Here is a 117,851-nt window from a genome sequence, read left to right on the forward strand (position 1 = left end):
TCAGGGTTGATCTCCTCTAGGACTGACCGGTTTGATCGCCTTGCAGTCCAAGGGACTCGCAGGAGTCTTCTCTAGCACCATAGTTCAAAGGCCTCAATTCTTTGGCACTCAGTCTTTTTTATGTTCCAATTTTCACAGCCATACATTGCAACTGGGAAGACCATAGCCTTGACTATACACACTTTTGTTGGCAGGGTGATGTCTCTGCTTTTTAGTGTACTGTCTAGATTTGCCATGGCTTTTCTCCCGAGGAGCAAGTGTCTTTTAATTTCTTGGCTACAGTCCCCATCTGCAGTGATCTTGGAGCCCAGGAAAATAAAATTTGTCACTAACTCCATTTCTTCCCCATCTATTTGCCAGGAATTGAGAGGGCCAGATGCCATGATCTTGGTTTTCTTAATGTTAAGTTTCAACCCAAGTTTTGCACTCTCCTTCTTCACCCGCAAAAAGAGGCTCTTTAGTTCTTCTTCACTTTCTGCCATTAGAGTGGTATCATCTGCATATCTTGATGTTACTGTTACCTGAAGCAATAAAGCCCAATGATATTTATCCCTGGTAGAATCTACCTATTCGCCTTCATGACTAGGACAGCTGTTTAAAAAAAAGTAGACTGAGGGCTCCCCCTAGTGCTTGCCAGACAATGGCACACAAAACTTTAAATTACTCAAAACAGGGGTTCTGTTTCTACTTTTTTTAGCTGTAGCATATTTTATATTCCACAATCCAGAAGCACAAAAAGAGAACAAGCTGAAATGGGAGGATCGTTAGAAAAAGACAAAAATACTGCAGGTGCAGAAAATTGATTATATGAAAGAAAATGTAGATGCCATGATCTTGGTTTTCTTAATGTTAAGTTTCAACCCAACTTTTGCACTCTCCTTCTTCAGCCGCAACAAGAGGCTCTTTAGTTCTTCTTCACTTTCTTTTTTTTTTTTTGGAAAAGTTTTAACATACAGTTTATCTTTAACAGTCCCCCCTCCCCCTCCCCCCTCCCTCCCTCCCTACCCCTCCCCCCTCCCCCCCCCCCGACTTCCCAGAGCTAAATACAAGGTATAGAAAAAAAACAATCATAAACAACCATATGCTAACAACCATAAACTCTAAAATCCATCACTCTCTAGCTTATACAGGATAATACAAACCTTAATAATATTAAATATATATAGAAAAGAAAAAAGAAAAAAAAAGGAAATAAAGAAAGAAAAAGCAAAGGAAGACTTATTCAAATGCTACATGAAACTTCTTAACCCTATATTTGTTCTGGATGTACTCAACCCATTTTCTCCATTCCATAATATAACGTTCTTGCGAGTGATCTTTCAAGTAAGCCGAAATCTTTGCCATCTCACTTTCTGTCATTAGAGTGATGGGGGTCTCCCGATACTCCCATGTAACGCCTGTTCTCCGCGAGCTGCATTGGCTTCCAGTTGCCCTCCAGGTGAGATTCAAGGTGCTGGTGATGACCTATAAAGCCCTAAATGGCATGGGTCCGGATTATCTTAGGGAGCACCTGCTGCCAGCATCAACTTCCCATTGTCCTGTGCGCTCCCACAGGGAGGGCCTCCTTAGGGTCCCGCCGGTCAGGCAGTGCCGGCGGGCGATCCCCAGGGGGAGAGCGTTCTCGGTGGGCGCACCTGCCCTATGGAATCAACTGCCTGTGGAACTCCGGATCGCCCCCAACCTTCGCTCATTTCACCGGGACCTAAAAACCTGGCTATTTGAGTTAGCCGGCCTGGACTGAGGGGTTTTAAGGTTTTAAAATTTAAATTTAAAACTCTTTTGGGGCTATTAATTTAATTTTATTTTAATTTGTACATTGCACTGTTTTAATTTGCCCTGTAAACCGCCCTGAGTCCTATCCTCAAATTCATCCACTTTCTGAGTTCTCATGTTGACTTATTTACTGCATGATTTGTAAAAGTAATTGGGCATTTTCTTGAATGGAAAAATATGTCATACGAACTATTTGTACAGACCTCACGTCTCCAAATTGCTGAAGAGAACTGTAACTTGCAACATATCAATCATTTTTACTGCAATTCTAATTAATATGAGAAGGTAAATGGTGATAGCAAACTGTCATTCAAGATTTTTTTTTAACTCAAACGGATAATCTATAATCACCCAATAAATTCTTAGAACCACTGTTCCTTCCTACAATATTTAGAAAACTGTTATTTTAAAACATTTTCCTCTGTAAATATGAATTGTGTTCATATGAATTGTGTTCATAGCTCTTATCGATCACATATAAAACCTGATTTCACCATTCACTGATCATAGAAAGCAAAGGGGTGCTTTAATGGCGCCAAAGCATAATTCATTTTCTACATATGAAGCTATAAACAACAAACTGAATTGAGACTCATAGCCCACCAACATATTGGACTCCTTCTGAAAGAACTATGTAAAGTAGGAACGCAAGGAATAGAAAAGCACTTAAATAGCACTTAGCAATAGCACTTAAACTTATATATTGCTTCATGATGCTTTACAGTCCTCTCTAAGGGGTTTACCAAGTCTTTTTACTTTTTACATTTTACCAACTTCAGAAGGATGGAAGGCTGAGTCAAACCTTGAGCCGGTGACAACTGAACTCACCAGCAGAATTAGCCTGCAATACTGCATTCTAACCATTGTGCCACCATGGCTCTTTCAAATGAAAGTTAAAGAATGGTTAAAATGTTATCTCTGTTAAAAAAGCTAAGGCTGAAAATATTGAAAACATGGGATAAATATGAATATAATTTTGTCAACTAAAAAGTTTCTGATTTGTGAAGTTGTAAAACTGAATTTATGTTACATTTGCTGTTTTTATTTTGTCTTTAGGATGGGATTCTTCATCAAAACCTTGCATTTTTATCTCATCATTCTCTTTTGTAGTGGAGATGAGCAATTTCAGCATTCAGACAATAAGAGTCTTCTGTCCAAATCCTCGTCAAGTCCTTCTTCATTCCCTGAATCTCATATTCCAAGGAGAGGCCTCAGCTTTTTACATAATGTAAGGACAAAGACTACAAAAAAGAGAGCAGGCTTCAATATACTTAACATTTTAAATATGCGACACAATTATAGTTTCCAAGTTGATCCAACAATTGTTTTATCTAATAGCCAACCACAGTATAGGTCATCTCATAAATTCTCGCAAACTGATGGAATAATAAATGATTCATTGACTGACTCATCTCTAAGGAGCATGACACTGTCTCCTAAGCCAGCAGAGAAGCAACAAGAAGCTGAAAGCCTTTTAAATCTCAATTCAGTATCAAAGTGGAATCTTCTTGGTGATGAACAATACAACAAAAAGGGAACAAGATTTTCATCCTCAACATTACAAATTAGTGCAAGCTGTGGAATCCCAGCAAATGGCACATTTGATCTATCAAACAGAAAACTAACTGAGAATGAATTGAGGGGAAAAATGGATCCCATTTTCTGCAAAACTACACTAGACCAAATTAAAAAGTTTAATGCAAGTCTCAACAACCTTGAGACAGATATTGCAACCCTAATTCCATTATTCCTTGAAATGAAGAGTGTGTATTTAATTGATGTGAGTTATAACAAAATATTTATAAATACCAAATCTGCAAAAGAGAGCTATCATGTGGAGCACAACAATCTTCTGTTTTTAAATCTCAGTCACAATCCCCTTAAAACTGTGAAAAACCTCATTCTACCAAGAGGTCTCAAGAGCATTGATTTATCTTTCACACAAATTAACCAAATACCAAAAGAATTCATTGAAATACTTTCTCAAATAGAAGAGGTATTTCTTCAGGGGAATCAATTTATATACAACGCTAAAGCACTTATATCTAATTTTAATCCTGTACTTAAAATGAGAAATCAAAAGCATTTCTTTAATGGAAGCATTTCATATACAAATCTTCCACAATCCACAATTCATCAAATAATGTTACGCTGTTTCACTGAAGAACTTTTGGCAGGGTTTCAAAACACAAAAAACCCATATATTTTTCTTGACCTTAGCAATAAACCCGTACACAATTTCCACTACTTACCAAAATCTTTGCGTCATTTTGATTTAAGTAACTGTAACTTACAAGGAATAGCTAGCCCTAATCTTTTCCCAAATTTAACTGTGTATAAAATTCAAAATAATAAAATAAAAAAAATGTCACCATATCTCCCAGACTCATTAGAGGAATGTGATGTTAGTAAAAATAAGATACGTAATTTCCCTTTCCATGGGGCAGAGCAAAGTTTAAAATTACTCAATCTTTCTAGAAATCTTTTAAAACAACTGAATGTGAACACTTCGTACCTTACCCTAAATAATCTAGATGTAAGCCATAATTTAATTACAAATCTGCTGGGTCACATGGGGACATTTCTGCCTGAACTGAAATATCTGAATTTGTCAGAAAATAAAATATTTTTTCTGCAACCTGGGTCTTTCCCTAAATCCTTGGTTGAGTTGGATATTAGCAATAATGCCATTGCCATTCTTATGAAAGACATGTTCCTCCACTTGACCAACTTGAAAATTTTAACCATTCAAGGGGAACATTTTTTCTGTAACTGTGAATTATACTGGTTTGCAAACACATACCTTGCTAATCCACAAATGCAAATAAATGGCCAAGAAAGACTTTTCTGTGGTTTTCCACAGAAAAAGCGAGGTCTTTTGTTGCAAAACAGTCATCTAACAATGTTGTATTGTTCTCTTGGTCTTCAAATTGGAATTACAGTTGTTATGGTCATTTTGATTATGTCCGTCATTTCTGTATTATGCTGGCATTTTGATGTTCCATGGTATTTAAAGATGGGTTGGTATTGGTGCAAGGCTAAAAGGAAACAATATGAGAAGAGACCAGAACACAAAATATATGATGCTTTCATTTCATACAGTGAAAATGATGCTTCTTGGACTAAAGAAATTCTATTAAAAAAAGTGGAAGCAAGTGGATTTAAAGTATGTTATCATGAAAGGGATTTCATGCCAGGGCATCCAGTTCTTGGAAACATTTTTTACTGTATCGAGAATAGCCATAAAGTTCTTTTTGTGCTATCACCCAGCTTTGTCCACAGCTGTTGGTGCCAGTATGAGCTGTATTTTGCTGAACACCGGGTTCTCGCTGAAAACCAAGATTCCCTCATTATGGTTGTATTGGAAGATCTGCCAGCCAACAGCATTCCAAAGAAATTCAGCAAGCTTAGAAAACTATTAAAAAGAAAAACCTATTTGAAATGGAGTCCTGAGGAACATAAACAAAAGCTTTTCTGGCACCAGTTGACTACTGTGTTGAAAACTATGAATGAGCCAGTACTAAGAACACAGAGGAAAAGCTGCATTAGGAAGCAGACAGATTCAACTGAATGAGAAGCAATGCTGATGAAGTATTGGAATATTTGGAGTATTAAAAAAATCAAATACTTCTTGAATTGCCATCAGCTGAAAGACACAATTATTAGAATAAGGAACCAAAGTCATGTTTTAAGTTACTATTCTAGAAAAGTGACCTCTTAAAACCAGGGTATTTCCTAGGAAACTGTTCATTATATAAGTACAAACATACTGCAGCAACCCAGAACTTCATAAAAAGAAAACAAACCACTTATAAATATCTTCCAACATAATCGATATCCACAAAACTTTGTGGAAAACTACAAGAACACTCAACCTACCACAGCACAATCTCCTTTAAGAATAACACTTCCATACATCAAAAACATCTCAAAAAAATCAACAGGCTGTTACAGTTACACAGTATCAGCGCAGCACATGAACCAACTAAAAAGCCCTCCAAATCTTTTTCAGTAAACCAAAAGACCCAATAGCTCAAGAAATAAAAACAGGAGCAAACTACAACACACAGTGAAAGCCACTATATAGGACAGACAGGCAAAAAGCTAGCAGAATGGAACCATAAACATTAATCAGCAGTCAGAGGACATTTAAAAAAATGACTATCTTAAAGAATATTATCTAGTCAGATAATGAAATGACAACAAGCAAACATCTAAACACAGAGTACCAAGGATTCCACTGATTCAACTTCAGCTAAATATATTCTTTTCTATTACATTCTTTGATAACCAACTTTTCAATATATTTATTCATAAGAGCTTTATCAATTTAGTTTTTGAATAGAAGTATTTATAGAAACCTTTCTATTCTATTCTGTTCTATTCTACTATATTCTAATTCTATCTTGAATATAGTAATTCGGACCCTTTATTGCTGATATTGTGTTCCTTTTTTTACAAGTTGATAAGCTAATACTTTTCACGGTTTGTTTACTCAGTTTTTGTTTGGTAAATTTTATTTTCTTCTTACTAATAGACTTAATTGCGGTTTAGTGTCTTGCAATTCTTTAATCAATTGTATCTTGAGTTAGTTTCATGCTTCAAATTTTCTTATTTTGGCTTTTAACTGTATTTTTCATTTGTTGTGTTTTTTTCATTTTGCAGCTAATTTAATTAGAAAGTGCTTTGTATATGCTTTACTTGTATCCCACACAGTAATGTGGGAGATCCCTGGTGTCCTATTTGTATTAAAAGAATTTCAGTTCTTGTTTACATTTTTGTATAACTGTGCCATGGAGACTTTTCATTCATTTTTCTATCTAAAATGAAGAAATGACTGAAACTCGTGTCATTAAAATTGAGTTGTGATCTCCATATATTGGGAGAATTTCTATTTCTTTGACTGACAGTGTTGAGGCCCAGAAGATTGTTTTTTGGAGTATGATTAATGTCATGAAAAAAAAAAATAGTGTAGCCTCTCGTTGTTAAATTTATAATCCCCAAATGAGTACCAATTCCTCCTATATTGAAATACCTCTTATAGAAGCTTCCCACATTTTGTGTGATTTATTCAAATTCAAATCCATTCATATTATTCAAATCAAATATTCTTCAGATTCCATTAATTTTTGAAAAAGAACTATTTTTCTTGAGCCTATTCCTAGAAGACAAATTCAATGGGGAAAAAATGATCAATTCAGGGGCAGACACAGGATTTTGGGATAACAGCTCAGACTATTATTCCTGTTTCTCAGTGTAGTCGTATTGTTGGAAATAGGATTAACTGATATATTTTTTCCCTATAAAAATTCTATATAAAAATGTAAGATGTCAGACATGAAGCTAAGGTAAAAACTTCCCTATACAGTATACTTGTTCTTAACTGGAATATCCAAAATCATCTAATACTATCTCTTTGTAACTCTGGAACAATTTGGATATTTAATTATTTTAGATGCATTGTAAATGCAGATTGTGAAAAATTTGCACATAATCCTAAGGGTGAGTTTGAAATTCAAAATTCTAGCATATGGAACATGGTCCCAGTATATGTGCAACTAAATATTAGTGGAATGGCTCAAGGCTATCATCTTTCTTGCCCTGTAAATCAAACATGCACACATGCACATTTTAAATGCATAGGGCATACATTATGGGAAAGAACATGCTTCCAACCTACAATTTTGATTTAGCAAAATGGGGCAAAAAAGGTTGCAAAAATTACTAAAACTATTTTGTGTGATAGATCTCAAACTTCCAAGAAAAAAAGAGCTCTAGCTCAGTGAATATACTTTATACAGGAAAGGTTCTAGATACAATCTGCATCTCAATCACAGAATTGGCCAAGATAACTGCTACCGCCTAAGTGCTCTTCCTCATGGCTGAGTCCTTGCTTCCCATCAGTCTTTGGGATGCTAGAAAACTATAGTGCCATAAAATTTACTGCTCTTATTAGTTATCTTTATCCTGACATAGGCATGACACTGACAAATCATCTTTATTTATATTGTAAAAGGCACACTCCGGACAGATTTGATGACATAATATCACCAGCCAAAACATCGATCACACACTTCTAACATGGGATGGGGAGAAGACAAGTTTTAACAGATGAAACCCACTGGTTTAGGCATCTCTAAAGCCTTGCTTAGGGACGCGGTGGCTCAGTGGGTTAGGACGCTGAGCTTGTCGAGCAGAAGGTCGGCAGTTTGGCGGGTTGAATCCCGAGTGCCGCGTAACAGAGTGAGCGCCTGTTACTCGTCCCAGCTTCTGCCAACCTAGCAGTTCAAAAGCACGTAAAAATGCAAGTAGAAAAATAGGGACCGCTACGGTGGGAAGGTAACAGCGCTCCGTGCGCCTTTGGCGTCCAGTCATGCCGGCCACATGACCACGGAGACGTCCTCGGACAAGCGCTGGCTCTTTGGCTTTGAAACGGAGATGAGCACCGGCCCCTAGAGTCGGAAACGACTAGCACACATGTGTGGGGGAACCTTTACCTTTACCTAAAGCCTTGCTTTGTTTTTGCACAAATGTTTTGGACTAGTGTGATCTTCTGGAATAATATTTAACTCATGACCAATACCAACCTGGCTACTAGGTGAAGTTTTCTTTGGGCACGGGTTTAATGCTGTTACAAAAGGGCTAAATCCATACTGAAAAGCTGAAAGTCACAGGAAGTTTGATTGAAATGAAACTGTAGACATTTTTCTTGCTCACTTGCCAGTTCAGCCCATTACAACTCCCTTCAGTCTAGTTGCTTTGTAGCTACTCGAGATTTTAAGCTGATAACTAAAGCAGATTGTCTCTGTAAGTGAATGCCCAAGAACTGAAAGAGTGCCAGCATTAGCCTAAACTGGCCACTCAGTCTGGGGTTGATCCCAACCCATTAGCATTCACCTGACTTTGACACCAATCAAATGAAGCACATCAGATTGCACTCATAGCAAAACTGCCATGGTTTTGCCTGCTTAAAGGAAAAATAGTAAACTAATACTGGAACAACTGCTAAGAAGGTAGTTGGAGATGAGATGAGATGAAGGCAACATCATAAGGACAGAACAGGAAAAAAAGTTATTGCAAGAAGTGTCTTAGTTACCTTAGTCTTAAATGTCTTATTGTAGTAGGAAAAGACCTAAGACTGAAGGGCTGCAGATTCAGTTTGTGCTTTTGAGTCAAAAGTGATCAGCTGAGCAAATGTCAATAGAATGAGAGGGAACCACAAAAGAAATCCCACACTTCTGAACTGGACACTAGATTTTATAACTTATTTTTATCTTTGTACATAACTGTCATCTGCAAAAAATGTTCCATGGTAAATCAATAATAGACATAACTCTGATAGAAATGTTTTAAAAAGCAACTTTGTAAAACACATTTTCAAGCACTCACCATATAAACAAGAAAGCAATTCAGTTATAAAACACAAAACAGTGGTGATTTGTGGTAGCAGACATTTTTTAAAAAGATTGATCTTTGCTGGAGTCCAGAAGAAATCTTCTGGGGTTATAATACTGTACACACAGAGAACTCTTTAAAAAGGAGAAACACCACTAATGAAATGGTGGAATATAGAATAGCAATTTGCAAGACGCATACAGGAGAACATAGAAGCCTGGCTAAGGCATGAAGCTTGCAGTCCTATCTTTCCTAGCCCAGCTGCTGCCTGACTAAAGTAAAATCAACTTAATGTGTGGAGGGACTGAACATTCATGCACATGCAATAATGGTACATCATATGGATGACTCATGGCACAACTTGCCAAGATATGATTGCCACCATTGTGGTAGAACATTGGACACTGCCGGCTCCCACCAGCTACGCCGAGGGCACTGGTATCTGCTTAGCAGAAGTACTGTCATAATCCCGCACTAAGTCATTTGTTGGGTGATAATGCATAGCAATGTAGGAGTTGGCATATCTGAATGGAGAATTTGTTGGTTGCAAACTGTTGGGAGTGCTCACTTCCTGAGAAGGGCAGCTGTTATAAATACTATAATAAGGTTCAATGCGGGTATTCATGGGGGTGGAACTACTCTGCCCTCCTCCATAATGATGATGGCCAACAGAAGCCTTAGGACTCAGCACACTTTCTTTAGAGCGACTAGGGCCACACGCTTGGTCCACAAACTTTTTCGGAGGCTTTGGAGATAGCATATAAGCTGAGTTGGTCTCATGATGAGATGATTTATTTCTGTTGGCCTCCAGACCTCCTTTGCCCACAGCTTGAAGCCGTGTTTTCTGTTTACAACAGAAAAAAACAAAGGCCAAGTATTGTATAAACCAAAGGACCCTCCTTCTTAAGCCAGCACTGTTACGGGAATATATAAAAGGATTCAATCCAGACTTTAAAAAAAAGAGCGTAAATCCACATAGTTCAAATTGATAAAGCACAATGCCATTGTTCCTGGACAAAACATCCTGTATCAAAGATATGCCCAACGGAAGGCAGCAAATTAAAACAGAAAGAACAATAATAATGCAAGTCACCACAGCTTTAGAGTCCTTGGCCGTGGACAAGTTAATCATGGACACCAACTGAAATCTGCTGGCTGCAGATGCAGACAGCTGGCCAAAGTTCTTCATGTATGCATGTGTTTGGATATGTTGCAGCTTGTTATAGTTTTGGTTTCTATACAGAGCTGGCACAGTGCACCGTACCCCTTCAGCACAACCAGTAGCAAGTGTTCCAGCAAAAGGTTGAGGCCTGGAGGCATCAACTGTGATGATGGGGGGACATTTTCTCACTTGGGCATTCTTCCTCAATGCTTGGGCTATCATGATATAAGAGACTGAAACTAAGGTCACACAGCAGATGAAATCAATAACATACAAATAAGGGATGATCTTTCCCTCACCACTAATCAAGCTGGAAATAGGAAGGCAAAGATGAGATTTATGGGTCCTCATGGTGGCTAGAGTGGCCAGGGTAAAGCTTGTGGCCCAGAGGAGCAGGGTAAGCAATAGAGTGCAAGGGAAGGAGGCAGTTCGATTGGGTTGCTTCCCTAAAACCATGCTTAATCGGTGAAGGGCAATAACAGCCACTGTCTTGAGGGACATGATGATAAACCCAGAGCTGGTAAGGTGGAAGGTAAAGCAAAAAGCATCAGGGATACCAGCTGCAGAATCCAAAAAGAGAGCAAAGGTGAACATGGGGGCAGTCACTCCACAGATGAAAAGGTCACAGAAGGATAGATTGAGGATCATAAAATCAAAGTTGGTCCTGAACTTCCGGAAAGCTGGGTCAAAGAAGGACAAAAAAACAATAAGGTTGCCATAAGAACCTAAGCAGAAAATGACAGCCAGCAAGAAGGTACATGTAACTAAAGTGGCTGTGTGGATTATCTCCTGGAGATCCCCTTGGAAAGAAAAGGAGTCATTGCTTCCCCAAGATGGTGAAGGCAGTTGTGTTGAGGAATTTGAGCAATCTGTCCACTTTGTTTCGGCCCACTCCGTCTGGTTCATCATCACAGAAAGTAACCTGCTGCTGTTCTGGCACTTCAAAATTGTGAACCTGGCATTGGTCGTTTGAGGTGCATACTTGGTGAGACCTATGGGTACAAATACAAGCCCCCAATACCAAAAATTAGTTAATAAACATTAAAAGAATTCTTAGTTTGTCTTAAAGAGTGTACCTTCCGACGCGACTTAAAAACTTTCCTGTTCCAGCAGTCCGGCCTGGCATGATAGCGTTAATTGGGGTCCCAGTTTGTTTTCACTATTGTTTTTATTATTTTTATTGTTCATCTGTATACCTTCCTTCCTCTGTACACCGCCCCGAGTCCCTCGGGAGAAGGGCGGTTTATAAAAACTAATAAATAAATAAATAATAATAAATAAATATCAATAGCTGGGCTGAAATAAGTCTGACAATTCCACTATTTCAAGTTAGCCCTTAAATATATAGAAGAGTTTGACATTTGGTAACTTTACAGAAAATGGATTAGGTCTCATATCCTACTGCAAGCACACCTATGCACACATTAATGACACTGGATTTAGTATATGCTGTTTTCCCACTCAAATAATATTACTTGAAGCTAGAGTCATGTGGTAAAAAGAATCCCTCACTGCCCATTTATACTATCACAGAAACGGTGCCTCCCAATTCTTTTTTCAGGGGCAAAGAATTATTTGTATTATTGCATTAAAGGATATAGAAGATCTGGGTTCAATTTCTGACAACTTTAGATAATTTATGGTTAGAAGAGTGTTGCCTCCCTCAAACCACATGGAGATTTTGTGACAACTCATTTAAATTTAAGAATACAGTATCAGAAAAGATGAAAAAGTCCAACATATCTCTCATGCATTAGTTTGGAAATGATAAGGGGTTTTTAATATGGTTTTAAGGTTTTATGGGTTGTAGTTGGGGCTATATAGTTTAATTTTTAATATTTGTATTTTTACTTGTATTTTACTGTTGTTAGCCGCCCTGAGTCCTTCGGGAGATAGGGTGGCATATAAAAATAAATAAATAAATAAATAAATAAATAAATAAATAAATAAATAATGAATGAATGAATGAATGAACTGTGGCCATACTGGAAGACCAATGACCTGGATACAAAGAGAGGCAGGGAACAAACAGCACTCAAAATCCATGTGCATGGCATTTTGGCACTTGAGGCAGAAATCCCATGTGAGCTTCTCCTATCAGCAAAAAATTCAGAAATAATGAATTCAACAAGAAATAATTTACTGTCGTTTATTTACAACCAGCATTCACTCTAATAATATAATAATAGCAATAATAATGACTCTCACTGACTCTATGGTTCATAATAGTTAAAGCAATTGCAATAAAATCAATAAAAGATAAAGATGGCAAGTGAGAGGTTTCACACTCTGCCAAATTGAAGGAACCCTGAATGCGCCAACCCTGCAGTATACAATTGGCAACGAAGATATTATAGGAGACAGAAGTTAAAGTAACAGGCCGTATGTCATGTAGGGCTATATAGGTAACAACCAGCACCCTGAATTGCATCCAGAAGCAAACCAACAACCAGTGAAGCCTGTGGAATAAAGGTGTTACATGGGCATATACCGGGGCATGCCCATTACTGTTCATGTGCAACATTCTGGACCAGTTGAAGCTTCTGGGTGGTCTTCAAGGGCAGTCCCATGTAGAACCTGTTGCACAAGGTGACTAGGTCATGAGTAATTCTCTGAAGGACCCTCCCAAACTTGTAAAAGGTATAACTGGCACACCAAATAAGAGTGGTGCTAAGATCTTCCTAGACTTTATATATAAATATACATTGTTCTAAAATGAAGTACAAGAACGTTCCATTTTAGACTTGCAATGAAATGAGATTGGTGAGGGTGCTTCTTTCTCCATAATACTCTAAAGACAGACCATTGGATACAAGCCCAGACCAAGACTGTAATTGAAATCGCAGACCAAGGACTGGAACAGCAGCTTCCAAACTGATAACTGACATGTTGGTGGTAGGAACAGAAGGAAGGTGTGAGACTGGAATGACAGGGCTGGGACTGAAAGGGCTAAAGCATACATATGGGGCCAGGATGTTTCCTGGACTAGGATGTAAGGAACCAAGCATGATCGTGGGAACTGGAAAAATTGTCTCTGGGCAGAGAAATGAATGTATTTGACCGAAAATCATGGCCATCATCTTGGCTTGTTTGAAGGCCATCATTTCAGTCCCAGACCTGGCATTTTATCTCAGTCATTCCCATCCTCAGCCTGACCGAAAGGAGTGATCATTTAATTTTTAAAAATAACATGGCAAAAAAGACCACATAAAGCAGCTCAGCTCATTCGTTTATTTATCCCCTACTAGTCTTGTTTTCTTTTTCTGAGGAGTCCTTGGTCCTTCCTGAGCTTGTTTGTTTGCCAACATTTAATTCTCTGACTAGATAACATCATAATTCTCCTCTATTGCTTTTTTTTTTAAAAAAAAATATCTATGCTTTATAAGTACACTATACAGCTGCCCTGATTTAAATGGGATTCAGTCGGGTCAAAATTCTCAGAAGTACCTTTCCGGCCTTTTGAGAGTTTTGAGAAAGAAGGCAATAACCTTCTTTCTTGTCCTTCTTCCTTATGTCCTTCCTTTTCCTCTTCCCTAGGGCTCATAAGAAAAGCGCGGGGCCTAACCAGAAGGGCGGGCGATTTTCGAATACGGCTGGACCTGTCGAGCTCGAGCTTAGCCGAGCGGGCTCAGGTGCGCGACGCGGCCTTCTTCACCGTCCAGGCTAGGGCAGGGGTAGGCAACCTCGGCTCTTTTATGACTCATGGACTTCAACTCCCAGAATTCCTGAGCCAGCCAAGCTGGCTCAGGAATTCTGGGAGTTGAAGTCCATGAGTCATAAAAGAGCCGAGGTTGCCTACCCCTGGGCTAGGGCGACCCAGGCGCTCCGCTTTCCGTCCACCCACCGACCGACCCTCCGTCCATCGGCTGACCGGCCTGTCCTTACCAAGCGCGGGCTCCGTGGAGGCAGCCGGGGCCCCGCGCCTCGCGCGTCCGTCCGCACCAGGGGCAGAAGGCAGTTGCAGTCGGGGCTGCGGCCGGCGGAGGGTGAAGTCATCGTCGGCGGGAGGGAGCGGTTCGACCTCCTCCGCCGTCTCCCTCCTGCATTTGGGCCTGAGGAAAAGGAGGGAGCGGGGGGCCGGCGCTGCAAGCCCGGCAAGCCTCGCCTCGCCGCGCGCGCCTGCTGAAATGACGTCGCGCTTCTTTTTGCAAGGCGCCGTTCAGGGACGACGGCTGGCTCAGAGGAGTCTCCCCTCCGAGAGGTTTCCTCGCGTTGCTCCGGGGGCCTTTTCCGCGTCCTCAGCGACACCGAAACCCCTCTGGCGTCTCGCCCCTGAGCGAGCGGGTGAGCGGTTTGCAAGAGCGGGACGCACGCCAACGGCACACTCCCGCAAGCGCCTGGCCTGGAAGAGCGCGTTAGAGCCCTGCGCTGCACAGAAACAACGCCGCAATCGGTGTGCGGTACCCTTCTCTCTCCGATAAAAGCAGCTGGCTCAGTCCCTTCCCCCTTTCTTTCCTTTCGGGGAACCTGCTTTGAAATTGTAGCAGGTGTAAAGAGGTAGTAGCAGATGCTGCTGAAAAGTACCATTTGCTGGCGAACGTGCCTATAAAATATCCAGAACAACGCAAGACGAGCGTGCCTTTTTTCCCCCCATTCTATCTCAAAGAGTGCGAATTGTCGAGCATTTTGAATGGCACACGCCAGGTCCAGCCGATACTCACCCAAAACTAGCACGATTTCAATTCACAAAAACGAGTGCACGATAAACGCGTTATTCTTGGAAGTTTCCCCTAAAACATTTTTTTAAAAAAAAGCGGTAGTGATGACGATAAGAAACATGTCTGTGTAGAAGTAATGCCCTTATTAAATCAGCTGCAACTTTACAAAGTGGTCATAATCGCCTAAATATTCTTCATTAAGGAAGGTTAGGGAGAAAAAAAACAAGTGGGGGAGAGATGTGCCGTTCCAGCTGTGTCTATTGCAGGTTACTTTCTCAGCTGGCGTACTGGGAGGGAGGGCTTCTAGATACTTATTAGATACATGGTGACATCAGCCATGACAGCTCTTCCAAAGCTTTCTGGGGAGACCAGGCTTTTTTCTTTATTTTTATGATATATAAGATATACCTGTTCAAGTCAAAACTGTCCATCCTGTGGGAGATTCTAGCTGAAGGAAAAGAGACACAAGTCAAATCTAGGTATCTTTTTCTTAGTAAAGCTAGGTACCATGTACTAGGAAACCAGCATCAGACATAAATTGGGTAGGGTGTTCTAGTAGTGGAAGTGGCAGCCATAGAAGCCATTTATATTTTCTTATGTACAACAAGGTAATGTGTTGCATGAGCAGGTATGGGTGTTCTTCTTTCATGTGCATCTCTGATTATTGAAAGTAGCATATGGAAGAATGTAGTGTGTCATTCCACCTCTGGTCATGTGACCAGGCAGGACTTAAGAGCAGGTGCCAACATATGAGCTGCTCCCCACTTCCCTCTCCCATGACTTAGGTGAAATTTGGGCTTTCCTTGCAACTTTGACCAGATCCATCTTCTTTTCAAAGTTGACCTGTTTTTGCCAAGTTCTCCCTTGCACCAAATCTGGTTCTGTTCTTGTTCAACTGCTAGACAGTTATCCTGATAACAGATAGAGCCTTTTTTCCTTTCTTTCCAACATTCCTTTGGATGGGAAATAATGCATAGTTTGAAATTTCCTAAACATTATTCAGATCACAAGCAGGTGTTCAACACAAAAGGTGTCCTCTAGGTATCACTATCCATAAACTTGCAATTTAGAAGAGGCAGCTCTAAACAGAAAAGGAGGTATATTATATATTAGAATTAATGACACATCATCTAGTAAAATGTTTTTCAGTGGGATCTTGCTACGTGTTGTAGAGAAGCATGAGGGAGAAGTTAGCATCATATACACATACACATTCATCTGAGACTAGTAGCAAATTAACCTTCCCTTTTGTTCCCAGTCAGAAATACACAGGAGCCAAAATAATGTTGTACTCTTACTACCATATAGTGTTAATCCAGTTCTACTGCCATTTATATGGGAATGGGGAGAACAGAAAAAAATATGAAATATTTCTGAAGTCCCTCATTTTCTCCCTTTTTTGCTTACAAATTGAACTGCAGCTACCATTTCAGATAACTGAAAATGTTTTGGTCAGAGGTAAAATCTCTGGAATGATAGACAAAGCTGATTTTTTTTAAAAGCAGGAGGGAGATGTTAAATCTTGATTTATATCCTTTTGTGCATAGATAGATTGCAATTAACTCAGTTATTATGGCGGTTTTGCATAGCCTTTTTAAAAAAGTTTGAGTCACATAATTTGTTTTTGTATCTTTGCAAAAGCTATATTGTTTCTCAATCAGACATGTACGGTGTCACTGAAAATCACATAAACATACAATGATGCCACTCTAGAATTAATATTTTCTCTCACTAAGACAAATCTTAAAGTGGTATCAGTGAAATGCTGCCTGGAGGAGGCTGCAAGCAGCTAGTGATGTTCAACCCCTCCCCCCCAAGTATGGATTTTTCTTCATAATGACAGCAGAGCTACCCCTTTGCTTTCTTACTTTATTATAATACCATGACTTTGGAAAATAAGCTTTCAACATTTTGAATTGTTTTCCCAGAACAAAGTGACAACCAGCAAAGCTTCTTTAAATTTGTAAGACATTCAAGTAAGCAGTGTTAATTCTTGCTATCTTACCAACCAAAATTTCCACATTATTTTTATAGATGAGGGATTGTAATAATTCCAACAGGAGTTTACCAGACTACGGATGAATATAACATTCACAAAAATAAGATCAGAAATAACAAGATTTGTGTACACACTTCCTTACCAACTCTTTTGATTATTTTTGCACAGGGCATAAATTAGAACTAATTTGCTTTCCACAAGGAAAGGGAAGAGGATGAACTAGAACTAGGATGAATTAGCTAGAAAGATCTCCTTGGCAACAATAATTGGCACAATTCAATCACCTTTTTGTGATTGGAAGCTATCCTGCTCTTCTTCTTCCTAGGAGAGCCAAGTTACCAAAATCAAATTTGTGTGCTAAGATTAGGGAGAAAACAGCAGCAAATATTTTTACAGATTTTTCCTCTAAAAATATCTCATTTTAAAAGAATATAATTTATATGTGTGCATTTTAATTCTAAACCTAAAGCTGACAAGATTTGTAAAATGTGAATAATTCAAATAACCATTTTTATATCTTAAGACACGTGATAGCTTCTCTTAACTTCTCTTAATTGAATTACTTTTATGAAGAGTACCAATACAACTTTTAAAGTACTGGATCTACTTCTCTAATACCAAGACTTAATGTAATTTCAGAACTAAAAGCAAACAACCCATCATTTATATTCAAGAGACTGATTAAATCCCAAATATCCTTGTTAGACATTGTTAGCTCCTATCCTAAATGAAAACACTTACTTGAGAGAATACACTGAAGGATAAACATGGTATGCATACCCAAATTTTTACAAATAATTTATTCAGCTTTAAACTAAGTACACAACTGAAAGTAAGAAGATGCATTTGGCACTACCCTATACATGTTATTTCTTCACTTACTCTTAGGACACGCTGTCCAGGTTACACTGCCGTATTTGCTTTCCCAACAGGCAGATGATTTAAAAGCATATTATATTCCTGTTTTCACAAAGAAAAAAATACAGTGTGTGTTTTTCAAGTTTGTGTTGTTTTTGTTTTCTTAAATGGGAGAGAGATTTCAATTCTCTTATTTACCATACATTAAAATATACTATTACTTAGGATAGTAGCAAGAGAAAAATATTGGTAAAAAAATCAATTCATTCACTAATGATAAATGAATATTAAACCCAAAACAAAATAACTTCATTAATGAGAATCAGCTGTATTATAAACCAGAAGAAAGTGGCATTTGAATTGGATACAAAAGCTAAAACAGTATTTTAACACTGAAAAGTGTGATTCTTTACAAGATAATCTCACAAATGGATTATGTAAAACTTTTGCAAACTATACAGTACTTTGTCGATGCAATGCCCCTACAATTTATACAATCTTTTACATTTATGTAACATGTATTGGACATGTTTTTGAAGTAGTGAGTCAATAGCCACCAGAGTTACAGATCAAAAAGGAATTTGGTGGGGACAGATACAGTACTTCTGTATTTTAATGCAACTTAAGTAACTGTTCCAGCATGGAGACGTAGAGTGAATGAGGAAAGGTGGGAGTATCAGTACAGAACATTTTATTTTAAAAGACTTTAACCACTCAGTATTAACATATATACATAAAATAAAACAATAGCAAATACCTGTTATTGTTCATGGGCTCTACTAAATTGGAAAAATGTAAGTTGCCACTTACAAAACCAGGGAAAGTTAAAGTTCAGTACCTGGATGAAGGATCTTATTGAAAATCTGGCCATGAAACAAAGATTAACAGTATACATTTAGAAGCTAAGATTTTAAAGAGAACTGAGCACAAAGCACTGCATAGCTTGGTTTTGCATGTGAGCTAAAAAGAAAATAAATCTCTTTTTTAAAAATTGGGATGGTATTACTACCTACACTTATACCCAAAGGTACAATGAAGTGTTGGGCATGCATATTCTTATAGGTTGGGTACCCAGTTATTCATCTCATATCAACAAACAATCCATATGTATAAGAAATGATCCAACTCTGAAAATTATAAGAAAAGGAAAAAGAGAAATTGAGATATTAGCCATTCTATAAGGTAGAATTTATCTTAAATACAAGACACTTGCATGGATGTATGAAAAATAAAATTACAATTCTCTTATTCATGCAGAGACTAGTTACTATGCCAGAGCTTTTTTCTTCAGTTAAACAGAAATCTAATCTTCTTCAAGGAACATACTATATGCGCTTTTAAAAAGGATTCCAACTATAAGCCTCTGAATTACCCAATCTGAAAGGGTTCTATATTCAATAAATTAAAATTAAAAATTTCCTTTATCTTTACAGAAATGAAGCAGTCTCTTATTTTCTGAGACCCTGAAAGAGACAGATAACTTGACAGTCACAAAACCCAATCTATCTTTAGCAAGAACAAGGGCAAAATTTGCCTCTCTTAAGCAGTCTGGAATGAAAATCTGTCATCAAAATAATCTATATACTGTACTATATACTGTTTCACTTCCCAATTGCCAAGGAAGATTATCGATCTTTCCTGTTCTTCAGAAAGTTGGTGAAGTTTTGGGTATTTTACAAGACAGAGTTAACTATCTTTGAATGAGCAATTATTTTAAATAGTCTTCTTAAGCAGTTTGATTCCTTGGGCACATATTTCTACTCTATATTTCAGATTTTAATTTTTGTCTATTATATATTTATTATACCCAAGTTATGTTTTATGCTAGTGGCTCGTTGACTGGAACAACCTATAAACCTTGAAAATAAATAATAAACAATAACATATGAGTGTATGTATTTACAAACCAACTTAATTGTGATTTATTTACTAAAATAATAAATTTTATCATGATTATAAACCAGTTCAATTCAAAGATCATGAAAGCAAGCATGCTCCAGTTTCTGACCTCATATGAGGCTCTTGTTCCTCTTCTGAACAGTGAAAATATTTTACTCGCACTTGGCAATACCATAATCCCTTGAATGATAATCAAATTTGTTCAACCTCATTCATGAATTAAAATAATGAGTTAAATAAAACTCTTCTGATTGATGCATCCCTTTTCCAGATTACTAGATTCTCAGGTTTTGCCATCTTCCTAATGCTACCTGGGCCTTTTCTCCTGACTTTACCTATGCAAATCTTTTTTAAAAACTGACCCCTTTCCATGTTGCTTGAGACCCCTGTGGGACTGTATTTGAGTTGAGAACCTCTGCATTAAGAGAATAACAAGTGAACCAGACTGCCAGTAAAATCCTGTGCAGTTGTTCTTCATTATGTCAGGGTCACATCCTGTTTACTACCACATGCAAACACCACCCAGTGCTGTCAAAATATTGTCCATACTAGTCTGACATAAAGTGTAAATGTGGTGTGAACCCCATTTTATCATCACATAAGATAAATATAATGCAATATGAATGTAAACTGATTTCAAGATAATATACTGGAAAACTAGCAAAAATTGTTTATGGAGATTCTCAATCATCCAGATCATGGCTACCCAGAGGTGCTTTTCAAAAGACAACTGGACTTTCTTGGGTTTTTCTTTCAGCAGTCCCAGGAAGGTTCCACATCCATTTGCACGCTGATTCAGGTGACCCTGAGGGTACAGATAAATCTCCAAGTGGCCTCAGCAACTCTTGGAGGGCTAAGGACCAGATGACAGCAAAGAATATAAATCCTTCTATTCCCCACCATTGTTGGAACTAAAGAAGCTTCTAGGACAAGAAGTGAAATGTTTTCAAGGGGAAAAAACACAAGAAACTCCACTTGCTTTTTGAAAAGCACCTTTGGGATAGCAAAAATTATATTTCAATGTCTTTGACACCATATTCAATACATGCCCCATCTGTATTTGATTATTTTCTTTCAATTTAAAAAGGGTAATAAATTCTAATTTTATATTTTTAAATGAGAATTCTAAAGACATTCTTACATGAAGGAAGGAAAAGGCCAGACAGTATTGGTTTCATTTAATGAGTCTAAAAATTACAAGGCACTGTTTGAAAGGTGACATTTTGCTATGTCAAGCTGGATATCAAGAGGAACATTCCCAAATAGCCCAAGGGTACAGATTTTACAACACAGTCTCACTCTTTTATGCATAATAGCATGGTGATACCAAAAGATCTGTAAGGACAAGCAGCTGGTCATCAGTGAATTGTTGCTTATGCTGCTTCCAGTTATCATGGTGAGTTCTCCGGAAATTGGACAATGTTTTTTTTACTGTCATCTGTGTGGAGAAAAACAGAAAGGGATCTAGGCAATGTATTTAAAACAACCATCAACGGTCTTGATCTTAAGGCTGTGGCCCAGCTTTCTAAGTGTAAATATATTATTCAGGATTTTGTTCAAATGTTTTAGGTTATAGAGGGACTACCAATCAATAATTTCAAAATATAATTTGAAACACTTGCTACTATTACCCTAAATTTGAAAAGAAGCATTATTTATATATAATGATTTAAGAATTGTGTATATTACCTTACACATTTCTTTTTTATCCTATTCAATGGATTGTTAAATTACAGTTTAATTGTACAAAAGCTTAATGGATATGTACAATTAATTTTTTGTTTAGTGCATACGTAATGTGTTGTTTTATGTGAGAGGTTTACTCCTATTCCTCACCCCCTTTTTTTGCATAAAAGAAAACTAAGAAACTTATCAGAATCAGACCAAACTGGCTCTGTAAATGACTATCTTTGTTAACTAGCTAAAAAGCCATTTAAAAAGGTACTATTAAATAATTAGTTTTGATCTTTATTACTAACATTTGGTTAAAATAAAATAGCCCAAATAGCCAGTACATGTAACAGAAATTTTCTAAGCACTAGACTAAACAGCTTAAGGAAGTCACTTAAAAGGCCAAGCTTCAGCATAAGAATTCCAACAACTGATAACATGAATCATACCTCAATAGGCTGAGGATCATTCAGATGCGCACTAAGATCCATCAAAAGTTGAGGCATCCATGTGGGCACATCATATGGACTGGACAAAATACACGCACTAAGTCCAAGCACACCAGCATGGCGTTTAACTAAATCTGCAAGAAAGAAGTTGGTAATTCTTCCATGGGACAGCGTAGGAATCTTCAATTGGCACAAATAACAGACAAGTTCCACCTATCTATGGGGAAATGGTATGGAAGAGTGGATTTTTACCAGTTCTCTTTTCTTTCTGAAGCTCTTTAAACCACTGTCATGCACACACATTTACATGGTTTTCTCTAAATTTCATTGAGCAGATTTTGGGGACTCTAAAGGGATGAAAAGAGAAGGTCGCAAATCACAATTACATGACTGCAAGACACTGCAACCATTATAAATGCGAGCTGCTTGCAAAATACCCAATGTGATCAAGTGATCACAGGAGTGGTACAAGGATCATTACTTTGAGGACAAGCCATTAGTCACTTTTCTGAGGCTGTCGCGGCTTTTAACCATGGTTAAATTGTAGAGGACTACCTGTAATTTCTAAAACATAGGTTAAAAATTGTGCATTTAAAATTTTTGTAATCTAATCCAACGCAGATGTGCTGTATTGCCCACAATATGCTATTTCTGCCATATGACTCAGTTCCCTTGCAGAATCCACTCTTCTCTTGTGGTTTGCACTAAATTCAATGCAGCTCTTTGAACTGTCATTCTGAAATTGCATTATTTAGGGAACTTCAGATTGCTCTGCTGTTCCGAATGACAACCTCTCATGCTGGTCTCCCTTTCCTGTGAACTAGACTATACTGAATGTCAGAAATACCTGGCTGACTCACTTTTGGAGGAGCAGATATTTTTCAAATGTTCAAATGTTATGCATGGAAAGGTGGAAAATAAGTAATCAGAAAGCTGGAATAAGACCACTGACAATCCGTTCAGCATGATTTACACCTTCCTGAAGAAACCTCCTCCTTACCTGCAGGGGGAATGGTATCCACTACAGTACTGAGGTCTCGTTTTCTTTTCTTTGGAAGTCTCATTTTACAGAGCTGCTCAAAATGAGTCTGCATAGGGCTATCAATCTCCAAGAAGTGGCACTGGAGCAAACCACCCAGAGTGGTAGCAGCCATCTCTCTCACCTAGGATCAAATAATAGCATCAGTAATTACAATAAGGGCAGCTCTCTTTGCACTATACTCTGAATCAGCATTTCTCAACTTCAACAACTTTTAAGATGTGTGGACTTCAGTGCCAAGAATTCCCTAACAGCTGTGTTGCTGGAGAATTCTGGAAGCTGAAGTCCACACATCTTAAATTTGCTAAAACTGGAAAACACTGTTCTAAATGTGAGAAAGAGGGTGACAGCATTGTACCCCGGGATTATCACATGTACTTTTTATGTAAATGTCATTTGCAAAGTCAGTGTTCACTGTATTAAGCAGTAAAGAGTCTGCGGAAAGTTTCTCTTCATGAGACAATTTGTCTTCCATGAGGCAGTAGCTTCAGGATCACAAGAAGAGTTTTATTTAAATTCCAGGGAATAGATAAAAGTTATTATGTTAAACATAGAACAATAGGGTTGGAAGGGATCTTGGAGTTTTTCTAGTCCAACCCTCTACCTGTGGCAGGAGGCCCAACGCAAGAATTAGGATCTTAGCATTTAGCTGGACAGGGTCTAGATTTGAGATTCTGAGCAGTCACACAGGGCAAAGCTATCGCGTGGCCTGTTGAACCCCAAGTGCTCAAAAGAAGGAACAGACAGTGGGCTTTAGTGTAACTTACACACGAGTATTTATAGCACTGTGATGTCTTCTGAATGATCCCATAATAGCTTATAATCACAGAAATTTGGTTGCATCCTGGCATTTGTTCCCAGTGACTATGATTTATTATTATGGCATTAAAATGGCATTACAGAACACAGAGCTATTATAGAAAATAAAATAAGTCTGTGTTTATTCCATTGTCAAGTAATCTAATCCTGGAATTTATTAGCAGTTCAACTTTTAGCTGCATCAAAAATATGTTAATAAGCTGTACAATCTTCTTCATTTCAAAAGCCTTGTAACTACTTAATAGTACAATATTCGTATATTTGAATACTACAGGAAATGGATTTAAGGAGCCAGTTAATTTCTGATAATTCATTATAGGGTTTTAAATTTTAATTCTAAGGAATTCAAGTGGATTATGTTCAAGGATATAATTTTATAATTTGCTGAGTAGAACACTGAAACATATTTCAAAGAGAGGCAGTAAGACAGTTATTAATTTGGACTCCAAATTTCTGATTCTCAGTTATTAGGACATTGTGCAAATGGCTTGGTTTTATTATGTACTCAAACATTGACTAACTGCCTGTGTTTCTAAACCTGTAATATATTCTCAAGCAATGAGATAAGTTACAATATCTTGATAAACTGAAGTACACTTAAAATTCTTATCTTGTGAACTCTCCTAGAGTTCATTGACACTAGGATACAGAAATGCTGAAGAAGGCACATAAAAGTCCTTTGGGAAAACAGATAGTGTAGATTAGATTCTGTTAAGTTTTTGCAAATCTCCTTCTATCTTCTATCTCAAAGGAAGGTCAACTGCTTGAGTTCCTTCCCTGATAGTATTACATGTTCTCTATATTTTCCCCTTTTCAGGGAAGATGGCTGGCCTACTTGTAGCTCAGGAGTGAAATGAAGGTTGTTGGTGCTCTCTGAGCTTGGTTGTGTTCTTGTATACATTTTATTACCTACTTTGAGCAATAAAACGTCTATAAGAAAACAACTAAGCTCAGGATCTAAGTGCCACCTATAAAACATTTTATAAAAGTTCTCTCTTAAATTTTGAGCCTGCGTAAACTTTACATTTCTCACCCAAATCTTTTCCCAAGTATCCATTGTAATAACTTCTTGAAAATTTTAAATGTTAGGTTGTTAATCTCTGTCCACCACTCAGAGTCACTTCAGTGACATGAGTAGCCATATAAATTATATGCATAAATTATTTAATAAATAAGAATGTATTTTCCCAAACAGATATTCAACTTCTGACTATACATTCAGTGACCTTTCAAACTTACGACGGTGCTGGAAAAAAATGGACTTACAACCTATACCTGAATTTAGGACTGTTGCAGAGCCCCCATGGTTATGTGAACAAAACCTGGACACTTGGCAGCCAACTGGCACTTACAGGTGAAACTTGAAAAATTAGAATATCGTGCAAAAGTTCATTTATTTTAGTAATGCAACTTAAAAGGGGAAACTAATATATGAGATAGACTCATTACATGCAAAGCAAGATAGTTCAAGCCGTGATTTGTCATAATTGTGATGATTATGGCGTACAGCTCATGAAAACCCCAAATCCACAATCTCAGAAAATTAGAATATTACATGCAATCAATAAAACAAGGAATGTACACAGAACAGTATCGGACCTCTGAAAAGTATAAGCATGCATATGTACTCAGTACTTGGTTTGGGCCCCTTTTGCAGCAATTACTGCCTCAATGTGGCGTGGCATGGAAGATAGCCTGTGGCACTGCTGAGGTGTTATGGAAGACCAGGATGCTACAATAGCGGCCTTCAGCTCTTCTGCATTGTTTGGTCTCATGTCTCTCATCTTTCTCTTGGCAATGCCCCATAGATTCTCTATGGGGTTCAGGTCAGGCGAGTTTGCTGGCCAATCAAGCACAGTAATCCCACGGTCACTGAACCAGGTTTTGGTGCTTTTGGCAGTGTGGGCAGGTGCCAAGTCCTTCTGGAAAATAAAGTCAGCATCCCCATAAAGCTCGTCTGCGGAAGGAAGCATGAAGTGCTCCAAAATCTCCTGGTAAACGGCTGCGTTGACCTTGGACTTAATGAAGCACAGTGGACCAACACCAGCAGATGACATGGCTTCCCAAATCAACACAGACTGTGGAAACTTCACACTGGACTTCAAGCATCTTGCAGTGTGTGCCTCTCCATTCTTCCTCCAAACTCTGGGTCCTTGGTTTCCAAATGAGAAGCAAAAGTTGCTCTCATCAGAAAAGAGGATTTTGGACCACTGAGCAACAGACCAGGTCTGTTTTTCTTTAGCCCAGGTAAGACGCTTCTGACATTGTTTGTTGTTCAGGAGCAGTTTGACAAGAGGAATACGACATTTGAAGCCCATGTCCAGGATCCGTCTGTGTGTGGTGGCTCTTGATGCACTGACTCCAGCCTCAGTCCACTCCTTGTGAAAGTCCCCAACACTTTTGATTGGCCTTTTCCTGACAATCCTCTCCAGACAGCGGTCATCCCTGCTGCTTGTGCACCTTTTTCTTCCACACTTTTCCCTTCCACATAACTTTCTATTAATGTGCTTTGATACAGCACTTTGGGAACATCCAACTTCTTTTGCAATTACCTTTTGAGGCTTTCCCTCCTTATAGAGGTTGTCAATGATGGTTTTCTGCACAACTGTCAGGTCAGCAGTCTTCCCCATGATTGTGATTGTTTGTTGTTCAGGAGCAGTTTGACAAGAGGAATACGACATTTGAAGCCCATGTCCAGGATCCGTCTGTGTGTGGTGGCTCTTGATGCACTGACTCCAGCCTCAGTCCACTCCTTGTGAAAGTCCCCAACACTTTTGATTGGCCTTTTCCTGACAATCCTCTCCAGACAGCGGTCATCCCTGCTGCTTGTGCACCTTTTTCTTCCACACTTTTCCCTTCCACATAACTTTCTATTAATGTGCTTTGATACAGCACTTTGGGAACATCCAACTTCTTTTGCAATTACCTTTTGAGGCTTTCCCTCCTTATAGAGGTTGTCAATGATGGTTTTCTGCACAACTGTCAGGTCAGCAGTCTTCCCCATGATTGTGATTCCTACTGAACCAGACTGAGACACCATTTAACGGCTCAGGAACCCTCTGCAGGTGTTATGGCTTAATTAGCTGATTAGAGTGGGACACTTTGAGCCTAGAATATTGCACCTTTTCACAATATTTAATTTTCTGAGATTGTGGATTTGGGGTTTTCATGAGCTGTAAGCCATAATCATCACAATCAGTGCTTTTTTTTGTAAAAGAAAAAGGTGCCGGAACTCACACATGTCATACAACCCGCCTTGCCTACCCTACAAGGTTCCATCAAAAAAAGGTGCCGGAACTCCGTTCTGAGCGTTCTATGAGGAAAAAAGCCCTGATCACAATTATGACAAATCACGGCTTGAACTATCTTGCTTTGCATGTAATGAGTCTATCTCATATATTAGTTTCCCCTTTTAAGTTGCATTACTGAAATAAATGAACTTTTGCATGATATTCTAATTTTTCGAGTTTCACCTGCAGAATCATACATGTGCTCCAATTCCCCTAACCACCTCTCTCTCCACCCTCTCTTGCTTTCCTGCATTTGTGGGGAGGCAAGCAGCCCAGAACCACAGAACTCTGGGACTGCTTGCAATGCCCTGGGAAACCACAGCATTCCAGCTTAGTTCCAACTGCAGTTGCTCTTGCCATCCTGCATTCCTAGACCTCTACCAGCCTGCATTCTGCCACCCCAGCTCACCTGCACCATTTTTTTGCTCTCATTGCTGATAAGGCATGCTGTGGGGGGAGAAAAAGCCAAAAGTAGTCCTGAGCAGCAGCACACTGAAACATCTGTCTGCAAAAAGCTCCTAGAGTGTACTGTGCCAAAACACCCCCTTTTCCATACTCGTAAAGAGCAGCCCTCTTCCCAAAATGGGAAGAGGAGGATAGTGAAAATAAAACTGCCCCTGCAAGCAAATGGGAGACTAGGTAGATTTTGGCAGGACAAGAGTTAATCTCCAACATGTTTCTCTTCCCTGTTGTTATACTCTGTTTTCTTGACTTCTGGATGCAATCTCATAGTGGATAAAGTGCAAGCATGGGAAAGCATAAGTCCTTGGCATCAGGAGTGAGGAAAATGAATAGAAGCCAAGGTTAGCACAGGTGATTGAAGGGTAAGATGCTCTGAAGTAATCTTTTCCAGACCAATATACGTAGGATGGAAATACTAAATAAAATTTGCTTTAGTTTGAAAAATTGTTAGGGCTCTTTGTTCCTTTTCTGACAGCTGCGGATGAAGAATCAGGGCAGTGATAAGCTGGCTCAACAGAGACTGATAGAATAGTATTTTTAAAATAGTCAAGAACACCAGCAAGGACTGTGATGTGGATGCTACTGTACATCTGTGCACTAAAGATCTCTCCCAAAAAGATGTACTCTGTGTGGAGAATGATTTCCAGAGCTTGGGGCAGGAACACAGCAGGATAGGCTGTAGACTCACTTTTTCAGAGGTTTTACCAGTGTATAAGGAGCAAAAAGGGATGCGGTGGCTCAGTAGGTTAGGACGCTGAGCTTGTCGATCAGAAGGTCGGCAGTTTGGCGGGTCGAATCCCGATTGCCGCGTAACAGTCAGCGCCTGTTACTCGTCCCAGCTTCTGTCAACCTAGCAGTTCAAAAGCATGTAAAAATGCAAGTAGAAAAATAGGGACCACTACAGTGGGAAGGTAACAGCATTCCGTGCACTTTTGGTGTCTAGTCATGCTGGCCACATGACCACGGAGACGTTCTCGGACAAGCGCTGGCTCTTTGGCTTTGAAACGGAGATGAGCACCAGCACCTAGAGTTGGAAACGACTAGCACACATGTGCGGGGGAACCTTTACCTTTAACTTTAAGGAGCAAAATGGAAAAGGCCAGCATATAGCAGAATTTAATATGTGACTAAAGGAGTGGTGTAAAGGGGAAGGCTTTGGTTATATTAGTCACGATGTCTGTAGCTGGTCCAATGAAAAAATGTACAAAAGAGATGGTTTGCATCCAATCAAGAAAGGGACTGAGTTACTTGGCAATAAATTCACAGATTTTTTTGGAGGAATATTTAAACTAAACAACGAGGACAGTGAATTAAATTGATACAGAACATCCCTGTCCCCGGCAATCGAAAAATTATAGGGTTACCAGTGCATGTAACATAGATGTGTGTGTGGACAATATCAACCTTGCTGTCAAGCAAAATTGAGCTTTTAACAGTGAGTACCACACAAAGTGCACTAACCAAACAGGTGGTAAGAAAATAGGGGAACTCTGGCACCACACAGGTTATGTAGAAAGTAAACACAGGGTCAGTCATAAAGGACTCAAATGTCTATACCCCAATGCACAGAGTATGAACAGTAAGCAGGGTGAACTAGAAATTCAGGTAAATGAGGACAGATATGATATTGTTGCCATTACGGAAACATGGTGGGATGAAACCCACAAATAGAACACACAGCTACAGGGATTTAAATTATTTAAAAGAAACAGACCAGACAAAAGAGAAGGTGGAGTTGCTCTCTATATAAGAAATAACTAGATGGCTAGCTTATTTGTTAAGGAAGAAGCAAAGGGCTTCTAATATAGATAGAATAGAATATAAGGGTAAGGTAGTGTACCAGCAGAGTCTTATCAAAAAGACTTTTGTTGATTTTTATTCTAAGTTGTATGCCAGAGATAAGATTAGAGATGCAGATATAGATAATTACTTGGCAAGAGCTAGTATTCCTGTTCTTCTGCAAGAACAAAAGGAAGGGATGAATCAATTAATAACTGATGAAGAAATTTTTTTAGCAATCAAGCAACTGAAAGTGGGCAAAGCGCCGGGTACGGATGGATTGACTGCTGTGTATTATAAAAATTTACAGTTAGAGATGGTGAAGCCTTTAAGGGAATTGTTCCAGACAATTCAAATGGGAGGAGGGGTACCTCTGTCTTGGAAGACTGCTTTTATTTCCTTGATTCCGAAGGAAGATCAGGATGTCACCCAAGCAAAAAATTATAGGCCAATATCACTTTTGAATACGGACTACAAGATATTTGCCAAAGTTTTAGCTAACAGATTGATGAGGGTAATACAACATGTAATTCATGGTGATCAAACTGGGTTTATAAGTGGTAGACAAATGAAGAACAATGTGAGACACATAGTAGATTTGTTGGAATTTTTGGAAAGAAACAATCAGATCCCTACAGCGTTGATCTTGGATGCTGAAAAAGCCTTTGATCAATTGGATTGGCAATTTCTGATGAAAGTATTAGAGAAAATGGAATTTGGGGATAAATTTCTACAACCAATCAGGGCAATATATCAAAAGCAAACAGCCCGCATAATAGTCAATAATAGTCTGACTGAAGTATGTAATATTGAAAAAGGCACAAGGCAGGGGTGCCTGTTGTCACCTCTATTATTTGTCTTAACATTGGAAATATTATTGATTAAAATATGTGACTCGGATAAAATTAAGGGAATTCGAATTAGAGACCAGGATTATAGATTGAGGGCATTCACAGATGATCTGGTTGTTACAGTGACTCAGCCTGATTATTCAGTTGTAGAATTGATGGAGATAATAATGCAATATGGGAAAGTTTCTGGATTTAAGATCAATATACAAAAAACTAAAATGTTGTCTAAAAACATGACAGTGTCACAAAAGGCTGTTTTAGAAGAGCTAACGGGATTTGAAATAGTTAAAAGGGTTAAATATTTGGGGATATATTTGTCACCCTCAAATGTGAAGTTATATAAAAATAATTATGAAAAGTTATGGGGAAAAGTACAAAAAGAATTAGATAGTTGGAAAAAATTACAATTATCCTTATTGGGAAGAATTGCAGCAGTGAAAATGAATGTTTTGCCAAAATTTTTATTTTTATTTCAAATGATACCTATACTTAAAAGGGATTTAAATTTGGAGGAATGGCAAAAAGGACTTAATAAATTTGTTTGGGCAGGGAAAAAGCCACGAGTTAAATTTAAGATAATGCAAGATACGCGTGAAAGAGGTGGTCTTAAAATGCCTAATTTTAAATTATATTATGAAGCTGCTGCTTTGTCAGCGATAAGTGACTGGTTTAATTTAACACAAGAGAGATTATTAAATCTTGAGGGTCATGATTTGTTATTTGGATGGCATGCATATTTATTGTATGATAAGAAGGTGGATAATGTGTTTAAGATACATATTTTAAGGTTTGCTCTGTTGCGAGTTTGGAAAAAGTACAGACACAAGTTAAATTATAAGATACCTATTTGGCCAATACCTAAACACGCAATAGAAAATATAAATGTGGGATTCAAACATGATGTGACTACATATAAGGAAATTTTAAGTTTGGAAAGGAATGTATGGCAATTGAAATCATATAACATTTTAAAAGAAGAAAAGATAGTACAAACTTGGTTTCAGTATGGGCAATTACAGGCTAGGTGGAAAGAGGACCAGAAAACTGGTTTTTCGATGACTGATGAAAATTTGGTAAAGCAAATTAGAGATCAAGGTGAAGCCCATATAAAAAGGATATATCTTGCATTGATAGAAATTGATTCAGAGACGGAACTTGTCAAAGACTGTATGATAAAATGGGCTCAGAATTTTCAAGAAGTTATCACAATGGATACTTGGGAAAAGATTTGGGTGAGAAATGTAAAATTTACACAGGCCCAAAATTTAAGAGACAATTTTTATAAAATGTTTTATAGGTGGCATTTAGATCCTAAAAAACTAGCAAGCATGTATCCGAACTGCCAGCCCAAATGTTGGAGGTGTGGCTGTGAGGATGCAACGTATTTTCATATATGGTGGACTTGTAAAAGGGTTAAAACATTTTGGATTAAAATTTGGTGGAATATGCAAAAAATATTCAAGAAAAGGATAAAGTTTTGTCCGCAATTGTTTTTATTGGGCATTATCACAGATACTACCATTGTGAACACTAAGCTGATGTTGAATTTAATTACGGCAGCGAGACTTTTAGTAGCGCAATATTGGAAGAAGGAAGAACTGCCGACTATAGAAGAATGGACTTTAAAAGTTTCCAATTTGGCGGAAATGGCAAAGATTTCAGCGTATTTGAAAGACCAATCGCAACAGAGATATATTGTGGAGTGGAGAAGATGGATTGATTATATCCAGAATAAATATGGGACTAAAAAGTTTCACTTAGCATTTGAATAAGTAGTGGATTTATATGATGTATAACTAGGTTGTAGTTATTTTATTAAGAGTTAAAGTGCAATAGAATTTAATATTTTATTGTTTGCATATTTTAGATTATGTTTGTTTGTATTTTTATACCCTGTATTTAGCTCTGGGAAGTCGGGGAGGGGGAGAGAGGGGAGGGGAGAGTTGGGGAGGTTTGGGGAGAGGGGAGGGGGAGGGGAGGGGTTTTGTATTTAAAAATGTACCGTAAAACTTTTCAATAAAAAAAGAAAGAAAGAACTACATCTCTACAGAAATAAAGCACACAATGATGAAAACTGTCTTGAATGCATTTGGGTCAATATAAAAGGGGAGAAAAATGATATTGCCATAGGTGTATACTATAGGCCGCCCAACCAACCAAAGGAAATAGATGAACTTTTTGCTGGTCAGCTAACTAAGGTATGTAGGAAGCACATCACAATAGTAATGTGGGACTTTAATTACCCTGATATCAACTGGGAGGTGAACTCTGTACCAAGTGGAAGATCAAACAGATTCCTGACAAGCCTAGGAGACAACTTTGCCTCCCAAAAAGTAGAAAAGGGAACTAGGGGATTAGCCATATTGGACTTATTTCTCACTAACAGAGATGAAATGATAGAAGGTGTTGAAGCCACAGGAACCTTGGGAGGAAGTGATCATGCAATATTGGAATTCAACATTATAGAAGCACAAGCAATAGAACACAGTCAAACTAGAGTCTTGGAATTTAAAAGAGCTAATTTCAATAAACGTAGAGAGAGCTTGGGAAGGATTCCATGGATAAGAATCCTAAAGGGGAAAACAACTCAAGAAGCTTGGGAAATTTTGAAAAGTGAGATAATAAAAGTCCAGTCTACCACAATACCAGCAAAGAAGAAAAATAACAGCTCTCAAAAGAAACCAGTATGGCTGCATAAAGAACTCTCTGATAAATTGAAAGATAAAAAGAACAAGGGTAAAAAGTGGAAAGAGGGGCACATAACTAAGGCAGAATATCAGCAAATAGCCCATGCCTGCAAAGATGAAGTGAGGAAAGCTAAGGCTCAAAATGAACTAAGGCTTGCGACCAAAGTAAAAAATAACAAAAAAGCTTCTTTCAACTTGTAAAAAATAAGAAAAAAGTTAAGGAAATGATTGGTCCATTAGTGGGGGAAAGAATGTGACAAGGAACAGGGAGAAAACAGAACTATTTAACTCGTTTTTTGCATCTGTCTTTACATAAAGGGGAAACAAAGTCCAATCTGTCAAAAACAGTGCCATAAAAAACAGAATAGAAACACAAGTTAAGATAGGCAAGAAAATGGTAAGTGAGCCACCTGTCCAGCCTAGACGAGTTCAAATCACTAGCCTGGGGACACCTTATTAGCAGTGGAAGCAAAAAACAACAAAGGTGAACTGGGAGCATAAGGCAGCAGGGATCTCAGAGTGCAGGGTGATAAGGGTGACTGTGGCTAGGACTAGGCTAGGATGACTAGAACTTTCTGGGGCATTGTAAGGAACCCCAGAGCCACATGCTTCTGGGACTGTTTGGCAACTCGCAAGCCAGGATGCAAAGCAACTAAAGGGTAGAGATAGGCAGATGGGAGATTTGGAGGCAGTCCTTTACTTTACTGAAGCCAAGGCTGGGAGAGACTAAGTCCAGGATGTGTTAGATTTGGATAGGGTAGGTATTTGCTTACTAACTTGAGATTCTTAGTTAACAACTACAACAGGGAGTATTAGTTTGTCATCTTAAGTCTCATGGCCTTGCTTTAGAATTGCATCAAACTATGATGGCATTCTCAGTCCCAATTGTAGTTGTACATTGAGACTACCTGAATTAATGCTTACATAAAGGATAAGGATACAGAGGTAAGTTGCCATCTTGGAGCAATTCTACTAACTACATATAAATCCAGCCAGGAACTATAAAGTGCTAGCTCTTATAACACCCTATTTTTTAATAACAAAAAATTTAGAACATGTTTTATCACACCATTTACAAATATGTTATGGTTCTAAGGTCCAGATAACATAGCAAGAGAGCAGCAGCTTTAATTCAGAGTTATTTAGCTTTCCTTAAGGTAACTTGTTTTTTTAATATATCTTTACAGTGACAGTAAGGAACATTATTGAGATTAGAAGACAACATATTTAATGTTTATGAAATTTAAATATCTACACATCTCTCTGAGAGCCTTTCTTGCTCTCATATATAAGACTCTGCATTTACATCATTGCTCAGTCATCCAAAATCCAAAGATCTAAGAAGGTGATTGAGAAGATTTAACTTCAAAATATAAAAAACCCAAATAAATGGATGGGTAAGTGGCAAGATCAGCCTAGGAAAGATTTACACCCTACAATTGAGACAAAAACCTCTAATTTATATACAAAATAACAGACACACAATACGAGGGCAGTGAATCATCATTCATATTAGATCTTGTCTAAAAATAAAGAAAAACAAATTACAACTTCTGCAATACAGAGGTTCCTATGGCAATGTGATTATTAAGATGTTACACAAAAGCAAGTATTTTGACCATTTTACATTTATTTCAAGAATTTACCATGCCCCTAATGAGCAGATTAGGCTGTTAAATTTGTACTAGTGGTTATCATTGCACAGTAATGGAATGAATACAGGCAGTCCTTGCTTAATAACCCTAATTTGGATGAGAATTTTCAGCACTAAGTGAAGGTAAAACATTGTTAGGTGAAACATTATATGCCTACACTCTTAGCAATAGCGATTCCAGTAGTCCCAGTTGCAGTCATTAGGCCAGGATCATGCTATCATTAAGCAAAGATCTCACGCTTCTTGTATCTTGTCCTGCTCACCATTGCTTCAAGTCCTTCAACTTCCTTATCTCCCCTCCATCTCTGCCAATTTGGCTGTCCTATACTCTGTCACTACTGCCCACAGCTGATCTTAATAGTCTTCTTCCTCCTTCTGCTAGCCCAGGATCCATGTACTGGGTAAGGGTGCAGTCTTGGGAGGCACATGACAACACAGCAGCATGGTAAAGCCTTGTCTGAAGAAAAGGGGCTTGCTGGGCCTAACCAGGGAGGAGGCAGCAGAAGGGAGTCAGAGGAGAAGCCTTGTTTCCCATCACTAGGGCAAGAAGAACAGCCCACAGGCTATTTTAAGGATAGTTTTGCATCTCACATTGGACACACTTCTAGAGAACCAGCCTGCAGGCTTCAATAATGGGTGGATACAAACCTAGTGCCAACAGCAGGTTCTCTGCTTACTTGGCCTAACTTTGCTCTACAAAGCCTCAAGAAGGAGCAGTTCTCCAGAAGCAGTTCCAACACAAGTTGCAGAGAGTGTGCTGCTCTGTTAGGAAGTCCTCATCCCTCTGTTTCCTCCAGTTCTACCATGACCCCACACAGTGTTTCCTACAAGTCCCAAACTTCACTCAGGGAGCCATTGTTGCATCTCACTGGTCTGGTAAGCCCTCCATGGTCTGCAGGCTATCACTCCTCATGCTGAGTGGCAGAAGACCAGGCACTTCCCCCTGAAATGCCAGCCTGCCACCACCACCACCTGTTCCATCCTGCTGCCTCGCCAGCTGAGCCCAGCAAGTTTCCTTCATTAGATGAGCTTCATTCTGCTGAGCTTGCCAAGCATAGCCTGGGGCTGTACCCTCAACCAGAACATGAATCCTAGACCAGCAGGAGGAAGGAGAAAATAGTGAAGGTCAGATGGGGGTCAGTGGCAGGGGCAGCAGGGTTGGCAGAAGACTGCATGGCACTCAAAAGGGGAATGATATGGGTGAGTGATTGATGGGGACATTGAAGTGCTCCTGTGGTTGTAAGCACAGGTGGGCTGCCAAGCAGTTGAATTTTGAACACAACTGGGGCAACAAAAGGAATCTTCTACACATCTGGGTACAAAGAAGTAGCATCCTTCGGAATTTTGACTGAGCCCCTTCTAAAGGGACTGCATTGAGAAAACTGTTATATCTCTAATACCTATTTCATACAACATTTTATTATCTGGTATCAGCAGGTGGAATGTGGTCAGCAAGGGATTTCATCTAACTATATAATAATTAAGAAATATATTTGATACTAGTGCAAAGCATACCAGAACAAGAGTATTATATACTCAGTGTTAAGCATCTTCAGCCAACTGTTTCCAATTCCCACTAAGTTAGAGTTAAACATATATTTCATCTAAGTCTTAGTACTAGCAAAAAAAATTTTTTTTAAAATCTGAAATCGAATGGATCATTAAGGTATAGTCAGTACTGAAAAACTTTTACTGAGCAATGGAGAGATTCCTAGTTAAAATTGTGATGAACTATCATTTAGGAAGAGTAATAATAAAAAAATATTGGAATGCTATAGCCATAGAGTGTTTAATTTGCTCACCAAGCGCACATATCATGTCCAAGCCTATGGTTCCACATTTATTCCACAAATAGATTTTTCACAAACTGTCAAAAAAAAAGTAGGAGCACAAGAATGTGTTTACCTCAAGCTGTTCATCTTCTAATAGTTTTATAACCAGCCATCTGATGTTGTTCACAGCTTCTTCATTGTTTAAGAAGATAAAAAGATTATAAAATACCATAGTCTGGAGGTAGATTAGCACAGTATATCTAGCATGCCAGGAATTACTCTTTGCAATCTATAAAAAGAAAAAAGAAGAGGCTAAAATAATAAAACCACAGAAATTAGAAAAATAAAATACAATAAAGCCTAAATCAAACTGTTGACCATGTATGCAGAAAACTTTCCAAAATCATATTTCAGAATTCATCTGTAATAGTTGATGATTTTAAAATATGTTGTAATTAATATGCTTGAAATTCCAACTAATTTTTCATTTCAGATTGCTTTTAATATCTTTCTTCTCTACTTGTTTTCCCTCCCCACTCAAAGGCTAAGTGTAACTTCAACACAAAAAAAGTTGCACACCTCTGTTCTACATCAGTCCTTAACCTGCTACCGTGTAAAAAGTACATCCCTCAAGACATATAAATTACAGTTTACTTTCATGTCTTTGAACACATTTCACCCCTCCTTTGGCTAATCTATTAAGAAATATTTCTTATACAAGTAGTCCACACCAACAAGCTGCAATTGGATCTGGCAACGCAGTTTCAACTGCGATGCAGTCATAAAGTGATATGTCACATTACCACAATGTCTTATAATGTCAATTCTGGCTGCAGTCTTTAAGTGAATCACCCATGGTCATTAAGTATAACATCATGTGACTGTGACCTATGACTTTCTGTCAGCTTTCCCATTTCAGAAACTTGCTGTGAAGGTTGCAAATGGCGATCATGTGACCGTGGAACACCATGACCGTCATAAATCCATGACAGTTGCAATGCACCAGAATTGTGATCACATGACTGTGGGGTCTTAAATCTCCTTTTCCAGCACTGTCACAACTTCAGATGATTGCTGAAGGAGCAGTTAGTAAGCAAGGACTATCTGTATCGCTTAAAAATAGACTTATTAGATTGTTCTGTTCCAAAAAACTAGAACTCTGAGGTCCCTGGGGATTTTCTTGAGGATCTGATTGGATGGGGTCAAAATGATGCTTTAGCCATGTTCTAGAATGGGCAAGTAATAGAATGGATAAGTTAGACTGGATTGCTCCTACATGGCTTCTCACTGTATGTTGATTCTGGATCCTTGGTCTTCTGAGGAAGTCCAGGGAGATGAAATGCAAGAAAGACATGCCTAAAGGGTTGTTGGAGTATATCAAAGAGCAAATCCAATTGAACACAAGAACCCATTTTGGGGACTACATCATGGCGATCTGAATGTCAAAGCATGGTTATTTTTCCATTCTTATCACACCTGTGATAAATAGTTGTCTATGGGTTTGTTTAAAGTGACCTATTTCCTGCTGTGGAAGGATGTCTCAGGATCATCTACAGGGCTGCTGTAAGGAATATCCTAGGCATTTAACAGGGTTTAACAGGCCTCATACTTTTCTAAAATAAATAATTAAATAATTTGTTAAAAACAGCTGAGGACAACCCTTTTCCCAAAACAGTTTTGACACTTCAATAGGGATATGTTTGTCCTTTGTTATAATTCAACTAAGTGAACGGTTTCATTCCTGTCAGAAAACGTTAATAATTTTACATTGGGTTACTCATGTGAATATGACATAATTCTTTATTGGCCAAGTGTGATTGGACACACAAGGAATAATATTATAATTATAATGTCCCAAACTATTCACTAAGTGACAATCTCATTATCACAGGGATCCTATGAAATCAGACAAGATGAATTGGACTATAGATCTCTATTTTTGTATATCTAGCTGAAATGCAATAAAACCCAGAGAATATATGCCATAGTTACGTTTTCTCTGTACAATATTCTATTATAATTCAGGTATTATGATAATCAATATAAACTTAAATTTTTGCAGTCTCTTGTGTATTCAGATCAAATATATTTGCTATCAGTTTTTCAGCATTGATATCAAAAAAGTACTAACACAAGATTAAATACATGTAATTATGCTGTTTAAAAGTATCAGTTTAAAAAGCATCACATACTTGTTTTAGCACCTGAAGTACCAAAGGCACTTGTTGAGGATACAGTAATCCCTGAGACATTAATAATAAGCACATTTTAGCATCTCTCTTCAATTCATCATAGCTATGATCATTTTCTACAGGCGCAATCTGTGGAAACAAGTAGATGAAAAGTTAGTAGCAACTAGTGAAGTCTTGATCCTTAAAACTGAATAAATGCAAGGCACATCGAGAAACTGCAATTCAACCCCTCTTAGAAAACTAATATAATTAATACAGAAGCTGAAACTCCTAAAAGCTATACAGGAAGTCCTCAACTTACAACCACAATTCAGCACAAAATTTCTGTTGCTAAGATAATTGAGTTTTGCCCCATTTTATGACCTTTCTTGACACAGTTGTTAATTGACTCATTGCAATTGTTAGGTTAATAACATGGTTGTTAATTGAATCTGGCTTTTCCATTGACTTTGCTTGTGAGAAGGTTGCAAAAGGTGATCGCATGACCCCAGAACACTGCAACTGTCAATAAATATGAGTCAGTTGCCAAGCATCTGAATTTTAATCACATGACCATGGGGATGCTGCAATGGTTGTAAGTGTTAAAAACAATCATAAGTCACTTTTTCAGTGCCGTTGTAATTTCAGACGGTCACTAAATGAACTATTGTCCAGGTCTACCTGTACTAGGATGGATTAAAATATAAAGTGCATGCAATATGCAGAAAGCAATTCAAACTCTTATGTCATTAAAATATAGCTAAAAAGTTTTTAACTGTAGTGACTCTAAATCAGGGATAGGCAACCTTGGCTCTTTTATGACTCGTGGACTTCAACTCCCAGAATTCCTGAGTCAGCACAGCTGACTCAAGAATTCTAGGAGTTGAAGTCCACGAGTCATAAAAGAGCCAAGGTTGCCTACCCCTGTTCAAAATAGATAATTAACATAGGTGTCTGTCAAAATGAAAATATCCAATCAAAAGAAGAGAAGCATAATTACATGAGAAGAGATTTAAAAAGCAAGGATGACAATAATAATAATAATAATAATAATAATAATAATAATAATAATAATAATAATAATAATAATTAATAATAATAATAATAATAATAATAATAATAATAATAATAATAATAATAATAATAATAATAATAATAATAATAATAATAATAAATAATGAGGAAAACATCTTATTTCAGACATGCATTCTCAAATAGCATGTTTTTTAAGTCTGGGATGTTTTGAAATCTCCATAGCAAGCAACCTTTTTGCATAGCCCTGAAAGTAAAACAAGATGTGAACAGGACTAAGAGCTGAAAGTCTGCATCCTAAAGTGGCAATCTTTAAAAAGATTTCCCTGCAGTGTTTTCAAAGGTTATGCATCAGTTGAATAAGGAAATGTTTAGAAGAAATAGCAACCAATTCAAACATTGAATGTAATCTGTATAAATGGGCTGTCTATGTGGCCTGACTTTCCGTACATCCTATTTATTTAAATGAAGCCTCATTCATACATTGTTAAAATGTTAAGTGTTACTGTCATCTAAACAGATCAAGCTGTACATACCTTGAAAAACAATGGCAAAAGCTGAAGCTGTTCTGTAACAGCTGTAGAAAAAGCTCTCCCTGCACTTGCCATCAACCACTTTAGAACTGTCAAGTAAAAGAAAGACAAGCATACTTCTCAATTCAAAGACAAAGAACAAAACACAACTTCAGCTCTTCTACACATTATTCCCTTTAAATGGCATTTCACTACAAGTGAATATTTAATTAGATTCTCACACATTTAACACAAGCACCTACTAGTTTTCAGTAGTTTAATGCCCTGAGTTCGTTCATCTTCATCTCCAACTCCATTTTCTTCCATAACGTGATTCTGAATTTCTTCATCCACTTCCATAAGGGGTTTGAGTTTTTCAAGTATTCGAGAAGTGAAGTCATGGACACGGGGAGACTTTGTTAGTGCAGTATTTGGTAAAGAAATATCTATCATGAAGATGTATGTCAAAACACTGCATAAAACACAAGAACACATTTTTAATTTAGTTTCATGCCTTAAAGACTGAATTCAAACTAACCAAATAACTTTTCCTTATTTCTGGAGTATCTATAAACAAAATGACAATTTTCTGGAATATCTAAAGGTTGAAAAACATATGTCACAGTATAGCCTTAATACTAACCTTCCTATCCTCTCTCTGACATTTTTATAAACTTGGGTGAGCTTAGGCTCTAGGTATTTCAGCAATCTGTGCAGCAGTTCTGGCACTCGCCACTCTTGTTGTGCAAGGCCCCCTTGCAAAACATACAGGCGACTAAAAGGTAAAAAGAAGAAAAAGTTAGTGAAGTGCTGACTTACAAAAGTGTACTTCCATCTTCTGCTCTTGTTCATAAAAGACAGTTAATTCTATGTTTAGCTAGTGGAGAGAGGGCTAATTAGCCACTACGCCATGAGTTTTTAAAAAGTTGTTCATATCAGAACTTATATCAAGCAAATGAACTATTCAATTTTGGGTTCTAATCTATATTAGTATTTGTTATGTACGTAGCATTATAATTTTTGCATGCACATAAAATGTAAATACATAGAACTCTGTCACTGTATTGTACATTTAAGAGAAGAAATCTCTACCTCCTGATATAACAGTAACTGTAAATGCTTAACTATTTATCCTGGTTTTCTGAGAGATCTCGCTGATTTTTAGCATCTATATTCAGACGGTGACCAAGAGATAGAAATATAAAAATTTCAGGACAATGAAATGTTGCTAAGCAAATTAGTAAGATTTAAGCATATTTTCCATAGCCAGCTAAATAGCATGCTATAAGCACTTACAACAGAATAACAAGAGTTGGAAAGGACCTTGCAGGTTTTCTAGTCCAACTCCCTGCTCAGGCAGAAAATCTTATACTATATCAGACAAATGCTTCTCCAGTCTCTTCTTAGAAACTTCCACTGTTGGGAGTATTCACAATTTCTGGAAGCAAATTGTTCCACTGAGTAACTGTTCTACCTGTCAGGAAATTTCTTCTTAGTTCTAGGTTACTTCTCTCTTTGATTAGTTTCCATGTACTGCTTCTTGTCCTGCCTTCAAGTACTTTGCAAAATAGGTTGACTCCCTCTTCTTTGTAACAGCTCCTTAGATATTGGAATATGGCTACCATGTCACCCCTAGTTCTTCTTTTCATTAAACTAGACATACCCAATTCCAGCAATTGTTCCTTATATGTTTTAGACTCAAGTTCCCTCATCATCTTTGTTGCTTTTCTTTGTTGCTCTCTTTCTAGAGTCTCAACATCTTTTTTACATTGTGGCGACAAAAGCTGGATGCAGTGGTCTTACCAAGGCATTATCAAGTGATATTAATACTTCACATGACATTGATTCTATCCCTCTGTTAATGCAGCCTAGGACTGCATTAGCTTTTTTGGCAGCAAACTGCTGGCTCATATTTAAATTATTGTTCTCTAGGACTCCAAGACATGATAGCAGTGTTCCAATATCTCAGGGGCTGCCACAATGAAGAGGGAGTCAAGCTATTCTCCAAAGCACCTGAAGGCAGGACAAGAAGCAATGGATGGAAACTAACCAAAGAAAGAAGCAACCTAGAACTAAGGAGAAATTTTCTGACAGAACAATTAATCAGTGGAACCACCTGCCTCCAGAAGCTGTGAATGCTCCAACACTGGAAGTTTTTAAGAAGAGACTGGACAGCCATTTGTCTGAAATGGTATAGGGTTTCGTGCTTGAGCTGGGGGTTGGACTAGATGACCTCCAAGGTCCTTTCCAACATTATTGTTGTTGTTGTTGTTGTTATCCCTCTCACAGATATTATTATTGACCCAGGTACCACCTTTACTATACCTGTGCATTTGTTTTTTCTTGCCTAAATGTGGAAGCTTACTTTTTGCACCATTAAATTTTATTTTGATACATAGTGTCCAATGTTGGAAACCCTGTATTATTTCAGACAAATAATAGAACAAAACAGAACAGAATAGAATAATAACTTTTTGTCACTTTGAATGTACACTAATTGTCATATATTAAAATGAAATGTGGCTATCCAGTCTCTCTAAAAAAGCTATATATTTATATATTTGTTTACTTTTTAAAAAACTGTATGCAAGGCCACTCAACTGCTATTCTGATGATTATCATATGGTTAAAAGCAAAGCAAGCACAAATAAATGTTCTATTTTCATCTATGCTTTGGCTAATGAGAATTTTTTTCCCCTTACCATGCATCAACAAATGATCCTCCTTCACCATTCAGTGGAGACTCCAGTAACAATTCAAACAGCCAGTACAATTTCCTGGGATCTCTGCTCTCCTGTTTATATATATATATATATATATTAAAGGAAAAGGGAGCAAAACCATTTCCTGACAACATAAATCTTAATGTAACTTGCTGAGAGACAATTCAACATCAAACATTGATTCTGTATTATACAGTGCGTTTTATAACATAACTATGCTTTCTGAATAAATTCCACCAAAAAATCCAAGAAAAAACTCTTCAGAATTGTATAGAAATTATAAAGCCTCTACAGCAGGGTGTCAAACTGCCAGCCCGCAGGCTGGACACATCATGTGGAAGCCGTGCCCACCCCATTGCCAGTAATGGCAAAACAGTCCCAATATGTCGCATGACATCACGAGTTTGACATTTCTGCTCTACAGTATTAGAAATCTGAACATACAGGTATATAATAATGTAACAAGTCATCATAAAAGAATTTCCATTCCTCTTTCTAGATAAAAACTAAAATTAGAATAGTCAAAAGCTATAATCTCCTTTCAGTATAAGCTATTTTCCCCATATTCAGAGACGAATGTTAGAAGAATTCAGAATGCTTTCATAATATGGCAGAGTGAAAAATAATGTACAAGGCTTACACATGATGTTGCTATACATGTTCCCCAGTCATTGTAGGTTTCTACTGTAATATTGGATAAAGCTGTTCTGAGAAGTGGACAGAGAACTTTCCAGAGATTCTCCACCTGTACATAATGATGTAAAAAACAATGTATTAATACATGGCATCTGTAATTCCAAACAATTCTCTTTTTATTTGAGTGAAACACACAGGGCTTTTTTTCTCATAGAACACTCAGAACGGAGTTTCGGCACCTTTTTTGGATGGAACCTTGTAGGGTAGGCAAGGCGGGTTGTATGACATGTTTGAGTTCCGGCACCTTTTTCTTTTACAAAAAAAGCACTGGAAACACATATAGGCAAAGTCTATTTCTGTCAGAATTCATGTAGCTTAGTTTTAGAGGAAGCAAAAACACAGCACATACTGAAAGCATAGGTAGACTGTGTTAATGCTGTAGTTCAGAAAGCAAGATAGGAATATCTGTTCCATGTTTAACCATCCCTAATTTCAAACTAATTATTCATATGTGTGTGTGCCTTCAATCAATCTTCACTCCTAGAAAAGTCCCCGCAGTTTTCTTGGAAGTGCCATTGCCACTGCCTGCTTCCTGGGACTGAGAAAGAGAGTAACTTATGATTGGTTTGTTTGTCTAATTTCTATAGCTGCCCATCTCAATCAATGACTCTGGGCAGCCTACAATTCAAAAAAACTATTGCAGTTAAAATGTCAAAAATATTTTAATAAAAACAATAGAAACATCCACATTAAATATATGGTTGCTTAATGACTGCTTGAAGTTACAACAGATTTGAAAAAAAAGTTACTCATGACCCATCTTTGAAATTATGATTGAACACATGATCACTTTCTCTCAAACACACATGTCTGTTTGTGTGTGTGTGTGTGTGTGTGTGAGAGAGAGAGAGAGAGAGAGATTGAGATTACACACACACACACACACACACACACACACACACACATATATACACACACATACAGTTGCAAGAAAAAGTATGTGAACCCTTTGGGATTACGTGGAGTTTTGCATGAATTGGCCATAAAATGCGCTCTAAACGTCATGTAAGTCACAACAATAGAAAAACACAGTCTGCTTAAAATAATGCTACACAAACATTAGCTGTTGTCATGTTTTAATTGAACATAAGAAGGAAACATTCACAGTGCAGGGTGGAAAAAGTATGTGAACCTTTGGACTTAATAACTGGTTGACCCTCATTTGGCAGCAATAACCTCAACCAAACGTTTCCTGTAGTTGCAGATCAGACCTGCACAACGATCTGGAGTAATTTTGGACCACTCCTCTTCACAAAACTGTTTCAGTGTAGCAATATTCTTAGGATGTCTGGTGTGAATCACTCTCTTAAGGTCATGCCACAGCATTTCAATCGGGTTGAGGTCAGGACTCTGACTGGGCCACTCCAGAAGGTGTATTCTGTTCTGTTGAAGCCATTGTTTTGTTGAATTACTTGTATGCTTTGGGTCATTGTCCTGTTGCATCACCCATTCTCTGCGGAGCTTCAGTTGGCGGACAGATGGTCGTACATTTTCCTGCAAAATGTCCTGATAAACTCTGGAATTCATTTTCCCATCAATGACAACAATCCGTCCAGGCCCTGAGGCAGCAAAGCAGCCCCAAACCATGATGCTCCCTCCGCCATGTTTTACAGTGGGGATGAGGTTTTGATGTTGGTGTGCTGTGCCTTTTTTTCTCCACACATAGTGTTGTGTGTTTTTCCCAAACAACTCAATTTTGGTTTCATCTGTCCACAGTATATTTTGCCAGTAGTGCTGTGGAACATCCAGGTGCTCTTTTGTAAACTTCAAACGTGCTGCAATATTTTTTTTGGACAGCAATGGCTTCCTCCGTGGTGTCCTCCCATGTACTCCATTCTTGTTTAATGTTTTCCTTATTGTAGATGAGTCAACAAAAATGTTAGCATGTGCCAGAGATTTCTGTAGGTCTTTAGCTGACACTCTAGGATTCTTCTTTACCTCATTAAGCATTATGCGCTGTGCTCTTGCAGTCATTTTTACAGGACGACCACGCCTAGGGAGAGTAGCAACAGTGCTAAACTTTCTCCATTTGTAGACAGTCTGTCTTACCGTGGACACATGAACATCAAGGCTTTTGGAGATAATTTTGTAACCCTTTCCAGCTTCATGCAAGTCAACAATTCTTGATCGTAGGTCTTCTGAGAGCTCTTTTCTGTGAGGCATGGTTCACATCAGACAGTGCTTCTTGAGACCAGTAAACCCAAAACAGGGGTGTGTTTTTAAAGGGCAGGACAGCTGTCAGCAACACATCCAATATCATCACACTGATTGGAGTCAAGGTTGGCTCACTCCTGCCTCCAATTAGCTCTTGGAGAAGTCATTAGGCTAGGGGTTCACATACTTTTTCCACCCTGCACTGTGAATGTTTCCATCTTATGTTCAATTAAAACATGACAACAGCTAATGTTTGTGTAGTATTATTTTAAGCAGAGTGTGTTTTTCTATTGTTGTGACTTACATGACGTTTAGAGCGCATTTTATGGCCAATTCATGCAAAACTCCACGTAATCCTAAAGGGTTCACATACTTTTTCTTGCAACTGTATATACGTACATACACACATAAGAAAATTACACACACACATTACACATTACAAATTACACATCCTATATATATATATATATATATATCTTTGTTAGCAAGCGAAAAAATACATGTGTGTGTGTGTGTGTGTGTGTGTGAAAAATGTTTGTTAAGCATTCAGAATACACTTGCTTAGTCCCAGACACAGACAAATCTTATTTCCTGTTTCAGCCTAGCCCAAGGCCATCTACAGGCAGTAGCCACAGCAGTCTCCCTTTATTCTTTGTTAGCAAGCCAAAAAATTTACACACACACGCACACACACACACACACACACACACACACATACATATATATATAATTTTCTTCAGTGATTCCAAATAATTTTGGTGTATATAAGGAGATCTGAATCAAATATATTTGCAAAATTCATAGAAATGTGCTCTACCTTTTCAAATGTCCAGTGTTTAGACCCTCTTATCAAACCAGCTATAATTTCAGCCACACAGCGTTGAGTACTTTCATGGGAATCTTCAGCAAGGCGTTCTAAGTGTGGTTTCAATACAGGTAAGAAGGTATCATCAAAGTTTCTAAACAGACCCTAGGGAAAACACACACATTTGACTTTAAGCCTTAATACTTCTTATTGCATTCACAAAAAGGGCTAAACCTAATTTAATTGTTCTAAAATGATAAATATATTTAAAAATGTTAAATATCAGTAATATCTAGAGGGGAAGGAATTTTTCCAAGCCCCAAATGTTTAGCATATATTTAATGCCTTTTTATTGCAATTTACCATAAACAGTAATTGGGCTACCATTTTCAGAATTAAATGATATACAAGCCATTATTAAGAGGAAAGCACTGAAGAGCTTTAGAAAGTAGTAGCACATTTTGCTATTGTTCCTAAATTATAATCCTGGAAACCACATTTGCACACTTCCACATAAGTTTGAAAATTTGATTATTGTGCTGTGGGGAAAACTATAAAGCAATGAAACTATACCAGAAAACTTCACTGCCTTAACACAAGCTAAATGGAATGTAGTGTAAATGAACAAATGAGTGTGCCTGCATGTTATACAAGTAATCCCCAAGTTATAAGCGTTCGTTTACTTAACATTTGTTCTAAATTGCACGATAAGCGCCCCCTAGTGATTATGAGAAAATCCCAAGATTACGAATGTTGCATCACCACAGTTGTTCGCCGTTATGAATGACTGCAGAGGCTCTGCAACATTCACTCTATCTCCCCACCTGCTCCCCACAACTGCTTCTCCTTCCTTTCCTGCTGTGCCGGACTCACCTTGAGAAGATCTGTATCCTCTCTGCCACATTTTTGACTTTGAGGGAGAAGAGAGTCAATGGAAGCTCCTGGATGCCATAATATCACAAAGTTCAGGCACCCATCCTCTTTTGCTGAGAATGACTACCTGAACTCTCATAAGATCATGGACCCCAGAAACTTTTATTTTCGGCGCAAACTCTGTGCTTGTCTCCTGCTCCCCCCCCAACTCCTTTCCACTACCACCACAACACTGTTTATCTGAATGGAGACCTTGGGGAGATGGGGAGCTCCGTCTGTGTGTAAATGCAATGCTTGAAAATGCAGCGAATTGCTGCGTTTCCAAGGGTCCCACAGGCGCTCAAACACCTTTTATCTGAACAGAGACCTTGGGGAGATGGGGAGCTCCGTATGTGGGCAAATGCAACACTTGAAAACATAGCAAATCAATGCCGGGCTAACTCCGATTCCACACTTTGCCCCATAGGCAAGGAAATGAAGCAAATGGAAGCTTCTGGGGGCCAGGATCTCTTTTGAACTTGCTTGATATTACAGCACATAGGACCTTCCATTATCAGCATGAAAATCAATTCCAAGCTGACTCTCCTCTCCCTCAAAGGGAAAGAAAATGCAGCAGAGAGGATTTTTGCAAGGTAAGTGAGTCCGGCGTGGCAGGAAGGGAGGGTGAAGCATGAGGTATCTTAGTGGGTGGGGGAGGCCTTGGGGGCCTGTTCCATCACTAGGCCCTCCCATGGTCTTCCAACCTGAGATACTCATGTGCACTTAACAAGCCACCTGCGTCTTAACGAGCAGGGAGTTATCTCATTCGAGGTACAAGATTCACTCCCACAAATTTTCGAGTTACGAATGGAATGGGCAGGCTCCATTGCATCCGTAACTCGACGATTACCTGTATGTAAGAAGGTAGTTTTTAATGTTAGTTTTGCAGCCATTTTAAATGGCTCTCTTGTTATGAAAGTCTTACAGAAGGTGATATACTGGATATGATGGATTAGTTCCAGTAGCTTGGCAGTTCATCACACTTTATTATCTTGTCTTATCTACCATTAAACTAAATTTCTCCAGTCCTGAACGAATGGAAAACTCTGGCAGTATAGAAGCCAGAAAGAACAGTGTGTAAAGAAGGGCACTTGAGGCAGAACTTTTTAATAAATTATGATTCGATTAAATCAGAGCAATATATGTGATAGAACAATCACAAAGGTTTAACTGCATGGATTTTTTTGTTAAACAGCTTTACACATAGCTCAACATATTTCCTAGAAAAGAAGGAAAATACTACATAATCATTTACCTTAAAGAGGCAAAACCTACGAGGATTAAATTTATCTTTTCCTTTTCTGTCTTCTAAAGAAAGAAACTTGATTAACTGCTCAACAAAATTAGGATCAGAAAAGTGATCATAAATGACTTGCTCCGCCTGTAAAATAAAATAAACAATAATATAAATAGAACTAAAAACTGCTTACCATATCTATGTTGGGAAAAATATGTATGGTCCCCATAATTAGATAATTAGATCTTTAGAGCAGACGACCTGAAAAATGTTTAACTGATATATTCTTGCAAACACAAGTTATTCTCTAATGGTCAGCCTTAGAACTCTTTATGCAATCATTTTCTATGATGAGGATGTTATACATTCAGACTCCTGGGGATTCTTTGGGCCAGGTCTCTCCACATCTTCTGATCTTGGTCTAGTAATAGTAATAAAGTTGGAAGGGACCTTGGAGGTCATCTAGTCCAACCCCCTGCTCAGGCAGAAAACCCTATACCATTTCAGACAAATGGCTGTCCAGTCTCTTCTTAAAAATTTCCAGTGTTGGAGCATTCACAGCCTCCAGAGGCAGGTGGCTCCACTGATCAATTGTTCTAACTGTCAGAAAATTTCTCCTTAATTCTAGGTTGCTTCTCTCTTTGGTTAGTTTCCATCCATTACTTCTTGTCCTGCCTTCAGGTGCTTTGGAGAATAGCTTGACTCCCTCTTCCTTGTGACAACCCCTGAGATATTGGAACACTGCTATCATGTCACCCCTCGTCCTTCTCTTCACTAAACTAGACATACCCAATTCCAGCAATCGTTCTTTATATGTTTTAGCCTCCAGTCCCCTAATCATCTTTGTTGCTCTTCTCTGTACTCTTTCTAGAGTCTCAACATCTTTTTTACATCATGGTGACCAAAACTGGATGCAGTATTCCAGGTGTGGCCTTACCAAGGCATTGTAAAGTGGTATTAACAGTTCACATGATCTTCATTCTATCCCTCTGTTAATGCATCCTAGCACTATGTTGGCTTTTTTGGCAGCTGCATATTTAAGTGATTACTGCTGGCTCATATTTAAGTGACTACTTCTTTGTTTTTCTATGCTCTGGCTGGTATCAGCTTTAATGATGTCCAGTCACTGTGTTCTTTGGGGCGGGTTTCCTTTTATCACTAACTCTTCCAAATACAATTACTTTCTCCAGTGTCCCCTGCATGACATGGCCCAAATAAGTGAGACACTTTTGCAATTGTGAAATGATCTCATTTTCTATAAAAATCTAAAGTTGATTATTTTTATATCTCATCTTCCTCCTCCCAAGTCAAAGATTTTCTGACCTGAAAAGGGATTTATTAATATGCTGCAAAAATCAGTGTGACATTATGATAAATTGAATACTTCCCCCCCCCAAAGAAAACAAAACCTTCTGGAAAGAATCGAAAATCTTCCATATATAAAAGGTAGCAAGAAAAATATCTGGCTTAGAAATTTGGGTAATTGGCAATCACCTGTTTCAAAGAAATCATTGCTGTGGTAAATGGACAAATGGTTTAGTATTATACTGGTGTTTAATATATTTAACTCTCACTTAAAAAATCACAAGTAATTTCCTTTTTCCTAATGTACACTCCTGACATATGTATGCAAAACCACATGATTTCTCCAAACACGGTTACTTTTAACTGCCTGTTAAATGTGCAAACAGTTTCCAGGCAAACAGAAAATATCACTATATATTTCCTGTAGTCAGAAGTTACATCTATGATGACTCCCATAAGAATTTCTTCATACTGTATTTTGATATAAGCACTAGGGGCTGTGTGATCCAAGCACATAATTGATTCTATTAACATATTATGTGCATTTGAATTTCAATACTCTGGAACTGAGATAACTTTGAATCAATTAAGTCCCTCTCAAGTTAAAACTGTTATAAAATGAAAGGAAAAAATGTATATGCTGAAAGTGAAATATCAGACCAAGAGAAATTGTGAGCATATTTTTAAAATATAACATCACCTCTGAAAGTTCCTTTCTACTCCTCCCAAGTTTTGGTTGCTCTTCTGCAGAAGCATAGATTTCCATATTTCTAGAAATTGTAAGGGGAAAAAGTGAGACAACTTAAAACAATATTGAATGGCAAAATAGAAAGTACTTACACCACTTCCTGGTTCACTGTTTCTGAGTCACAATTTAGCAAGTACAAATTCAGATTCATGTCTTTTAATCTTTATATTATCAGATATAGAAAGCCTAAAGGATTTAATATATGGAAGAAATGAATGACTGCTCTAACAAATCAAGTATAAGCAGGACAAGGTTTGCATCAGTAAGGCAACTTGAATGGAAGCTATGTAGTGACTCTGCTGACTTTCATATTATAGAAGAGGGCAGAAGGACAAAAGCCAATACTTACTGAGGCCAAGTGTAGTATCCCCAATGTGTTTTTTCCACAAAATGGCAGGCTTCCCAAGTTTCTTTAGTCTTTGGTAAACTAGCACTCTCATAATGCAGCCATTGGTTATCAGATCTGTCACCTGCCTGGATATTAGAAGGCCGTGGGGATCCACCTGTTTGTAAAAGAGAAAAATGCTTTTCTTCTTAAATTTATCAGCAGATGCTTGATGTTTCTACTTTCATTCAGTACATATTGATCCCCACAGTTACTGCCAGCTGTCACTAAATCACACAATTCTGAATAATTATATTTTAAAAAAACAGAAACCATGAAGCATCTGTTTCAAATAGCAACATAACTAGTACAGCCACACTAGGAACTAAAATATGTTAACCAATATTCTTAAAACTAAAACAAGTACCACAATAAAATACCCATTAAAATAGTCATTTTTCTACAAATTAGTTGCTGTAAGCTAGTTTGTTCATCCCTCCTTGGTATAAGATAAACACCTAGAAAGATGGGGAACTCAGATTTGGCAGGTAATCTGTAGGAAAAATTTTAATAGCCATTTTGGTACTCAAGGATAACAATAAAAACGATTTCAATCCTATAAAAAGTTTTTAATTCTTATTTCATCAGCATTTTTTCTAAAACTAAAATTATGAAAATATGTCATCAGTTTAGAAAACAGAATGCAGGATCCTGAAAGTCAGTTAGCTGACAAGCAGTGGATTAACATCTGAATCGAAAATTCACACATAAATGCTGAGGACTTTAGTAAGACTTGAGGAACAGGACACTAAAATAACTTACAATCAAACTCACACCGTGCAAATTTAAGTAAAACAAATCATAAGACTATTTAATATCTCCAATAGAAGAAATATATGTAGCTCAGGATGGAACTGTGGAATCCTTGGTGCTCTCCGAGCTTGGCTGCTTGTTTGTAAATGTTTCATTGCCCAAGTACGGTATATAACATCATTGCAAGTAAGTGTGGAGTTTGCTTCCTGTTTGTATACAGTAGAGTACCCTGTCAATGTTAGTGAGGATGTGGTTTTCTCCTTGGTAGTTCCTTGATTAGTGTTTTGTTTTCTGCTAGTTTGTCTAGTGTTAACCCCTACTTATCTGGGTGTTGGCTGCTGGAGAGGATGTGTTCTGGTCTTTTTGTTTCCTTTTTAGCTTTTTTTAATTGTCTCCTGAATTGTATGTAGATGTAGTTTATCTTTATGTGTCTATTGATGGCAGATTTGTCTGAATGCCAAGTGTCCAGGAATTCTCTAGAGTTTTTGGAGTTCGTCTAAGATGTTCAGTTTCCTAGTTGAAATTGTGGTTGAGTCTATCTATGTGTTATAAGCAAGTAGTTTTCATCATGTCTTCTAACTGCTAGCTGATGTTCATGGACATACTGCTGTCTGCCTGTCTTACATAGTGGCTATTATAATCCTCACATTATATGCTGCAGATTATATCTGTTTTTTTCTTCTTGAAGGAGGAGTTGATTGGTTTGTGTGCTATGGTGGTGCCATGTGGATGTAAATCTGTTGGTTGTTTCTGATTTAGAATCGGATAAATTTGGAAAAGGATAACAATATTATACATCAAAAGCATCTCTGAAACAACCAACATTATTAAAACCAAATGGCATCACAGTAGCAGACAAACACCAACCCAAAAATGCTATGGAACTCCTGGAAACTTGGCATTCCGACAAATCAGCCATCAATAGGCATATAGAGATAAATCATAAAATGTCTGCAAGCAAACGATCAAGCTCAGAGAGCACCAACGATTCCACAATTTCTCTCCCCAATCAATAGAATGCTTCAAGATGCAGTACTTCAATATTTTAACGCCAATGGAAAATTTAATGTTATTACCTATGAAAATCAACTAAACTTGCAATAGATATGGTGACCAGTTAAAAAAGATATAACGTAGTTGAAACATTAGGCAGAAGAAATTGATGGCAGATACAAAGACTGCAAATTAACAGATGTAATAGCTCATATTGCCCTTAACATTCACTAACTCAAATTGTCATTACTGAAAGATAGTTGTTGTTCTTTAGCGCACTTACTGATTTGGAAAGGACAGATGACCATCTTTTTGTGGGGTCTTTTCAGCTGCTTAAGGATGCCAGCCACAGCAGAGATTGCCATCTGCACAGAAAAATGAGAATTAGCTCATTTTAATTTAAAACAAATGAAAGGAGAAACACTCTTCTCATAACTTTCCTCCTACATATAAAAACTTTATATGTAAGGTTCAGCTATGTGTTGAAGTAGTCAGCATATAAAATTAACTGGGGTAAATTATTTTTTATTTCATTTAGGGGTTTTTTAGGGTAAAACAAGGTAAAGATTTGGGTTCTCTAATCTCTACAGTGTTTATGTATAAGCATTTAGATATTTATAATCCTAAAAATATTTATAAATTTGTGGAATTCAATATGTTAAAAGTTTTTTAACAGTTGTCTTAGGTATTAATAGACAGATTAAAGGTCTTTTAAGGAAGGGTTTTTAACTTGGTGGCAAAGCCTATTCACTGCACATATAGAAAGCTTCAGGATTAAATAGCTGATAATAAACAAATCCCTTGCCTAAGATTGGAAATCTAGTGTCTATCAAAGATTGCAAGCTATGTACCATAGACAAATAGTATGATTTCTGCTTGCATAATGAGTGGCATTTCACTGAAGACTTTCTTTGTGTGAATTGGGCAACTGTGCCAGCCTGCACATCTCTGGAAAAGTCTACGCATATCAAGCAAACTCTACTTAAAAAGAAAAATAGTCCTCTGGAAGCACTGAAATTCATTCATAAGATCAAAAACAAATACTTTGATATGTGAAGAAAGCAGATATTAATCCACTCTAAGGAATGAATAATGGAATCAATATCAGCAAACCAGTTTTACTATAATTAAACCAGTTGACTTTTTACCTTGCGAACCACCAAGACATCATGATTGAGACATTCCACAAAAAAATTTATGGCTCTTACAGGTAGCACTCTGTCATCCCTTAAAAGTAGGGAGAGAAAACCAATGCCAATGTGCTCAAACTTCCAAGGGCTGGAAGGAAGAAAAAAGGATTCCAAATTATACAAAATAAAATCTAGAAGGCATAAGTTTTAAATCTAGCACTGAATTTTCACTGAACTTGGTGAGGATTGGAATATGGTATGATCCTGGGATGGGCAACTCACTGCCTGGGAGGTACCATAAACACCCAAAATTCAGCAACAAAATGGCACCGTATTTGTAGCACCATGTTTTTTGTTTTACTTTTGCTCTCAAAAGTGATCATAGGAAACAGAGAGGTTTTGGAGTCAAATCACTTTCTTGTCCATCTTTAACACTGTTCTATCTCGCCTAGCATAAAGCCATACTTCAGAAAGTCAGCCATTTTGCAACAGAATATAAGCAGTATAATATAATTTATTTTTCAGGGCATGGGTGGGGGTTTAAAAATAAACATGGTTCTTTTCCTAAATGCTTTCTGCTCTTATTTGTTATTAATAAATTCTTTCTCCATAAAGCCCTTCAAAATTGGTCCTGTCCTCTTCAATGATGTCATCTCATCTCTGGAAAGCTTCTTGCAGCTACAAAGCTGAATGGTGACTACCAATTTCTCAATGGTTGCCAACTCACAGCCCAGAAAAAAAGCACATGAACCACATTTTGAGAAAGATATTCTCATACTTACAGATTTCTTTGATTCACGCAATCTAGAAGCTTATTTACCAAATTTTCATAATTTCTGAAAATGAAAAAGAACATTTATGTATTAACATATCTCAGCAAAAGACAGGATATCATCTGTGGGTCATATATAGAATGCACTTTTTAAAGCAATCAGCAGACAGGAGAAACTTCTCTAAAAATGCTGTACATGGAGCATTTCAAATGAATATAATTTGTTTGAAGAGGTTTATAATCATGTTGTATTTTAACAATCATGTTAGACAAAAAGGTAATAATTGGATTTTCTCTCTGATTCAAAAAAAGTTTTAAAAACCTTACTGTTACAAATGACTTTGATTTCATGTATCAAAAATGAAATTGTTGGAGAGTTTGCACTTACTGAGAAGCCTCGGCATTCCTTTCTTTCTGTCGCTGAATTCCCAGCTCAATCTCTTTTGAACTAAGGCTTGTATATTCACTGTTTTGACCCAGTGATTTCTGCAGGAGGACTGCAACTTCAGTACATGTCTCTGGGACCTGGAGAAATAGGGAGACATAAAGAAAGATTCTGATACAACAAGTGATTATTCCCAGGGAAGGATACATTTACAAAATGTACAGTTACAAAAATTCAAAAGCATCACAAACTAGTATACCAAAGTAGTGTATTTACACTTTTACTTTCTGCTCTTATTGTTATTGATAAATTATTTTCCCACAAAGCCCTTCAAAATTGGTCTTGTCCTTTTCAATGATGTCATCTCATCCCTTTCAATATTCTAAAACATAGATACAGTCAAGAGTATCAGTACCCTCCTTCCATTTCCCCCATCCCAATTTGCTGAGTGATTGTTTATGGGAGCAAAGGCACCTATGATAAAAGTGAAGCAAAATGTCTGCTTGAGTTAGCAACAAAATCCAATTAACATATTTTAACTGCTAATGGTTACCAATAATTATGTCCATGCCATTTTCATTTGTTCTATTTACAAAAATAAAACCAATTATAAATAAGCAAAGCAAAATGCTTACTCTATGGAATACAAAATGGTGGATGCCATTTACTTGTGTCGGTTTCAATTTATTTAACAGAAAATTGGGATTCTTTGGGAAAAAGTATAGGCAGTCAACGACTTATGACCACAATGGAGGCTGTCAATTATATTTGTAAGTTGTGATGGTCATAATGCAGGTCACCCATGCAACCAGTCTCATTTTATGACCTTTTTTGCAGTGGTTGTTAAGCAAACCCATTCTTTGCTATGGGGTGGCTTTGCTGAAAACTAGAAATAAACGCTGAAAAAACATTGCAAATTGTGGTCATATGATGAGATGCTGCAAACAGCCAGTTGCAAAGTGCCCAAAATGCAATTACTGACTGCAGGGGGTGGGGGGTGTTCTGTCAGAACATCGGAACCAGGTTCTACGTACCTCTAGGGAAGGTCCATCGCAACTTCGAACAGTCGCTAAGTGACCAGTCATAAGTTGAGAACTACCTTTGGAGGGGTATCAATACTTTTTGTCACATCTCTATTTGGCCTTTTTCATACATTATTCTGGTGTCATAGTAATTTAGAAAAGGTACAACTGGATGAGGCCAGAACAGATAATTTATGAAAAGCAACTATTATTTTTTTCTTTTTCTTTTAACAAAAAGAAAATGTAGGGGCAACTGAATGGAGCTGACCATTTACTGGCCAGATGCCTTTCCTGATGCCTACGAGGAGCTCACAGCAGATATTTTTTCTTTGCTCCCAGAGAGTGAAATATCTGCCACTACCTAGGATCAAACTCACAGCCTCCTGATTGTGAGGTGACAGCTCCAACTCTAGGCCATCCAGCTGCTTGATAAAAGGTAACTGCTATTAATACTGCCATATTGTTTTAGACTTGTATTATTTCCAAGTATGTGAAAATTCTGGTATCCCAATTCTTTATTATACTGAAATTTTTACATTCTAGTTTATAATCAGATTGCCAAGTGTATTGTCTCAAGCAAGAGCTAATGCAAAACCCTGCCATTAATCCAAACTCACTGGCACTGGCATCTACTTCCCCACCTTCCTGTAGAAGACATATAGAACTAAGTGCTAGATCCCCAGCTATCATCCAAATTCAAGCAACATATTTATATTTATCAATGCGAGAGCATACCAAAACCATCAAATCAAACTGGTTGCACAGATACTAAATGGTCCCTAAGTAACCAGGCCCCATTCCTAAACAACTGAAAGGGATGTAATTATTTCACACTTACAATAAAATCCAGTCCTATTGTTTCATACTGCCGATGGATTTTCTCTGCAAGGTCATCAAAGAGTCTAACTATGGATGGCTTTTCCAGAGACATTGCTTTGCTAAGTCCAGAAGAGACAATTGCAGGCCAGGTTTGGACAATGCAGTCCCAATCATGAAGATTTGCCAGGCATACTCCACTATGATTTCCAAGAAGGCAATACAAGGCACCCTATGGAAAAGAAATTTTAGAAAGAATTATTGATGTACAGTTGGAATTCTTCTGCAATTACAGTAGTCTTTTGTCTCTTTGTTTATAATAATAGTCTGTGAAACATAAAATGAAGTTATTTCTATAGTGGTTCTACTCAGGACTGGCCATTAATGCCCACAACCTAAGGGCTTCACATACCATATCTTAAAATCAACCCATCAGAGAACCATTTCCCACAATACTATATACAGAGGTTGCAAAAAAGTTGTTGAATATTCTTTTAAGCTTTATTGCTTTTTAATAGGGCTATAATTTATTCCTAAATAAAAGGATGAAAAGGAAGGAAATACTTGTAATTTCACTTTTCTCAAACTTACAAGTCTCTAAGTAATACAAAGTCAGGAAATTTCACATTTCTTAAACTTACAAGCTTCTAAGTAATACAGTCAAAACACCCTATGAATTAAAGAATAAACATATAAAATCTAAAATTTTCAATTACTACATTCTTTAAGCAAGTAATCAAGCACGTCAGCCTACTGACTTAACAACTAACAACAAAAGCAGATCTATTTTATGGTATTTTAGAACAGAGATTTTCAATACTTGCATGTGCCAGAATTTTCATTAGCTCCAGCAAGAGTGTCTGCTGCTTCTCTCTCCCAAACAGTATGTTTCTTTTTAACTGCTAAAATCTCACATATTGCCAGTTTTTAAAAGATCACAATAATTTTGTAAAATCTCACAGAATGTTATGAAGATAATGATGTGTTTCCAGGCATGGGGTTTGATTTGCAGCAGATTGAGGTTTTTCATCATGGTTGTTATTATATGTATTCTGGTTTATGTATTAGTATTGTGATTTAAATTGTTGGTCTGCCAAACCCAATGAGGTAAGATGGATGCCATATGAATCACACTGACAAATAACATGATAATAACTGAAAACCTCAGATGATACCACTCTAATGGCAGAAAGTGAAGAAGAACTAAAGAGCCTCTTGTTTCAGGTGAAGAAGGAGAGTGCAAAAGTTGGGTTGAAACTTAACATTAAGAAAACCAAGATCATGGCATCCTGCCCTCTCAATTCCTGGCAAATAGAAGGGGAAGAAATGGAGGTAGTGACAGATTTTATTTTCCTGGGCTCCAGGTTCACTGCAAATGGGGACTGTAGCCAAGAAATTAAAAGACGCTTGCTCCTAGGGAGGAAATATAGTGCATATAGTCAAGGCTATGGTCTTCCCAGTTGCAATGTATGGCAGTGAAAGTTGGACCATAAGAAAGGCTGAGCGCCAAAGAATTGAGGCCTTTGAACTATGATGCTGGAGAAGACTCCTGCGAGTCCCTTGGACTGCAAGGCGATCAAACCGGTCAGTCCTAGAGGAGATCAACCCTGACTGCTCTTTAGAAGGCCAGATCCTGAAGTTGAAACTCAAATACTTTGGCCACCTAATGAGAAGGAAGGACTCACTGGAGAAGAGCCTAATGCTGGGAAAGATTGAGGGCAATAGAAGAAGAGGACGACAGATAATGAGGTGGCTGGATGGAGTCACTGAAGCAGTAGGTGTGACCTTAAATGGACTCCAGAAGATGGTAGAGGACAGGAAGGCTTGGAGGAACGTTGTCCATGGGGTCGCGATGGGTCGGACATGACTTCGCATCTAACAACAGCAACAACTGAAAGCCAAAAAAACTTATTTTGCTTCATAAAGCTGTCCAGAGTCAGTGTTTCAACTGCCAATAAAATATGTCAAATAAAAACAAATCACCCAATCACCCGTACTGTATTAAAAGTATTAAAATTTACACTTTCAAAATCTTTTAGAAACTTATCAGAAGAATTGAGAAGGAAACAAGTATTAGATCTACTAATCTTAATATCTGTTTTTCATATAATCATCATCATCCTGTTATTTACATAATATATAACATTGAAAGTTAAATTTTATCACTTATTTAAGGTCTCCTGAATCAGCAGTGGTAACTGTTTCCTGACCAGACAACTGCAGATGTTATTGGAAGGAGAGGACTTTAATTTTAAAACCTTTTTTCTCTTGTAAGGCTATTGTGAAGCAAGGGTGCTATGGGGCCTCTAGGAAATAAACCCTATTCCTATTTCCACCCAAAGTCTGAAAAGCAACCTGAAATCACACCACCAAAATCTTGACTGCAAAATGCTGGATTCAAGCATCATTCTGTCACAAAGTGAGGAAGGAGAGATTATCATCCACAGACCTCCCGATCCCTTTTGCACTCTCACTTTGAGAGGCATAAATATTACCACACCCAAAATAGGTCATTTGGGCAGTGAATTTTGCCAATTTATTTTGGAACTCTAAGGGGATAAAAATAGTCTCTTTGGCTGGAGATTACACCTCCCCCATCAATGGCCTTAAAGAAAATTAATAAATTCCTTACTTTAAATTGTTGCTGGGTGACACTGTACCCATCTGGCCTCAAAAACTCCAAAACCAAAGGAATGATGTCTCTGCAACAAAAGTTGTAAGTCCCCAGAGCTGTGAAAAAGGCTTGTTGAGCTTTGTTCCTGACCTAGGGTAAAAATACCATAGAAATTTGTACAAAAGCTAAACAGAGGACAAATAAGCTTTACTTTATATGGTGATTGGTTCTAAACAGTCTTATAATCTAGATATGCATTGTATATAATTTTCTTATAAGGCACCAAAACAACTTTTGTGAAATATGTTAAGAAATTAAGAATCTTGTTCTGCATCTGCTTGTTTTTTGGTCTGATTCCTAGTATTAGAAGGAATACATTCTGCATGGAACTCAATTATGAGGCAACTCTAAATTGCAAATCACCTGGACAGAGCTTAAGAATTTTATTGGCTTGCTTCTGTGAGTAGAAACCCACAACTGATGAGCAGAAAATGAATTCTAAAAAATATGTGTTGCTGCTGCAGATTAGAGCTATGTTAGTTGGTCCACAGACCTCTCTACCCAGCTTTTTCTAAACTATTCAAGTCAGTACTGTCTTATCTCCACAGAGATAAGTGGCGCAGTGGTTAGAATGCAGTATTGCATGCTAATTCTGCCCACAGCCTGGAGTTTGATCCTGACAGGGCTCAAGGATGACTCAGACTTCCATCCTTTGGAGGTCAGTAAAATGAGGACCCAGATTGTTGGGGGCAATGTGCTGATGTTGTAAACAGCTCAAAGAGTGCTGTACAGTATATAATAAGTCTTATTGCTATTACTATTAACCCTTCCAGGCACCCACCCAGTGGCAGTTAGAAGTATAGCTGCTGCATAGGCTGAAAGTAATTACATGGCAGGATATTGTGAGGCACTGTGGCATAACCAAATGCCATTGAGGAAATGTTAACAAGCTCTTAAAATAAAGATGTACAGGTAGTCCTCAACTTAAAACCACAACCGAGCCCCAAATTTCTGTTGTTAAGCAAAACATTTGTTAAGTGAATTTTGCCTCACTTTACAACCTACCTTGCTACAGTTGCTAAGTGAATCACTGCAGTTGTTAAGTTACTAATGGGATTGTTAAGTGAATTGGGCTTCCCCATTGACTTTGCTTGTAAGAAGGTCACAAAAAGTGACCCTGGGACACTGTAACCATTATAAATATGAACCAGTTGCCAAGCATCCAAATTTTGATGATGTGACCATGGGGATGTCTCAATGGTCATAAGTGTGAAAAACAGTCACAAGTCACTTTTTTCAGTACTGTTGTAACTTTGAATTGTCACTAAATGAACTTGTAATCCTTGTAAGTCAAGGATTACCTATGCAGGATAACATCCCAAAGATTAAAGCCGACACAGAAAGAGTTCTCCGAAATTTCAAATGAACTATGCAATAGCACTCCATTCCTTGCAAATATCTTTTTCAAAACTCAGCTCTGCAATTAATATTCTGCTTGTATGAAATGAGAGGGGGCATATGGCTTACCTGGCCATATGAACTTGTAGATAAACGAAGAAGGTCCCTGATCAAGTTCTGATGTACTTTTTTATATTCACAGCCTTCAACAGTGAGCGTTCTGAGCTAAAGAAAAAGGAACAAATTAGATTTTTTTAATTTTATAAATGAAAGTTATAGATACTACAGACTCAGAGGCAGCCCACATACAGTGGTTAAAAAAGATATATATTTACCTCATGCTGCAACATGACTCTGTCAATGAGCAGTGCTCTAATATGCTGTTTCTTGCCTTGAAGCTGTAAATAAGAAAATCAATTATTTTTATGTGGAAAAACTTTATTCAGAGCTACCTGTGATTCCTTTTATTTCATTAACTATGAACATTAACTCCCCCTAGATTCCTTAAAGTCTTAATCATGTAAATATATTACATAATAAATACGAACCCTATTCTCCATTGATTTCTTCACCAAGTTAAAACTTTTCCACCGTGAATCAAATTCATGCTTATGTGAACCTTGAAAATGTAAGAGGTCCCCAATGATCTGTAAAATAAGAATTTGAGTTTTACAAAAAAAAAAGCCATCCATCCAACTTAATGTTTTAGAAATCACACTAGAAATGGCAACTATACCTTAATGATTAGGAACAAAGACTTAGTATCATCCTCCGAGTTGTCAAGTACAAAGTCTATCACAATAAAGAAAAAAATAGTTAAATAAAGCAATACAAATTAATTGTTTGTAGTTAAAGCACTCTTGTCATATTGATGGAAAACTGCCAAGGAACAATAATACACTTTCTTACTGTTTTTAGTAGGAAAAAAGGACAGTCTTCAGCTTTCATGCACCACATAAAAAAATCTAGTCTCCCAACCCAAAATGAAAGACTCTAGGAAGCTCCATCCATTGTCCCACATTCCATCTTACCAACTGTGACCTGAGATCCATTAAAAAAAATATTTAATCTCAAGACATAAAAATCAAACACCCTTCATTCACTTAAAGTGAAGAAGAAAGTACTTTGCTTCATATCTGATTTACCATCTGATTTGTATAAATCTTTTGAACTACTCTACAAATTCAGTGAAAATGAGAGCAAATGAACTAAAAGAACACTTACGTAGGAGTTTTCTTGTCACTTTGCAGATTCTTTCCCTGTAATTCTCTTTCGACAAATCTAAACAAGTAAGACCATTCATTATCTATAAAGTTTATAAATTACAGTGTGTAGCAAGGAATGTCAAAAGGTGCAGAAACATTAAAAATAAAAACAAAGGAATAGGTTTCTCTCCAGTATAGCTGTGCAAATATGTGAAAAGATTTGCATGGACCATACACACATATAACTGCATACTTAAGATATGCATGCACCCATAAGGTTTGTATATAATCCAAAACATCCTTGTTTTATTTCAGAGATAAGTTTGAGGGTTTTGCACAGTATCTTAGCTGTTCTTATTTCTGCACTCTTCTGGACAAAGAGCTCTGATGTTATTCCTAGAATCTGTTGGAGATACTCTCCCACCTTAGGAGTCATACTCTCAAGTACTCCTTACCATCACTGGGAACACCTTGGTCTTTACTTTACATGCCCTCTCTAGTTCCCCTTTCAAGTCCTGGTAGTTCTCCAGCTTTTCATTATTGCTCATCCTGATGTTGCAATCACTGAGCACTGCCAGATCTATCACTACTGCTGTCTTCTGTCCTTGCCTAGGACCATGAAGTCTGGTTGATTGGCTAGTATCTGCCTGTCTGTCTGGATCAGGAAGTCCCACAGGATTTTAGCCTTCTTATTCTCCACAACCTTCTCTGGAATCTTCCATCAGGACTTGGGAAGGTCTAGCCCATATACTTTACAGATGTTCCTGTGCACAATGCCAGCCACTTGGTCGTGCTGTTCAGTGTATTCTGTTCCTGCCTGCATCTTACACCTTGGCACTACATGTTGTACTGTCTCTTGAGGCCTCTGTGCATAGTCTGCACTGTGGGTCTTGCCTAATATGATAGACTCCTGCTTCTATGGATCTAGTGCTTAGTGCCTGTTTTTGTGCAACCATGATCATTGCCACAGTGTTGTCTTTTAGATTAGCCCTTTTTAGTCACTAGTAGTATTTCCCATTGCATGTCACCTCAGCTATCTATCTGTCAGTGGAACATCCTGTGCACAGTACTATCTTGCCGTGGCACTTCCTCTGCTTGAACTTTCTCCCATGTCTGTTGCTGCTGCCTCAGGCATTCTCTCAGTAGGTCATCTTTGGGTGCCATTTTACTGATGTACTCCTAGATGTTCTGTTTTGTACAGGGCAGGAACGTTGACACTCATAGGACCCTGTCCAGTCTCTTCCAGGCTAGTCCCTGGGTATTGGACTTGGGGTGGAAACCTCTGCACATTGTAAGGAACTTCTTCATGTTGACAGCTTTCATGTCCTGCTTTGGCCAGCTCATATACAGTATATATTTTCCATATTTTACCTTTAGCTTTTATTGATTTTATTATATTGAATTTCATTGTTGATTGTTGTTAGCTGCCCAGAGTTGTTGAGTCTGGTAGCATGCAATATTAAACTCAGCAAAATTATGAAATTATTATCATTTCCCCTTAAAGATTCACAGAAAAACATCAATAAGAAGTTAGTTACTTTCTTTCAATAATAGATTGGCGTTGTCATGAATTAAGTAACAGCAAATTTTTTCCACCATTTATGCTATGGCATTAACTTACCATATTCAACACCGGTATAAAGTTTGATCTCTTCCAATGACACTAGACTTGGAACCCTGCACGATATATAATACATATATATTCTTTAAACAGAAATCTTGATGCAGTGAATTTAATTTCATAAAACAGCAATTACTGTTACAATTCCTAAAGATTAAGAGTTATAATTTGATATCTTTTAATTTCTATTTTTTTCTACATTTTGAGGAAAATGAAGACAGAATTTCAAAAACAATGAAGCTGTATAACTTCTTGATTACTATTGTACTTAGGATTGCTAACAAGTGATGTTGTGTGGGCTTTAAAATTATAAGCAGAACCAAACCTGATTTATTACTTGGATGGGAGACCATCAGGGAATTTCAAGGTCATTGGAAAGTAAAACAAAACCCAGCTAATTTATGGTTTTTATTAGGTACAATATCAGATGAATAACTCTCAATGCATATTTTAAGAATCCTAAGTGAGGCACAAAACAATTTCTGATGTTTTTATCTAAATAGTCCCATTTATAATCTACATAAAGCAAATTTTACTTACATGTGAGCCACTTTTTCTCCTTTCAGAGGTGGCAACATGTTTCCAGATCCAGTAAGGCAATTGTGTACTATAGTAAGACACTGCTGAACATCATCTCTGAAAATAAATGTTAAATATGCTTAGGTGAAATATTTTTTACTTTATTAAAAAGCATTCAAAAGAACTTTTAAAACTGACCTCCATAACAATATTAGAAAGAAATCCTATTAAGTAGTCATGCTGAATAATTTTATCTGGCAGTTCAAACAAGCCACTATTTCAGAGGCCAAATCATTAAATAGTCATATAATGCTTTTGCCAGCAGTTAATTAAATAAAAACAATCAAACCTATTTGATTGACTGATTGCACTGAATAATAAACAATTATCTGTCTGTCTATATTATACTATCACCTCTGGAAATTCTGAGCATCGTAAAAAACTTTTTTTCCTGCTTGAGCAGGGAGTTGTACTATAAGAGCTCCAAGGTCCCTTCCAACTCTGTTATTCTGTTAAAACTGACATCTATAAATAAGATTAAAAGTAATAAAAATTACAATATAAAATTTAAAGTACGCCTACATAATTAGATAAATACTCCAAAGCCATAGGGGAACAATATTAAATTGTCAATCCCTGGAATAGAAAGTTTTAATGGCCTTCCTAAAAAGCAACAGAGTGGGAATAATTTGAATTTCCAGGGGAATGCTTTTTGGCAGAAGGGTAGTAATTCAGAATGTTAATTTCCGTGAACCCTGCTTATGACATTTATTTATTTATTTATTTATTTATTTGTTTTTATAAACCGCCCTTCTCCCGAGGGACTCGGGGCGGTGTACAGAGTAAGGTAGGTATACAGATTGAAAAAAAGGTTATAGAGAAACCATGCACTACCATAGGTAAAGGTAAAGGTTCCCCCGCACGTGCGTGCTAGTCGTTTCCGACTCTAGGGGCCGGTGCTCATCTCTGTTTCAAAGCCAAAGAGCCAGCGCTTGTCCGAGGACGTCTCCGTGGTCACGTGGCCGGCATGACTAGACGCCAAAGGCGCACGGAGCGCTGTTACCTTCCCACCAGAGTGGTCCCTATTTTTCTACTTGCATTTTTACGTGCTTTCGAACTGCTAGGTTGGCAGAAGCTGGGACGAGTAACAGGCGCTCACTCTGTTACGCGGCACTCGGGATTCGACCCGCCAAACTGCCGACCATCTGATCGACAGGCTCAGCGTCCTAACCCACTGAGCCACCGCGTCCCTATATGCACTACCATATCTAATTGGAAAGACAAAAACAATTGGGAATAGGCAGTCCCTGTTCTGTACCAGCCTGCTACCGGCCCTGCAAAAAAGGCAACCCCTTTATAAACGGCAAGAGGCTGGAATGACGTCTGCCAAATTTATTACTACAAAAAACAAACAAGACACATACCAAGATACAGGAGCTTTGAAACACTATCTGAGCGGTTGCTTTCAGCAAACCAGCCCTCCCCAAACAAGTCCTTTATAAAGAGTTCAGGGCGTGGCTTCTCTCTCCCTCCTTCCGAGAAGCCCCATTGCCTTCCTCTGCTTACTCCTACTTGACTGCCTCCTGCGTCGGGCGTCCTTGAACAGGGCCAGCTGTGGGTCATCTTCATCCACACTGTCAGGCTCACACAGCTGGGTCTCCATGGTGACCAAGTGGGAGGGGCCTGCCTGAGGGCTATCATCAGCAAGGTCTTCAACACCCCCCTCCTCCCCCTCATCTGAGTCATCCGACCCAACTGCCGAACCCACAGGCTGACCCTGAGTCACAACAGTCCCATAGGATTCTGACCCTATGCTCATGTTTGACTTCATCCAATGTCTTCAGTAAATGTCAAATTCAAGTAGAAGAAAGACTGAGTCTTGTGATGCCATAAAATGGAGGAACATACAGTAGTGGCCAAAATTGTGGAAACCGTTTGTGAAAAATGTACGTTTGAGGTTTGATGGCTAATAACACCACTTTTTTGGAGTAGTACCATAAAATTATATATCAATGGAAAGATAATTTAATCAAGAATGAAATGCAATAACTATTAGGAAGGATTTGCTATTAGAATAGGAGTTATAAAGAAGAAAAGTGAAACACGTAGAAAAAAAGATATACAAAAATTATCACCATAGAAAAAATGAGATATACAAAAATTATCACTATGTCAGTTAATACTTAGCTGGGTAACCTTTAGCATGAATTACACCCTTACAACGTCTTCCCATGGAGTGAACCAAGTCCTTTAGTTCTGCAGCTGTTATAATGTGAAACCAAGATTGAATGATTGCTTCTATTAACTGGGTTTTATTGCTGGATCGCTTCTGACTAACAAGTTTCTTTAGTCAGCTTCATGGATTTTTAATTGGGTTAAGGTCTGGGCTATTCCCAGGCCATTCCAGCAGTGGAATATGATTCTCTTGAAACCACTTTTTGCACACAGCAGCAACACAACATGGAGCTGAATCCTGCTGAAATATAAATGCTTCATTGTCTTGGAAAAAGATCATGTGCGGAAGGCTTCAGTTTCGGCTCAAGTATTTCATTAATGTATTTTTGGCCATTTATATTCCCATTAATCACACAAATTCTGCCCACACCTTTTGATGTCATACAACCCCAGATCATAACACTGACTGGATGTTTCTCGGTACATGCAATGCAATCAGGATGCAAATCTTCTCCTATTCTTCTCCTTACATATTTTATGTCATCACTACCAAACAGAGATCTTGGTCTCATCACTCCAAATAATAATGTCCCATTGTTCCTCTGTCCAGGTAACATGGTTTTTAGCCCAGTTTAGTCTTTTCAACCTTTGTTTGAGAGATAAAAAATGGCTTTTTTTGTGGAATTCTAGATTTTAGGCCAAATTCCTTCAATCTGCGCCAAACAGTCCTTGCACTCAACTTCACATTGCATTGTGCCATTTCATCTTGTATACACCCAGATGATTTTCTTCTGTAGGCAGTCTCTTAATTCTTCTTTAATCACTTGCTGTTGTGCATCTTTTCCTGCCTTTACCAGTGTGGTTTTGTAGTGACTGAGTCTCCTTATACTTCTTCAAAAACTTAGAAATGCCACCTTTGGTTACGTTTCCACCAATTTTTCTTCTAATTTCTTTATAACTGTAGCCTTGTTCACTTAATAATACTATTTTACATTGTTTTCTGGGTGACCAGTCAACTCTTTGCACCATTACTTTAATTTTATTACGTTTTACAAGCTCACTAAATGAAAAGAACACACAAAAAAACCAACCAACTTGATAGCAATCACAAAACACACTGACCAATGTCCTCCTCTCAGCTTCAATACACGACATCAATAACTGAATCGTACTGTGATCTGATTGGCTCATTGCCAAAACAAGATGATACCTGATTGGTTCTCTAAACACTCATGCTCATTGGCTACAATCAGATGAAGGAAAGCTACCTGATATCAACCTAAGCAAGTTGTGCTTCCTTTTTCTGGTTATTTGGCTATAACATTTCATAGAATACAGATAATTGAACAAACCTTGTTGCATTACATTCTTGATTAAATTATCTTTCCATTAACATATAATTCTATGGTACTACTCCAAACAAAAGTGGTGTTATTAGCCATCAAACCTCAAATGTACACTTTTCCCAAAAAGTTTCCACAGATTTGGCCACTTCTCTAAGACACAATAGCACCTCTAAAGCACAGTTGTTAAGTGAATCTAGCTTCCCCATTGACTTTGCTTGTCAGAAAGTTGCAAAAGGTGATCACTGATATTGCACTTGGCATAAATATGAGTCAGTTGCCAATGTCTGAATTTTGATCATGTAACCATGGGGATGTTGCAACAGTTGTGTGAAAAATAAGTCACTTTTTCAGTGCCTTTGTAACTTTAAATGGTCACTAAATGTACTGTTGGTAAATTGAGGATTACGTGTAATATATTTTTCCCAGATTCTATGCAATTCAGCTCCACCACATTCCCATAAACCTTTCCCTCAAAAAGGAAGATGGTTGAAGATTGGCCAATAATTATCCACAATTTCCAGGTCAAGTAGTTTTCTGAAAAGGGGCTATACCACCATGTATTTCAAGTCAGTAGGGATCAACCTCTCTCTCAAGAATATATCTAATAAGTCCCTGCCTCAAATCCTAGCACCTTCCTGGAAGTTTTTATCAACCAGGAATGGCATGAATCCACAGCACAACCTCACAAAAAATCCTGTCCACTTCTTCAGGACTCATCCCAGATACGGTAACTTTGTAAAATGTAGTTTTAGCCATCTCATCAGGTCCAGCAATCCTTCAAATGCCTCAAAAAATTCCTCATAATAACCAAAGAAATATTCTAGCTCATCCTTTGGCTAATAAGGCCTGTCATTATAAAAATGTTCTCTGGCCAGCAATCCAGGATTTCAATAAAAATTAAGAAATACCATTCTTTCATAACTCTTATTGCTACTGTAGAGGCTCAAAATGAGGTATTATCTGTATTTGGTCTGATGGCTAAAACTACGTTCCTTATGTTACAGAATTAACAGGTTTATTGTATAGACTAATATGTAGTATCCTGTAATATGTTAAAATATCTTTTAAAATAAAATGAAGAAATACTACCTATAAAAAAAGGAATATCTCAATTGTATTATTTAGTAGGATAGGGAATGTTACTAGAAAAAACATAAACCTAATGATTTCATATCAATATGGTCATTAACTGAAAAATCAAATGATTGTGCTGACTAACAATATCAGTTTTGGCAGTTCTAGTTGTGGTTGTTAGGCAAATTATGTGCAGTCATTAGGTGCAATGTTATGTAATCCCCATTTGCACTTTCCTGATGGTTTCCCCACTGACTTTGCTCGTCGGAAGCCAGCAATGAAGGTCACAAATGGCAGTCACATGATTGTGGGGTGCTGCAATGTTTGCAATTGCAAGCCAGTTACCACGTGCCTAAATTACAATCATATGACCATGGGATGCTGCAGTAGCCACAACTTCCAAGGACTGGCTGTAAGTTACCACTGTAATTTTCAAACAGTCACTGAACAAACCTTAACCAAGGATTAATTGAATGAAAATTATACTATAACATTAACTAGTAATTATTATTTCTATTATTAAACATATTCCTATGTAACCATAATCAAAATGAGCCTCAGCAGCTCACACTAAATATATGTGTTTTAACTTTTTCTTTCCGTTCACACTGTTGTGATTTATTGTTAACTATCTATTATTCACACCAGACATCCCAAGAATATTGCTACACTGAAACAGTTTTGTGAAGAGGAGTGGTCCAAAATTACTCCAGATCGTTGTGCAGGTCTGATCTGCAACTACAGGAAACGTTTGGTTGAGGTTATTGCTGCCAAAGGAGGGTCAACCAGTTATTAAGTCCAAAGGTAAAATATTTTTGATATTTTAACTGCAATAGTTTTTTTTGAATTGTAGGCTGCCCAGAGTCATTGATTGAGATGGGCAGCTATAGAAATTAGACAAACAAACCAATCATAAGTTACTCTCTTTCTCAGTCCCAGGAAGCTATCTATTATTGAATAGCATCTACGGTATATCAGAAAATAAACAGAAAACCATAAAATAAAGCAAATCTTTCTGATAATGCTTTCTTCATATACAAATATTCTAAATAAATAAACAGATATGTAATGTACTCCTGATTCCTCTACTTGAGTAAATCTCATCAGTTTACCCAGGAATTTAGTTATATTCATTTACTTAAACTTGAAAAAACAATTCAGTCAGTAATGAATCTATCTAACCTGGACATTTCAAGATTTCCATCTGAATACCGCTCCAGTTTGTCAAGCTCCGGCTGGAGAAAAGTATCCAACAATTCAAAAGAAAAAGCAATTTCTTCGGCTGAAGGAACATGCCACTGAATATCAAGTTTCTGTAGATCACCAGGTTTACCCCAATCCTGTAAAAAACAAGGGTGTGCATTCTGCCTTTAGTGAAATTAGAAAATAATTATAAGTCACAACATTTAACAATGGATATTTTTATTATTCCAGACAAAAGGATCTTAAAACACTTGACTTGGTAAGAGATGAATTAAAAGAACGTTAACACTCAGTTAACAGTAACCTATTCAGGTTACCAGTTAGACTTTTTTTTTAAAGTGTTAAATTTATGTTTTGTTTTGTTTTTACAAACACTTCTTTTTTTTAATTTAGATTGAAATGTTATTGTATAAAAAGCAAAAAAATGATTTCATAAAATCAAAACATTTTTTAAATAAAGCTAGAGAAGTTCCAAAGATATAACTATACAAAGGACAGAAAGAGTTTCATGATAGAGAGAGCCGCTTACAAAAGCCCTCTTCAAATTCATTAAGCAAAAGAAGGCACATAAATTCAGATGGAGTGGGTGGAGAATCATATGTTAAACACACTGGTTGCATTCCACTCATTGCTTTTGAAGTCAAGACCAGCACTTTTAGTTGTGCTTGGAAAAGTAATCAGAGTAACATAGTTCTTCAAGTAGGCCACAAAAAAGGTAGCTATAAATAGCAACCGTAAAACTTGATAGATGGTACTCTATGTACCAATTTCAAGGAGTTTATCCAAAATGATATGCAAACAACAGGATTTTAAATTCATGTTTTCTAATCTAGTCTTCTCTTCTATAGAAACCTGAACTTGGACTTTCTCCTGCCTCAGGCAATCTGTTCCAAAAAATAGAATATGTCCATTTCTTCATTAGTCAGTATTCTGAGTATTTTTCTTTACTTACATGATACATACCATAAAATTTAGCATATTAATTCTTGCATAACAGTACTATTTGGCAAAATCCATTTTTATGATGTACAATATGAATTATTTGGATTTTTAAAACTATATTTTCTGATCGTATCTAATGAATTCCTCTCATTGAAAACAGTTTCCTTTCTTTGTTTGAATTTCCAAATAAAGTTAAGAACAAGGCAATTTCATTTAAACATTAATGTCAGGCAGGAAAATCAGGTCCACAAGTGAAGGTCCAGTTAAACTGATTTATTGCTACTCATGCCCATGCATGGTTAGCACCTGCTAGGAGTTAGATAAGGGTCAAGAGAATTCAAAGGGGCTGGACTTGGTTCACCTAGGGCTGAGATTCTAGGTTGATCTTTTAATTTCACCTTCAGGTTCTGCTACTTCTTTCTCTACAATTACTTTTTATTACATACTTAATATCAACTTGCCTTTTAATATTTTATATTTTAAACTATAAAAATATAACATGTATTACATATGTCTTTAGCATAATATTTGTTAATTGTATTTGTATATCTATAACTATATAGCAGGGGTGTCAAACTCAAATTTCATTGAGGGCCGCATCAGCATTGCGGTTGCCCTCAGGGGGCCGGGTGGGTATGGCCAGGGTGGGTGGGCGTGGCTAGAGTGCGTATGGCGTACTGGGTGGGCGTGGCCAGCTCTACATCGTTTGCATCAAGGGGGCCTGGGCAGGAGTGGGACAGATCTGAGGGTCTCTGGCAGAAGGAAGGTCTCTGGGCCAGGGCCAAGGCAATAGGGGCCGTTCCCTCACTTTTTCCAGGATGGCTTCGTGGGCCACATGAAACCACTTCGCGGGCTGGATCTGGCCCCCGGGCCTTGTGTTTGACATGTCTGCTATATAGCAACCTGACTAAGACCATTCCTCATGTTACAGAATTAACAGGTTTATTGTATAGACTAATTTATCCTGTAATATGTTAAAATATCTTTTAAAAATAAAATGGAGAAATACTACCTATGAAATAAGGAATATCTCAACTGTATTATTTAGAAGGATAGGGAATGTTACTAGAAAAAACATAAACCTAATGATTTCATGTCATGTTAAGCTAGCCTGTAGTTGTTTAACTATTAACTACAATGTATTTAATTTTGGTTTTCATGACCCATCCCTTCAAGATGGTATCTGCTAGCATCCAAATAAAATAATAATAATAATACATTGATGATAAAATCAACATTACATATTTTTAGTCGTACAGCATCTTTCACTTACACTTTCCATAGCTTTGAGCTGGAAAAATCATTGGGGAAATACAACAGGGTAATTATTTATTACTTTTATTTTGAAAAATGCAGTCAAATTCTCTAGTCCTAAGTAAATTAAAATCCTTGCCTTGATAGCAAAGTATTCAGAAAGAGGCTTGTCAAAACCACCTGGCACACTGCAGTATTCTGTGGGGTAGATAAGCGTAGTAGACCGAAGAAGATGGCGCAGTAGGTTACAAGACAGAATGTAACCCTGCTTACAGGTTAAATGGAGGGTTCGTTGTAGAATCTTCAAAAGCTGCTCCCTGTATGGCAGCAACTTCTTCCCATCCACACGAGTGATCTAACAAAAGTCATAATATCAGAAACAAATACAAACAGAATTTATGTGACTGTATAGTTCAGAAGAGACATTTGATCTATTTTTTCCTTTTAATATGCAACCTATCAGGTTGGCCATCTAATAGGATGGTTTTCTTTTCTAGTTTGCCATCTTTTAAAATTTTATTCACACTTGTCTTATATGTGGCAGGCACTACAGACAAATCCAATCTTCCTGAAGCCCTCTACATATCTCATCATCCAACCCTGAGATCATCCCTAACTGTCAAATACACCAACAGTGGAACAAGATCTTGAAAATAGGAATATAGGTAATCCTTACTTAACAATAGCCTTGTTTAGGGACCATTTTGAAATTATCATAGCTCTGAAAAAATAACTCTAGGACCGGTCCTCACACTTACAACTGCTGCAGCATGCCTGCACTCATGTGATCAAGATTTGGGCACATCACAACCAGCAGCATTTACGACAACTGCAACATCCAGGAGGGACTTGATCATTTGCCAGCTTTACACCTAGCTTCCAACCACAGAGTCAATGGAGAAGCCGGCAGTAAATTCACAAGTCATGATCACATGATGTTTGTTTAACTTAGTGACAAGAGTTGCTGATCCAACTGTGGTTACTAAACGGGTATTATCAATAATTGAACAGCAAAATGAGTGACTCACATTTCTAAAAGAAACATGCCATTATTAACTGAAGGAAATGAAATGGAAAATAAAAGCTTTCTATAAAACATATTTAAATACAGAGAGTTCTAAATTATCTCAGTATCTTGCAATACTGAAAGCTCTGTGGGGTATTAGGAGCTAGGAAGGGAGGGTTAGGAAATCTTAAGGCCCAAACTCAACCTACCAAATCTGACCTACCAAAGAGAAAGAAAAAATAGGAGACACCTAATGAAACCAGTGTGGCTGTATAGAGAGCTAATAAGCTGAGAAAGAAAGCTTAAGTTCATAGAATGGAAAGGGGTGTAGAACAAAAACGGAGCATCAGGGAACAGCTCATATTAATAAGGATAATGTCAAGAAAGCTCAGAATATGCTGAGGCTTGCAATGGATGCAAAAAGTAAGGAAAACTGTTCTTTGGATATGTGCAAAACAGGGAAAATTTAAGGAAGCAGAAGATGGCAAGATGGAAAAAGTGGTCCAACCTGTCAAACGCCAAACCATTGGGAGGGGAAGTGAAAAGAGAAATGAAGATCAAAAAGAAAGAGTGCAAACAAAAGCAGCAATGATGATGAATGGCTTGAAGGCTGAATCCCATGAAGAACAGCTAAAGAAACTATATCTAGCCAAATAAGAGAGGGCGATAAGAATACTCTTCCAATACTTGAAGGACTATTTTCAGGAAAGAGGGTATGGATTTATTTCTCATAATTCCTTAAGTGCAGGACAAAACCCCAAAACATAGATTTTAGGAAAATCCAAAATGGAAATAAAGAAAGAGGAATTTCCTCAACATTAGAGCTATTAAGCAGTGGCATAGCAGTGACATAATCATGGGTGCGCTATCATTGGAGATTTTCAAGCAAACATTGAGCATTTGTTTTAGATGATATCAGGATTCATGTCCTGGAAATGACTGGACTTGAAGAACTCCAAGATCCATTTCAACATTATGATTCTATGAATTAATTCCCAAGTAGAGACACACATACACACTTGAGAACAACACTTCTATTTTTCACTAATAGTTTTAGAACTTCAAGCTGTTATATTTTCTCTCACTGTTCTTCTCTATAGGAGCTTTGCAGGTCATATAATGATTCAGTCTAGCACACAAGTCTAGCTAAGTAGTTTGTGCCTTAAACATGATCCTCATAAGGACATTTCTGTTTGTTATTTTGTATATTAAAGCTAAAACATGAACTAAATATATTGAAAATTAAAGCTAGAATTTCTCATAAATACCTCTGATAAAAGTTGAAGATTCCAGAGGAGTTCTTTATCTAACTCTTCATCATGTAAGACATCATCATCTAAATATGAAATATATTATTCCTCAATGTTACTATGATGCAGCATGCGTAGGTAATAACAAATTTACAATTCTGAAGAGTCTTATTTAGGCTACTCGTGATACAAGCTTTGCTATGAAATGTTTTTATGATTTAATTAGAAAATGCAAAAATAATATAAATGTATAAACACATTATATGCTCATAGGATTCTTGTTATAGGATGACAAACACATAAAATATCTCTGTTTTACTTGTTTCTTATACCTATATCTACATTGTTTACAAACATTTTTTTTCAATTGTTTCCCATTTTGATTTCTGAGAAATCTTATTATTTAAGCAAAAAACATACAAGGAGTTTAGGTGAGATATATGGTTGCTTACAAATGTTTGCAGATAGCTTTGTGCGATTCTCACCAGCAGGTTAGCCCTTCAAATTCATATGTGAAGTGAACATTCTTCAATTGTTACAAGTAATAAACATATGAATAGCTTATTACTTTATATTGCACATTGTCTTTAAAATAATGCTCATTGATATATTTCACTCCTCCTAGATCAGGGGTGCCAAACTGCCGGCCCACAGGCTGGATGTGTCACGCAGAAGCTGCGCCCACCCCATTGCCGGCAATGGCAAAACAGTCCCAATACGTTGCGTGATGTCACGTGACGTCTGGCTAGATGGATCACAGGAGCTCTCCTGTTCTTTTCCAACGTGTGTCATGAAAGAGTAGAAATTTTTAAATCAGAAAATAAGGGCTATTTTACCCATTAATTTCTTGCAAGATGGTAAATGATTCCAATTGTGAAGAAAAAGGAAACTGTTTAAGGTAAGAACAGTACAACAGACAAGTTTGTCCTTTTGAGCCCATTTATGATTGTTTCAAAATCAGCATTCAGGTCTTAAACATAATCTCTCTAACATTCTCTTAATTTCAAAAGACAAGGATGCACTTTGTGCCTTCAGTTGCACGTAGTATACCTAGCCTGTTGCACTGATGTATTATATTAATGTAATATAATGGTGAAAATTGGGAATAGGGATACTACTTAATCATTGAATTAGTAACTGAATGATCTTGTGCCAATCTCTTCTCTTATCCTAATCCATCAAAGGTACTGTGGTATAGTAGTTAGCATGGTGAAATAGGACCAGATTCAAATACATATTGATACATGGAAATTTATTTAGTGGTTTCCGACCAATCTCCATCTCTTGAGAATAAAAACTCTGTCTATTATATATCAGAATATTGTATACACTATCTTTAGCTGTTGGAAGAACATGCTCAGAATGCTAAAAGCTACTTTCAGTTCTATAAATTTTCTTCCAAAAAACTTCTGGGCCTTTGGTAGAATAGCCGGATTGATGCGGTTTGGAGGAAGAGTAGTAAATTCTAGAATTCCGCAAAATATTCCTTCTCCAGACTAGAATATTTTGCACATAAATACAAATAAAATATTTCAAATTTTCAACAGGCAGTATACTCCTACATATATAAACAAATTACAACATTACATCATTGAAACTTACTAAGAGTAAGATGTGTTATAACACTGCAACAATGGGGTACAAAAAGCTTCAAAGACTTCTCTGGACAGCACTGAAATATCAGAAAGAACCAAATAATACCTTATTTTGACAAAATAATGAACATTGCACAGAAAACATACATAACATCTTTTCTACTAATGGCCTTGATTCAGCAAAGGAAAAAATACTAAGAACTAAATAAAGAATATTCTATCTGTGCGGGAGAGGGAGAGAGCTGATGAACTGGCAAAACATTCTAGTCTCAACAAAACAGAGACGTTATTGTTAGATTTTAACTAAGAAGGGAGAGAAGAAGAAAAATAAAGTCTTACTTTCACTGCAGCTCGGCACATATCAGCCACCATTCGACCAGACACTCTTGTCTCAAAAATATTTGAGACAGCAAAATTGAAAACCTTCTCCAAGGCAACCTACACAAAAACAGAAAGAAAATGTGTGCAATGACCAAACCTAAAATATTGAGCCACGGGCAAATTATGAATCCTAATTTAAAGGATATAAATTATGATATTAAACCAGGATTCATCAATACTGCTAATTACATTATTCCTATCTTAGGTTTATGCATGGCTATCACAAGGAAAACATGTTAGAAAAGATAGCATTTAACCATTTTTAAACCAGTGATAGGTAAACATTTTTGGCATGAATTCTATGGGTCATACCCAAGGAACCAGGAAGTATCATTCTGAGACACAGGCAACTCTATGAAAAGAATCATTATGAGGATGAGCTTGAAGGACAAGTTGAGACAGCTACTATTGTATTGCCCTCTATATTGCACAGTGGTATCCATGCCCAAACTGCTGAAATTTCACCACTGAATTGGTTGTAGATTTTGTTAGGATAAAGAGGGACTTCAACTTGCTTCTTCAGTCCAGGTCATAATGGGCCTAGCAGACTACAAGGCCACGTGTTAGATCATTTTTTTCCTATTGGAACTGTGATATGATCTGAGAGTAAGGGACATTAGCATTAATCCCTTGTCATAATCAAATCTGTCATGACCCTATTCAGTCTTTAGAATAAGGTGGCGGCTTCAACTATTTGTCATGATGGCCTCTTCTTATCTGCTGATCAGAAGGTACTCTTTAATATATTGAAACAGCAAAAGAAACACCTGGAACAATGCTGGCAAACTGTGAAGTGCAAATATAACCAAACATTTGGTACAATGCCAATACAATTCTACATTTATCTGTGGATAGTCAACTTTATTTAAGATGTTCTTGTAGGGAAAAATGAGATGGAAGATCAATGATGAGGCTGTTAACATATATTTGTAAAACATCTGAGGGATAAAATCATTCATATTTATATAGAATTGAACATTGGATACAGGCTGGGAAAATCCAACAGAAATGACAGAGATTTGTGAGGTTATCCAGGTTCAACCTGATACTGCTAGATCCCTCAGAGGATTTGATACTATTCATCATGATATACTAGATGATTTCCAAGGATTGGGGATTGATATTAATTGCAGTTGCACATAAACCATCTAGAAACCAAGTTATAAAAAAGTGATAACAATAGCATTTAGACTTATATACCACTTCATAGTGCTTTACAGCCCTCTCTAAGTGGTTTACAGAATTAGCATGTTGCCCCCAATAATCTGAGTCCTCATTTTACCAATTTCAGAAGGATGGAAGGCTGAGTCAACCTTGAGCCAGTCAGAATTGAATATTGATTTAGCTGCATTCTAACCTGTGTGCCACCATGGCTCCAATCTAGTTTGTGGCCTATGAACCAGTCAGGTATGAGGCAACAATTTAAAGGAACCTACTAAGCATCTATTTTCCTGGATTCAGGCTGACTCTGTCCTATCCTTTACTATTTACATCCATTTTTCAAAATATTATGCAGCACATTATATTACTGCATTAATGGACAGGCTAAGATGAAAAAGGATTGGCTTTGAACTGTGCTCTTTTCTATGGCAGAACATAGGCATCGGTTACATTTTAATGAGCTGTTTACAGAGGAACAAAAATACTATACATCAAACTAAGCTTATGGGTAAACACAGAAAATATATTTTACTACTAAACTTTGCCAACTTGCAATCTATATTGAGAAGCAACAATTACACTTGATACAGATAGTCCTTGGTTAACAGTAATAATTAAAACCATGAACTCCATCACTAAGCCATGCGATCTTACAGTGTGATGGCATGTGACTACATGACTTATGACAGCAGTTTCAGAATCCATCATTAGATGAATTCTGCAAAGTCATCAGGCACAAATGACATGTAATCACCATGTGTGTCTTCCTGCTGGCTTCCCCAATTCTACGCTTGTTGGAGGCCGGCAGTGAAGGTTGAAAATCATATGACTATGATATATATATATATAAAAGTTCTACCACTGGTCCAGATATAGATTTTACATTACAAAAGTCAAATGGGCTAGTACTGATTGCAAAAAACAACTGCTTAGATCTAAGGATCCATGTGCATAGCTTTGTGTTCTGCAGGAGATTTTAGCCTTAGTACCAAGTCAGCTATGCTATTTTCCAACTCAGTTCTAAATCTGGGACAACCTTCACAGATTCTGACAAAACTAAAGGTAAAAACTCCTTTTTACTGACATTGGTGACTATACAGATACAGTCACATTATCTTGTTGGCAAAAAAAAAAGAAAAGAAAAGAAAAAGGAAATTGTTTACAACTGTCTTCTTCCAGAATTTTTTTCCTTCCCAGTCTAGCCTACAGCTTTAAGATCTGGCAATCTCCCATCTAAATATTAATCTTACTGAATTTTTCAAGATCAGTCAATGTTGGCTTAGAGACATTTTAAAACAAAACAAAATAAAAGAAAGAAATCTATTAGGCATGCCCAAGTCTTTGGGTTTAACTGAAAAAGTTCTTTGAATCCCAGATCACTATACTTATTTTCACTGTGCAATATTTTTTATACCATGAATGCAGCTTAAATTATATTTATTTGGTCAAACTCCAAACAAGAAGATTAAAATTGGAATTAAAAGAGTTTCAGAAGCTTTGGGTTTATGGAAATTAAGATAGAAAGCAAACAATATGACTTTTATATTCGCTCCCCTTGATGAAAAATACCTTAAATATCTCTTTTGAGCACTGTGTGAGGATTGTGTTAAATGTAGAAGATAGTCCTAATTCCACTAAGCTCTCTAAATGAGTCATCTTTTCTGTTTCAGTCTCCTCTCTTGTTTGCTCCAATGTGCTGCTTTCTATAAGTGCAAAACATCTATACACAAAAACAAAGGTCAAATAACAGAATTAGTAAAACAAGAAACCAGTGCAAGCTATTTTATTGTTTGTATGGGCTGAAGTAAAATATTATTTTTTAATGCTATAAAACTTGCATATGTTCCCTCAATCATTTCTGGCAACAAATTTTGGAAGACCAGAAAAAATTCATTTCTTTAAATTTTCTTTACTGACTCGTAAGCATAGGGACTTGAGGTCTAATAAAAAGTTTGTGAGCTCTTTATTTATTCAATATTTATCATCTTCATCATTATTTTTATTTCATAGACTGAAATTAGTGTTTTAAGTGATTTTCAATCCTCCCACAAAAATTCAAGAAAACAAAATAAATTAGTCAGACTATAAAACTGCACAGAGGAGAAATTGCTTCATTCTTAAGATGTTTAAACACCTCAAATGTGGCCTTTTATATCATAAAGGTGAGAGAGAGGGAAATTAATTGTATTTGGCCATTACAAATAAAAAAAAACAGCCACATGACTATCATTAGATGCTCTAATAAAAATACTGTTGCATATAAACTTTGTTGCAAAGGTATCAAACTACTTATCCACCTCTGTATCAACTTTTGACTCTTATATTTAAATTTTTCCTTCAGAATATCTTTCAAACTAGAAATATAGATTAGTATGAAACACACAACTGCAGTGTGCAAGCCATTACATAGGGTTGTCACATCACCAGCATGCTCTGCTTCCCATTACTACTTGCCTGTCCATAAACTGCAGTACAAAATCTTCAAATTCAGCAGTAGCAGAGCACAGTTCTCTCTCTATCTACAATTTCAAATATAAGAAAAGTTTTTTTTCTACTGCATGTAAATCATGATGTAATTTCCAAATTTTATTTAATTCTTGACACAATTCCTGTATTATTTAAAACATACAAATCTCAGTTTCTGTAAATATTCAAAAAACCAAGGTCAAAATGAAAGGAACATGAATAAAAGCAAAGCAAATTACTAAATTAGTAAATTTAGACAATATAGTTTGTTTCCTTCTAAACTGAAAACCTTAATTTTATAGTTACAAAGTACAAACAGCAAAATATATGTTTTAATATTCTTTTACATTCTAGATACTAATATCAGTACTTGAACATTTTCATAAGCAGTTTAATTTAGGAAATAACTTTTAAACTGATACCTCTGTGAGATCATTTCTCTCTTGTAGCACTGACGAACAATCCACCAAAGGCACCAGAGTAGAAAATGTTGCAAAAAACTGGAATGTGATCTAATAAGCATGCAAAAAAGTTTTAATGTGCAGTAAGTATACATTTTAATATGAAAAGGAACATAAATCACTTCAAATATCTGAAACATTGTATGACAAATCTCTATACATAGGGAAAACTCCTATTTCCACATCTCAGGTACCCAGATTACACCTAGTATAAAACTCAACTGTGTTTAGTTTCTACTATTCATATTTCCATACACACTACAGCAGAGGTTGTCAACCTCTTTAGGGGAACAGAATTTTGAGAAAAAATTATGCTTTCATTATCTGACAGCTGTTGGAAGAAGAGAGTCCCCATTCGGAAAGCATTTGTCACGACAGGCATAGCTTGTTATAAATACACATTTTCCAGAAGGCAAACAAACTGGCAGGTTTTTTTTTAAGACCACAAGATGTAGGGCAAAGGTGATATCTAAACAATTCTGAACCCATGGTTTTATGTCCCATTGTTTATTCCTATCTATAGGCAAACTGTGACCTGGGAACCGAATATAAAACAAGAGAAGGGATTTGTATTCTAACTGCTAACCGTGAATCCACCTTAACAAAGCTTAAATCCAATGAACAGCTCACCAGGCAAAAGATCCCATAGCTAAACATACTAACACTGAAAACCAAAACACATTCACAGCAGGGGGAGGGACAGGGGGCTTCCCTACAATCTCTGCAAGTCACTAGAGTCCCACACAGATGCTAAATTCGTCTACTCTAAATTCCCAGTAAATTCACTATTCTTGTCATCTTACTATTTTCTTTTATTCTGGCAGCTGGGCATACATCAAAATGCTGAAATTTTTAGCCATACAAAATGTTTTAATTGTATCGAAACATTTTTCCCATATAAGGTCCACAGTTATTATTGAAAATAAAAATTCTACTTTATTTTGCAGCATGTCATAGTTTAAAAATGATTTTAAACATCAGCGGTAGCAAAGAAGCCAGACGGTGCTAAAGGAAATGTAAATTATGCTGAGCAAACTCATTCTCAACTATGATTTAGCACAAAGCACAGAAACTGGAAAAGACCATGGTTAGCTTATGTCTTATTTGCTCCTCCTGTTGTACGTTCTACCCCTGCAAATGAAAGGAGGAAGAAATAGGGGCAGCCAAATAGACACTCAAAAAATAAGCAGTGGCTGAAATACGAAAGAAAGAAATTCATGGAAAACTGTAGTCATGTCTTAGGTGACATAAGAGAGATCTGACTGCAACATAACACCCTGTGAAATTATTACACTCAACATGCATTTGCTAAAATCATAATTATTACACTCACCATACATTTGCTAAAATCATTTGGATCCACACCAGGCAATGCTCTCATCAACAGAGGCAACATATGTGTTGGACCTTCAGGAAATGACTTGCCCCCAGATACCAGGCTACGAGCTACACCAATTACACAACTTAATGTAGCTGTGAGCTGATGAGGTTCTGTTAATGTCTCTAGTGCAGGATATGTTCTATGAAAAAAAAATTATAAGATTTTTACCAGTTCTAATGTTTTACTTGCAATTGCTAATAAGATAAGCCAGGCATGGGCTACATTCAGGCCGCTCCAAACCATTTTTCTAACTTTTCCAGTTTTAATATTACATTACTCTGCTTGAAGAAATTCTAACCAATAGTATGTTTTGATGACTCAGCTTTAGGAAATCTAAAAAAAACCCAGAATAAGATAGGATTTCAAATACATTTTCTACTATGCAACATTAAGAAACAACAAAATGAAATTAGCTTGTAGGTCTCTTAAACTTCTGCTGACTCAACAAGCTTTGTGGGATATGTGGAAGACTCCATTCTAAAAAAAGGGAGCAGTTGAAGAAGGAATTTCAGGAGTTTTAAAATATAAAATGGGTCTTTTAAGGACCTGCAAAAGAAACCCATTTTTTCTTTAACATGTCCATTTCAAAAAGGACCCAAAATGTTTGACCATATGCATTCTTGAGGAACTCTAGGGAGCAGAGAAGATATGCTGTCAAAGCTACATTTTTTCCACCTCTTAAATGATATTTGCTCTTGTTTAAACCAATAAAAATGGAAGGGTAGAAGTTTAAAAAATGAGGGATTTTATAGCTAAACCTTGATCTTGTCAAAAGTTCTTAAACTGTGTTTTGTTAGAAATGGCAGCATGAATATTTTTTAAAAAATAAACTCATAAAATAAGTAGTAAAAGATTGTGGTGTAAACTAAAGCATACAACTCATACAAACATGCAGAGGCACAAACAATAAATCTAGATTCTCTTGTCATTCTGAGTGTTAAAATTACCCCAAAAAAGACAATGATTTAAAACAGATAATTTTGAGGTATGTGGACTTCAACTCCCAGAATTCCATGGCTAATACGGCCATGATTAAGAGTTTTGGAAACTGAAATCCATACACTGGGGAAATACTGGTTTAAGGTTTGGAAAAATGCTGACTTAGAATAACATTTCCCGGTTATGTAAAGTAGATAAACTTTTTCTGGCTTTTAGATAGTACTCACTTTTCAAGTACTGGTGGGATTACCAACTCAGGACGCATTAGTGCAAGATTCTGTAGAGCTTGGGCTGCCTCTAAACTTCCAGTTTTGCTAAACATTGCCAGCAGGACAGGTTGTATAATGCACTCTACAAATTCTGTTATGTCCTGATCAGTAAGCTTATGGCTATCGGGCACAGGATTTAGCCAGCTCATCTTCTTATAGCGCTCACGATGCAGTCTTCTGACTATATTACTGGGTAGACGCTGAAGTAGCTTCATTAGCTTATTCTACCAGAGAAAGGCAACAAAATTCATTCCAATTAATTAGAAGCAAGGAAAAGAGCCAAAACTATTTTGATTTTTACATTCTGTAAATCTAGACCCTTATTCAGCAGTCAGCTATGTCTGTCTGTTTTGAAAATATTTTATGTATTGGGCAGAATGGGAGATGGACCAGAACCTTTAGTAAAGAGTTTGGATTTGATGTCAGGGAGGTTGTGGGCATAGTAGTATCCTTCTTATAACACAGCAGAACAACAATATTCTTCCATTCTTTTCTTGGTGCTATCTTATGGTAGATAGTTATCTCCAGGGAGAAGCAGTTTGCTTTCTCTTCCTTCCTCAGTCCAGTGATACCTATTGTCCACATCCCCAAACTCATTCATTAAATAAAATTCATCTACTGACAGCAGCAGCAATGCTGAATGGAAGCTAAGCAGGTGTTTAGTTCTGGCAACTAGGTTCCAGGAATCTAATAGTTCTGGTTTCAATACAATTGAAAGATATCAGAATACAGAAGTTTAATCCAGTCTAATACTACAGAGGGTGATGTATAGTTTTGAATCGTTTTCCACTAAAAAAACAATGGGAGAGCTCATTAGGATGAATAACAGATGAACAAACTGGCAGGCAGGCAGTGGTGCTACTAAATGGAAGGAAAGGCAGAGCTGATGCTTTGCTGCATTTTGAAGTAATTTTATTTTACATATTCCCTACTTCAATCTTGGCATTATGACAAGCAGATTGGTATTAAGCATCAAGGCAGTTCCAATCCCTATCTAAAAGCAGAACAACTATGTACTTGATCCACAGATGATCTCTCTGAGCCTAGATAGCATCAGTAGCTGAAGCAGTATGACAACTTTGAGTGCAGGAACTACTCTTGTATCTTGAACTTTTATGAATGATGCATCTCATGAAAAGACTAGACTTTTGTTTTCTTTCCCTGTACCTTACTACTATTTACTTATATAAATTGCAAGGCAATTTTTGTAGAAAGAAAATACATTTAACTCACTTATTTTTTTATTTTTTTAAACAATTTCATTAATTAATTTATCACCAACTAAAAATTCACTTAAATGGACACTGTACAGATTTTGAATTTTTTGTAAAAAAAAAACTTTGGATCAGGCATAATGCTATTCAGTTTTTAATACAGTTCACAGCACCAGAAAGAAGCCATAAGGCAGGGGTGTCAAACTGCTGGCCCGTGGGCCGGACGCATCATCCAGAAGCCGCACCCACCCATTGCCGGCAATGGCAAAACGGTCCCAATACATTGCGCAACGTCACGTGATGTCGCATGTTTCACATGTCTGCCATAAGTTAATTCCTTTCAACTTGCTATTGTCTATATAGATCTACTATGCTTGGTTCATACATGATTTTGAGCTATAGTGAAAGGAAAGCCTGATTAGGACTGTTCAATATTGCTAATAATGATACTTCAGGCTCAGTAAACAACTGTATTGTATCTTCATTAGCCTTTCACATGGTTAATATACTTATATATTCTCATCTAGCTCTTATTACCCATTACACAAGGGGTAATAGAATTGAACTCTGATTTTGATAACTATAACATTCTTTATAAATTAAATTTCTGACATTTCTGGTCCTTTCATCTTTGATATAGCTCATATCTGGAAATAGAATACTACTGTGACAACACCTCTTTCTCACTTCCAACCTTTAATATTTATATTTTCCCTGTTTAATTTTATAAAAACAGGTGCAAATCCTTGTCCTAACTGCCCCAGCTTCTACACCCCATCTTTTTTATAGTTCTGCATCCATTTCTAGATCATAACGTCTCTGGAAAAGCAAATGAGTTAACTCTATTTCCTATAAGCATTATATATACTGTTGGCACTACAGAGGAGGAAGAGTTGCTGCTGATCTTATAATGTTTGAAAAATCATATTTAGCATACATATTTGTTGAAATTAGTGCCTGAAGAAAATGGGCTTGACAAAATTCTATACCAACACAATGTTTAAAGTCTTGATATCAAGCTTTAAAGAGAAGATAGATATATCCTTACCAACCAGCGACCATTATTTGAGGGATGATAGAAAGATGCAATACTTTGGAATAATCCAGCCAAATGCTTTTGTACAAGCTTGCTTGGTCCGCCCTATCCAAAAACAGAGTTAACAAAGCTATTTAATACAATTTCAAACCTGTAGCGCAATTTTAAATTCAGTTTTAGTGGGCCCACCTTTTTCAAAGTTATGGCCTCCTTATTCTAACATGTAGAAATATGTGAAGCATGATATTCTACTCCAGAAAGGCAAAGTTGTAATTTAAGCTAATTGTAAAATAGCTATCACAAGGTATCATAGCCTCTACAATGTAATATAATGCATGTAATTTTTCATGTTAATCAGTTCCTAGAAATCAGTGATTGTTCTCTTTCACTGACAATTAAAATATACCACTTTAGGGTCTGTGATAATGCACCATTTCTCTGTAAATCACGGTTAGATTTACTGTGAAAATATTTCCTTACAATTGAGAAGAGGTACTCTCTCTCCTACACATTCCAGAAGCAGGCTAGAAAGTTCCTTTTGTAATTTTTGAAGGACAAGCCAGATGAAAAGTTCAGAGAAGCAAAATTTAAGGAGATGTAAATATGAGAGAAGGTTGAATAATGACATCTTCTCTGATAAGTATGTTTCCTCCTTTTCTTTTTTATTGCTTGGGTGGGCTGTTGGTAGAATAATAGAACAGAATAATAACTTTTATTGTCACTTTGAATGTACACTAATTGGCATACATTAAAATGAATTTTGTTGCATTCAGCTCCCAAAGGGTCCTGTTCTCACTGCAGAAAAAAGATTTTTACAATAGATACAATGTATAGATACACCTTTCTTACTGATTGCCTCATTCAGTGACTGTTTAAATTTACAATGAACTTGAAAAAGTAACTTTAAAACCAATGCCAGAATATACAACTTTTGCACTTTCCCTCAGTCATGTGATTGCCATTACAGGAAGCCCTCACTTAATTGGGACCATCAACTCTGCCTTAAACAAAGCTTCGCTAAGTGGGAAATCACATGACAGCAACTGTGTTTTCTGGCTGAAAAGAGACAAGACTGCTCAGTTTTCCACCTTTTGCTTTTATTTATTTGTAAAATAAATAAAATTTATTTGTAAATTGTATAGGCCGGCCATCTTACCTCAAGGCCTTACCTTGATTGCCCTTCTAACCACTTCTGAGGAATGCTCAAGTGCCTGACTATTGTCTTGTACATATCAAAAGCAATGCAACTACCGACGGCAACTAGGCTGTGAGACATGGGTACACTATTTAAATGGCTTAGGAAATTCCTCTATCTCTAATCTCCCCTCTGGCGGGACGAGGGGGGGGGAAGAAAAAAAAAGCAAGCAACTTCTGTAGGCAATCTTTCCTTTGCCCGATCCTTTCCCTCTATAAGTATGATCACATTCCTATGTGTAGAAGAACAAACAGCTTACTGTCTTGCAATCCCCTTTACTCCAATCTCTCTGTTCTGTAAGGGTGGTGAGGGAGAAAAAAATACAGGTTGGGCACAAGATAACATGTACTGTCTATAATGGTAATCATGTGACCAAGGGATGCTGTGAAAGTCATAAATGGGCTGTAAAGTTATTTTGTCAGCATTATCATAACTTTGAACAGTTACTGAACAAATAGTTGATAAGTAGACAACCTCTATTTTGTAAATACTATACATATGCAGATAAGGGGATAAAGGCTGTGGTCTCATAATTATCTACAACAGAAAACAACAGCCACATAACTAAGAAGCTGAAATTCAATTATCCAATAATATTTAACCAACAAGTTGTTAATCAGAATAAACAATTTACTCCATGTACTACTAAAATATAGCCTATATGTGTTAAGGTGTGCTGACCATTTCTTCTAATGTTTTCTTTTGAAAACTGAAGGGACAGAGACATTCTCTCATTTGTCCTGGAGGTCTTTACTGTCCTGGCTGTCCTGAGGACATATGCTTCCTATAAAGCAGTTATTGCTATTTTGTGTACAGTAGAAAGACAGTTGCTAATATTGTAATTCAGGTTTTTTTAAAGGAAATTATCCATCTGAGCTCTTGGTTATTTTCATGAATCTGATGCTCATTAAAGTAGTAGTTAATTTAAGAGTCAAATAAGTTGACTTATTTACATATCTACATAACTATACAGCTTACTCAATATCCTTTGGAAAAAGAAAAAAGATACTACCATCATAGCTGTGATCCACATAACTGCATGCCCTATGTCATAAGCATTTGTTAGGAATCGTGGAACCATCATCTGATTGCTTCCAACTGGAAGATTCAAACTACGCAGTATTCTAGTAAATATCTGCAGAAAAGGAATTGGGAAATTAAATAACTAAGCTGTATCATGAATATTTGAATTTTGTTATAAAATTAACCAGAATATTGGAACCCTCCAAGTTTAAAACCCTATCTCCAAAATAAACAAAACTCGATTAAAGGAGATGGCATTGCTGCTGGCGCAGAACTAATGGAAAACTCTTCAAATTAAATTTATATGGTAGAAAACTGAAATTTCTGCTTTAGCAATCTATATTGAGATGTCTCTCTATTGCACAGTAGCCACTTTCACATCTTGACAAATTGTTGGCAGGCAGATACGCATGCCAAAAGCATCTGGAAAGTATCTACATAACTTTCTGAAGAAATTCAATTAGCCCACTGGATATTTTCTTTTAAATGAATCAAATATTCAGTATTGCAAAATCAATTTCTGCTCTGGACACTAAATCTGATGACCCAGCTCTCAACACTTCTGGTTAAAGAGAGAAGTTAATCATAGTCCCAATGAATTTTAAAACTGCAACAAAATGTTGTAATTAAGGCATGATTTAGTTTTAATTCACAGAAATTAAATTACAAAATATGACAGATGCCATGGCTGCTAAAAATTATAAAAATAATAGATCACTGTTTTCCCCATTACTATCACATTCTTGCAACTGGAAACCACATTAATTCTTCAAAGGTTTTATTCTTTATAGCAAAAAACAGAAATCCCAGCAAATATCATGATGGTAGTTTAAAATTTAAGACCCCAGTGTGATAACATTTGTTTACCATACTTTAAAAGGAATAGATCAGCAGAAATAACACTCTTGCTTATGTTTTTTTTCTTTTATATAAACAAAAATCCTTAAAATATAGTTAAGACTTAAACACAGTTAAGAGAAGTCTAATAGGTAGGGCAAGACAGAGAATAAAAACAATTCTGCCCTCCTAATAAAAAGTTCAAGATTAATCACAAAAAATTATAAATTACAGCTTTCCAACAATGTTGACAAGATAAATGATTTTAAATGTAATAAATACACTTAGGATAGGGTACACAATTTTTATCTTCTGAACTAAAATAATGAGAGACAGAGAGACAGAAACAGAATGAATTAAAACTGCATGTTTTGTCAACAGAGAAATCACTTGGAAGATCTTCTTGTTAATATTCGTAGTATTTTCATATTAAATATTACCTTTGGAATATAGGGATCCCAGTTGATATAGCCTATGTTATCAGTCGCCAAACGTGCAAAAAGATTGACTAGATGCTAGAAAGAAAAAAGCACAGACCACATTTTCATGATACAACATCAACATTCAGTATACTATTAAGGTTTATTCCTGTTTTATTCCTATAGCTTTCTCAAGAAGTAGGAACACATTTCAGAATATTCGTCATGAACCGTGGGATCATAAAGTAGCTGAAAAGTTGCAAAGCAATGACCATAATAAAATTACTTTAATAGCAACAAAAATTGCAAGGGGTGTTTGAACAATGAACAGATGTAAACAGTAAACAAGTAAACAGTACAGTTAATCAAATAAGTATTTTTCATGTTTTATACAGGCTTATAAAAAGTAAGGTGGGTATCTGAACAAGAGATATTCCCATTAAATTGGCAAACTGGTTTCCTTCAGAGAAGAAATGGGACTGAAAAAAACAATAGTCCCAGATAATCATTCAGAGACTGAAAAAGGTAGCAGGCAGGAAGTGAGTTAATAATAAGAATATATTATATATATATATATATATATATATATATATATATATATATATATATATATATATATATATATATATATATATATATATATATATATATATATATATATATATATATATATATATATATATATATATATATACATACATATATATATATATATATATATATATATATATATATATATATATATATATATATATATATATATATATATATATATATATATATATATATATATATATATATATATATATATATATGGAATAATTATAATATAAAAAGGAAGGCCTTTTGGTTAATTGGCAACTAAAGTAGTAGATCCTGGGACAGAGATAATATGGTAAAGACAATGAACATGTGGCTTTCCAGGTGTTGCTGAATCCTGACTGAAGCTGTGGGGAGCTACCATTCTGCAACATCAAGAATGCCACAGATTTCTCACAAAAACTAAAAAATATAGAACCAGAAAGTAATAACAATGAATTCTCTTCACAGATTTCTCCCAGACAAATTTGCAATAGACAAATTTCAATTAGGCCTTGGTTAGAGTTCTATACTGCACTGCTAAATACCTACTAGTTATCCCATTATTAAAGGAAAAACCAGATTCACCAAGGCCAAGGTTTACAAAGACCTAGGATACAAACAGAGAAGCAGTATGAGAAAGAAGAAATTCTCTTCCTCCTGTCAACCGGCAGGTGACATGTAGGTGGTTTCTGGCAATGATTAATATTTCTCTGCAAGAAGGGGTAGCGACCCAATCTTTCAAGGCACGGTTATTTCTAATACAATTATCTATATATCATCTTTCTAGTAAAAGCAAGTGGGAAAATAGGTGGGGTACGTTACTTACCCCTTCCCATTGTGGAAGATTTTGAACTGAAACCCAAAGGCCTAGAAATTCATCAAGCCAGAGCCTGCAAGACAGTAAAATCCCACCAACAGAATTTTAATATGCTAAAACAATTTGTTTCCAATATCTAATAATACATACTTAGTACATTATAGATTTCAAAACCAATGTGTGTGTGTGTCTGTGTGTGACATATATCTTATTGCAATAACCCTATATTCTATGAAAGTGATTTTATTATGCATAATGAAGAAAAATGCTCAAAATTAGCCACACAGACTAGACTTCCTCCAACTGACAAGTCTCCAGTCATACTGCTGGTTATAGAATTTGGGAAAGGAAATGATCTTTACAGTACAAACTTTTAATAGTAATTTTATTAAAAATTATAATTAAAAATAAAAATAGAAACTAAAAAAAGAAATTAGAAAATAGAAGGTGCAAAAAAGAAAAACAGAATTGAAAAAATAGTAAAGAAAAAGAAAAGAAATATATATAGAGAAATGATTTCACCCTTCATTACAAGTGTAATCAAATTTAGGAACCTATCACCTTGTCTTAAAATAAAACAAATGATCTCTTCTTCCTTTATCCCATCTCTTATCTATAAACAAATCCTTAAAACTTCATATATATCATATATATGATTTTTTTTAGGAGCCATGTTGGCACAATGGTTAAAATGCAATATTGCAGGCTGACTCTGCCCATAGCCAGGAGTTTGATCATGACCAGCTCAAGGTTGACTCAGCCTTCCATCCTTCTGAGATCAGTAAAATGAGGACCCAGATTTTGGGGGGCAATATGCTGACTTGGTAAACTGCTTAGAAAGGGCTATAAAGCAGTATGAAGTGGTATATAAGTCTAAGTGCTATTGCTGTTTTTTCTTGTCCCTTCTCACAATTCTTCAAAGTTTTAACAACTCTCTTTTGTAAATCCACTATTATTTATTTTTATTCATTTATTCATATCCCACCTTTCTTATTTTCACAAACAGCTCAAGGCAGTAAACATATCCAAGATTTTTCTCTTCCTGTTTTCTCCATAACAACCACCCTGTGAGGTGAATTGGGCTGAGAGATATGACTGGCCCAAGGTCACCCAACTGACTTTCATGGCTAAGGTGGGACTTGCACTCACAATTTCTTGCTTTCTAGTCTGGTACCTTAACCACTAGACTAGATCACTCTTGGTTTGTTATTTGTAAATCTCTTTTAATTGTTACGACACCAGCTACTTTCATTTGCATGTTCAGTGCAGCATCTTTTTCCATATCATTCTTGTAGTCCATAATTTTTAAATCACGTTCAGATTAATTTCATTCTTGTCCGATAAAACTTGTAAAACTCATAGCAACTTTTAATCACACTCATTCTATAGAGGCAGGCATTTTTAAAATTAACTTCTGGGTCTATTGTTCAAAAATACCCTTCAATGTATCCAATGTTAAAATATTTTGCCCCACTCTATATTAATAAGGCAAATTTAAGTGTTCTTTTCCTTTACTTGTAATCTTTGTTCTTTCTTGTTTGTTTCCAGTATCCAACCTTCAAATTTTCATCCTATCAATTTTTTTAAAACAGAATTCAAAACAAAAGCATTTTCCGATGGAAAAGATTCTTATAATTAATTACATAATCTTATTTCAAATCCATCTGGACCCTTAGTTTAGTTGGATCATTCCAAACTCAAAATCTTTTGCTGTTTATTTCAACAGGGGGAAAAATTACACTTGTATTTAAAACTTCTTTCACCACATAATGGAAGAAAACTCATCCAGTGCTACAAAGTGTGTTGATTCAGAGGTTCTTAATAACTGAAAAGCAGCTAACAATTTCCCAAAGTGGTTAGAACAGGAATTATTCAAACTTAAGTGTCCTTCTAAAGACGATGACTGCAGGCTGAGGGGGAAAAATAGTTATTCCCTTGTCTCCCGCAGTTCTAACACTATCACAGATCACTGTGTTATGGTGTTCTCATGAGGAGCAATTGTATGGAGTACTTGAGTGATCTCAAGTCCTTTCCTTCTCTGGAGAGGAAATGCAAAGAGACGGTCTACTCGCCAGCTCTTCATTCTGCAACGGTTGTCTGCTGAGCCGTCTCTGGAAGTCCTACAGCACAGGCTTCCAAGGGCATAATTTATATTGGGGTGGGTAACCTGCAGTCCACAAGTCCATTTTTTGTGATTCCAGATATCCCTTAGACCACACCAACAAAATTTCATCAGTGAATTGCAGATAATCAGTGACTCAGTTTTCCTCAATTTTGAAGCAAACAACACATGAGAACTGCAACATGCTAAAATTGTCTTGTTTGAAAAGACAAAGGAAAACGTCAACCTCCATACACACAAACATACATTAACTTCATATTAAGCAATCTGTAAATACAGTCTGTAATTTTATTAATCTTTGTAATGATTAAAACACTTGAGGCTTCTTGACATTTCATTTTTTTCCTAACTGAACTGTATGTTATAAGACTTCACAATATATGGAAGGAAAGACATAAATACTATGACACATATACTGATAATATAGGTAAAACAGAGCCTATCTCCAAAGAAAAATATCTATGAAAAAAATGCAAGTAGAAAAATTGTTATGAAGTGATATCCTTTCTTAGGATTAGCTATCTGCAAAATAAAACAACAATTTATAAAACAACCAGTGAACTATGAGATACAGTCTAGAGGGGGAAAAATTCCTATGTATCAGCAATTGAGAGAATTGCTTAAATGACCTTGAAATGATAACTCCAAAGAGAAGCCGAATGTGAAGCTAATTATTAAGCACATTCAAGGATAGTCTGGATTCTGGAACAAAATGGGAGAAATATATGCAACTGTCTTAATTCATGGGACCAGCAAATATGAAGAATATTTTAAATGTTCTTAATGCAGTTAACTACACTAACTTAATCAACTCAATAGTTGCACTAAGAAACTATGAAGTAATCACAGATTGAGATAAAGGGGGAAGTTACTATCTTTTTATGGACATTTTTTAAAAAAACTATATGTATGTAAAATATGTACAGGTAGTCCTCATCTTACAATTCCAATTGAATTGGGACCAGAGGTTCAGTCATACATCACTGAGATTTTAAGTCAAGGCAAAAAAAGAAATGCAAACAGTTAAAGATCTTACAAAGCTAAGAAGATATAATTTGCTTTCTTTTTAAATGGATTGAAAGGGAACTCACCTAGGAACTGGTAGACTTTCAGTTCCAAAGGTACTTCAATCTTAAAGGTGCAATTTAAAAAAGTAAAGCTCTGAAGTGATTAAAAAGATGAGGTTTGTCAAACCTTGAGTACATGAAAGTACATTTATGGCTGAGAGCATGATGGCACCCACAACTCACAGCTGAAGTAGTGGCTGCAAAACATCGATTTCTGCAAGCTACACATAAAAATCTCACACCCAGCTGCCTTTTCAACCATGATATTCCCACAATTTGCAGAGCAGAGAAAAATCTAGATGTTAGTTTGCTTTGCCTCATCAGACTCAGCCCAAACTTTTCTTGGGCAATTGTCATACAGTCCAGTCCAGTCTCTGTAAGCAAACTTTACTAACAAAAATAAAGTCGTAGGGACTTTTGGAAATTCTCAGTATTTGGTGAAGAATATAGTGCCAAAACTTTGGAACTTTTTTCCATTTATTTAGAAAACACATCAAAGTAAGTAAGCTACTGTTGATTTCACCATATTGTTTAGCTAAGATTATTTATTAGTAAACAAAGCATGATAACTTTTGTTCCAACTCTTTCTCAAGACATTTTCAACTTGAGATTAACAGGGCATTGCAACATAATTTGTCTGTACTCAAGATTGCAGCCTAAATTTCCTCCAATTGCTTTTTCGAGTTATGTTAACCTACATGGCTGTTTCTAACACCTGACCTATATCCTACTTTTTTATTATTATTATTTGTATACCGCCCTTCTCCCGAAGGACTCAGGGCGGTGAACAGGGCAATACATGTTAAAAAACAAGAATACAAAAGTTAAAAGAGATTAAACAAGATGCCCAAAAGTATAACAATAAGTTAAAATACATAAAAAGCAATAAAACCAAAACCCATCACCCATCAGGCCAGGCCGGCTTGTTCGAACAGGTAGGTCTTTAGATTGCGCCGGAAGGAGCGAAGGTCGGGCGCCATCCGGAGCTCAACCGGAAGATGGTTCCATAAATCCGGCGCGCCCACAGAGAACGCCCTCCCCCTGGGGGCCACCAGTCGACATTCTTTGACCGGTGGAACCCTGAGGAGGCCCTCTCTGTGGGAGCGCACTGGGCGGAGGGAAGTTGATGCCGGCCGCAGGTGCTCCCTGAGGTATTCCGGACCCATGCCATGAAGGGCTTTGTAGGTCATTACCAGCTTTAAGAACAGGATTTTATTATATTTGGTATAACAAATTAATAAAGTTTCAGAATTTCTAGCACCAGAATTTCATCAAGAACTGAATTAAGCAACAATATTGATAGAATGATACTGCTATTCACTGAATAAATGATTTTAACTGAAAAACAAACCAACTAGACTACTGAACTAGAGAAACAATTTTTAGGCAAACTGGTAAAATCTTGTCCCTTAAAATTTAGCATTCAAAACAAAAGTATCAAGGTAGTACAACAGTAATTATTACATGTGATAGTAAAGCTCAAGTTCACAAATATCAGCTTTAAATAAAATAGAAAATCATATCAAAATGCTGCAAACTAGTAAGATCAACTTACTTAAAACCTTTATGATGGCACTCTGGAGGAAGAGTGGTAGGTAGAAAAAGTTCAAAATACGTGATAGCTTTTTGCATGGTAACATCAAAAGGGCACATTAATGGCCGCCATTCATCTAACATCTCTGCTGTGGCACTTTCTGGGAAATAACTAACAACAAGAAGAATTTTTGCATCAACATATATTACTTACTTGTAAGTAATCCCTATCAATAAATCTGAGATACAATTCATTAAGAAACAATAATAAAACATAATATTCTAAAAAAGTACAAACTAAACATGTTTCTGAGACCAAAGATCTACTAGCTAGATATTTACAGCATTGAAATAAAATCACTGCAGTTGCCAGCTTTGTCTCATACAGTAGAGCAGACATGTCAAACACAAGGCCTGGGGGCCGGATCCAGCCCACAAAGTGGTTTCATGTGGCCCGCAAAGCCATCCTGGAAACAGTGAGGGAACGGCCCCCACTGCCTTGGCCCTGACCCAGAGACCCTCCTTCTGCCAGAGACCCTCAGATCTATCCCACTCCAGCCCAGGCCCCCATAGGCACCCTTGATGCGAATGATGTAGAGCTGGCCATGCCCACCCAGTAGGCCATACGCACTCTAGCCACGCCCACCCAGTAGGCCACGCCCACCCTGGCCATACCCACCCTGCCCCTTGAGGGCAACTGCAATGCTGATGCGGCCCTCAATGAAATTGAGTTTGACACCCCTGCAGTAGAGGATTTATTTCATAATTAGACTTCTATATCTAAGAGAATCCTCCTTCAATAAGTTTTTAAGAAGAGACTGGACAACCAGTTGTCTGAAATGGTATATTTCCTGCCTGAGCAGGGGGTTGGACTAGAAGACCTCCCAAGTCCCTTCCAACTTTATTATTGTTGTTGTTGTTGAAAATATTTGTAGCTCAGAGTTGAAATGAGTCCTTGGTGCTCTTCTAAGCCTGGTTTTCTTTCAGTCATTTCAGTGATAATGTTATCTAGCTTGGATAATAAAACATCTTCAAGAAAATAACTAAGCTCAGAGAGAACCAAGGTCCCCCATTTCAATCCTGAGCTACAAATATTCTCTTTTATAGATCTGTTACAATTAAATGAGAAAAAAAATATGTCCCATTCCTTGTTCTCTGAGCAGTTTTCTAAAATAAAATCTAAAGCATTGTATAGCTTGGAACTCTTAATTTCTTAATAGAAACTTTCTCATTGTCTTTTGCATAATCCTTTGAAATAACTTTGTGATCCATCTATATAGTATTTCAGGGCAATTGTCAGGAATCAGAATTTCTCCAGTTCAAATAAAAACACTGAAATAAATGAAATGCTATCTTCTATAAGACGATCTAACACAGGCATGATAATTGTTTAAAATAGGTGCACTGTAATTTCTGCCATTCTACAAATTTGAAAACACTTTAAAATAATGCAAGAGATATCTTGAAATGTAATCATGAAAACATAAGGGTCAAATAGTCACTTTACTTGGTTATGTGTTACCCCTCATATATAAAGTAGGGATAATTTACAGTAATGGGAAGTTTCCAAACAATTTTAGCTATAACTTGTTAGCATTCTAAGCAATGTATTTATATGACGGTTTTCTACCCTACCACTGAAGGTACAACTTAATCAGAGGACTCCTCTTACCGAGAACAAGGCCCTATGAACACATAGGTTTTTTTTCAATTTCATAAAGAAGACAGCTACATATGCGCAAGGTAGTCTCAGTATCAAAGAGTTTAAAAAGTACATAAAAATTGAAAATGGTTGTACTTACAGTCGACAATTTTTCACAAGAGTCTTCAAAACACTTTCTACTGAGCTAAAAGAAAAGCAAAAAAGGAAAAAACGTAAATAAATTATATTATCCTATTTTTATAAGAAGAATATAATGATATAATTATGCAAAGCCTAAGAGGATATTGATTCAGTTTCCCACTACCTATGTACATGCAGCTGTTAATTTTACTTAAAGATACAGACTTAGTTATAAGTATTATAGTTGATTTTTAACTTTGTTTCTATTTCCCCTAGAGCACTGCTTCGGCCACATAAGGGTTCATGCTTTTCCTTGTATCTCAAACACTCCACTCAGTTTATTTCAGTTTTCAAAAACAAAAAGTCACATAATAGTAAATTAGATTTAAAAATATAATTGAGTAAACTGCATCACACATGCAAACTTATTTGCCAATTATTTTCCCTGTCAATATGTTTTGAGATGCTACATGTTTTTAAAACCCGTATCTTATTATGTACAAAGGAACTATCCCTGGACCATTGTGTTTATTGACAAAAGCATTCAAGGGCACTCAAACAGTGGCTTATTTCCAAATGCTCTATAATACGGATTATCTAGTCTTATTTCAAGCTGTTTCTTGGTGCATTTTTGGCACTGCAACCTCTCAAATAGTTTTCTGGGCTGGTTACCTACACTGAGATAAATGCTTTACATGATTCTGGTCTCATCTGATGCATATGTTTCAAAAAGTATTGGGGAACTAATCTGATTTTTTTTCACAAACTAATTTTGCTACAGAGTTCATCGCTGCTTTGTTTTCTGTGAATTCTAACACCCTAGCAATTAGAAAAATAAGTCTAGAAATTTGGGATTATCAACATCCTTGTAGCAATCAGATTGTTCCTCCCATCTAGTTCAGACATGACAGCTCAATTATACAGTATAGTGTTGCAATTCGCATGAAAGGAATACATTTAAGTAGAGTCTGTTTTTGTCAAGAATATTAAAATGGCACATGCATTTCAGAGTGTCTCCCATCAGATCTTTTGAGGTGTCAGAAGAATGTATCTTCAAATAAGAATGACTCTGCCATAGGGATTTATGCTTCTGGAAAATTATGGTTCTATTGTAAACCATAGGTTTACCTCTGCAAAGTTGAAATCTAAGGTTTTAAGCAGGAAAGTGGCATATTTTAGAAGATTATTTTTATTTTTATACATGCCATTTCTTTTTTATTTTAAAAATATTAGTCCTGAGTGATACCTATGACTTACTAGAGTTAAGTAACTGTACAAAAATAAGCAACATTCTCCTGGCACAATAATAATAATATTAATATTCAAATTTCTACTGCACTGCATTCAGGACAGTGAAACTTCTAGCAGTATTAAATTCTGTCCAATATACAAGCCATTTTCATTCAGAATGGCTTGTTTGAAAAAGAGTCAGTAATGGTTGTCTGCCTACAAAATAATATCCTATAGCGTAGAAAGATTCTAGGAGTTACATTACCTAAGAGTCAAAAATACAGAAGCAAGAAGCTAAACAAAAGCTAACTGTAAATCCTTTGCTATCTAACCTCTTTTTTAAAAAAATCATAAATACCCGATAAATCAAAAAGCAGTTCTGTCTCTGAAGTCACAGAACATTGCTAAAACAAAGTACTTCTGTTTAAGCCTGTAGTACCAAATCATAAAATTAAAAAGTCAGAAATCAAGCGAGCAGCTTGATTGTTCTAGCTTTGCCAGATGCCTGCCAAGCCTATTTTTCCAGGAGAGAGAAGGAAATCCACTCCATTTAGCTTTTCTGCTATATTGGAACTTAATTCATTCTATGTACTAGATATAGAATATTTATTGAATCATATAAAGAAAAGATAGTGGGAATGGGGTAAATTACTGACCCCTCAACTGTAATGGCAACAAAATATTATTCCTACTATTGGGGAAACTCAATGTAAAATACATAATTACTGTGAACTAATAAAACCTCATGTTTTCCCATTCTTCCTCATACTGAGTCAAAGATCAATCAGATGATGTTAATCATTTTTAAATAATATAGTTCTTCCAAAGATTATACATGATCAAGTAGTTTTTCTGGCTGTACATTTCTCTCTTCAGGAAACAGCAGAATTACATCACTCATTCTTGGATTAAACAGTATTTCTTCAAAAATGACCAAAGTAGCACAATACAGGATCAACAATCCCAAGGGCCTTTAGATAGTCATCACTTAACAATCACAATTGGGACCAGCAACTCTTATCACTAAGGAACATGGTCATTGAGACATCATGTGACAAAACCTTACTTTTGCTGCTGTTGATCGAAGCACTATGGATTGTAAGTGAGATATCATCACATGACTGCAGCTTGCAAATTCACTGCTGGATTCCCCATTGACTCTACTTATTGGAAGCCAGCTATGAAGTGATCTAATTGAGATCAATGACTGCAGATTCTGGAGATGGTCATAAATGCCCACCATTGCAAAAGATCCAAATTTTGATCACATTACTATGGTGATGCTGCAACTCTTTTAAGAACTGGTCATAAAAATATTTTTCAGCCCAGTGTAATTTTGAATGGTTGCTAAACAGAGCAGATGTTAAGCAACAACCTGTATATGATAAATAAGCCATGTTGCTTTCCTAAGGGAATTGTTAAATCCCACTATTTTTTCCCAAGTTCACCACTGTACAACTCCCAAAACCTAGTCAATCAAGGGACTGTATTCAAGACTCACCTACGGTACTTAATCTTCCAAGGAAAGATACTGCGGGGGAAGGGAGTGTGAGTGGCTGAAAATGCAAGGCACTCCATAATATTACCTGTTGCCAAGCTTCCACAAATGATTGGTTGAAGCACACAAGTCATACCCAATACCCCCTGCTGAATAGTGAAGAAGCCACTGATGCCTTGCCAATATTTTCCTGGATACCATTGAATTCTCAAATCCTAGACTCAGGTGATGTCATTGTATCATACAAATTTCAGAAGTAAGAAGATATGACTTGAGTTAGTAGCTGACAAGGTTAAGCAAGCTGAGTGAATACAGTGGGTGAGCACTTCTCTGTTAATTTTTTATCACAGCAAAAAAATCTGTTATATAATGGCAATTAATTACATTTTAAGACTGGAATCCTAATAATAATAACAATAATATGTACATCGTACTGAAGTTAGTGTGCATTGTTATCACAAAGTGAACTGCAAGTATAAACTAACATTATTCAGATAAGTCTTATCCTATATTTTTAGTCATTCTACCAACCTATGTGTTGAATTAAATTCATGCATTTCTAGATCATCCTACAAATAATGCCTAAAATCAAGTATAATTTATTTTAGGCACCTTAACTATAACTTATTTGTTAACAGGCATTAGCAAGTAGCTATAATTTCAGCCACTTCACACAAAATATATTTTATTGTAATTAAATTTAAATACAGTGCGACATTCCCATAAATTGTGGTGTAATGTTAACATTGGATTTTTCAGTTTTATATGCAGGAAGTTACAGGTATGTGTCAAATGTTACAACTGAACAGGCCATGCACAAAGAAAACACATAGGCCAGAGCTACATAAAAGCAAAATAATTATCCTTACCACCTATGTAAAACATTAAGCACAAATGTTTTAGGTGAAGACAAGCCTGGTCGACATGAACTGAACATAAAGAAAAAAAGGATTTTAAAACAAAATAATGAAAAAAGCAATTGTAGCATCTAAACCAAATAATGTTAAAGCCACAAAAATTATTATTCATACTCCTTTTATTTTAATTCATTCTTCCAAATTCATCCAAAATGAAATATAAAATGTAAGCAATGTTGTCAGAACACCATGAAAGAAAAGGTCGCACTGCACCATTTAATTTCAAAACCAGCCTGCCTGAAAAATGGAAAGATTGCTTTGGCATTTGGTGCTTTCCCTTTAGTCCCTTTTCAGTTTTTATCTGGGAATCTGTTCTTCAAAGGCAGACTAAACACCAAAAATATTGTTAAGCATTTCATAATTCAGTTTGCCTGACTGAAGCCAAAATTATTAACCTAGAACATAACTTGGAAGAAAGTACATATCTTGCCAAATAAGTTAAAAATTCAATTATTAGTGTCACTGTTTAAAAGACCGCAAGCAGCTGCAAGGCTAGAAATGTACTTGTTTCAAGCACTACCCCTTAGCATTAAATAGCTAAATATTTTAAGAGTAAAATTACTCTATACTGTATAGGATAAGCTCCTGCCATTCAAAGTTGAGAAAGGAATTTTCCTCATAGAGGTAGATAAAAGCAATGTTACATGTTAGATAAAACCAACTCAGTAACGTCTTTAGTGGCATCAGCTATCTAAGGCTTAAAAGTAAAGGACTTTTCTAGCCTTACAATCCATAATGCTGTAACCTAAAAATGCAATAGATTAAAACCTGGTTATCACACATGCACAGCGTAGCTAAGATACGCCTTGTCTCTACTAAAACATTAGTTTCCAAAAGTGGATAGACTATAGTTTTGTGCAGGCACTCATTCTACTCATACAAGGGCTAAAAGCAGGGAAAGAATATGGCCAAATGCATCCCCATATCTCAAAGTTGTCATTCCTCAAATCTATGACCTATCTACAATGGAAAAAAAGCACAAAGGATTTTTTTTATTTGCTGGGATAGTATTTACATATCCATATTTCCTAGTACGTTAAATTCCAATAAACCTACAAAGTGTTTGCATAGGGCTTATGTACTTTTCTATTAGTGTATGGTCAGTTCTCATTTCACATCTTATAAAAACTGAAATATATTTTTCCCCAAATAGGGCTATCATATCTGGACTATAAAAATCCACAAAGAACTTTTTTTAAGGTTTTACTGCCATTAATGACTCCTTGGATTTTTGTAACTCAAATCTGGGAGCACTAAATATTTTTTAATAACATATTCCTTGTTAACCACAAAAAAGAAAAGAAAAAAAACAGAATAAAAGTGAACATCTGCTGTAAAAGAAAAATGAAATTATTTTAAATATATTTTAGATGCAAATCAATGAAAGAAATTATATAAATTACAAGCAACAAAATTCAATCTAAGAATAGTGTGAGGATATTGTGAAAATAAAACAAAACCTTTAAAAACTTACTTTGGAAACCAATTTAATCCAAGATGTTCTGTTTTGGAATACAATATACGTTCCAGCATTTCATAAAGTGGTCTCCAGGGCAATTCTAAATCATCTCTTGACAAAAGTTCTTTTTTTCTAAGTTAAAAAACACAGATACAAACAAATTGAATTTGAATCATTACTCACTGACAACCTAAAATATTCTAAGAAAACCTCTTTGAATAACTGTTTAAAATTATAGATCCAGGTCTAACTCTCAGAATGGTATAAACCAGATTATTTTAATCAGGATTACCTGTTAATCAAATTCTCAAACAAATTAATATCATCTAGATTTATGTATGTCTAATGGGGTGGTGGTGGAAAGTAATGCTAGAAAACTATAACATTATCCAACTATTCGTTCACAAAATTTCTGGTTGAGATATCAATATTACATCAAAACTGGCATTCAACATGTTCACTGATATAAATCCTTGCCTAGCAAAACCCTTTTCTACCCTTAAACTAGTGTAAACCAGTATAATTTTGGACAATAGAAATTACAATGTGGATACATACATCTAAGGATGATAAATTTAATGAAGAGAAGGACGAGGGGGTGACATGATAGCAGTATTCCAATATCTCAGGGGTTGCCACAAAGAAGAGGGAGTCAAGCTATTCTCCAATGAAAGCAAGACAAGAAGCAACAGATTGAAACTAAACAAAGAGAGAAGCAACCTAAAACTATGGAGAAATTTCCTGACAGTTAGAACAATCAATCAGTGGAACAACCTGCATCCAGAGGTTGTGAATGTTCCAACACATTTTTCTGAAATTGTATAGGGTTTCCTGCCTGAGCAGAGGGTTGGATTAGATGACCTCCAAGTCCCTTCCATCATCATCATCATCATCATCATCATCATCATTATTATTATTATTATTATTATTATTATTATTATATAAAACTTTTATTCATAAAACATGAAACTCAGTCAACTGAACACTCAAATTGACTGGCACTAATGGTTGACACAGGTTGCTGCCAGCATCCTAGGTATCAACCAGGTATCTCCTTAAAATGTAAGTGTCAATGCTACTAACATCGAATGTTATTGCTTGACAAGAGATGAAGAAGTAGCTATTTCATACATTAAACTTGTGTATTGCTTCAAGACTTGTGTATTGCTTTAGTTTAAAGTTGGGAGGAGGGAAGAGTAGGAATGCACTTTCAAGGCCATTTGTCTCTCTAAAGAAGATAAGGCTTTGGTCTAACGGAAGGGAAACTGATTCTTTAAATTAATTGGAGAATATGATTAATGACAAAATTAGAAAGGTGGAGAATTGTGTTTTAATATATTGTGCAAGGGGCGGAGATTTCAGATTCCAGCTTCTTTTGAGCAAGCATTTGCCGGTGTATTAGGCTAATAAAGGACTTTTAAGGCAAACAATGCCTCAGAGTCACTTGAAAAGCCCATACGTCGGAAACTTGACAGTAAGATGTTCCGAGTAGCGCAGTTTTTTGTAGCTTTGCTGGAGTTATTGCAGGAAGCTGCAATTTCTTGATGTATTTTGCAAAGTTTTTGGACATAGTTCCCAGTACCCCAATGACAATGGGTATCACTGTTGTTGTTGTTATTATTATGTTGTTGTTTTGTTGTTGTTGTTATATGCAAAAATTAAGAGGTATAAAGCGGTTGATTTTTAATGGATTTTGAAAATGCAAGGCTGTACAGCTATATAACCAAGTCTCTAATCTTTCCTCAAACTTAGGAAAACAGTAAAGACACTTACTTCTTTAGTCTGGCTAGGTTTTTGCAACTTCTGACATATAGGGCTTCTATATAAGGCCAGCATGACATCAGAAACAAAATACCAATCAAACCTGACAAAATTTGTTGAATCTCTTAGTTTTAATACCGTATCTCCAGCTGTGGATCATTATTAAATATAGATAGAAGAATGGGGTAAAGCAAAACTTACTTTAGCAAGTTTATTAAAAGTCGAGCAAAACCTTGCATCATGCTGATCTCCAATTTTGGAATAGTTACTAGTTCATACAACAGCTTAATGAAAAGAACATGATCTTCTTTACTAAACTTCCTCCCATAAAGCCGGAGATACCTGTAAAAAAGAAAATTTAAAATACTGTAGGTAAGGTATTTCATTTTACCAACATCCTCATGTTAGTATATGCAATGCAAAAAAGTAAATATAATCAAAATAAATGGAAAAGTACAAAAAACAAATACTAGGTTTAATAAAATTATCCATAGTGAATTCAGGTCAAGACAACTTACAAACATATCTAAATGCAGACCTATTATGGTATTCCTTTTGGGGTTATGCAATATGCAAACCACAGAAAAATAATAATAGTAAGCCAAAAGAATTAAAAAGGAGGAAAGAAGAAAGTATACCTATATCTAATTTACACTGTTATTCATTTTATCTATTATGTTATTCATATTCATGCACATTATTCTATACACACAAACCATTCTTATTTCTCCATGCTTATACACCATCCCATATATTGCTTTTTCTTTAAACTCTTTTGAGGATTTCATCAATTTCGTCTACCATGATTTCTTACATTTGCAGATGTAGTCAACAGACCCACTAAAATTATGAGTATTCTTTTTGCATTTATTCATAAATATATTAAATAATCAAGGGAAAATCACATATCCTTCTTTCACTCCTTGCTCAATGGTGAACCATTCACTAAGCAATTCCATTAAATCTCAAGCATGATTTATTTCCATTGTGCACTATTTTTACCATGTTCAGTTTCCAGCCACTGATCTGCATATTCAAGCAAAACATTACAATTCACATTTTCTATTTTATCATCGGCTTTCTTTAAGTCAACAAATATAATAAACTTTCTCACATTCATACACATATCAAATGTCTATATGCCTTGTATTTTGTAGATGTCAAGATAGTGACCAGATGAGCAGTGTATTGAGTGAGCTGGTGTGGATGCTTTGAGTTTTGTTGTTAATTTGATTTTTTTATCCCCCTTCATCCACACCAGTGTTGTGGGAATCCTCCAGGGAAGAACTTTGGGGGGAGAATATAGTACTTATCAGCTCCCTGGCCCACTGCAAAGCCCTAAGTACATCTAAAGTCTTGATGGTTGCTGGAGTTCACGAAGTGAGGTCGGGGAAGAGAGAGATTGCTCGTGTGAGGTCGGGCATCTGCAAAGGGTGCAGATATTGTGGAGGCAGCAAGGAGGGGTGTGGGTCACCTCCTTGGTGGCAGACGGTGGAAGTCACTAACATCAGTCCAGTGCTATGGACAGATCAATATCTGGTTGCCTTTCAACTCACTGGTGTCAACTTCTTTCTGCAGGAAGATGTTCTAGATGAAGCGCCACAAATGTTGCCTGGAGTTCTGTGAGACAAAGACTCACATGACTCTGATCTGATATGGGTATGAGCCCATATTAGGGATTACCTTATAGCAATAAGGACAGGAAAACATGAATACTTCTTTGCCCATATTTCATCCATTGATAGTTGTCCAGTGGTTGTGTTTACTGTTCCCTATTAAGTTGGGAAGAGTTCAGAATATTGATGATCCAAAAGGACTGTTCAGGTTATCTGTTGGATAAAACTGTTCAGGTTTGCTTCAGCTCAGACTCTGATGCAGCAGGATGAACTGAGGTGGCTGGGACTACTGAGAAAGTAGATAGGGTTCTCTATGCTGTTAATTTGGCCATATGTTTTAGATCTGAGCCACTCCTGGGTGACAAAAAATGGCTAAGGAAGGGACCCAGAGTTTAATCCATATGGTGTCAGTCTTCTTCCTGCCTTTAAAGAGACAAAGAGTGGCCCCTCCTTGGAGCCAATGGTTTTTGTTAGCTCTTCAAAGTAGTCCAGGTCAGGAAACCAAAACCAAGAATGCTAAAATTATCTTTATGGTAAGGTGACAATAACAGAACCTTGCAAATCTGAAAGCACTTCCCACCACCACCACCCTTATGTCCCAGAGAACTAGTGAGAGTCAATTCTGAGACTTTTTCCATCCCTATTCCTGCATTTCTCTCATCACCCTGAGATACGGCACACTCCTTACCTGCAACTCTGTCCACTTAATAAACTATGAGACCACTTAACTGCAATTGGGAGTATCAGGATTCTTGTTGTTGAGAGAAGCAATCACATGATGTTTTGCTTAATAGCTGCTTTGTTCAATGACTGAAATTCTGGCTCCAATCGTGGTCATAAGTCAAGGACTACCTGTAGTTTTTCACTCTAGTTTCTTTCAATTCTTTCCCTTTCTTCCCTAAATCCACTCCTGATACTACCAACGAATGGTCCCCCCTTAAATAAATAACCAGAACCTCTTACACACACTCTCATTCATTCTCTTTTATTGCACATAATCATTTAATCATGCTTTTTGATTCATTCCTTTTCCATTGTACTCATGGACACACACATGCTTAAGTTATATACTTGAAATGAACATATTTTTTCTAAGCAGATAATCACCATTCTTATTCATCCTTGAGTTTCTGAATTGTTCAATACATTTTATGTACTGCATGTCACTTAATCAACACCAAAACCAAATCCTGCATTGCATTAATTCAGAATATTGAATAGTATTTCCAACAACTCATCCCTGGTTTTTCCAGTTATCACCATTCAATAAAGTATAACAGCCAATTATCACTAACCTATGAACTCCTGCTTCCATACATAATCATAGCAATCCTGAAGACACCGGATCATATACATTCCAGAATGTATTTAATTTTCCTGGATGTATTAGCCAAGCTCATTTCTCAAGAGATTGGTTACCTTCATCCAAGTCTAGTACATCATATACATTCCAGAGTGTATTAATCTCATTTCTCAAGAGATTGATTACCTTCCTCCAGGTCTAGCACATCATATACATTCCAGAGTGTATTTAACTTTCCTGGATGTATTAATCAATCTCATTTCTCAAGAGATTGATTACCTTCATCCAGGTTTAGTACATATTACATCTTAGTATAAGTTTCACAGTTACACAATACTTTTTAATTTTATTAATTTGTTCAATAACATTATTATATACTCCTACATTTCAAATGGCATTATTTCATGTGTCATGGTCATCATTGGATGGACTCATAGTTATTGAACTCCACCATCCATTTTGGTTATGTCAATAAAAGTTTTCACGTACCACTTCTTAATAAAATAGAAAGATGTGGTCTGGTTACCAGCTTTAAGAATACCCATGCTACAAACTCCTTTACTATTGGTGCTAAACATGTGGGTCAGTATGCCTAAAAACAGAAGCCCACATTTGCTCCAAGAATGGTCATATTATTCTATGTAACCTAGGATCCCTAATTTAAAAACTACCTCAAAAGCAAAATAATGTTATCCACATCCTATGAATTAGGAGGTATATGGTAATGTACTGAGAAACATTCAAGATGCTCTGGCAATAGGACCGAACAAATAATATCTTTATTAAGTGACAGAAAGATGGGACACCAAATGAATCCCTGAGTGTGCTGTCACAGAAAAGGTGGGGGGTAGGATTCTCCCAGTCACCTATCTAAGGCAGAAGAGTACTCATGAAAAAATCTTGGAAGACAAACAGTAAGGAAGCACTTATTAAACATCCTGAATATTCTTGTCTAAAAAAAATGTTGAACCATTATATTCATTGCAAATTAACATAAAAGCTATGAAATATTTCAAAACATGCTTTAAAATAACAGCTTATACTTATCCTAAATATCTGGATTCATTTTGAAGGACATTTTCGTAAGTCAAAAAATGGGAAACCAACTTTTTGTCAGCAGGTTTGTGAAGTAAATATTGTGAACCTCTTAGATTTGCAAATCACTACTGTAATCCCTGAGACAATAAAAGCTGACTCTGCATTCATCTGCAATGTTTTCTAATATCATAATATCTGTGTTTCTAGTTAGTAAAATATCTTTGCCAACATTAATATATTTTATTCACCAAACCATGATTAGAATTAAACATATAACGGCAGAAAAAAATACAGCTAGACTTTTTATTATAAGAAAGTTCATGCTATTTCAATTAGCAAGCTTGCTTAATGTATTCATTTTTGTACATCTTTGGAGACAGTTATGAACTCTAGCAAAATACAGAGGGGTTAGAAATGTTAATTCAGAAACTGATAATGGACAGAACTGCTATTTGAAATGTCCTTTTCTTTGTTCTTTATACTCATTATTTGCAGTTAGTATATGAGCTTTTAACTTCTTTTAATATCATGTTGATAAAATGCTTTATGTGCACGCTCTCTAGCAAATATTTTCCTTCAGGGATTATTATATTAAACAAGCAGTGAACTCTTATACAAAAGTGTTGACTAGGAATGTCAGCATTCAAATGTGCTATCAAATTGCTGTTCCCTGTAGGCAGAGTGATTTTTTTTATTTATTCTGTCACATCAAAAAGTGAATGGGAAGAGCAAGATTGAGTAATTTCTAAATACAGTTTCAACAATAAAAAAACACTGCATGTCATTTTTTTTAAAAAAATAGAAAATAATTAAAAATAAAGATATCTTAAATTTATTTTTTTTAAATTTAGATACACTGTCTCTTCTGAAGTAGTGCCAGTTCAACCTACATACATGAGAATTAATAATCAAGATATACCTAAAACAGTGATGGCGAACCTTTTAGAGACCGAGTACCCAAACTGCAACCCAAAACCCACTTATGTATCATCGGGTGCTGGGTGGGCGTGGCCCTTTGGGTGGGCATGGCTGTGGTGGTAATGGCAGACTTGTTGGGACTAAAAAATCCAATCAATCAATTCCAACTTTGAGAGATATTTTTTTCCCCGCGAGAAGTTGAAAATGATTGATTGATTGATTGAACCGGGTTTTTTTGCACACAGCGGAGGAGGCCTAAAGCGAAAAGGTTTTATAAAACCCAGCTGAAGGCCTAGGACTGGGCCGATGGTGTGCGTGCCCACAGAGAGGGCTCTGCGCGCCACCTGTGGCACCCGTGCCATAGGTTCGCCATCATGGACCTAAACTGATATTTGTAAACCAACCAGTCACTCAGGTGTGATAGGTGGTAAGATGGATGGGTGGACGGACTGGATGATTTCACTGTAGATGGGTAGGTGGATGGGTAGGTAGGTACGCAGGTAGGTAGAGAGATTTGTAAGTAATAATATGCTTGAACAATACAACAGTAAATTATTTCCATATGCTGCCAAGAGAACTACATGGATGTATCCATGAAGTAAGAAGTTGGGCTTTATCTCCCTTCCCAAAAGAATCTTCACCTTTCATATATATTATGACAAGAGGTTTCTAATTATAAGTTAAGAACCTCTAGAAACTCATGAGCAAATTGGGATCACAAAGCCAGATCACTGGCCCACAAAGTGAGCAGGGGGCTGTGCAGGCTGCAGAGCTGGAGGCAAGCTGGCAGGGCCATTATAAAGCCAAATTCAATGTAAGCAGTTGTCAGCCCTCCCTGGTAAATCAGATAGGAAACATGACCAGATAAGCTAATTCTACTTTACTGTAAACCTATATTAACAAAATCTGGCAAATCTGAAAGTACACATCTCCTGCCTCTCTTTTTACAGCTTGATCAACTTAGGGCAGGTTCTACCAAAGTTTCTTATCATTAAGCAATTGTGGGTTCCTCCCTCTCTTCCCTAGACAGCATCTCTTCCCTTCCTCCCTGAAGATCATTCCCATGTACTATTAGAGCAGCAAGGCTTGGAAGCGGGGTTAAAGGTTAGCTATGAGCAGTGCAGAGGATCTCATAGAAGGCTTGACCAGGCAACGTGAGACTGAGTTCTGACTGATCTAACTTTGGTCAGGGATAGTCAGAATATTTTTCTGGAGGGGGGTTCAGGTGCTTATACACCATTTTCTCCAATTTACTTATAGCTTCCACAGAACTGGGATTCTTGCAAGCTCCAAGAACCAAGAAAGGCAAATAGAATTACTTCTGAGCAGTTTCTTTCTTGTCCCTCACTTATAGACAGATACCTTGCCAAACTAAAGCAGCTCCTTGCATCATTAAAGATATACTTTGACAATTGCTACATAGAAGCCATCTTAACTCTCTCCCAAACAATCTATCTAAACACCTCTTGGCTCCCTGGAATGTAGCCCCTGCCTCCTGGGAATCCAAACTACATTCCACCAGATTCCATCCTCCAGTCTCTTTTTCTTCAAACTCAGTCAGGTTTACTCACTAAACACATTCTTTTCAGCCAGGCAATGCAGGTTTGGTTCTATATCTTAGGGAAGGGGCACCCCAAAACGTAATGCAGCATTCTCTGAGCCCTACAAAAACTCAATCCTGCTCTGGATGGATGTATAAACCCGCTGTGAAACCATCTACTGACTGAGCTCTGACACTGATCACAAAGAAGATAAAGAACAAAATACAATAACTATTTGATGCTAAATTGGTAATTTGGGGCACACATTACTATTAAAGAGGACTTACTAGTTTTATCATAAGGGTCATACAAATCTATCATTTACCCTTATTCATATTATAGAGTGTACTGTATATAATTAAATTCAGTAAATAACCTTAATAGTAGCTTCAGTATTTATAGTATCTGAACTGAAATAAGGAAGACAAGTACAAATCATTTTGGACCTTAAAGAACAATAAAAGAGCATAATCAATCTTGGTTCTGATGCTTTTAGTACAGTATTGGAAATTAAAAACACCTCAGGTCAGGAAAGCTGTATGGGAGATCTGTATAGCACCAAATGCTATACAGAAGCAGAGAATGAGACTATACTTATTGTTCCCATTCTCAATGGAGCCAGCATGTGAAATAAAAGCTGTATGTCCTGTAAGACTCAGCTTTAAGAAATGTGCTTCCTGTAGATTCAAGCTGATTCTATATAAGCTCTCGTGAATCTGCTCCTATATTTAAATATCCTGACCAAGCCATTTTATTTACAATTCTTTGCTATGCATCATGACTTCTCTTTGCCCAACTAACTGTAACAAGTGCTTTACTGACCACAGGCTGTTCTCTACTGCCTGTGTACCAGTTAGGACTTTTATAATCATAACTTAAAGTTCATGAATATTATGCTGCAGATTTCAAATATTTGACCACAAACTGACATTGGAAATTGAAACTGATATCTCAACAATTTTTTCAAACACTGAAAATTCAATAATTCCATTATTTCATCTTAGAAACATAAATAAAAATCTAATAAACATAATAACAGCTAAAATATAATTACAACATACTAGGAAGTGTTAATATGGTTATCTTCTACAGTCACAGGACTTTTCAGAAGCCAAACCAAATATCTGGGCATTGCTTCAGCACGTTGTGACAGCATTAGTCCATAACTCATATTAGAATGAAAACACATTCTGCTGTAAACACAGTCAGGGAGAACCCATGGTTACTGGAGAAGTAATGTCATACTACATCTACTCAAGTTCAAAACATATTTGTAAGGCAACCATGTGAGTAATTTTATATTTATCAATATAACTCTAAGAATCTTTCTTGTAAACAAAGTCACTTACAATGACAAATTCAAGATTTATATAGAATATTAACTCCTCAAGCATACCCTAACCATTTTTTACCATTATTAAGAGCACAGTAGACTAGAAACTAACCAAGGCAACAAACAACCCCCCCTTGTGTATTTGGTTATTATGGCAGCATGGTATAACTTGCTTTTAAACAATTATTTGATCTGTATGAAATATAGTTCTTGACCTATGACTATTTTGAGCCTGCCCATTACAGTTGCATATTGTGACAGCTGTTAAGTGAGATTTCCTTGCTTAAAACCCCCACACCTGCTGATGTGGTTAACAGCTGAGCTCTCAAGATTTTCCCCACCCCAAGACACCCAGTGCTCCACTTCCTGCCACTTGAGGTTCCCACAACCATTTGGCCTGCTTTCCACCCAATACCAGGTCCCTGCAGGCCTTTCCCTTCCAGCAGCTCACCACAGGGGGCTTGGGACTCCTTACCATCACTGCCTGTTACCCATCGCACATTTATCTTTTGAAGACCTCCAGAGTTCCAGACCTCACATTGGGGAAGGAGATCACCCCACTCCATCCCTCAATGTTCTTGAGCCATGCGGCCATGTAACTCAAATGGCGGCCATTTCCATGACAGGGCCAAGCAGTCCAGGGACAGAGCACTCCACTCCAATTTCTTAACAGTTTCTGCAGTACTGAGGCTCTCTCTGTAGCCCAGGAATGGAATGGCCTACCTTCCTTACCCAACATGAGGTCCAGACTCAGGAGACCTTCCAAAGATAAGTGTGTGATAGGTATGGGAGGGAGAGGAGGACCAAGCCCAATGGGGGAAAAACAGGCCCAAGGCCTGTGGGGACCTGGCAAGATAGGATGGTGGGGGGAGATAGGTAGGGGATGCTACAACTTTCCTGCAGCCAGTTGTAAGGGGAAATGACACGGAGATGCTGCAGTGGCTGTAATTTCAAAACAGGATTGAAAGTATCTTTTGAGGGGTCTTTTGAAACTTATGGGAAGCTGTCAAGAAATATTAAAAATGATCATCTCACTAAACAGCAGCAGCAAAGCAGCAAAAAAATTTCCAAAGGGAATGGGTCTCAACATTATGTAAGCTATCCTAATTCACAAAAGTTTGCCATATGATGCAGCATTTTGCCCAACTGAAGATTACAAAGTGTCAAACATATATAAGAGTTTTAGTAGTATAGTACCGTATATGTTTTACGACTTTCATAACATTTTTTAAAATTTCATATTTCTAGACTTTGGGCAAGTAGATTCAAAGCATCTTTCTTTATTCTTAAACCTGAACAGAAGCATTTGGTGTAATGGCTAAAATCTTTTATCTGGACAGATTAAGCAGAATAGCCTATCTAGGAACAATCATTTAAAGACATCAGCTTTACACTTTTGAATGCATATTAGTTTCATAGATAAATTCAGTCTTTTGTCCATACCTGTATTTTCCGTTGTTTGAAAAAATATCATTGTAGCACTAGCAAACAGAATTCAGAATGGCAATCTATTACATACAATCTATCTAGCATTTATTGTGCTAGATAGGCCATGAAATATTAATAACACTGATTTTTTAATTTTTTTTAAAAAATATTAGAGCAATGCCCAAATGTATACTGGGACTTTCAATAGATTGTAAATTTTTGAATGTAATTCCAAATTGTTGTTCAGGTGTACAATAAACATTGCTATCTTGACAATTGTTTTTTCTAAGTGCTAGCGTTTCTAAATAAATATATTTTATTAAATTAGTACAAAAATCAGTTATATCATGAACCAGTCATGACTGGAATGTATACAGCCTATGGAATACTAAATAATGAAATAATATTTTCTTCATAAGTAGCAAGTATTATAAACTCATCTCTTCTACTGCCAATAGGAAAGATGCATAATAGTCGTTTTATCATTCTCCAAAAGATAATTAAGATAATTTAAAGAGCTTATTTTGACTTTGAATAAACCTTTTATAAATAAAACATTTGTTACTGCCACAAAAAGCAAAACCTCCTAGATTGTTCTCTGTAGTGAAATGAAATATCTGTTTTGGAGCTGGTAGTATTATCACCCTGTAATGCAGCTTCAAAAAAGCATAATAAATCTTCTGAAGTTATTGAACAAAACCTCTGCCCCAGTCTTGAGAATAATCTATTTTTAAGAATACTGAGTAGTGGGTGATTCAGTAGCTGCGTATTGTACTATAAAGTGCAATAAACTATTAATTTACTTAATACTGTCAGCTAACAAACTTTTTCTTCTAAAGTCCAAATGAGCATTGAAAGATGACACTTAACATTAGCCCACCCAAGTAGTTGCACATGCTGAGGTGATGGCAATTTATTCCCATGAAAAGGTTCCAGCACATGCCCCAGTCAGAAGGTCACTTCAAGAGCCAAGTTGCAACCTTACAACTACTTATAACCTCTCCACTAGTTGATCGTGTCACTTGGATAAATACCACCAAACAAAGCTAAGATGCTGGAGTAATACAGACAAAAAGAGGACATGAAGCATGGAAGCTCACTACTGTACTTAAAAAGAGCAGCAGAACGTAATCCTTAATACAAGAAGCTCTATACCAGACATGTCAAACACAAGGCCCGGGGGCCAGATCCGGCCCGCAAAGTGGTTTCATGTGGTCCCCGAAGCCATCCTGGAAACAGTGAGGGAACGGTCCCTGCTACCTTGGTCCTGGCCCAGAGACCCTCCTTCTGCCAGAGACCCCCAGATCTGTCCCACTCCTGCCCAGGCCCCCATAGGCCCCCTTGATGCCAATGATGTAGAGCTGGCCATGCCCACCCAGTAGGCCATACACACTCCAGCTGCGCCCACCCAGTAGGCCGCGCCCACCCTGGCCATACCCCCCCCCGAGGGCAACCACAATGCTGATGTGGCCCTCAATGAAATTGAGTTTGACACCCCTGCTCTATAATATCAGTGTCATACAATTTTGTTCTAATTAAAAATATACTGCCCATTGCCTTAGGTGCCAAATGTGAAACAAATTATATTTTTGTTCAGTTTAGAGAAATACAGCTTTATAATCAAAATATGGCAGAGTCCATTAATGTTATTTTAAGTTATGCATTTTCAGTGGGAACCAAAAGCTAAATAGAGGTTCTGGAAAGAGAGGATTAAGCATCCTTTGAGCCATCTTCAACAAAAAGTTACTGTTTCCAGCCATGGCCATTCCCACTTTTCGTTTGCTTAGATCAGCTGCTTTTATAAGTATTTAACTACAATTTCCCAAGGTGTCTGTGAAATAAACTTTTGTTTAAAGAAAGGATTAAAAGTACTAATATTAAAAAAATAAAGCATCTCAAGCTCTCCAGTAGAAAGAAATTTAAATTTCAAGTCCTGGCAAAACATAGCCAAAGGTGGAATGGTTCAGTATGTACCAGACCAATCTCTCCTACCCTCTTATTTAAAAACAGTGGTAATGAAGACATCCAATTTATCTCCAAAAAGTAATAAATATATATTTCACACACAAGCAGGCACGTGCACACGTGGCAATTTTCTTTCCAATACGGATAGTAAATGTTCATCCCTACCAAAGTAAGAAGTACCTTCAGATACTTAATCTTAAATCCAAAACCTAGTTCAATAGAAATTCAAACTGTTCTCAAGAAACCACGTTCACGACCTTTTGTTAGTTTATTACTGTTAAGAGAGCATTACTTATTTAATGGACATGTCCTAAATTCCCCTTTCCCTTCTCTTTTATTTACTGTGAATGGAAGACTGGCTAAGGGGGGGGGAGGGGAGAGGGGAAGGAAAGAAAATCCTGGTTTGATGCAAAAATCCAGACTCAAGAGGGGTAGGAAGTGTTGGTTGGAGGGCTAAGGTGGGCTTCAAGCCAGGGTGGTCTTTGGGAGGTTGACTGAGTATTGGCCCCCCCAAGCCTTAGTTAAAAGAAGAAGCCGACACAATATCACACTCCGAATCAAAAGAGAAGGGAAGGGTTCCTTTCTGTGATCACCCCGTCTTTCTCTACCCCAGGGGTCTTCAAACTTGGCCCTTTTATGACTTGTGGACTTCAACTCCCAGAATTCCTCAGCCAGCAAAGCTGGCTGAGGAATTCTGGGAGTTAAAGTCCACAAGTCATAAAAGGGCCAAGTTTGAAGACCCCTGCTCTACCCAAATTGCAGTCCATTCCACCCCATCTCCAGCCAAGCTCACGTGGAAAGCTTTCTCGTCCAGAAGAGGCCGCCGGGCCAAAGCTCCTGAAGCTGAACAGCCCGGCTGAGGTTCAGTTTGATCTGGGCAAGGAGGTAGCCGGCCTCGGCTTCTAGCTTATCGCCGTAGGGTAGCAGCTTATTGTACACCAGTTCCTTCTGTACGGCTGGATGCGGTAGGGCCGGCGGTAGGGGAGGCGGCGGCTCGGCAGCGACGCCGGCCTTAGCCATGGCCGCCTCCTTCCTTGTCCTGTTGGATAAACCGCCTGTCTCCCGCCGCCCCGAAGACTCCGCTGCCGCCGGCTTCTTTGCGTTCGCCCGCCGGATCGGCCCGGCTGTTGGCAGCCCGGCTACCGAACCCGACTGCCTCGAGAGCGTCTGTCACACAGCGGCTCCTGGTGACGGAAGCAACAGAGCGAACGAACCCAGCAGCGCCGACCTTGTCGCCGTCTCCTGCTGCTGCCGCTGCCGCTGCTGCTGCCGCCCGACGCTGCTGGTTAGAGCAGGCGGGCGACGCGGAGGTCACTTCCGCTGCGAGGGAGGGGGAGGAGACGAGGATGAGTTCCCTGGAAGGAGAGCCGCGAGGCCGGAGAGAGAAAGAGAGGGGCGGGGGCGAGAAGCCAAAGCGGCGGCGGCGGCGGCGGCGGCCGCCGGCCCTCCCCGGTCCTGAAGGGGAAGGGCGGCGGCGTCCCTCCCCGGCGCGCGCTCCGAGGAGGCAGGAGGAGCTCGAGCTCCCCGCTCCAACGGACATAGCGGTCCCGGCTCATCCTTAGCGGCCGCGGGGCTTGGGGGGGTTTTAAAACGCCTTTCAACTGCCAAAGTAATAGGGGAAGCGGGGTGTGTGTGTGTGTGTGTGTGTGGGAAACCGGCTCCTACGGGAGATGGTGGTTAGGTGTGACTCGCGAAGGGAGAGGCGAGAGAAAATGAGGCGCCTGAGGTGACGCGCTTAAAAGGCAAGTCAGCCAAACTTCCTTCGTGTGGAGCAGGTAAAATGAAGGAATCCCCGGGGCAGGAGAAGGAAAGAGAAAGAAAGGTTGATGGAACCGAATCGGTAGGAGGATGGATGAATGGCGAGGGGGAGAACTGAGCAGCTTCAAGGGGGATGTTTATTGAAGGGGGGAAAAAATGAAGCTTGAGAGAAGCAGGAAATAGAGAGGAAGGAAGAAAGCAAAGAGAAAGGGCAGAAAAGGGGCGTTGTAAGGAAGAGCTGAATAGAAGAATGTGGCTTATTTAGTTGGAAAGAGATGAGGAGAGAATCTAGGATTTGTGGATCAAAGAACTTGGATTAGGGATGATGAAGAAAAAGAGGGTACTGTAACTTGTAGAGATTTGAAAGGAGAAAAATACTTTGAAATGGATAGGGCAGGGGTAGGCAACCTCGGCTCTTTTATGACTCATGGACTTCAACTCCCAGAATTCCTGAGCCAGCCAAGCTGGCTCAGGAATTCTAGGAGTTGAAGTCCATGAGTCATAAAAGAGCCGAGGTTGCCTACCCCTGGGATAGGGGCACTGTCACTAAGTAGTACCAGCCCGCTGTTCTCTGAGGCGTCTGTTTCTTCCCCCAAGATTGTGGGCCTGTCCTCTGCAGCTGCAATACAAACCTAGGAAAAGGCACATTGAGTTGGAAGAGAGGCCGGCAGATCCTATGTGCTTTGAAATACCCTTTCCCCTTGAATTAAAGTGCTGCATAGCTTTAATATGAAGCCTTCATGAGTATGCAAGGTGATTCACACATTGCACAATCCATAAATGACTTGATGTTTGCTTCATTTTATGAATGTAGCAAATTTAAAGTTTGAATAAACTGTTTAAGCAGGATATTATTTTAGAGGCTATCAACCTAGTTAAACCATGATTTGTTGAATAAGACATTGTCGGTCATATTCGTACCACACATTGAGATGAAGCATGAGTTAAGTGTTAAGCTAAGCCAATCCATACAACAATCTGAGCATGAAATACATTTTTTTTCTTTTGTTTCCATTGAATCCAACTGATTTATAAAATATGCTGTCTTACTAGTTGGGTTTAGCAAACGGATTATTACTAGATCCCAGTCACCTGATTATGTGCCATCAAATTTGTGTCCATTGGTAGCACCTCCATAGATAATAGCAGGATGATCTGTCCCCATCTTGTTCCTTCTGATCACAAGAAAACTGATGATGGTACATTATTGTGGTGCTGTGACCACAGATTCATTTTTATAATGGTAAATCCTCTACAAGTAAATGCTCATTTACTTGTAGAAGAATAAAGGCAAATTTTAAGCACTATGAATTCATAAAGGGTAAATATGCTTCAAACACTACAAATTGTACGGACAATAAGAAGTCTGATTCATTAGGACAGAAGATGAAGGTCTTTTGCTCTACAACTGGCTGTTTTCCATCCCAAAT

The 117,851-nt window shown here is 37.1% G+C and overlaps 3 protein-coding genes across 4 annotated transcripts; 1 reads left to right on the forward strand and 2 right to left on the reverse strand.

Moving 5' to 3' along the window:
- Positions 1-3,196: 3,196 nt before the first annotated feature.
- LOC308660150 (toll-like receptor 2) lies at positions 3,197-5,347 on the forward strand (the record flags this gene model as incomplete). The annotated part of the gene is made up of 1 exon (XM_081314367.1): positions 3,197-5,347. The coding sequence occupies one exon, from the start codon at positions 3,197-3,199 to the stop codon at positions 5,345-5,347; it is 2,151 nt and encodes a 716-aa protein (XP_081170493.1).
- A 3,675-nt stretch (positions 5,348-9,022) lies between these two features.
- GPR75 (G protein-coupled receptor 75) lies at positions 9,023-14,641 on the reverse strand. The gene is made up of 2 exons (XM_081314042.1): positions 14,216-14,641; positions 9,023-11,322 (listed from the first exon to the last, which is right to left on the reverse strand). Exon 2 carries the CDS (start codon positions 11,237-11,239, stop codon positions 9,590-9,592), a length of 1,650 nt encoding a protein of 549 aa, XP_081170168.1. The 5' UTR covers positions 11,240-11,322; positions 14,216-14,641; the 3' UTR covers positions 9,023-9,589.
- A 3,127-nt stretch (positions 14,642-17,768) lies between these two features.
- Positions 17,769-115,979, reverse strand: PSME4 (proteasome activator subunit 4). 2 transcript variants are annotated; one of them, XM_081313372.1, is made up of 48 exons: positions 115,457-115,710; positions 103,723-103,863; positions 101,776-101,892; positions 100,254-100,313; positions 96,676-96,720; positions 94,896-95,045; positions 90,161-90,224; positions 88,774-88,848; positions 87,486-87,608; positions 85,291-85,383; positions 82,987-83,252; positions 81,773-81,959; positions 80,401-80,490; positions 79,967-80,031; positions 79,082-79,232; positions 76,310-76,408; positions 75,978-76,047; positions 74,394-74,461; positions 72,259-72,474; positions 69,903-70,060; positions 64,147-64,242; positions 63,607-63,662; positions 62,005-62,061; positions 61,517-61,572; positions 61,329-61,427; positions 61,116-61,178; positions 60,910-61,005; positions 59,401-59,532; positions 56,791-57,000; positions 54,934-55,070; positions 54,556-54,609; positions 53,792-53,921; positions 52,927-53,008; positions 50,862-51,015; positions 50,465-50,534; positions 48,478-48,603; positions 46,323-46,475; positions 43,296-43,400; positions 42,635-42,726; positions 40,576-40,707; positions 40,196-40,404; positions 39,957-40,042; positions 38,410-38,538; positions 36,351-36,506; positions 22,865-23,027; positions 21,865-21,998; positions 21,044-21,182; positions 17,769-18,972 (listed from the first exon to the last, which is right to left on the reverse strand). In XM_081313372.1, the coding sequence occupies exons 1-47, from the start codon at positions 115,681-115,683 to the stop codon at positions 21,048-21,050; spliced, it is 5,577 nt and encodes a 1,858-aa protein (XP_081169498.1). In that variant the 5' UTR covers positions 115,684-115,710; the 3' UTR covers positions 17,769-18,972; positions 21,044-21,047. The 2 variants fall into 2 exon arrangements, with proteins under 2 accessions (XP_081169498.1, XP_081169499.1); XM_081313373.1 differs by lacking the exon at positions 100,254-100,313 and having other exon boundaries at positions 17,769-21,182; positions 115,457-115,979.
- Between the last annotated feature and the right edge of the window lie 1,872 nt (positions 115,980-117,851).

Source organism: Vipera berus (genome assembly GCF_964194415.1).
Source record: "Vipera berus genome assembly, chromosome: 1".
Lineage (NCBI taxonomy): Eukaryota > Metazoa > Chordata > Lepidosauria > Squamata > Viperidae > Vipera > Vipera berus.

Coding starts and splice junctions, on each gene's coding strand:
- GPR75 (XM_081314042.1), bottom strand. CDS start 11,239: ATGATGAACCAGACGGAGTGGGCCGAAACAAAGTGGACAGATTGCTCA.
- PSME4 (XM_081313372.1), bottom strand. CDS start 115,683: ATGGCTAAGGCCGGCGTCGCTGCCGAGCCGCCGCCTCCCCTACCGCCG. Junction 96,721..100,253: donor CTTAATGTTTTACATAGGTG/GTAAGGATAATT, acceptor CTTTTCTTTTAG/CTCAGTAGAAAGTGTTTTGA. Junction 64,243..69,902: donor GGAAATCTTGAAATGTCCAG/GTTAGATAGATT, acceptor ATTTATTTTCAG/AGATGATGTTCAGCAGTGTC.